The sequence below is a fragment of the Triticum dicoccoides genome, chromosome 1A (assembly GCF_002162155.2).
Source record: "Triticum dicoccoides isolate Atlit2015 ecotype Zavitan chromosome 1A, WEW_v2.0, whole genome shotgun sequence".
NCBI classification, from domain to species: domain Eukaryota; kingdom Viridiplantae; phylum Streptophyta; class Magnoliopsida; order Poales; family Poaceae; genus Triticum; species Triticum dicoccoides.
This window is the reverse complement of record NC_041380.1, coordinates 358,091,553-358,235,731: the sequence shown is the minus strand read 5'-3', so window position 1 is coordinate 358,235,731 and position 144,179 is coordinate 358,091,553.

Genomic DNA, 144,179 nt, shown 5'->3' with positions numbered 1-144,179 from the left:
CTAAGTTTGTGTAGGAGATCATGTGTGCAAAATTTGATGTGATTTAGAGGAGTTCAAATAAATTTGAATTTGAGAAAATGTGCTCCAAATGAGCTCCCAGGCTAGGGTAAACAACCCATTTGTAATCAAGTTTTTTTGAACCTACTCTAAATGAGCCAAATGTTTTTTTATTAACACATATTCACTTTCCATAGTGTAGATTTGAAGTCTCACTATTTTTTGAATTAATATTCATATTTTTAAATTTTCTTTTGAAAACATATGCTTTAATATAAAAACTATTAAAACCACGTTTTGAAATATGAAAATGGAAAACTAACTTCAGATCCTTATTCATTTTAAAATAAAGCTCTGGTGATTTTTTTTGAGTTTTTTTTAAATTCAAAAACAGAAGGTAAGACCATGTCCTCTCCTTGAGCTCTATGAAATCATGTACGTGATAGCTCATATGTGTGAAGGTTTTCTCATGAAAATGACCATAGACCAAGTTTATGATTTTTGGTTGGTAACATGTCACATAAGACAACATTGTGCGCAGGTTTTATATATTTTTTTATTTTTTTAAAACTAATGGTGCTCATTTGGCCTCCATCTTGCCAGCTAGGGTTTTTTCATGAAAATGACCACATACCAAGTTTAGTATTTTTCCTCGTTAGTTTGTCTTATAAAACGATGAACGACGAAGGTTTCATATTTTTTTTGATTTTTTAAATTACTTATGCTCAGTCAAAGCCTTCAAAACCCCGTTGACCAGCTCAAAACCCCTCTAAACCCCACAGGGTTTCGCCTAACCCTAGCTCCCAGCGTCAGTCGTCCGATCATACCCTCGCGCCAAGCGACAGCCCTCAGATCTGGTCTTCTAGAAGGAATTAGGTGGGTTGGCTACGTGCAGGCTCCGCGCCGTTGAATCACAAGGACGGCTCCACATCGTTGGATCGTGGGGCGATCTGTGAGAGGCGATCCTATTGGTTCTGTATTTGCATCATTTGCTCTGTTTTTTGTGAACGTGATGGCTCTGTATTTTTGCATCGTTTGCTCTGTTTTTTGTGAACGTGCGGGCTTTGTATTTTTGCATCGTTTGAAATCAATTGACATTGTGTAGCAAATGACCAAATTTTTAAGGGCCAAATTAATTTTTATCATGCAAAATTGCCACAAACTATTCAAAAATTGTCTCTTTTTGTTCATATAATATATATGACCATGGATTCCCACGCGTGCAAATAGCTTATTTTTCTTCTTGTTTTTCAAACCACTGTTTCCCACGCGTGTACACTCCCGATGCTGCGGTGGGTTTGAGAACGGGTTACTTCACATTTGACCCCGTTATTTCCACGGCCAAATAACGCGTAGCACTACGGCTATTTAAGCCACCCTCTGCCTATGCCATTCCTCATCAATCTCCCATCCTCTCTGCCATCTGCCCTTCTTGCTCTTCGACCACTTCTCCTTCTTCTAGCACATTCTCAGCCATGCAGTACACCGGACGAACCTACCACTTCCCACTCACCGTGCCGGAGAGGCTCTACCCTCCTGGCGTGTATGTTGAGCGCACACTATGTGTGTGAGCAATATCGAGGTGGAGGACTGCAAGGAACTTCATCGAGTTATTCCTCGCGTCTGGCTACCACCACCTCCCGCGGGGATCTCCAAGGATGTTCCATGTTAAGGAGGTCATCCAAAACGGAGTGGTGGTTGCTCTCTACACCCACTTCACCAACACATTCGACGCCTTCTTCCTCCTTGGCCGGGTATTTTGGTGTGGCTGCGAGTTCATTGCTTTCACCACACACAACATGTTCATGGAATACACCAACATCTTCCCCACTGCGTCCCGCATGCACACTCTTTCGTACCCCATCGACAACGCCCCAGAGGAGCAGTGAAGGGCGCCCAGAGGAGGAACGAGGTGGAGAAGGCGGCGTCTAGGGTTCTAAACCCTCTATTGCTACCTCTTGAGCACTGTGTTGGATTTCCCCGAAGAGGAGAGGATGATGCAGCAAAGTAGTGTAAGTATTTCCCACAGCTTTTGAGAACCAAGGTATCAATCCAGTAGGAGGCTACGCGCAAGTCCCTCATACCTACAGAAAAGCAATAGCTCAACGCAACCAACGCGCTTAGGGGTTGTCCATCCCATCACGGTCACTTATGAAAGTGAGATCTGATAGAGATGATCAATAATATTTTTGGTATTTTTGGTATAGAGATGCAAAGTGAAAAGTAAAAGGCGAAGTAAAAAGCAAAGCAATAATAAAGTGATGGAGATTGATATGATAAGAAAGAGACCCGAGGGACATAGGTTTCACTAGTGGCTTCTCTCAAGAGCATAAGTATTCTATGGTGGGTGAACAAATTACTGTTGAGCAATTGACAGAATTGAGCATAGTTATGAGAATATCTAGGTACGATCATGTATATAGGCATCACGTCCGAGACAAGTAGACCAACTCCTGCCTGCATCTACTACTATTACTCCACCCATCGACCGCTATCCAGCATGCATCTAGAGTAGTAAGTTAGAAACAGAGTAATGCCTTAAGCAAGATGACATGATGTAGAGGGATAGTTTCATGCAATATGATAAAAAACCCATCTTGTTATCCTCGATGGCAACAATACAATATGTGCATTGCTGCCCCTTCTATCACTGGGAAAGGACACCACAAGATTGAACCCAAAGCTAAGCACTTCTCCCATGGCAAGAACAACCAATCTAGTAGGCCAAACCAAACTGATAATTCGAAGAGACTTGCAAAGATAACCAATCATACATAAAAGAATTCAGAGAAGATTCAAATATTATTCATAGATAGACTTGATCACAAACCCACAATTCATCGGTCTCAACAAACAGACCGCAAAAAGAAGATTACATCGAATAGATCTCCACAAGAGAGGGGGAGAACATTGTATTGAGATCCAAAAAGAGAGAAGAACCGATCTAGCTACTAACTATGGACCCGTAGGTCTGAAGTAAACTACTCACACTTCATCGGACGGGATTTGATGATGATGTAGAAGCCCTCCGTGATCGATTCACCTTCCGGCGGAGCTCTAGAACAGGCCCCAAGATGGGATCTCGTGGATACAAAAAGTTGCGGCGGTGGAATTAGGTTTTTGGCTCCGTCCCCGATCGTTGGGGGTTACGTAGGTATATATAGGAGGAAGGAGTACGTCGGTGGAGCTTCGTGGGGCCCACGAGGCAGGGGGCGCGCCCTCCACCCTCGTGACCGCCTCGTGGCTTTCTTGACTGAGGGTCCAAGTCTCGTGGATCTTATCTGATGAAAAAATCACGTTCCCGAAGGTTTCATTCCGTTTGGACTCCGTTTGATATTCTGTTTCTCCGAAACACTGAAATAGGCAAAAAACAACAATTCTGGGCTGGGCCTCCGGTTAATAGGTTAGTCCAAAAAATAATATAAAAGTGGAAAATAAATCCCAATATAGTCCAAAACAGTAGATAATATAGCATGGAGCAATCAAAAATTATAGATACGTTGGAGACGTATCAGGCATCCCCAAGCTTAATTCCTGCTCGCCCTCGAGTAGGTAAATGATAAAAACAGAATTTTTGATGCGGAGTGCTACTTGGCATAATTTTAATGTAATTCTTCTTAATTGTGGTATGAATATTCATATCTGAAAGATTCAAGACAAAAGTTCATATTGACATAAAAATGATAATACTTCAAGCATACTAACTAAGCAATTATGTCTTCTCAAAATAACATGGCCAAAGAAAGTTCATCCCTACAAAATCATATAGTTTAGTCATGTTTCATTTCGTCACACAAGAATGCTCTCATCATGCACAACCCCGATGACAAGCCAAGCAATTGTTTCACACTTTAGTAATCTCAAACCTATAAACTTTCACGCAATATATGAGCGCGAGCCATGGACATAGCACTATGGGTGGAATAGAATATAATGAGGGGGGTTATGTGGAGAAGACAAAAAAGGAGAAAGTCTCACATCAACGAGGCTAATCAATGGGCTATGGAGATGCCCACCAATTGATGTTAATGCAAGGAGTAGGGATTGCCATGCAACGGATGCACTAGAGCTATAAATGTATGAAAGCTCAACAAAAGAAACTAGTGGGTGTGCATCAACTTGCTTGCTCACGAAGACCTAGGGCACTTGAGGAGGCCCATTGTTGGAATATACAAGCCAAGTTCTATAATGAAAAATTCCCACTAGTATATGAAAGTAATAACATGAGAGACTCTCTACTATGAAGATCATGGTCCTACTTTGAAGCACAAGTGTAGTAAAAGGATAGTAACATTGTCCCTTCTTTTTCTCTCATTTTTTGGGTCTTTTCTTTTTTATGGCCTTTATTTTGGGGGGGGGCTTCTCTTTTTTTATGGCCTCTCTCTCTCTTTTTATTCATTCCTCACTTGGAACAATGCTCTAATAATGATGATCATCACACTTCTATTTATTTACAACTCAATGATTACAACTCGATACTAGAAAAAAGATGACTCTATATGAATGCCTCCGGCGGTGCACCGGGATATGCAATGAATCAAGAGTGACATGTATGAAATAATTATGAATGGTGGCTTTTCCACAAATACTATGTCAACTACATGATCATGCTAAGCAATATGACAATGATGAATGTGTCATGATGAACGAAATGATGGAAAGTTGCATGGCAATATATCTCGGAATGGCTATGGAAATGCCATAATAGGTAGGTATGGTTGCTGTTTTGAGGAAGATATAAGGAGGTTTATGTGTGAAAGAGCATATCATATCACGGGGTTTGGATGCACCGGCTAAGTTTGCGCCAACTCTCAATGTGAGAAAGGGCAATGCACGGTACCAAAGAGGCTAGCAAGGATGGAAGGGTGAGAGTGCATATAATCCATGGACTCAACATTAGTCATAAAGAATTCACATACTTATTGCAAAAATCTACAAGTCATCAAAAACCTCGGCACTACGTGCATGCTCCTAGGGGGATAGATTGGTAGGAAAAGACCATCGCTCGTCCCCGACCGCCACTCATAAGGAAGACAATCAAATAACACCTCATGTTTCAAATTTGTTGCATAACGTTTACCATACGTGCATGCTACGGGACTTGCAAACTTCAACACAAGTATTTCTCAATTTCACAACTACTCAACTAGCATGACATTGATATTATTACCTCCATATCTCAAAACAATCATCAAGCATCAAACTTTTCTTAGTATTCAACACACTCATAAGAAAGTTTTATTATTAATCTTGCATACCAAGCATATTAGGATTTTAAGAAAATTACCATGCTATTAAGACTCTCAAAAAAATTTAATTGAAGCATGAGAGATCAATAGTTTCTAAAAAACAAATCCACCACCATGCTCTAAAAGATATAAGTGAAGCACTAGAGCAAAACTATAAAGCTCAAAAGATATAAGTGAAGCACATAGAGTATTCTATCAAATTCCAAATTATGTATGGCTCTCTCAAAAGGTGTGTACAGCAAGGATGATTGTGGTAGACTAACAAGCAAAGACTCAAATCATAAAAGACGCTCCAAGCAAAACACATATCATGTGGTGAATAAAAATATAGCTCCAAGTAAAGTTACCGATAGAAGTAGACGAAAGAGGGGATGCCTTCCGGGGCATCCCCAAGCTTTGGCTTTTAGGTGTCCTTAGATTATCTTGGGGGTGCCATGGGCATCCCCAAGCTTAGGCTATTGCCACTCCCTGTTCCATAATCCATCGAATCTTTACCCAAAACTTGAAAATTTCACAACACAAAACTTAAAGTACAAAATCTCGTGAGCTCCGTTAGCGAAAGAAAACAAAAGACCACTTCAAGGTACTGTGATGAACTTATTCTTTATTTATATTGGTGTTAATCCTACTGTATTCCAACTTCTCTATGGTTTATAAACTATTTTACTAGCCATAGATTCATCAAAATAAGCAAACAACACACGAAAAACAGAATCTGTCAAAAACAGAACAGTCTGTAGTAATCTGTAGCTAGCGCAAGATATGGAACCCCAAAAATTCTAAAATAAATTTCTGGACGTGAGGAATTTATCTATTAATCATCTGCAAAAATTATTAACTAAATAGCACTTTCCAAATAAAAATGACAGCAGTTCTCGTGAGCGCTAAAGTTTCTGTTTTTTACAGCAAGTTCAACAAGACTTTCCCCAAGTCTTCCCAACGGTTCTACTTGGAACAAACACTAATTAAACACAAAAAACACAACCAAAACATAGTCTAGATAAATTATTTATTACTAAACAGGAGCAAAAAGCAAGGAACGAAAATAAAATTGGGTTGCCTCCCAACAAGCGCTATCGTTTAACGCCCCTAGCTAGGCATAACAAGCAAGAATAGATCTAGGTATTGCCATCTTTGGTAGGCAATCCATAAGTGGCTCTCATGATAGATTCATATGGCAATTTTATTTTATTTCTAGGGAAGTGTTCCATGCCCTTTTTTAATGGAAATTGAAATCTAATATTCCCTTCCTTCATATCAATAATTGCACCAACCGTTCTAAGGAAAGGTCTACCGAGAATAATAGGGAAAGAAGGATTACAACCTATATCAAGAACGATAAAATCTAAGGGCACATAATTCCTATTTGCAACAATAAGAACATCATTAATTCTTCCCATAGGTTTCTTAATAGTGGAATTCGCAAGATGCAAGTTTAGAGAGCAATCATCAAAATGACGGAAATCTAGCAAATCACACAAAGTTTTGGGAATAGTAGAGACACTAGCACCCAAATCACACAAAGCATAAAACTCATAATCTTTAATTTTAATTTTAATAGTAGGTTCCTACTCATCATAAATTTTTCTAGGGATAGAAACTTTCAACTCAAGTTTTTCTTCATAAGATTGCATCAAGGCATCAACGATATGTTCGGTAAAGGCTTTATTTTGACTATAAGCATGAGGAGAATTTAGCACGGATTGCAACAAGGAAATACAATCAATGAAAGAGCAATTTTCATAATTAAATTCCTTGAAATCCAATATAGTGGGTTTAGCAACATCTAGGGTTTTATTTCTTTTAATCCCACTTTTATCAATTTCATCATCAAGATCTAAATACTCCGATTTTTTAGAACGCCTTCTAGGTAAAGGTGGATCATATTCAGTTTCATCAAGATTTATATTGCAAAACAAAGATTTAGTAGGAGACACATCAATAACTTTTAGATCTTCATCTTGATTTTCATAGGAATTGGAAGAACATGCTTTAATAAAGGCATCTTTCATAGCACGCGTCCTAGCGGTTCTTTTCTTGCACTCATCAATGGAAATTCTCATGGCTTTGAGAGACTCATTGATATCATGCTTAGGAGGAATAGATCTAAGCTTTAAAGAATCAACCTCAGGAGAAATTCTATCAACGTTCCCAGCTAAATCATCAATTTTAAGCAATTTCTCTTCAAGCAAAGTATTAAAATTCTTTTGTGAATTCATAAACTCTTTGACACTACTCTCAAATTCAGAGGGCATCTTATTAAAATTTCCATAAGAGTTGTTTTAGGAATTTCCATAATTATTAGAAGGATTACTAGGACTAGCCGTCAACCCGTGCGTCCACACGGGCTAGTTTTATAGCACACTAAATATATAAGTATTGCAACTATATCCTATGTTGAACATTTGTTTTCAAAAATTATATTGAAAATTGCAAACATTGTTCATGGTCAACGATAAGACGAAATAGGTTTAGGTTCTCCATTCTAAAACACAATTTTGTTTTAGTTTGGATATGGATGTAGTGCTGAAGGTACAACTTGGGCCACTATTTTTATGTATATATTAGTAATACTTTATAAACTAAATGTTGTTTGAAGTTCTATTTTGACCTAGCAAATCAAAACAACATTTGCTAATTATTAGTGAGAGATAACTAAAGTTTAAATACACACTTTAGTTGGTTGCAACTAACCGGTATAAGGTTAATGTAAATTTTTTCTAATGATCTGTACGCAAATAGACACAGCTAACACAATATACATTAGTATGAATTTTTTCCATCACTTATTTCTTCAATAATATTTTATATCAAATAATAGTTTTTTTTGCGGGAAAGGAAAATTCATTCATCAAGTAATGTTGTTACAATCAGCGGCAATGATGCTCGCAATCTCGTCAGGGGGGTTTCGCAGCCAACAAGTAGTTCGCTGTTGAATTCGTCCCATTTGCGCGAGAGTGTGGCTAGCAGAGTTCATGTTACGCTTGATCTTAACTAGTTGAATCCTCCTTTCTTGAGACAGCAACAATCTAATCTCCATTATTCTGTGGCTATGCGCTGAACGATCTTGTTCTGTAGAAGAAATCAAATGCACAGCCTCTGCACAGTCGGTCTCCACTATGAGGTCCACCTCAGTTCAGCTTAGGGCCAATATAATACCTTCATGGATTGCCGCCACTTCTGCTTCCAGTGCATCAGCGCAGTTCACAAGTCCTCTAATAGTAGCAAGCATCATAGTTCCATTACGATCCCGAAGAAGCATGCCCGCCCCTGCTGTACCGTCAGTGGCCATGAACGACCCATCCACATTGAGCTTTGCCCAGCTGGCTACCGGCTCCTGCCACCGTTCCACAGGCAGCGTAGGCTTCATCTTGCACGCAAGTTCACCAAGATAATCGACAACAAATTTACCTTTGATTTCATCAGCATCGGGGTACTGCTGCAGCATCAGAAGCGAGGTTAAATAGCTTGCAAGAAACCTACGTGAGACCTCAATCGGGATTGCCGGCTTGTGGTGAGTTATTTCATTATGCACATGCCACGCCCTCCACATAGTCATCAAAACCATGGTACGTTGAATTTCAGTTAACATCTCAAGGAGGCGAAAAAACCACTCCGGCTCCCTGTCCTGAAGGTCATCACTATTTGGGATGTCCCAAACCTCCCCCATGGCGTTCCATAGGCCTGCGGCATGTGGGCAGCTAATTAGCGCATGATGAGCATCCTCCACATCACTCCCACATATAGTACAGGCCTGAACCTCCTGCATGTGCCTGGACTTCATTGTTGCTTCAGTGGCCAGGGGCTTCGTGTGCAGCTTTCCACGCAAAGATGCGCACTTTGGGTGGCACTTGGCTCTTCCATATGAGATCCCAGGCTGGTCGTCGGCCATCCGGACGAGAGCTAGTCGCTCCTGGATCATTAGCAGTCATTTTTTCCTGTAAACCAAGAAAATAAGCACTTTTGAACGAGAACGGTCCCCGTTTATCTGGAAACCAAGCCAGGACGTCAGATTCCAGCCGCCGAGAGGGATTAATTTTCAATATCTCATCAATGTCGACTTGATAAAAATGTTGTTGTAACAACCCCATATTCCAAGAGCCATCTATGTTCAGTAGATCTGTAGCCCACTTGAGACGGCATCGACGTTTAGGGGTATGGGTCGGCACGAGGGGCCTCGAGGGATCCAGGGGTCTCTCCAGATCCGGATTGTTGCACCATCACCTATGCGCCAAATGATCCCCTTCTTCAGCAGTTCAAGGCCAAACTCAATTGCCTTCCAAGTTGAGGACCCATTTCCAGTAAAGACCGTGTCCACCAGCAGACCATTTGGAAAATATTTTGCTCTGAGGATTTGGGCGCATAAAATTTCAGGATTTTCTATTAACCTCCATGCTTGCTTTGCTAATAGAGCTTGGTTAAAAAGTTGTAAATCTCGGAAACCCATACCACCACAAGCTTTTGGCCGGATCATACAGTCCCATGAGATCCAGTGTGTACGCCTCTGATTTTTGCTAGCACCCCACTAGAATTCTCTGATCATTTTCATGAGTTCTTCACATAGCCCCGCAGGGAGTTTAAATACTCCCATCACATAGGTCGGTAGAGCTTGAGCGACCGCCTTGATGAGTATTTCTTTTCCACCATTGGAGAATTCTTCCCACTGCACCATTCTCTTTAGGAGCTTAGCCTGGATGGTTTGGAACTTCCCTCGTGACATTCGGCCCTCGGGGGTTGGGAGACCCAAATATTTAGTCTCAAACTCTACTTGTGTAACCTGCAGCACAGCTTTGACCTCCTCTTGGATAGCACTAGGGCAGATCTTCCCAAACATCAGCGAACATTTATCAACATTTACCAATTGGCCTGTACCTTGAGTATAGGTATTGATCACATGTTCAATCTGCAAGGCTTGCTCAGACTCAGCCTTGAAGAAGAGTAACGTATCATCGGCGAATAACATGTGAGAGATACTCGGGGCTCGACGACAAATTTTCAAGGGCACAATCCGGTTATCATTAATCTCTTTTTGTAGCAAAGCTGAGAGGCCATCTGTGACAAACAAGAATAGGAATGGCGACAAAGGGTCGCCCTGGCGGAGACCATGGGAAGGGGTAAACGAATCCAGCAAAGTTCCATTGAATTTTACAGAGTAGCTCACCGTGGTCACTCATGACATGATCCAACCGATCCACCGGTGAGAGAAACCTAAGCCTTTCATCGCCTTCTCAAGGAACACCCAGTCCACTCAATCATATGCCTTTGACAGATCAATTTTGTAAGCGCAAAAATCCTTCCCCGGGTTTGTGTTTTGCTCAATGAAATGAAAGCACTCAAAGGCCACAAGTGCATTATCGGTGATAAGCCTTCCGGGGACAAACGCACTCTGGTTCACTGAGATAATATCACCGAGTATAGGCCTCAATCTGTTAGCTAGACATTTTGCAATAACCTTGTATAGCACCATACACAGACTAATAGGCCGGAACTCCCTCAAATTCGATGGATGATCCACCTTTGGAATAAGAACAATAGCAGTATGGTTTATGTTAGCGGGCATGTTACCTGTTTCAAAGAACATTTTGACCGCTGCAATAGTTTCATCCTTTAGGATCCCCCAGTTTCTTTGGTAAAATCTGGCCGGGAACCCATCAGTACCGGGGCCTTTAGGGGACCAATCTCAAAGAGAGCATCTGATATTTCCTTGTCAGAAAACTCCTTACCCAATGCACCATTCATATCCTCGGAAACCTTGTTTTCAAACAAATTAACAATGTCATCCGGATTCAAGTTTGGATCCCGAGAAAACAGCACCTGAAAAAACTAGGTGGCCATATCCTCCATCTCAGCGTGTGAAGATGCCCAGCTTCCGTCAGACCTTAGCAACTTCACAATCTTATTCTTCTTCGCGCGCCACACTGCTTTCCTGGAAAAAAATCGTATTTCGGTCCCCTTCTTTTAGCCAGTTAACTCTAGAACGCTGCAACCATAACGTCTCCTCTTTATATAGGAGCTCATTCATTTTATCTGAAGCTTTCCTAACCTCTTTGTTGTCAGCACCCCTCTGTAGCAGATCATTGAGTTCAGCCCGCACTGACTCCAATTCTCGAAGTATATTCCCAAACTTACGTTTACTCCAGACTTGCAAAGACTTCATCACCTCCCTTAGACATCCTTGGATAACGCCCAAGTCGCTCTTATCTCCAGCACCAGCCCATGCTTGTTCTATAATTGCCAGTAGATCAGACGCTCTTTCCCAGAAAAGTTCATACTGTATGCACCTTCTTTTGTTTTGGACTAGTTGTTCAGCCTAGAGGCAGAATAGAAGTACACAATGATCTGAGCAGGAAGAAACAATATGTTCTACTAAAGCATCTGCAAACATATCTTGCCAATTATTATCCGCCACGGCACGATTAAGCCTCACCTTCACATTCTTTCTGCCTTCCCTTTTGTTATCATAGGTGAAAGGGACACCTTTAAAGCCCAAGTCTGTAAGCTCACAATCATCAAGGACATCTCTAAAGGCCTCCATTTGCCATTCTGCATGTCGGGTGAAAGAAAAGTGTTCAAACTGCCAACGGGCTTCATTGAAGTCACCTAATATTGTCCATGGAAGATCTGACTTTGCCTTAAGCTGTCGAAGATTGTCCCACATTAAGTGTCTATTTTCCACTTTGGGCTCACCATACACACAAGTTAATATCCATGTCGCAGTACCCGGGGCAGCACCAACATATGCATCAATGTATCTTGCATTACTCTCTTTTATCTCGACAAAAAAGTGCTCATCCCAAAACAGGGCCAGTCCTCCACTGAAGCCTTCACTGCTAACTCCAGCAAAGCCTCTCAAGCCTAGACGATTGCACCGTTGCCGGACTTTCTCTTTGTTTTGTCTAGTCTCACATAAGAATTTAAAGTGAGGATGATGTACTTGATTAAGGGACACAAGGTCACGAATTGTACGAGATCCGCCAATCCCTCGACAGTTCCATGACAAGCAGTTTATTGCTCCTGCTGTTGCTATCGCGAACGAAGGTGATGGGGATATAGTCCTAGGATTTCTGACAGAACCACCTGGGTCAAACTGTGTTCCTGCTGCGGGCGAAATACTGCACTCCTCCCCCGAAACTGCTTCACCTACGTAGCTGCCTGCAGCAATTTTGGGGTTTGTACTCCTGCTAGCTCCCCTCCCCTGTGCATAGCTTCTCACATTCGCAGACCTGGCTGACGGAGCCGCGAAGGCAGAGGCGGATGAGGCCGCAGTGGCGGACGGAGCCGCAAAGGCGGACGAAGCCGCAGTGGTGGACAAGGCCGCAGGGGCGGACGGAGCCGCAACGTGTTTGCCTCGGAGATGGATTCCCCGTGCGAAGCTAGCGACATCCTCACCGGCGATGGGTGTATGCGGCGGCGGCGGCTGGGTGTCGCCCCGTTTCCGACAACAAGTTCAACAAGACTTTCCCCAAGTCTTCCCAACGGTTCTACTTGGCACAAACACCAATTAAACACAAAAAACACAACCAAAACATAGTCTAGATAAATTATTTATTACTAAACAGGAGCAAAAAGCAAGGAACAGAAATAAAATTGGGTTGCCTCCCAATAAGCGCTATCGTTTAACGCCCCTAGCTAGGCATAACAAGCAAGAATAGATCTAGGTATTTCCATCTTTGGTAGGCAATCCATAAGTGGCTCTCATGATAGATTCATATGTCAATTTTATTTTCTTTCTAGGGAAGTATTCCATGCCCTTTTTTAATGCAAATTGAAATCTAATATTCCCTTCCTTCATATCAATAATTGCACCAACCGTCCTAAGGAAAGGTCTAACGAGAATAATAGGGCAAGAAGGATTACAATCTATATCAAGAACGATAAAATCTAAGGGCACATAATTCCTATTTGCAACAATAAGAACATCGTTAATTCTTCCCATGGGTTTCTTAATAGTGGAATCCGCAAGATGCAAGTTTAGAGAGCAATCATCAAAATCACGGAAATCTAGCAAATCACACAAAGTTTTGGGAATAGTAGAGACACTAGCACCCAAATCACACAAAGCATAAAACTCATAATCTTTAATTTTAATTTTAGTAGTAGGTTCCTACTCATCATAAATTTTTCTAGGGATAGAAACTTTCAACTCAAGTTTTTCTTCATAAGATTGCATCAAGGCATCAACGATATGTTCGGTAAAGGCTTTATTTTGACTATAAGCATGAGGAGAATTTAGCACGGATTGCAACAAGGAAATACAATCAATCAAAGAGAAATTTTCATAATTAAATTCCTTGAAATCCAATATAGTGGGTTTAGCAACATCTAGGATTTTATTTCTTTTAATCCCACTTTTATCAATTTCATCATCAAGATCTAAATACTCTGAATTTTTAGAACGCCTTCTAGGTAAAGGTGGGTCATATTCAGTTTCATCAAGATTTATATTGCAAAACAAAGATTTAATAGGAGACACATCAATAACTTTTAGATCTTCATCTTGATTTTCATAGGAATTGGAAGAACACGCTTTAATAAAGGCATCTTTCATAGCACGCGTCCTAGCGGTTCTTTCCTTGCACTCATCAATGGAAATTCTCATGCTTTGAGAGACTCATTGATATCATGCTTAGGAGGAATAGATCTAACCTTCAAAGAATCAACCTCAAGAGAAATTCTATCAACGTTCCCAGCCAAATCATCAACTTTAAGCAATTTTCTTCAAGCAAAGTATTAAAGTTCTTTTGTGAATTCATAAACTCTTTAACACTACTCTCAAATTCAGAGGGCATCTTATTAAAATTTCCATAAGATTTGTTTTAGGAATTTCCATAATTATTAGAAGGATTACTAGGACTAGCCGTCAACCCGTGCGTCCGCACGGGCTAGTTTTGTAACACACTAAGTATATAAGTATTGCAACTATATCCTATGTTGAACATTTGTTTTCAAAAATTATATTGAAAATTTCAAACATTGTTCATGGTCAACGATAAGACGAAATAGGTTTAGGTTCTCTGTTCTAAAACACAATTTTGTTTTAGTTTGGATATGGATGTAGTGCTCAAGGTACAACTTGGGCCACTATTTTTATGTATATATTAGTAATACTTTATAAACTAAATGTTGTTTGAAGTTCTATTTTGACCTAGTAAATCAAAACAACATTTGCTAATTATTAGTGAGAGATAACTAAAGTTTAAATACACACTTTAGTTGGTTGCAGCTAACCGGTATAAGGTTGATGTAAATTTTTTCTAATGATCTGTACACGAATAGACACAGCTAACACAATATACATTAGTATGAATTTTTTCCATGACTTATTTCTTCAATAATATTTTATATCAAAGAATAGTTTTTTATTATAATTTAATTCCACAAAAATGAAATAAGCGAATGGATGTTGAAGAAGCTTTGTAGTTGCAGTACTCAGTATCAAGTAAAGCTGGACATCCTTGGTCACATCAACAGTAGTACACCTCAGAATCTATCACTCGTTAATTATAAGCACTACAAAGTATAATAGTAAGACCACTTCAAAAAAGTATAATAATAAGACCGGTTCAAAAAAGGGTATGTTAGTAAGACATATGACAGATAGTTGAGACGTACAATTATACTGTAGGTTGTTCTACATCTATACTATTTTTTATAACATGTAACTCAGGTGAGATAGACTAAGATGGCCACTCCCAATCATGTGTAAGCTGCAGCCCTTGACAATTTCTTCGGACCAAGTAACTTGATCTGTTGTCGCTTTGGTTCTCGGACAGCAAGTAGATTTTTTCCTTGCGACGAATGAACTGGTTTGTAAAAAAATAGAACTCCGTTACTAAATATTAGCTTAATGCAGAAGAATATAAATTATGGTACTCTTATTGAAATCACCCTACTAATGTGGTAGCACATGAAGTACCTATCACATATTTATCAGCATCATGGTTATAAAAGCTTTTGTGCAAAACGATAAAGTAGTAAGCTAGAGGCGTGAATTGTTAGTTCCACATAGGAAATAGAAACATACTCCTCTTTCTCAAACAAACTTCCCGTCCGTGTACATAACAGTAGCATGGAGTGGGAACTGCTATTGCATGGTTAGAAGGCGTTGTACTAAGCATGTTGCATACCACAAGCTAAGTTTGTGGTTAGTCGATCCATCAGTTAGCTGTATGAAAAGTAGGGAAATAAAAGGCGTACAGAATGATGGTTTCTAGTAGAAATTGTACTGCAAATATTGTACCCTAAGCACGATGAACTTTACAAAAAAAACTTACATTGCTCGGAACATATCTATAGTAACAGGAAAAAACGCCACAAGCAGCACATGGTTTCTACATTCTGCCATAATCAATTTATAAGATAGCAAAGCAACCGTCACTGAAAATGAGATTAAGATGTATGCACCTAGATGACGGCCCTGTGTGCCGTCTTATACCTGATGTGAACTGCAGTTACCATAATTTTGCTAGCCAGCTCATAAATGTTGAAGAAAAATCTTTGCAGTAAGAAAACTTCAAAATGTACTTCCATGGTATGACAAATGATAGCACTCATTTCTTTACAATGAATGACTTTCATACACAAATTGTACTCCTTGAATAAGAAAATTAAGGCAAGATCCATGTTATGTTAATTACCACATGTGTCACCCTCTATATATGGTACTTTAGCTATTCCTCTGAATTTGCTAACAATTCTCTCACCCTCAAGATCTTTTATTAAAAAATCAAAATTTCTCGTGATTTAAAGTTCGTTTTGCATAAGTGTTAAAATACGTGATTTTCCTGCAAACTAATGAAATCAATAGTCTGTTTTCCTTTTATTAACAACAACTGTTTGCTCATATGGAGCAAAGGCATTACTGAACTAATTTTATTTTTGTACTTGACTATAGACTAACAAATGTAAAGAGGATGGCATACAATAGGCAGTATTTTGTGTGCAGAAAAATACATGGTATTTAAGCTAACCTTCATTGAACCTGATCAATCATATATTTGTGTAATATAGTTTCTTTTACATGTACACATGAAATCAACAGTTGGAAAGTAGGGAGTTTTATTTTTCTCAAATGATAACATATTAGGTCTTCCCTGCATTTCCCCATAGTACTATTTTTAGGCTCTCCTGGTCATTTAAATCTATATCAAATATCAGAATAGCTTGAGCCATTCGTACACCATGGCTTTGCCTGCTCAGCAATATGAACTAATGATTACCTACCTAAAACAAAATATGATGGCTGAGCCAATAAGGTTCTCCTCATAGCTTAACATCTTTAGTTAAAATCTGAACCTTTTGGATTATCATGTAAAGTGTGGGTATCCCTGTTCTTAAGTACCGACTAATCATACGAATCAATGTTCACATACCTCTAAAAGAAAATGAACAAACTGTATGTTGTCTTATAATCCCTCGGCGTTATGGTTGCAAGAACACATAGAGAGCTCCAGCTCAAAGTTCACCTCCCCAATCCCCATTCATCTCTGGACCTCAACTGCTAGGAAAAGGAAAAAAATTGTACATATGCATAGATTTTCTCAGTTGTATCCAATTTCAATAAAATGCTTCGGGAAGTTTGCATGAACCACATGCAACTAAACAACACAAAATAGGGCATCTTCATCCAATGGAGGGAACCATATCGATTACCTCCAGATAATTTGTCAAGGTGGATGTCGTGACCGTGAAGAAGTAATGTAGATGTACTCTTAATCTTCACTGAAGCACTATTTAGAACCATCTGAACAAATATCAATGTTGCAAAATTGATATAAACATACAACATGCATATCTGTACACATACACACATGCTATCTGCAAGCAAATTTTTGCATCATCTTGCAGATTCACCCATACGCACAGTAGCATAAAAATCAAGTAATAGGATTGTAGGTAACAGAAAGTACTTTAGATGTACTTTCACTCTTCACTGAAGTTTTCAGGTTTGGCCAGCTCGAGCCATATAACTGAAGCAACACAGAGGAATTTGCTCGCTGTTAGGCTTCTCAGATTCAATCTGAATAGAGGAGAAGCTTTACTAATGAGTCATAACAATAACATTACTTTTAGAGGTATGGCATACACGAACTTTGTGGACCTAGAGTCAAGAATATGCAGAGTTCGCGGCAAGGTCAATGATGTAATAGTCTTAATATATAACTGGGGTAGTTCGAATCCACATTACTTTCTACTTGTCTCTATACATTTTCTTTTCAGATTATAACATAGTTTTATTCTTGATAATTTATACACAAATAAGCTAACTAAATTTTCACATATAATCTAGGGCAATGTAACCTTTTTTGAGGCAAGACCAAATACTTCTACATTGATTAGAGGAAAAAGGCCCCACCGTCTATTAAAGCCCTAAAGTCTTTTGAAAATTAGGTATGGCTCTGCAACTAATCTGGGTTCACAAATCGGTTCTATCAAACTGACTTGGTATGTCCTGATATACCCAGAAACTGTTCCAAAATAATAATAAATTATAAATATAATATAAGTATATAAAACGTATGGATTAGTAGCAGGTTGACATATATGCTTTCGAAGAGGTTGGAAATGGCATGTGCAAAGAATACAGTGAACGCTTTACTAAATAGTTGTACAACACACATTACATGCATGCATAGCCAACATAATTAAAAGCGGCATTCTGGTCTAGACTTCGAAGATGTGCAAGCATAGAAAGAAAAAATAGATATGTATGTTATACATTTGAACAAATATCATACTGGATCATGGTGGCATGTGAGTTACCTGTATGGATATTGATTAAGCACAACAATCAACAAAGCAAGAGTCATGCGCTAATAAACTGCTAGCTATGTATCTTTGCCTTTGGGGGAAAAAATTCTTTGCCTGACGCATCAGCGAGAAACTGCTTCACTTGGGACAACACGGGAGCACATCCAATTGGTATCAACATCCATGATCCCAGTGATGTGAAGTGTAACTATAACATTTGGAAGAAAAATCTCCTTCTCTTTATATTGGCTGCAAGTCCTACAACCACATTAGATAAATCAATTGAGAAGAAAGATCAATTTCTAGTAATAAGACTTGAGTTGATGTAAAGAATTAATTTGCATGGCCCCTCTTTTTGTTATAAAACATGAATTAGATGAATGTATTCGATTGGTAAAGAGGAGAAATTAGTGGAGAACCACTAAAAGTGGCTGGGCACTGGGAGGGATAAGAAGATAGAGGGATCAGGGCCAATGATGGGGCACACGTTGAATTTTGCCTTATATTTTATATTCAGGCAGATGCATCTCGATCTGATTTCCCCGGAATTACTTTTAGTCGCCCTTCGTGGCCACCTACGAATACACACTGCAATGGATCTCGAACATCATCCAGGCATGTATGTGATGTGCTTTCTATAGCAGGGTCATACTATTAAAATCATCAAGAACCTTGTACCAAGTAAAGAGTAATCATCAAATACCAAGTAAATAGTACCACTAAGAATCATCCCTGGCTTTTCTTCCCAACTTGCAGCTTTTATTTCCCCTGCTTGGGTATCTAGCCAGACCCAAAATAGTACAACTTGGAATTCAATGAGATGCATTGCATCCTTCAACCAAGGAACAACCGTTGTCGTCCCATATACATACTGGAAACGGCCACCAATCCACCTTCTTCCTGATAATCAGAACATAGTGGAGATATATATCAGAACAAAGAGGAACAAAGTGGAGATATAAAGGGTGATACACATGAAGGCTGACTTATCTGATTGGGGATTCACGATGATGGTCGGAGGAACTCGGTGTGGTTAAGATTTGGCAACGGAGAATGCTGGCCAAGTGGCCAGTGTGACCTGAAGTCAAGGTGCAGCTGTAGGAGTCAAAGTCGAGGCCGGCCAGTGGGAGAGGAGAGCCCTCCGCTTGTCAGAGAAGCCACGATGCTATGGTTGGCTGGTCGGAGGAGCGGCGGCATGCCTCGCCTCCGCACGCCGGTGTGAGCCGGTGCCCTACGCGAGGAACTCCGAGTTGGAGAGGATCTTTGGGAGAGCTGAGACCTCAGAGATGCGAATAGCCAGCGAGTACGTGACGGTGGTGAGATACGGCCTTTCGGGGAGGTGGAGAGCACCGAGGAGCCGGCGGCCGGGACTCCGTTGTGGGCTGGCGGCGGAGGCGTATGATGGCTACTGCTAGGGTATTTTTTTAGGGTCGCTGCAAGTAGATGGGATAAAGAATGGGCCTGAGAGAAGAGGAAGATTAGCAAATGGTAAATAAAACAAATCGTTTTTTCCACTTGCCCGTGGCATAGTGTGCAATTTGTGTCAAACTATGAGGCCAAATTTCACGTGTCCCTTTTTTTGGCTTTGTGTTGTACTCGGATTAATCCACACCGTAATAACTCGGTCCCACCAAATGTACGGTTCTTAATTACTAATTAATGTGATAATTTCTAGGGAGTCTGTAATTAGTATAGAAAAGGTATAAATAAGGCCTAGGATTAAAATTCCCTCCATACGCATTGTTACCAAATTATTCCTACCAACAAAATTCACATCCATAGATTCATTATTATTCTCAAATCAAAGTAGACAACGGCATATCATTAGGATCAGAAGAAACACTCTTAGTAGCAAATAATTTCATAAGTTCATCCATCTTTCCACTCAAAACATTAATTTCTTCTATCACATGCACTTTTTTATTAGTGGATCTTTCAGTGTGCCATTGAGAATAATTAATCATAATATTATATAGGAGTTTAGTAGCATCTCCTAAAGTGATTTCCATAAAAGTGCCTCCCGCAGCCGAATCTAAAAGATTTCTAAAAGCAAAATTCAATCCGGCATAAAAAAATTGTATAATCATCCACAAATTCAAACCATGAGTAGGGTAATTACGTATCATTAATTTCATTCTCTCCCAAGCTTGTGCAACATGTTCATGATCAAGTTGCTTAAAATTCATAATATCGTTTCTAAGAGAGATGATCTTAGCGGGAGGAAAATACTTAGAGATAAAAGCATCTTCGCACTTGTTCCATGAATCAATACTATTTTTAGGCAAAGATGAAAACCAAGCTTTAGCGCGATCTCTAAGCGAAAAAGGAAATAGCTTCAATTTAACAATATTATTATCCACATCTTTCTTCTTTTGCATGTCACATAAATAAACGAAGCTATTAAGATGGGTAGCGGCATCTTCACTAGGAAGGCCGGAAAACGGATCTTTCATGACAAGATTCAGCAAAGCAGCAATAATTTCACAAGATTCAGCATCGGTAAGAGGAGCAATCTGAGTGCTAAGTAAATCATTATTGTTGGTATTGGTGAAGTCACACAATTTGGTATTATCTTGAGCCATCGCGACAAACAAGCAATCCAACACACGAGCAATCAAAAAGCAAACGGGCAAAAAGAGGCAAATAGAGAAAGAGAGGGAGGATAGAGAGAGAGAGAGGGCGAATAAAACGGCAAGGGTGAAGTGGGGGAGAGGAAAACGAGAGGCAAATGGAAAATAATGTAATGCGGGAGATAGGGATTGTGATGGGTACTTGGTATGTTGACTTTTGCGCAGAATCCCCGACAACGGCGCTAGAAATTCTTCTTGCTACCTCTTGAGCACTGCGTTGGATTTCCCCGGAGAGGAGAGGATGATGCAGCAAAGTAGCGTAAGTATTTCCCTCGGCTTTTGAGAACCAAGGTATCAATCCAGTAGGAGGCTACGCGCAAGTCCCTCGTACCTGCACAAAAACAATAGCTCAACGCAACCAACGCACTTAGGGTTGTCCATCCCTTCATGGTCACTTACGAAAGTGAGATCTGATAGAGATGATAAATAATATTTTTGGTATTTTTGGTATAGAGATGCAAAGTGAAAAGTAAAAGGCGAAGTAAAAAGCAAAACAATAATAAAGTGGTGGAGATTGATATGATAAGAAAGAGACCCGGGGGCCATAGGTTTCACTAGTGGCTTCTCTCAAGAGCATAAGTATTATATGGTGGGTGAACAAATTATTGTTGAGTAATTGACAGAATTGAGTATAGTTATGAGAATATCTAGGTATGATCATGTATATAGGCATCACGTCCGAGACAAGTAGACCGACTCCTGCCTGCATCTACTACTATTACTCCACTCATCGACCGCTATCCAGCATGCATCTAGAGTATTAAGTTAGAAACAGAGTAACGCCTTAAGCAAGATGACATGATGTAGAGGGATAGACTCATGCAATATGATAAAAAACTCATCTTGTTATCCTCGATGGCAACAATACAATACGTGCCTTGCTGCCCCTTCTGTCACTGGGGAAGGACACCGCAAGATTGAACCCAAAGCTAAGCACTTCTCCCATGGCAAGAACAACCAATCTAGTAGACCAAACCAAACTGATAATTCAAAGAGACTTGCAAAGATAACCAATCATACATAAAAGAATTCAGAGAAGATTCAAATATTATTCATAGATAGACTTGATCATAAACCCACAATTCATCGATCTCAACAAACACACCATAAAAAGAAGATTACATCGAATAGATCTCCACAAGAGAGGGGGAGAACATTGTATTGAGATCCAAAAAGAGAGAAGAAGCCATCTAGCTACTAACTATGGACCCATAGGTCTGAAGTAAACTACTCACACTTCATCGGAGGGGCTTTTATGATGATGTAGAAGCCCTCCGTGATCGATTCCCCTTCCGGTGGAGCTTCAGAACAGGCCCCAAGATGGGATCTCATGGATACAGAAAGTTTCGGCGGTGGAATTAGGTTTTTGGCTCTGTTCACGATCGTTTGGGGGTACCTAGGTATATATAGGAGGAAGGAGTACGCCGGTGGAGCTTCGAGGGGCCCACGAGGCAGGGGATGCGCCCTAGGGGGGCGCCCTCCACCCTCGTGACCGCCTCGTGGCTTTCTTGACGGAGGGTCCAAGTCTCCTGGATCTTATCTGATGATAAAATCACGTTCCCGAAGGTTTCATTCCATTTGGACTCCGTTTGATATTATGTTTCTCCGAAACACTGAAATAGGCAAAAACAACATTTCTGGGTTGGGCCTCCGGTTAATAGGTTAGTCTCAAAAATAATATAAAAGTGGAAAATAAACCCAATATAGTCCAAAACTATAGATAATATAGCATGGAGCAATCAAAAATTATAGATACGTTGGAGACGTATCATCTATCTATTTTTCTTTTTTTTGAGTCTATGTTATGTTAAGTTGTAATCCCATTGAACTATGTGAGAGATGATATGGGCTTGTTGGCCCTTTTATCAAGTTCTATTATTAAGTTTTCTATATATTCTATTATGAAGTTATTCCTAGTTTCAACTATGTGTTCGTGCTATGGGCTTGTTGGCCCTATCTACATGTATGTTGATTGTTTTCTTAGAGAGATCACTTTGTTAGTAACCACCTAGTGCATGCAGCCACAACGGACCCTTCTTTTCTTACACAACCTACAAATATGTAGCCACCTAGCTAGTGCATGCAGCCACAACATATTTTTTCAATTTATTTATCATAGCAAAACTGGTGCAGATGCGAGTGGATCGAAAAGGCTGCAACTGATCGTAAAAAACGATGCTCTAAATCGAGGAGACAAGTGTGCGAGAAGAGAGGAACCAGCGACAGCGACCGTCCTTTCATCCGTGGTGGCTGGCGTGTACGAAAGCGGCTTGGTCAGTGCATCGTGGCGGCACGAATCAGCCCATGCAAGCTCGGTCGGCGCATCGATGCATGCAGGCAGGCTTGTTGGGTGCATGCATAGCAAGCTTTCATAGTGGCGGCGCGCTGATACATCTCCAACGTATCTATAATTTTTGATTGTTCCATGCTATATTATATCCTGTTTTAGACATTATTGGGCTTTATTATACACTTTTATATTATTTTTGGGACTAACCTATTAATTGGAGGCCCAGCCCAGAATTGCTGTTTTTTTGCCTATTTTAGGGTTTCGCAGAAAACGAATATCAAACAGAGTCCAAACGGAATGAAATCTTCGGGAACGTGATTCTCGGAACGAACATGATCCATAGGACTTGGACCCTACGTTAAGCAATCAACGAGGAAGGCACGAGGTAGGGGGGCACGCCTACCCCCCCCCCCCCAGGCGCGCCCTCCACCCTCGTGGGGCCCACGTTGCTCCACCGACGTACTCCTTCCTCCTATATATACCTATGTACCCCCAAACTACCAGATACAGAGCCAAAACCCTAATTCCATCATCGTAACTTTCTGTATCCACGAGATCCCATCTTGGGGCCTTTTCCGGAGCTCCGTCGGAGGGGATATCGATCACGGAGGGCTTCTACATCAACACCATAGCCCCTCCGATGAAGTGTGAGTAGTTTACTTCAGACATACGGGTCCATAGTTATTAGCTAGATGGCTTCTTCTCTCTTTTTGGATCTCAATACAAAGTTCTCCCCCTCTCTTGTGGAGATCTATTCGATGTAATCTTCTTTTGCGGTGTGTTTGTTGAGACCGATGAATTGTGGGTTTATGATCAAGTTTATCTATGAACAATATTTGAATCTTCTCTGAATTCTTTTATGTATGATTGGTTATCTTTGCAAGTCTCTTTGAATTATCAGTTTGGTTTGGCCTACTAGATTGATCTTTCTTGCAATGCGAGAAGTGCTTGGCTTTGGGTTCAATCTTGCGGTGTCCTTTCCCAGTGACAGTAGGGGCAGCAAGGCACATATTGTATTATTTCCATCGAGGATAACAAGATGGGGTTTATATCATATTGCATGAGTTTATACCTCTACATCATGTCATCTTGCTTTAAAGCGTTACTCTGTTCTCTTGAACTTAATACTCTAGGTGCATGCTGGATAGTGGTCGATGTGTGGAGTAATAGTAGTAGATGCAGGCAGGAGTCGGTCTACTTGTCTCAGACGTGATGCCTATATACATGATCATACCTAGATATTCTCATAACTATGCTCAATTCTGTCAATTGCTCAACAGTAATTTGTTCACCCACCGTAAATACTTATGCTCTCGAGAGAAGCCTCTTGTGAAACCTATGGCCCCCGGGTCAATCTTCCATCATATTAATCTTTCAATACTTAGTTATTTCCTTTGCCATTTATTTTACTTGCATTTTTATTTCTCTTTATCATAAAAATACCAAAAATATTATCTTATCATATCTATCAGATCTCACTCTCATAGGTGACCGTGAAGGGATTGACAACCCCTTTATCGCGTTGGTAGCGAGGAGTTTATTTGTTTGTGTAGGTGCGAGGGACTCGTGCGTGGCCTCGTACTGGATTGATACCTTGGTTCTCAAAAACCGAGGGAAATACTTACGTTGCTCTACTGCATTACTCTTTCCTCTTCAAGGGAAAACCAACGTAGTGCTCAAGAGGTAGCAAGAAGGATTTCTGGCGCCGTTGCTGGGGAGTCTACGCAAAAGTCAACATACCAAGTACCCATCACAAACCCTTATCTCCCACATTACATTATTTGCCATTTGCCTCTCATTTTCCTCTCCCTGCACTTCACCCTTGCCGTTTTATTCGCCCTCTCTCTCTCTATCATCCCTCTTTTTCTATTTGCCTCTTTTTGCTCGTTTGTTGTTTGCTTGTGTGTCGGTTTGCTTGCTTATCGTTATGGCTAGTCCCCTATCTTCCCATTTGTCTCCCGAGTTTGAGGTTCTTCACTTCAAACAAAGACAAGGATAAAACTTAAAAGATGCTTGGTTTAGAATGATGGGGTTTTATCGTAATTGCACCCTAGAGGTGAATTTTAGAATTCTGCTTTGCAACTTTTATGTTGGATTGAATTTATCTCATAGACAACCTTGGATTGCGTTGCCAAAGGCAATTTTATTGAAATTGATCCCAGTATTGCGCATGAAATTATAGAGGGTATAGTGGGAACACTACCCCAACAAAAGGGGCATCATGATACCCAAGAATAAATGCAAGTTTTGAAGAAAATTTGCAAAGTAACCAAGATCTTACAAAAATCTCTTGAACCTCTTAAGAGTGTTAGCCGGAATCTCCACCGCATGAATATGTTGATTACCCTTTGCAATAAGCGTTTGGATTCTTTAGATCTCAAAATTTCCGAATATGAGGTTAAACATAAGGAACCTCCCGGATTCGAGCGTAACTCTGCAAAAAAAAGACCCAAGATGATATTACTTAGATCTATCCTTGCTTTTATGCCTAGCTAGGGGCGTTAAACGATAGCGCTTGTTGGGAGGCAACCCAATTTTATTTTTATTCCTTGCTGTTTGCTCCTGTTTAGTAATAAATAATTTATCTAGCCTTTGCTTTGGTTGTGTTTTTTGTGTTTAATTAGTGTTTGTGCCAAGTAGAACCGTTGGGAAGACTTGGGGAAAGTCTTTTTAATCTTGCTGTAAAAAAAGAAACTTTAGCGCTCACGAGAACTGCTGCCATTTTTATTTGGAAAGTTCTATTTAGTTAATTCTTTTTGAAGATGATTAATAGATAAATTACTCACTTCCAGCAATTTATTTTAGAATTTTCGGGGTTCCATATCTTGCGTTAGCTACAGATTACTACAGACTGTTCTGTTTTTTACAGATTCTATTTTTCGTGTGTTGTTTGCTTATTTTGATGAATCTATGGCTAGTAAAATAGTTTATAAACCATAGAGAAGTTGGAATACAGTAGGTTTAACACCAATATAAATAAATAATGAGTTCATTACAATACCTTGAAGTGGTGTTTTGTTTTCTTTCGCTAACGGAGCTCATGAGATTTTCTACTTTAAGTTTTGTGTTGTGAAGTTTTCAAGTTTTGGGTAAAGATTTGATGGATTATGGAACAAGGAGTGGCAAGAGCCTAAGCTTGGGGATGCCCATGGCACCCCCAAGATAATCTAAGGACACCTAAAAGCCAAAGCTTGGGGATGCCCCGGAAGGCATCCCCTCTTTCGTCTACTTCTATCGGTAATTTTTCTTGGAGCTATATTTTTATTTACCACATGATATGTTTTTTTCTTGGAGCGTCTTGTATTATTTGAGTATTTATTTGTTAGTTTTACACAATCATCCTTGATGCACACACATTTTTGAGAGAGACACTCATGATTCAGAAATTTTTGGAATATTCTATGTGCTTCCCTTATATCTTTTGAGTTGTATAGTTTTTGCTCTAGTGCTTCATTTATATTTTTTAGAGAACGTTGGTAGATTGTTTTATAGAAACCATTGTTCTCTCATGCTTCACTTAGATTATTTTTAGAGTCCTACAAAACAGCATGGTAATTTGCTTTAATTATTTTAGGCATTCAAGATTAATAATAAAATTTTCTTATGAGTGTGTTGAATACTATGAGAAGTTTGAAACTTGATAATTGTTTTGAGATATGGAGATGGTGATATTAGAGTCGTGCTAGTTGAGTAGTTGTGAATTTGAGAAATTCTTGTGTTGAAGTTTGTGATTCCCATAGCAAGCACGTATGGTGAACCGTTATGTTAAGAAGTCAGAGCATGATGTATTTATTGATTGTCCTCCTTATAAGTGGCGGTCGGGGACGAGTGATGGTCTTTTCCTACCAATCTATCCCCCTAGGAGCATGCACATAGTACTTTGCTTCAATAACTAATAGATTTTTGCAATAAGTATGTGAGTTCCTTATGACTAATGTTGAGTCCATGGATTATACGCACTCTCACCCTTCCACCATTGCTAGCCTCTCTAATACCGCGCACCTTTCGCCGGTATCATAAACCCACCATATACCTTCCTCAAAATAGCCACCATACCTACCTATCATGGCATTTCCATAGCCAATCTGAGACATATTGCCATGCAACTTTCCACCGTTCCGTTTACTATGACACGCTCCATCATTGTCATATTGCTTTGCATGATCATGTAGTTGACATTTTAGTTGTGGCAAAGCCACCGTTCATAATTCTTTCATATAAGTCACTAATGCATCATTGCTATCCCGGTACACCGCCGGAGGCATTCATATAGAGTCGTACTTTGTTCTAGTATCAAGTTGTAATCATTGAGTTGTAAATGAATAGAAGTGTGATGATCATCATTCATAGAGTATTGTCCCAACAAAAAAGTCCAAATAAAAAAAGGCCCAAAAAAGAGAAAATAAATAAAAAGGGGCAATACTACTATCCTTTTTCCATACTTGTGCTTCAAAGTAGCACCATGATCTTCATGATAGAGAGTCTCCTATGTTATCACTTTCATATACTAGTAGGAACTTTTCATTATAGAACTTGGCTTGTATATTCCAACGATGGGCTTCCTCAAAATGCCCTAGGTCTTCGTGAGCAAGCAAGTTGGATGCACACCCACTTAGTTTCTTTTTGTTGAGCTTTCATATACTTATAGCTCTAGTGCATCTGTTGCATGGCAATCCCTACTCACTCACATCGATATCTATTGATGGGCATCTCCATAGCCCGTTCATATGCCTAGTTGATGTGAGACTATCTTCTCCCTTTTTGTCTTCTCCACAACCACCATTCTATTCCACCTATAGTGCTATGTCCATGGCTCACGCTCATGTATTGCATGAAGATTGAAAAAGTTTGAGAACATTAAAAGTATGAAACAATTGCTTGGCTTGTCATCGGGGTTGTGCATGATTTGAATACTTTGTGTGGTGAAGATGGACCATAGCCAGACTATATGATTTTGTAGGGATAACTTTCTTTGGCCATGTTATTTTGCAGAGACATAATTGCTTAGTTAGTATGCTTGAAGTATTATTATTTCTATGTCAATATTAAACTTTTGTCTTGAATCTTTCGGATATGAATATTCATACCACAATTAAGAGAATTACATTGAAATTATGCCAAGTAGCATTCCACATCAAAAATTCTATATTTATCATTTACCTACTCGAGGACGAGCAGGAATTAAGCTTGGGGATGCTTGATACGTCTCCAACGTATCTATAATTTTTGATTGTTCCATGCTATGTTATATCCTGTTTTAGACATTATTGGGCTTTATTATACACTTTTATAATATTTTTGGGACTAACCTATTAACCGAAGGCCCAGCCCAGAATTGCTGTTTTTTGCCTATTTTAGGGTTTCGCAGAAAAAGAATATCAGACCGAGTCCAAACGGAATGAAACATTCGGGAACATGATTTTCAGAACGAACATGATCCAGAGGACTTGGACCCTACGTCAAGCAATCAACAAGGAAGGCACGATGTAGGAGGCGCGCCTACCCCCCCAGGCGTGCCCTCCACCCTTGTGGGGCCCGCGTTGCTCCACCGACGTACTCCTTCCTCCTATATATACCTACGTACCCCCAAACTACCAAATACGGAGCCAAAACCCTAATTCCACCGCCGTAACTTTCTGTATCCACGAGATCCCATCTTGGGGCCTTTTCCGGAGCTCTGCCGGAGGAGGTATCGATCACGAAGGGCTTCTACATCAACACCATAGCCCCTCCGATGAAGTGTGAGTAGTTTACTTCAAACCTACGGGTCTATAGTTATTAGCTAGATGGCTTCAACTCTCTTTTTGGATCTCAATACAAAGTTCTCCCCCTCTCTTGTGGAGATCTATTCGATGTAATCTTCTTTTGCGGTGTGTTTGTTGAGACCGATGAATTGTGGGTTTATGATCAAGTTTATCTATGAACAATATTTGAATCTTCTCTGAGTTCTTTTATGTATGATTGGTTATCTTTGCAAGTCTCTTTGAATTATCAGTTTGGTTTGTCCTACTAGATTGATCTTTCTTGCAATGGGAGAAGTGCTTAGCTTTGGGTTCAATCTTGCGGTGTCCTTTCCCCGTGACAGTAGGGGCAGCAAGGCACGTATTGTATTGTTGCCGTTGAGGATAACAAGATGGGGTTTATATCATATTGCATGAGTTTATCCCTCTACATCATGTCATCTTGCTTAAAGCATTACTCTGTTCTCTTGAACTTAATACTCTAGATGCGTGCTGGATAGCGGTCGATGTGTGGAGTAATAGTAGTAGATGCAGGCAGGAGTCGGTCTACTTGTCTCGGACGTGATGCCCATATACATGATCATACCTAGATATTCTCATAACTATGCTCAATTCTGTCAACTGCTCAACAGTAATTTGTTCACCCACCGTAAATACTTATGCTCTCGAGAGAAGCCTCTAGTGAAACCTATGGCCACCGGGTCTATCTTCCATCATATTAATCTTCCAATACTTAGTTATTTCCTTTTCCATTTATTTTACTTGCAGTTTTATTTCTCTTTATCATAAAAATACCAAAAAATTATTTTATCATCTCTATCAGATCTCACTCTCGTAGGTGACCGTGAAGGGATTGACAACCCCTTTTATCGCGTTGGTTGCGAGGAGTTTATTTGTTTGTGTAGGTGCGAGGGACTCGTGCGTGGCCTCCTACTGGATTGATACCTTGGTTCTCAAAAACGGAGGGAAATACTTATGCTGCTCTACTGCATCACCCTGTCCTCTTCAAGGGAAAACCAACGCAGTGCTCAAGAGGTATCACGCGCGCAGGCGTTTAATGCAAGGGACGGCCCAACGGTCGAACAGCTACACCCCTAATGCGGCCCCACTCGTCAGAGTTAACGGTCAAAGTACTTACCCGATGGCGACGTCCGTTGTGACCTCGTCTGAGGGTTTCGAGCAAGGGAGTGGGGAAAACTGAGCAAAAGTTAAGAGCGTGGGGATGGATGAGTAGAGCTAAGGAACCAGGGGCACAGATGTAAAAATCCCATATAAATTTGTAGTGTGACTGAATGAAAGATATGATTTAAAAGAACTTGCATTTTTCTCTCTTAATGTACAGACTTATCAAATGATTTTATTCTAAAAAAACGTCAATGGTTTTTAAATATAAAATACCCATCGCAAACGTTTTAGTTAGAACACCCGTATGCAAACTGACAGCTTCCCTAGGAAGCCAAGGGAAAATGTGCCGAGCAGGATTTCTGCATCCCTTCAAGGCAAACGGTTTTTTTGCATGACCCATGTGCAACCACGTACAAACAATTGGGTAAGATTTGCATATCTGTCATTTTGGGTATGTTGCCATTTGTCAAACTCGAAAGATTGACATTTGTTTATCTAGTAACATTGCCATTTGTCAACCTTGTAACACTGCGATTTGTTAAAATATGCGGCTAGAAATCACTAGCACTATCTAATTTTTGCAACTAAAATCACTAGCACTATTCATATGGACACCACTAGCAGGCGTGAGTTCATGGATGCATATGCAAATGTGACATTGATTACATACAACAAGTCATCAACCCACAACGACAACAAGGATACACGTTGGATTATAGATCATTTCCAACAAAACATTCTAGTAAAGTTTTTCTCACACAACAAATAACAAAGCGATGAAATGAACTTCAGCTCAACCACTCGTCGGCGTTGGAAACACTTGCTTTGAATAGAAGTGATTCTCTAGGAAGGGCCAACTACTATCAATCTCGAGACCAACGCAGGATTGATCATCGAGGCTGAAGCAGCCTATGTCAGGACCCATATTGGGACGGTAGGGAAGCATAGTAATGTCCGAGGTATAGATACACTTGCTTCTCTTAAATGGTAGTAACGTTGTGTCAACAGCAGCTGGATCGCCTTCCACCTTCATTGGATAGTTTTGTCCAAGGAAGAGCGAGTTTCTTCCAAGAATTTCAGTACTGAACCAGGGAGAAGGTGTTGGCGCTAGTACACTAGTATCCATCCCAAATACCCTACAACGGATGTTGGAATAGGTCTGAAGAGTGCGACCATACGAGACAACACCTGCTTCCTTAGTAACATCAGCAGTGCCCTGTATACAGACAAGAAGAGGTGATCCATCGGAATAAGTTGCCAGGCGCCACTAAGTATATGGGTCCTGCTCGTGAATAAAATTTTCAAGTATAGGTGGTGGAATGTTCATAGGACCTTGGAAACACAAGAAGGTTAATTAGTAAAGGGAAACTAGCTAACCCGCATGCATGTGGATGAAACAATTATAATTACGATGGAAGACAAACGTACCGAAATCATACGGACTCCATGCAAAAACAGTGCCATGAGTGGTGGTAGCAAACACAAGACCCTTGTAAGTGCATCTAGTGCCCCTTAGTGATTTTGGTGTATTGAAGACTTATAGGTTAAGGGACTAATGTGTTTGTGAGTATACATAGGTCTATAAGTTTATGAGGAGTTTGATATTTACAGAGAAAGTCGACCCCTAAAAATGAAGTTCTTCGACTAAAGACTTTGAATCTCTGAAGACTTTCTGAAGACTTTGAAAGTGAAGAAATTGGTATGACCGAGAAGACTTGGTATTCATTCGAGGAACATGAAGCGTGAAGACTTTTTTTTGTAGTTTCATTTTCTCTTTCTTGAGTCATAGGAAACACCGTACTGTTAAAGGGGGTCGAGGAAATACTAAGGAAAAATTTCCAAGTGATGCTCAACTCAAAATCGTACACCTACCAATCCCTCCGAGTGAAGCCATTGGAAATCTCATACAGTTCAGTCAAATTTCTTCAGTGACAGAGATGAAGTTCTTTTGGTCTCTGAGGAATTTTTTCTGACTAAGGAGTTAGGAATTCGCCAGTGCGGATTGCCTACACAGTGAGGAACATGATAGCCCTGAGGATTTTGCTACTCAAAATTCCGACCGTTGCTGCGCTATGTGCCAGCTGTCCCAAAATATCTACCCACCTAACGGTCATATCATTGAAGGGCATTTATGTCTTATCATGTCGGGCTGCTCCCTAGGCTATAAATAGCTGCCCCTACAACAACTAGCTGGTTGGCTGCTCCGAGAGAAACTGACACTTGTCATTTGAGAGCAACCCATCCTCCGAGGACTTTGAGCGAAAATCATCAAGTGAGGAAAAACCCAAACCCAAACACCTACAAACCCCAAGTGATTGAGCATCACTAACGAGATTGATCCTGCGTGGATCCGACGCTTGTTACCTTTGAAGACTGTGCTTCTTCTAGACGGTTAGGCGTCATGGTCTAGAGCATCCAAGAGGAATTGTGGATCGCCGAGTGACCAAGTTTGTGAAGGTTCGGAAGTCACCTGAAGACTTACCACGAGTGATTGGATGAGGTTTGTGTGACCTTAGTTCAACGAGAATACGGTGAGGACTTGGTGTCCTGAGCTACGTGTTCAGGACTGGGTGTCCGGGACTGTGTGTCCTTGAGTTTAAATACTCAGCCACTCTAACCAGACGTATAACTGAGACAGCAGTTGGAACTGGTCTACCAAATCATTGTCTTCACCAAGCTTACTGGTTCTATTTCCTCAACTCTTTCATTTCCTCATAACTGTGTTGTGTGCTTGTTCATATCTGTGTTTGAAGACTTTGACTGAAGACTTTCTCGATTTCCTCAGTTCAATTTCTTCAGTCTGTTTGTCTTCATCATGTGTTATCATGTGCTTACGCTACCTGTACTCTGTGCCTATCTTCATTTCATCATGATGACCATGCTTGTATTCTGTTATGTTTACTTTTGAGTACTTATTCCGCTGCTAGTAGTTCTTCACTAAGGAATTTCCTCACCGGCAAATTCCTCGGTGAAGAATTTCATAAAAATCGCCTATTCACCCCCCTCTAGTCAATATAACACACTTTCAATAGGTATCAGAGCAAGGTACTCCCTTGTTCTGTGTGATTTTGGTTTAACTGCCTGGAGTTTTAGTTATGTCGACTGCAGGTATGAAGAAAGTGACATGCCCCTTCTTTGACGGTCATGAATATCCCAAGTGGAAGGCCATGATGAAGAAGCGCCTTATGGTGATGAACAGCGAGCTGTGGACCGTCACTGAGATTGGTCTGACCGATCTGTGCAAGATGGCGGAAGCTGATGACATTCGCAAGTACACTCTTCTCAACCTCACAGCGAAGGATGTCATCTGCTCCTGTCTGTCTCAAAATCAGTTCAGGAATATCACGCATCTCGATCATGCGAAGCTCATTTGGGACCGTCTCTCTGAGGTCTATGAAGGTCATCGAACCCGTCATGATCCTTGGTTTGAGGACTTCAAGGAATCTCTCGAAGCGATGACATTCGAACCAGAATCATCATCTTCTGCATCATGCCTTATGGCAAAAGATGCTGAGGTAAATGAATGCTACCTATCCGAGTCTAGTGATGATGAATCTGGTGATGAATTTGGACCCAGCTATGTCAAACTTGCTTCCCTTGCCACTAAACAACAAAGAGCTTTGGAAAAAGTTCAATATATGCTAAATAAGAGTGATGATATGTTGGGTGAAGAAATGGATCAGTTGAAAGCTTTGGCTGAGAGTCTTCAAAGACTTCAGTCTAAGTTTGACACCCTTCAAGGTCATCATAACACTCTCTTATCTGATCATGAGAAGCTTTCTTATGAATTTATTCAAAGAAAGCAAGACCTTGAGAGGCTAAGAGTGAATTATGAAGATCTTCAGAAGGAGCGTGATTCATTACTTGCTCAACAAATCAGCACTTCTCAGGAAGAATTTGTTCCTCCATGTTTGAAATGCATTGAACGTGAATCTGCTAATTCTTCACCTGAATGTTCAAATGCTGCTAATGTTTCAAATTCTTCACATGCCTCTACTATCACTAAATCCTCATCTGAGGACATTGCTAGTATCACTGATGATGCAGGGCTGAAGGAATTGTACATGACAGGCATGTACAAAAGCCTCAAAGGGCATCAGACTCTTTGTGATGTGCTTAAAAAGCAGATCCTCAACAGGAACCCTAGGAAAGAGGGTATTGCCTTTGAGAGGAAACTCAATGCTAATGGTACATATTGAAAGCCTGAGCAGTACCCCAAAACTACATGGGTTGCTGCAAAGGGACCTCCAGTTGATCCATCTAACTTATCTGGATTTGCATGTGAATCTCCTCATTCCGATAATGAGTCATTTGACTCCAACTATAAATTGTTCAAAAATCAGAATGGTGAAGTATTTGCTAGATATGTTGGTACTAACTGCAAGAACGGTACCCCTATGAAGAAAATCTGGGTTCCCAAAAGATGCCTTGAAAATCTTCAGGTGAATGTCATCATGACGCCACCTTTGAAGAATAGGAACCCCAGATCAAATTCTTCATATGGACCAAATTCTTCATATGGATCCAAGTCCTCATACGGACCAAACTCCTCACAAGGATCATATTCCTCAAAAGGATCAAAGTCCTCATATGAACATCATCGTGCTAACCCGTCTGTTTCGCAGGGAAGATATAAGGATTATGGATATGTGCATTATTCTTCAAATCATTATGTCCGTAAGTCCTCAAAGAATTTCTCTCCTTACTCTTATGCTTACTCTAACCCCTCTTATGTGAAACGAAATGGACTGGCTTCTATGCCATCCTTCTCGTATGGAGCTCGCAGAATGATGAACTCTTTGCCACCCCTTCAGATGTGGGTGGTGAAGAAAAGAAACTAATCTCTTCTGCAGGGTCAGGTCTCCAGACGCACGTAATCGTCTGAAGAATTTGCTGGAGACCTGAGTATGCCTGATAGGACACAGGCTAATCATGAAGAAATGAACTTTCATTTCTCACATCCTCATATTATTTTATCTATTCTTTTGCTTGATGAAATTGATCTGATGAATTGATGTCATATTCTTCACTGATGAAGTATATGCGTTCGTAAGATGCACTAATTCATCTGCAGGATGATCAACCCAAAGCCACTGAGTGGGTCCTCGATAGTGGATGTACAAATCACATGACTAGTGACAAGAATCTATTGATGGATGCTCCATTATCTCCGTCGCATCTGAAGCATATCATCTTTGCTGACAAAGGCAAAAGTCAGGTATTGGGTCTAGGTAAGGTTGCGATCACAAAGGATCGACACATGGACAAAGTCATGCTTGTTGAGTTCTTAGGATACAACTTTATGTCTGTCTCAATGCTTTGTGATCTTGATATGGTTGTTGTCTTTGGCAAATACCATTGTGTTGTGGTTATGGAAGGTGACAATTCCAAAGTCTTCGAAGGCTTTAGGAGAGGAGACCTGTTGTCGGTGTACAAAAAGAGGGGTACACTTTTTTGTACCCCTATAACTGTGCACGGACAGTCTGAGCCACGGGCACCACCACACCAAGCAAGGAAAGGGAGGTGAGCCAGGGTAAGACCGAAGCTCAAGGGAACTAGGACGATGCCAAGGCCAAGACCATGAAGAGCAAAAGGGACGAAGCGGCCTCCCCCGGCTAGATCCTTGCCGGGAGACAGCTTTGGCAACCCCGGCAAGACCCTTGCCGCGGCGACTCGCCCCACGCCTACGGAGCAAATTAACCTTGAGTCCATTGCCCCCAAGGGGCAAGGATTCGGGAGTCATCCCCGTGGTGGCATGTAGATCTTTGTGAAGACATTCAAGATCAGATACGCACTAAGAAAACGACGACCTTTGGCGAGATACCAGCCAGGGAAGACCACGAGACCCCCGGCAAGCGCCTTGCCGGGGATGACAGCAGGCACCTCGGCAAGACCCTTGCCGGGGCCCCGGCAAGGCCCTTGCCAAGGACATCCGCAGGGCCACCATCAGGCCCACGCCGACTAAACCTCCACCATTGTACGCATGTAGCTGCCGACCCAACCAGCTGGGCAGGCACCTGCGTGGCGGCATGCAGATCTTCGTGAAGACCCACCACCGCGCCACCTTAGCTGCCTGCCTACCTACATGGCATCACAGGCATCGCTAGCCAGGGCGCGTGTCGACACAAGAAGGAGCGACGACGGACGAGACAGGTTTCTCCCCCGTCCCCGATAAAGCAAGGACACCTAAGCAAGACGCATTAAATGCGCCTTGTCATGTAATGCGAGGGATAACCTCGCATCACTGTACCCTTTCCATCTCTTGTGTGCCACTGTGGCGACCCATTTTTCTATAAAAGGAGGCCCGAGGCGACCAGGAGAGGGATTCGCCTTTTTGGAGCTCCTAATGCCCCAGAGCTAGCTCAAGAACAGGAATATACATCCACCAAAGCAGGAGTAGGGTTTTACGCATCCTCGCGGCCCGAACCTGGATAAATAAACTGTGTACTATCTATTTGATCCGTTCTTCTCACGACCCCACGCCCCGCTAACCGTAGTAGGGATTCTTGTGATCCCATAGGTGTCGTTCCCACCGACATCTTTGGTGCACCAGGTAGGGGGCGCAGTTGTGAGAATTGGCTCTAGCAGTTAGCCCAGCACTCCTTCGTCTTTGTGGCCCTTGGAGAAAAAAGGAGGCCAGAAGATCGGCACTCGAGCGACAGCAAACAGAAGCTAAGTTGCACTGAACCCTTATTTGTTCTATCCTTCTTATATGAGATTATCCCCCCTGGAGGTGTCACGCCTTTGTATGAGAAACCTGCATGCCAGGGGGCTCTCCCACGATCGGCAACGCCCTTGCCCTGTTTCGAGTCCGCTCAACAGCTCAAGCGGCTGCGTCGAGAATGGCAGAGTAGCCTTCTGCAATCAACAACGCTCTCGATTCTGACTCGAGTCAAGCTCGACAGTTTGAGCGGCCGCGTTCAGAACGGTAAGGTGGCTCGTCCAGCAGCACGCATACCCGGCAGGCCCTTGGGGATCCGTCCCCAAAACGCCGCTAGGGGCTTCCGCGCCGGCGAACCTACCCAATCGACGTAGGGCGCGCATACAAAGAGAAATTGAACGGGGAAATAACGTGCATGAAAATTAAGAGTACTGCAAAAGTTATGTTACATCACATCATTGCTGCGGTTCTAACTAAAGATAAAATTTGTCTTGGTCGGGAACCTGCAACGGCGAAGAAGAACGGGATGCCTAATCCCGGCGCTGGCCTTCCACCCTCTTGATTTTGTCGATACTGCTGATGATGGGCTTGATGCGCTCCTTGAGCACCGTGAGGTCAGTACCATCCGGCAAGCTATCCATCGCGGCTTCGAAGTCGAGGTCGGGATTCCAGTACGCCATCTTGGTGAGGACCTTAGTCATGACCCCCCGGCAAAGTCGCCGGGCCTCCCCGGCCAACGTGGCCGCTCTGTTGGAGTGAAGATAAGCCAAGGCTCCAAGGACGCCCTCGAAGAACCTGGTCAGCTTGGCGTTGACGGTCCCGCTACGCTCAGGGGCATACCTCACGTTTGGCATCCCCATGGTGGCCAACTGCGAGGTGACCCTGCCGGCGACGTCCTCCAAACGGCTGATCCATCTGTTCTCGCCCGCCACATATTCCTGGTGGGAGGCGGCCTCGTTCGCCCGCAGCTGCTTTTCCTCCTCCAAGCTCCTGGTCAAGGTCTCCTCCCGAGCTCTGCTCCCCGACAACATCTTCTCGAGATTCTCCAGCTTCAGCTTGAGATCTCTGATGGAGTTTTGCGCTTCGGAGAGCTCCCCAGCCCTGCTGATGACCGCTCCTTGCGCCTCTACCAAGGCGCTGTTGAGCGTGCTCTTCTCGTTGGACAGCTTGAGGGCCTGCTCCTTCAGCTCATCCCGCTCTACCTCCAACTCCTTCACCTTGTCGGCATGGGCCAAAGCTTGGGCATCGAGTGCCTCTTTGTGCCTCTGCTCCAGCTTGCGAGTCCGTCGCACGACAAGGGCCTCGAGCTCCTCATCCTTGCCGCGGAGCATTGCGGCAAGCTTCGCCTCACGCACGGAGAGGTCCTCTTCCTGGGAATCCAATGTGGCTTGATGCTGGTTCCGGGCAGCCTCGGCCACGGCAGCCAAGTTCGCCGCCTTTTCCTGGGCCTTCTCGATGTCAGCCATCTTCATGGTGAGCTCTACATCGTGCTTGGACAATTCCCCCTGAAAGGCCCTCTGCTCCTCGCGAGTCTGGTGAAACCAGGTCTGCGTCTCAGCAATGCGTGCCTTGAAGTCCACCTCCGCCTTGTCCACCGTTGCTATCCTGGACTTGACCTTGTCCAGGCGAGCACGGTAGAGCACTTGGAGCTTTCGGAAATTGGCCCCCACGGCACGGAAAAGCTGCTCTTCTGGCGAACCATCACCGCCAACGCCCGGTTCATCGACCACCTCGAGCCCGGTGGCAGGAAGCACCTTGTCGTCAAAGTCTTCCCCTTCGGCGGGCACTCGGGAACTTGACGCCCCTGGAAGATGGACAAAAAGATCGTCGTCCACCTTCAGATATCTGCCGGGGCCCGAGGTTGAGGAGGAGGGAGGCTGATCATCAACCACCTCTTCCTCGGCGGTGGCCTTGCCGGCTTCCCCTGCAGGCCCACTGCTGGCACCCTCGGCAGAAGCCTTGCCGGTCGCCTTGGCGGCCCCCACAGTGGTGTCCTCGGCAGCAATCCTTGGAGGCCTCATCGTCGGTGACCTCGTCCGCATCTCTGGCGGCCTCTTCGGCGGCAATCCTGTCGGCCTCCGCCGCGGCCTCCTCAGCAATATTCCCAACAACAGTATCCACGTCCTCCATATCTATTGAAGGAGGGCCTGGGCAGTAATGGGAGCAATGAAGCCAAGAAAAAGAATAAGGGAAAAACAGAGACGGAGGACAGGCGACTCACCAGTGCCAGGCTGTGAAGCAGAAGTCCTCTCCCCGCCAGCATTTGGCGCCATGGCAGAGTCACCAGCACCCAAGTTCCCCTCTTCCTCCATGGGTGTGGGCTCCGTGCTTGATGCCCTTGCCGGGGACGCCCCTCGCGGCGGCCTAGTCGACGGGGGTGGTGTGTTGGGGGTAGCCCTCTGCGGCTCCTCCTGCTGCCACTCCCCTCCTACAAACCCGACAAGGTCAACACCATAACATCAAACGCCTACCACATGTCGAATAAGAGGAGGGTGATGAACTTACGCTGGGGGTTGTGCCGGGGGCTGCTGTCCGGACTGCTCAACACCACCAATGCCGTCTTTGAAGCCCCAGCCGGGGGCTGACTGCTCGCCGAGGCCTTCGCCCTCTTCACCCTCTGGGTCAACGTCTCTGCATCCCTGCAAAAGCAAAAACAGATCAGGAGAGGTGACTTAATTTGGGGGAATGGAAATGGCAGTAAGGAATGGAGTACTTACTCATCATCCATCTCCTCCTCTTCCACCACTTTCCTTTACCTCTTCGGACTGAGAGGCCCGAGATCAAAAGCGACCTCCGCGTCGACATCCGAGTCGACATCTGCCGGAGGAGGCAAAGAAGGCGGGGTTTGTGCGCACCTAGATGAGGAAGAGACTGTTGTCTTCTTCTTCTCAGCAGCCTTCGTCAGCCTCTTCGCTGCCATGGCCCTCGTGTGATGCCCGGACACCTCTAGGGTCAATTGAGGCCGCGTAGCCCTACCGGGCCGGACCAGCTCGCCGGAGCCAGACCGCCGCAGGACTCGCCCTCTTCCCCTGGCTGGCGTCGAGCCCGCCGCCACATCCTCCTCCCCCGACGACTCGTCGGCCACATCTTCGACAAGCAGAGCTCCTGTGTCAGCGCTGCTAACCTCCCCGGAGGCCGCCGCCCACCGGGTGAGCTCCTCTTCCTCCGCAGCCGTTGCGGCCTTGTCCTCCACACCCCCGGCGCTGCCGACCTCCATGGCAAGCTGTGCCTCCCTCGCCCTAGTGGCGATGTAGTCCAGCTCTGCCTGGGTAGTGTCCATGACAAGCCACCGCTCGGCGTCAGCATTGACATATACCTCGATCAGGGTGTCAAAGAATTGATGCACATCCACATCCTTCGGCTCCTTCCAGCTCGGGACAGGGTCGTGCGCATTACAGTCCGGCATCATAGCGATGATCTCGGACCGACGTGAATTATTGCACAAGGGGACCACCCCCGCTGGCAACTTGAAAAACGGCCCCTTGAGGGCCTTGCCGACCTTTGCGGCAGCCCTCGCGGCCTTGCCGGTCCGTTCGACCTCGCCGTCACGACCCACATCAAGCTAAAAAAGCCACTGGCAGAAGTGGGCATGCGCCATAACCATGAAATTATGGTCGAGGCCAGGGCGGAGTCGCATAATGTCAGCCGGATTCATAAAGAGCCAGGCTGGCCTCCCCTTGTTGTGCAACGGGGCGATCCGGCGGCGAATGAAGTCCGCCCCGATCATCTCAAGGGTGAGTCCAGCCCGGGTCAGCCGGAGAATCATGGTGGTGGCGACAGTGAGCCTCCCGTCGGCAGCATCGACATCACCCCAATCGCTGCCGCGAACCGGCGGCACTCGGCGGACCTTGCAAAATTCCGGTGGGTCTTCATCTTCAATCCAGCACCACCGGCCACGCCATTCCTCCCACCTCTCCTTCACGGCACCGTCCGGGTACACCCCCTTGGATCTTGGGATCCAGGTGACGCAACCAGAGACGGAACCTCCCGGCTGGATCCGAGGGGAGAAATAATGGCAGTAGAGTGTCGTGTTGGGCTGCACCCCGACAAAGCCTTCGCAAAGATGCGCAAAGAAAGCCATGCACGCCACCGCATTCGGAGTAAAATCCAAGAGGCGAAAGCCGAAGGTGTGCATAATGTCGCAGAAGAAATCGGAAAAAGGGGGCATAACCCGCAAGAAAGATAATCAATGAAAAAGGGATACCGATTTGGGGCAGGATCGGCGCAAGCGGCAGGAATGACGCGCGTCGCCGGATGTCCCGAATTCTCTCCCCCGTCTTCACTCCCCATAGAGGCCTGAAGGAGGCCCGGATCTCACAAACATCAACCGTCGAGGGGAAGAAGAAGGCGGACTTCGTCCGGTCCCCCAATAGCGCACTCTCCGGCGCCTCCACAGTCCCAGTGCCCTTGGCCACCCCCTTGCCCTTGACGGATTTGGGCGCCATGGCGGCTAAGAAAGTTAGAGGACTGAGGGAGGGGGATGGCGAAGCAACGATGGCGGGCGACGGTGGAAGCTTAGGAAGGAAGGAAGAGAGGAAACGGCAGCTCTGAGATTGGAGAAGGCACGAGGAAAGAGGAGAAAGTGAGCAGCGCGCCCATGGTTATTCCTTTTTTATGGGGGAAAACATGGGCCGCCTCCTTTCACAGTAATTGTGATGTGACGCATGCCCGCGAGAACCAACCCCAAGCATGCCGCCCACATCACACGCGCCTCCCCACACCGCGCCACGCGCGGGAGTCGTGGGAAGCGCAACGCGCGAAAAATCTTACCGCGGTAAAAAACCGCCCCGCCTGCACGCGCACCGTTTTTGGGCCTAGCCCAACAACGCATTACGCTTATGTGTGGCCCAGGCCCGGGGGCTCCTATCGGTGTACAAAAAGAGGGGTACACTTTTTTGTACCGCTATAACTGTGCACGGACAGTCTGAGCCACGGGCACCACCACACCAAGCAAGGCTAGCGAGGTGAGCCAGGGTAAGACCGCAGCTCAAGGGAACTAGGACAACGCCAAGGCCAAGACCACGAAGAGCATAAGGGATGAAGCGGACTCCCCCGGCAAGATCCTTGCCGGGAGACAGCTTTGGCAACCCCGGCAAGACCCTTGCCGCGGCGACTCGCCCCACGCCTACGGAGCAAATTACCCTTGAGTCCACTGCCCCCAAGGGGCAAGGATTCGGGAGACATCCCCGTGGTGGCATGCAAATCTTTGTGAAGACATTCAAGATTAGATACGCACTAAGAAGACGACGACCTTTGGCGAGATACCAGCCAGGGAAGACCACGAGACCCCCGGCAAGCGCCTTCCCGGGGATGACAGCGGGCGCCTCGGCAAGACCCTTGTCGGGGCCCCGGCAAGGCCCTTGCCAAGGACATCCGCAGGGCCACCATCAGGCCCACGCCGACTAAACCTCCACCACCATACGCATGCAGCTGCCGACCCAACCAGCTGGGTAGGCACCTGCGTGGCGGCATGCAGATCTTCATGAAGACCCGCCACTGCGCCACCTCAGCTGCCTGCCTACCTACATGGCATCACAGGCATCGCTGGCCAGGGCACGTGTCGACATAAGAAGGAGCGGCGACGGACGAGACAGGTTTCTCCCCCGTCCCCGATAAAGCAAGGACACCTAAGCAAGACGCATTAAATGCGCCTTGTCATGTAATGCGAGCGATAACCTCGCATCACTGTACCCGTTTCATCTCTTGTGTGCCAATGTGGCGACCCGTTTTTCTATAAAAGGAGGCCCGAGGCGACCAGGAGAGGGATTCGGCTTTTTGGAGCTCCTAATGCCCCAGAGCTAGCTCAAGAACAGGAATATACATCCACCAAAGCAGGAGTAGGGTTTTACGCATCCTCGCAGCCCGAACCTGGATAAACAAACTGTGTACTATCTGTTTGATCCACTCTTCTCACGGCCCCGCGCCCCGCTAACCGTAGTAGGGATTCTTGTGATCCCATAGGTGTCGTTCCCACTGACACCTGTATATTGTTGATTTCTCTACAGGACCACAACCAGCCGCGTGTCTACTTGCAAAAGCTTCAGAAGGCTGGCTCTGGCATCGACGACTTGGTCATCCAGGAATGAGGAATTTGCACACGTTGGCGAAGAAGAAGCATGTCATTGGCATCGAGAATGTCAAATTCCTCAAGGATCACCTATGCGGAGCCTATGAAGCTGGGAAGATGACAAAGGCTAAGCATCCAACAAAGACTATCATGACCACTACTCGTCCATTTGAACTGCTTCACATGGATCTCTTCGGTCCTAATCATTATTCTGCTGTTTCAAATGATGCATCTCAATATGTCTTTGTTATTGTTGATGATTACTCTCGATACACATGGGTACACATTGTTACTTACAAACATGAAGTGCAGGAAGTCTCCAAATGATTTTCCTCGAGGGCTTCAACCAACTTTGGTGTGAAGATCAAGCACATCAGAAGTGACAATGGCACTAAGTTCAAGAATTCTGGTCTCGATGAATATCTTGATGAACTTGGTATTACTCATGAGTTATCTGCTCCTTACACTCCTCAGAAGAATGGCATCGTGGAGCGCAAGAATAGGACTCTTTCTGAGATGGCTCGCACTATGCTTGATGAATACAAAAGGCCTCGTCTGTTATGGATTGAGGCAATTGATACCACGTGCCACATCATCAACAGAGTATATCTTCACAAATTCTTCAAAAAGACTGCCTATGAACTCCTCACTGATAAGAAACCCAATGTAAGTTATTTCAAAGTCTTCGGTGCTAAATGTTGGATTAGAGATCCTCATCACAACTCAAAATTTGCACCGAAAGGACATGAAGGTTTTATGCTTGGTTACGGAAAGGACTCGCACACCTACAGAGTCTTCAACAACGTTCTTCACAAGGTTGTTGAAACTGTATATGTGCGGTTCGATGAAACTAATGGCTCGCAAAGAGAGCACCTACCTACTGTGATAGATGAACTAGCACCTGAGGAAACTATCAAGTTCAAGGCTACTGAGGATGTCATTCCTACTAAAGAATCTGCTGAAGAATTCATTCCAGAACATGAAGAACGTCGAGCTAATGCACATGAAGAAAATACTGAAGAAAATGGTGCTGAAGAGAATGTTGATCAAATTCTTCAACGACAATCAGCTCATCCTCGCATTGCAAAAGAAGTGCAAGTTGAAAAGATCATTAATGACATCAAAGCGCCAGGTCCTCTCATATGCTCAAAAGCTTCACATTTATCTAACTTTTGTGGGCACTATGCTTTTGTCTCTATCACAGAGCCCACTGAGGTAGATGAAGCATTTCTAGAGCCTGAGTGGATTCAGGCCATGCAAGAAAAATTACATCAGTTCAAGCTCAACAATGTCTGGGAACTGGTCAAACATCCAGATCCTCGCAAGCACAATATCATCGGCACAAAGTGGATCTACCGCAACAAGCAAGATGAAAATGGCCTTGTGGTGTGGAATAAGGCACGGCTTGTAGCTCAAGGCTACACACAGGTTGAAGGAATTGATTTCGATGAAACTTTTGCACCTGTTGCTAGACTTGAAGCTATTCGCATATTACTTGCTTATGCTAACCATCATGATATCACTTTATATAAAATGGATGTGAAAAGTGCATTCCTCAATGGTAAGCTTGAGGAAGAAGTATATGTTGCTCAACCCCCAGGTTTTGAAGATCCAAAGAATCCTGACAAAGTCTTCAGACTCAACAAGGCCCTCTATGGCCTCAAGCAGGCCCCACGGGCGTGGTATGATACCTTGAAGGAATTCTTCATGAAGAAAGGCTTCAAACCCGGTTCACTCGACCCTAGTCTTTTCACTAAATCTTATGATGGTGAATTGTTTGTGTGCCAAATATATGTTGATGATATTATCTTTGCCTGTACTGACCAACGTTATAGTGATGAATTTGCCTATATGATGAGTGAAGAATATCAAATGTCTATGATGGGAGAGTTGAAATTCTTCTTAGGTCTTCAAATTCGTCAACAATGCAATGGCATATTCATATCTCAGGAGAAATACCTCAAGGATGTACTAAGGAAACTCGGCATGCAAGATTGCAAAGGCGTCAAAATTCCTATGCCCACAAGTGGCCATCTACGCACTGATGAAAATGGTATTGACTTTGATCATAAGGTATACCGCTCCATGATTGGCTCTTTATTGTACTTATGTGCATCTAGGCCAGATATAATGCTTAGTGTTTGCATGTGTGCCCGATTTCAAGCTACACCGAAGGAATCACACCATAAGGCTGTGAAGCATATTCTTTGATATCTAGCTCACACACCAACACTAGGATTATGGTACCACAAGGGCTCGGCTTTTGATCTCATTGGATATTCTGACTCTGACTATGTTGGTGATCGTGTGGACCGCAAGTCAACATCTGGTACATGTCATTTCCTCGGACGATCTTTGGTCTGTTGGTCCTCAAAGAAACAGAATTGTGTATCACTATCTACTGCTGAAGCTAAGTATATTGCCGCTGGTTCTTGCTGTGCTCAATTGCTATGGATGAAGCAAACTCTCAAGGACTACAGCGTCAACATGAAGAATGTGCCTCTCTTCTGTGACAATGAGAGTGCCATCAAGATTGCTCACAACCCAGTTCAGCATTCGAAGACAAAGCACATTCAGATTCATCATCATTTTCTTTGTGATCATGTGTTGAAGGGCGGCATTTGTATTGAGCATGTGAAGACTGAAGAACAGCTAGCCGATGTCTTCACAAAGCCCTTGGATGAGAAGAGATTTAGCAAGTTGCGGTGTGAGCTAAATATCCTAGAATCTTCGAATGTTCTTTGAAAAGGACACTCATCCTAGCACTTATGCAAAATTGATGACTTAGATGTGCAACACATGAAGAAACATTTTTCTTCAATCAATGAAGAATAACACTCTTAGTGTGAAGAAATTAACGAAGAATTTGATTCTCAGAACCCTACGATAATTGTACGCGGTGTCTGAAATCATCATTCTTATACGGTGGGTCACGCCACCACCAAAAGTTGAAATTCCTCAATTGTTCATATTCTTCAACTTTGCATTGTCGTCACAGTTTTCGTCATTTTTCTTCATTGGCTATATATATATATATGAGTTTATGTCCTCTACATCATTCACTTATTGCTAATTCTTCAAGTTGCTTTTTCTGCTAAGTGAATGTGATCAGACCCTTCCCCTCTATGCTATACTCAACCCAATCTATTCACAAATTCTTCATGTGCATTCTATTTGAAACTCGTTCAAAATCTTCACTGTGTCCTTGTCAGCTGAAGAAATTGCGAACGGAACTTTAAAACCTATCTTATCTAAATTTTCGGCTTTGCCGCTCAAACCGTTCCGCATCCCACGATATACTTATCCTTTCACCCACGATCGCACACGATCTCCACCTCTCAGTACGTGGGTGACACATGTCAAGCGAATGAGAAGGGTCAGGGGCACGTTCGTCCAATTTCTTCGGGCGAACAGTTTTCCACCGTGGCTATAAATACCCCTCTTCCCCTTCCTCACTTCCTTTACTCCACTCGACCTCTCTTCAGCTCGAGCTTCTCAAACCCTAGCGCCGCCGCTATTTCATCGTCGCCGGTGAGGAAGAGCTTCACTGCCTCGACCTCGTCACCGACGTACTAGCGCCAACCGTGGAAATCTTCACTCCGCCGCCGCCATAGCCATTTTCCTCCACCGAGTTAGGGCGTGGAAGATCTACACAGACGAACTTCACCTCTCCACTTCACTATTCGTCGTGTTCTTCATCCAGGGTAATTAAAAGTTACTTTTACTTCCCTCATTGATTCGAATGATTATCTACAAAATCTTCAAAGGTGTTTTTCTTCATATCTTCACACACTAAACACCTCACAAGTCATCTATTCTTGATTCGTTTCTCTAAGCATCATTTTTCTTCAAGATTCCTCAGTTGTGTGGATCTACAATCTATACAACTCTGGAACCAAAGACAAAGAACGCTTAGTGAAATTCTTCAAGACTCATCTGGTCAAATTCCTCTAACTTGTTCTGTTTGAAAAACCTTCTGAGAACGCATATGACCTCTCCAAATTCCTCGCAACTATACTCTGTTCACAGGTGAGGGAGTCCTGGATTAGGGGGTCTCCGGAAAGCCGGACTATCTCCATTGGCCGGACTGTTAGACTATGAAGATACAAGATTGAAGACTTCGTCTCGTGTCCGGATGGGACTCTACTTGGCGTGGAAGGCAAGCTAGGCAATACGGATATGGATATCTCCTCCTTTGTAACCGACCTTGTGTAACCCTAACCCTCTCTGATGTCTATATAAACCAGAGGGTTTTAGTCCATAGGACAACAACCATAACATACAATCATACCATAGGCTAGCTTCTAGGGTTTAGCCTCTCTGATCTCGTGGTAGATCTACTCTTGTACTACCCATATCATCAAATATTAATCAAGCAGGACGTAGGGTTTTACCTCCATCAAGAGGGCCCGAACCTGGGTAAAACATCATGTCCCCCACCTCCTGTTACCATCTGGCCTAGACGCACGGTTCGGGACCCCCTACCCGAGATCCGCCGGTTTTGACACCGACATTGGTGCTTTCATTGAGAGTTCCTCTGTGTCGGCGCCGTTCGGCTTGATGGCTCCTACTATCATCGATAGTAATGCGGTCCAGGATGAGACTTTTCTCCCCGGACAGATCTTCGTATTCGGCGGCTTTGCACTGCGGGCTAATTCGCTTGGCCATCTGGAGCAGATTGAAAGCTACGCCCCTGGCCATCAGGTCAGATTTGGAAGTTTGAACTACACGACTGACATCCGCGGACACTTGATCTTCGACGGATTCGAGCCACAGCCGGGCGCGCCACACTGTCGCAATGGGTATGACCTAGATCTGCCGCCGAACAGTACCCCAAAGGCCGCGCCAGCATCAGCTCCGACCCTTAGCTCGGAGCCAACTGCGCCAATCGAGGACGGGTGGTTAGACACCGCCTCAGGGGCTGCAGCCTCAACGGCGGTCGAGCCAAACACCAGCATAATCCTCTACGCAGCCCGTGACTCCAAGGTGCCGGACTCCGAACCATCCGCGCCCCTGCCAATCGAATCCGATTGGGCGCCGATCATGGAATTCACCGCCGCAGATATCTTTCAACACTCGCCCTTCGGCGACATTCTGAATTCACTAAGGTCTCTATCTTTGTCAAAAGAGCCCTGGCCAGATTATGGCCAACAGGATTGGGATGCGGACGACGAAGAAATTCGACGCCCACCCACCACCCACTTCGTAGCCACTATCGATGATTTGACTGACATGCTTGACTTCGACTCCGGAGACATCGACGGTATGGACGACGATGTAGGAGACGAACATGAACCAGCACCTATAGGGCACTGGAAAGCCACCTCGTCATATGACATATAAATGGTGGATACACCCAACGAAGGCAATGGCGACGAGATAGCGGAGGATGACCCCTCCAAGAAGCAACCCAAGCGCCGACGTCAGCGGCGCCGCTCTAAGTTCCGCCAAAGAAAAAGTGGTGATACCAGCACAGGAGATAATAACACTCCGGATAGTGCCGAATACAACAACAATCCCCTCCAGCAAGATTTAGAGTGGGAGGATGGAGGAGCCAGCTCTCCTGAGAGAGCGGCAGACGGAGAGGAGGAGGATGACAATCACATGCCCCCCTCCAAAGACGAGGCAAGCGTCGGCGACGATGAATTCGCCATACAGGAGGATCCCGTCGAACAAGAGCACTTCAAGCGCCGGCTTATGGTCACGGCAAATAGCCTGAAGAAAAAGCAGCAGCAACTTCAAGCTGATCAAGATCTGCTAGCTGACAAATGGACTGAAGTCCTCGCGGTCGAGGAATATAAACTCGAGCGTCCCTCCAGGAGTTACCCAAGGCATAGGTTACTACCCCGACTGGAGAAAGAAGTGTATGATATGGCTGATCGGCCACCTCGTGGCCACAATAGAGAGGAATTCCAGCCAAAAGCTCAGCCTCCACCCCAACGCCATTCAAACAAAAAGGCATGGGGAGATATGCCAGACCTACGAGACATATTGGAGGACAAGGCAAAGCATTCAAGATCGATCTACGGATCACGAGGGCGCACCACTCTGCGAGACGACAAATGTCACGCCGGATACAGTAAAAGCAAATCCGGTCGGGCCGAACACAGCGGGCAAGACCCATTCGAGCTGCGTCGCGATATAGCCCAATACAGAGGCGCCGCACACCCCTTATGCTTCACAGACGAAGTAATGGAACATCAATTCCCAGAAGGTTTCAAACCTATAAATATTGAATCATACGACGGCACAACAGATCCCGCAGTATGGATTGAGGACTTCCTCCTCCACATCCACATGGCCCACGGCGATGACTTACCCGCCATCAAATACCTCCCAATAAAGCTCAAAGGACCAGCGCGGCATTGGCTTAACAGCTTGCCAGCAGACTCCATTAGCTGTTGGGAAGATCTGGAAGCCGCATTCCTCGACAACTTTCAGGGCACTTATGTGCGACACCAGACACCGATGACTTGAGCCACATAATTCAGCAGCCAGAAGAGTCGGCCAGGAAATTCTGGACTCGGTTCCTTACAAAGAAAAATAAAATCGTCGACTGTCCGGATGCGGAGGCCTTAGCAGCTTTCAAGAACAACATCCGAGACGTGTGGCTAGCCCGGCACCTTGGTCAGGAAAAGCCGAAATCTATGGCAGCCCTCACGACGCTCATGACCCGCTTTTGTGTGGGAGAAGACAGCTGGCTGGCTTGCAGTAATAACATATCAAAGAACCATGGTACCTCCGATACCAAGGACGGCAATAGCAGGTCACATCGCAACAAGCATAAGCGCCGCATTAACAGCGAAACTACTGAGGATACGGCAGTCAATGCCGGATTAAAAGGCTCTAAACCCGGTCAGCGGAAAAAGCCATTCAAACAAAGTACGCCGGGCCCGTCCAGCTTGGACCGTATACTCGATCGCTCATGTCAAATACACGGCACCCCAGACAAGCCAGCCAATCACACCAACAGGGATTGTTGGGTGTTCAAGCAGGCCGGCAAGTTAATTGCCAAAAACAAGGACAAGGGGCCGCATAGCGATGATGAGGAGGAGCCCCGGCAGCCGCACACTGGAGGACAGAAGAGGTTTCCCCCGCAAGTGCGGACGGTGAACATGATATACGCAACCCACATCCCCAAGAGGGAGCGGAAGCGTGCGCTCAGGGACGTATATGCGTTGGAGCCAGTCGCCCCAAAGTTCAACCCTTGGTCCTCCTGTCCGATCACCTTCGATCGTAGGGACCACCCCACTAGTATCCGTCATGGCGGATTCGCCGCACTGGTCCTAGACCCAATCATCGACGGATTTCACCTCACTCGAGTCCTTATGGACGGCGGCAGCAGCCTGAACCTGCTTTATCAGGACACAGTGTGCAAAATGAGTATAGACCCCTCAAGGATCAAACCCACAAAAACGACCTTTAAGGGCGTCATTCCAGGCGTAGAGGCCCATTGCATAGGCTCAATTACACTGGAGGTGGTCTTCGGATCCCCGGATAATTTCCGAAGCGAAGAGTTAATCTTCGATATAGTCCCGTTCCGCAGTGGTTATGACGCGCTGCTCGGGCGAACCGCATTCGCTAGATTCAATGCGGTATCGCATTATGCATACCTCAAGCTCAAGATGCCAGGACCTTGCGGAGTTATTACAGTCAATGGAAACACAGAGCGCTCTCTCCGAACAGAGGAGCACACTGCGGCCCTCGCAGCAGAAGCACAAAGCAGCCTCTCAAAGCAATCAACCAGTTCGGCGTTTCAAAGCCCGGACAACTTCAAGCGCGCTCGGGGCAATCGGCAAATATACCGCCTGGCGCGATCTGAGCTCGCGTAGCAATACGGCGGCCACCCCAATCCCAGCCCAACGGCGATATTCGTGCCGCACGTACATAATTACGCATTAAAAATACCATGGACACAGGTGGGGAGGGGGGCACAACTGCGGCATGCCCCAAAACGCGGCCTAAACCGCACTAGGGGCTTCCTGTTTTGTCATTTTGTTTTTCGTTCAGGACCTTAATCTCTCGAAACACTGTCCAGCAGCACTATTGCCAAACACATGATGCAGCAACCAAGGAGGCATATAGCTACGTTATACCACGGAATTCCCAGGTTGATTACAGTAACGAGCGAAATATTCGATTTCATATCATTCCTCAGCTTGCCCTTGGAAGGGACATAGTCCTACTCTTTGCTTATCACACTATATGTATCATTCTGCTTTAATGCAATTTTTCAATAAACAATGCATGACATTACGACTATTATTGCATTCTTGTCATATATATATATATATATGTGTGTGTGTGTGTGTGTGTGTGTTCATTAATGACGCCTTGCAACCGTACACTCTGGTACGGCCAATACACCAGGGGCTTATGTACCCCACAATGTGGTGTGAAAAGTCCGAACACTTTCACAAGTGCGACATCCCGAACTTATAGCATTATATGCATCAGCTCCGAATCATGTCTTTGGTCAAATGTTGGGTTTGCCCGGCTCCTATATTTTGGTACCTTACGTTCCGCTCTATCGGCTAAGGTAGCGCTAGGAGAACTACTACGATTGTGCCCCGGTTCTGCCGGGCTGAGCACCTCAGTAGAGAAAGCTAAAACTGACTGTCATGATAAGGCGAGAGACTGGTCGCTGTTCGGCGAGGTTTTTTGAGTCCCTAAAGACTTATGCCGCTTAGGGCGAGGGGCCGGCCCTTTCGGGCTTACAAGCGTGTATCGCGCCCCGAATTTGGCCTTCCGAATACCAGGGGCTTCGCCGAAATTTAAAATTATAGAATTCTATGGCTAAGTGAGAGTGATAAAGCATTATTAGTCCGGTTGCCTTGTTCATTGTGCTGAGCACCTCCCTCGAAGGACCCAAACATGGGAACAAGAGTGCTCAGGTTTATCCCAAACACCCCAGCACTCGTGGCATGGGGGCAGAAGCCGAGGACTAGCCATCTCTCAGATTGGATAAACAGCCAAACAGAAGGTAATATTTTAAATTCTAACAAGCGTTGCATAGCGCATATGAAACAAGTTTTCATACATACGGGATAAAACGAGCAAGTCTCATTCAAATATTACATCTTTTGAACACTCATCCGCGATAAGACGGGCACCCGGTAGAACACCCTCGTAGTACATCTTGGGGTGGCGGTGCTCCTTGCCCTCCGGCGGCCCCTCCTTGATCAGCTTCACGGCGTCTAGCTTGACCCACTGCATTTTTACACAGGCGAAAGCCCGGAGTGCACCTTCAATGCAGACAGATCCCTTGACGACCTCCAGCCACGGGCAGGCATCCACGAGCCGCCTCACCAGGCTGAAGAAGCTATTCGGAAGGGCGTTGCCAGGCCACAACCGGACTATAAAGCTCTTCATGGCCTGATCGGCCGCCTTATGTAGCTCGACCATCTGCTTCAGCTGGTCGCTCATTGGCACCGGATGTTCGGCCTCAGCATACTGAGACCAGAATAGCTTCTCCGTCGAGATTCCGTCCTCGGCCTGGTAAAATTGTGCGGCATCGGACACACTGCGGGGCAAATCTGCGAATGCTCCTGAAGAGCTCTGGATCCGGGTAAGTAATCGGTAATTTACTTTTACATGCTTGCTTTGCATATAGAAAGCCTTACTCGCCGCTATCTTCTTCATCACGTCGATCTCTTGGAGAGCCTTTTGGGCTTCGGCCTTGGCACTTTTTACACTCTCGAGGGCCGCGACAAGCTCAGACTCCCGCGTCTTGGAGTCAAGCTCCAACGCCTCGTGCTTCGCCACAAGAGCCTGGAGCTCTTGCTGCACCTCGCCCACCCGAGCCTCGTGCTTCTCTCGCTCGGTGCGCTCATTAGCCGCTGTATCTTCGGCCTTGGTTAGCGCTTGCTTCAGGGTCGCCACCTTAGTCGTGGCCCCTGGCAAACATACAATGATCCTGTCATTTTGCAATCGTGCCCTTTTTTATATATACATATCTATAGATGGGGTATTACTTACCCTTGTTCTCCTCGAGCTGCCTTTTGGCAAGGCCGAGCTCTTTCTTGGACCCCTCGAGGTCCTGCTTTAGTATGGCGATCTCCGCAGTTAGTGCGGCGGACGCCAGCAGCGAAGCCTGCATATGCATATTGACATACTTATATTAGACTCCTACGATATTATTTGATCCTCTGTTCGGCTTTTCCTTGTGAACACTGAACAAAGCATCAGGGGCTACTGTCTATGCGGTAATATTTCTACTACATTTTAAAACACTTACCTCAAAGCCTGTTAGGAGGCTGGCACAGGCTTCAGTCAATCCGCTCTTGGCGGACTGAACCTTCTGGATCACCGCACTCATGATAGTACGGTGCTCCTCGTCGATGGAAGCTCTACGAAGCGCTTCCAGCAGATTGTCCGGTGCCTCTGGATGGACAGAGGTCACCGGCACAGGCGTCTTGCCCCTCTTAGAAGGAGGCCGTCTGTCCGAGCCCAGAACCGCTGGAGGGTCCGGCACGGTGTTCGGCTAAGGGCCGAACTCGGAGCCCTCGGGGGCCCCGTCCCCACGTCTCCCAAAGTCCGGAAGGTCGCCTTGAGGCGCCTCCAGGACTGTCTCCCCACGATCCAGTGCCTCTTGAGACAACACCTCGTCGTCGTCGGCGGGATGAGGGGAGGTGGCGGTCGGGACTGGTTCGCTATCCATGTCCGACAAGCCCAAGGAGCCGTCCGATGCTACATCGATACTGGCTCGCGGCGGCCTGCATAATTGCGTTCGGCGTTAGGGAAAGCAGTGCGACAAAGGAATCCTAGGAGTTACTCTGGTATCCGAATACTTACGATCTCCCCGGGGGCTTGACCCTGGGCAACCACTCACCTTCGCCTTCGTCGGCGGCGGTGGAACTGTCCGGAAGGAGAGTCCTTCCCTTCTTGGACCCTCCGGCCTCCCCAGTTGGGGTGGCCTTCCTTTTCTTGTCTCCCCCAGTCGGTGGGGGAGCATCTTCTTCTTCCTCTTCCTCGTCTTCAGGGGAAGAGTGCGCCGCAGAGTCATCGTACGGTGAGTCCGACGACACCTGGCATCGGGAACTCTTTCGGGTTCCCTTGGCCTTCTTGGTCTTCTCCGGCACCTTATAAGGGGCCGGAGTCAGCATCTTCGCCAGAAGAGCATCTGCGGGGCCTTCGGGCAAAGGAGCCAGACAGTCGATCTGTCCGGCCATCTTCTGCCAGTCCTGTCAAAGGTACGGGAGTTTAGATCCCGCATGGAGTCAATCTATATAAAAAATAATTATCCTATGAAAGGTAAAGCAGCTTACCGCACTGGCTTGGCGCTTCGTGCTGAATCCGCGATCCTCAGTAATAGGGGGAGGGACCTCGGCACTTTTGAACAGCACCCTCCAGGCGTCTTCGTGAGTTGTGTCGAAGAGCCTGTTCAGAGTTCGATGCTGCGCCGGATTGAACTCCCACAAGTTGAACTCCCGTTGTTGGCATGGGAGTATCCGGCGGATCAGCATAACTTGGACTATGTTGACGAGCTTGAGCTTCTTGTCCACCATGTTTTAAATACATGTTTGGAGTCCAGTCAGCTCTTTTGAACTACCCCAGGACAGGCCCTTCTCTTTCCAGGAGGTGATCTGCGTGGGGATGCCAGATTGGAACTCGGGGGCCGCTACCCATGCAGGGTCGCGCGGCTCGGTGATATAGAACCACCCCGATTGCCACCCCTTTGATGGTTTCCACAAAGGAGCCCTCGAGCCATGTTATGTTGGGCATCTTGCCCACCATGGCACCTCCTCACTCCGCCTAGTGGCCGCCCACCACCTTCGGCTTGACATTGAAGGTCTTCAGCCATAAGCCGAAGTGGGGCTTGATGCGGAGGAAGCCCTCGCACACGACGATAAACGCCGAGATGTTGAGGATGAAGTTCGGGGCCAGATCGTGGAAATCCAGGCTGTAATAAAACATGATCCCACGGACGAAGGGATGGAGAGGGAACCCCAGTCTGCGGAGGAAATGGGTGAGGAATACTACCCTCTCATGGGGCCTAGGGGTGGGGATGAGCTGCCCCTCATCTGGGAGCCGGTGCACGATGTCGTCGGGCAGGTATCCGGCTCTCCTCAGTTTCTTGATGTCTCCCTCCATGACGGAGGAGACCATCCACTTGCCTCCCGCTCCGGACATGATTGGAGAAGGTCGAGGTGGGAAGTGCGGACTTGGGCGCTGGAGCTCGAGTGTGCGAAAACAGATGAGCAAAGGAGGAGGAAGGCGTGGATAGAAAGGTGAATCCTTATCCCTTTATATGGGCGGACGAAATTAAGCATCCCCACTTGCCTGGTAAAACTCGTTTATCCCCCAAGCGCCACAATTGATGGCACGGTTGGGTTACCCACACCCGTATTGATGAGAATCCCATAATAAGGGGACACGATCTCTGCTTTGACAGGACGTGTCAAAAAACTGCCTCGCGTTATGTGCGGGGCTGGTTAAAAGAAACGGTTCAAATAATCACCGGGCCATGAACGTCATGCTACCAAAACAAGCCAGCAAATTAGATCTGCGAAAATATTATTCTCTCTACGGTGGAATGTGGAACTTATTTTGCAGGGTCGGACACTATCCTCGTATTCAAATTCTTTTGTGATGTATTCGAAGAAGGAACCCGCCTTGCAATGCTGAAGACAATGCTGCATGCCGGACTCATCGTCATTGAAGCTTGGTTCAGGGGCTACTGAGGGAGTCCTGGATTAGGGGGTCTCCGGACAGCCGGACTATCTCCATTAGACTATGAAGATACAAGATTGACGACTTCGTCTCGTGTCCGGATGGGACTCTACTTGGCGTGGAAGGAAAGCTAGGCAATACGGATATGGATATCTCCTCCTTTGTAACCGACCTTGTGTAACCCTAACCCTCTCCGGTGTCTATATAAACCGGAGGGTTTTAGTCCGTAGGACAACAACCATAACATACAATCATACCATAGGCTAGCTTCTAGGGTTTAGCCTCTCCGATCTCGTGGTAGATCTACTCTTGTACTACCCATATCATCAAATATTAATCAAGCAGGACGTAGGGTTTTACCTCCATCAAGAGGGCCCGAACCTAGGTAAAACATTGTGTCCCCCGCCTCCTGTTACCATACAGCCTAGACGCACAGTTCGGGACCCCCTTCCCGAGATCCGCCAGTTTTGACACCGACAACAGGTACTCATGTCAGCTGCTGAATCACTAGGTTCTCATCAACTTAACTCATTTGCAGCGTTCCTCGAAGAAAATTTGCATACTTCTTCAGAGAATTTGAGTGTTCAAATTCCTCAACTGAAGAATATGGCAGACGGTAAGAAGCCACAGAAGGGAGGAAAGAACCCTGAGGTCATGACTGCCTTTGAGATTCCCGTTGACATCTATGCTGAGTATTGCACACCTGATGAGGCCAAGTTTGGTAAGGAAAACAAAAATCTGCGCAAGGTGTGCATACAGAGGATTGAAAGGAGATGGGCAAGAGAATGGAGGGAGTACAGGTATGTAACTCCAAAGTACATGAAGAAATTCACACTCAATCCTCCATGCCCAAGAGCTCCATTGGCACCTGGCCAAATAGCAGATCCCACCAGTCTCAAGCGTGGTGAGGACTGTCCTAATGAATGGGCCAAGCGCCAAGCCAAGTTGGCTAAGCAAGCCAGAGAAGCAGTGAGGAAATTCAGTGAAGACTCTGCTGCTGCCTCTGCTGGGGCCTTTGCTGTCAAGCCAAAGAAGGCTATCTCAAAGAAGCATGCGCGCAAGCCAAGTGCTTCACCAACAGTGCCCTCAAGGCCAAGTTCCTCAGCAATGCCCTCACGGCCAGAATCCTCAAAGCCCTCACGGCAAATTCCTCATACTGCTCCTGCTCCTCCAAAGTCCTGAGCTGTTCCGACAAAGTCCTCAGCACCTGTGCATCTTGCCTCGTGTCAAAGGACTGCAGGCATCTCCATTGCCTCAGGTGTCTCAGCTAGTTCCTCAGCTGCACCAAATTCCTCAACGGGACCCTCTCTACTGAAGACAAAGGCCACTTCTGGACAAGGTCCTCGCCCAAGTCCTCAGAAGAAGCAAGTCGATTTCCAAGTACCATCTGAAGAAGACGAAGCTGATGATGAAGAACTTGCCAAAATCATTAGAGACAGGCAAGTCAGGGCCGCTAGTGCCAAAAGAAGCAATGTGCCACTGCTTTTAGATCCAAGGCTGATCCTTGACTTCATTGATCTATGGCACAAGAATTCCAACACGCCTTTGCTGAAGATGAACCTCACTCCTGGTCAAAGTCATGTCTTGCCTGCTTTCATTGAAGAAGAAAAATGGAAGTATGAGAAGGCCAGACAAATCAAGAAAACATAGTACAGAAAAGAGAAGCTACTGAAGAAAAACATTGTCACCATGACAACTGAAGAACTAGTGAAGGTCCAGGTTGAAATCAAAAGCCTCAGTGATGAATTTGATTCGTATTATGCTGATTGGAAAGGAGCCAAAGTCAGGTTTGTTAAACTGACTGAAAAGTTCACTTCACATGTTGCAGCCCCATCGCAACAAGAAATTCCTTAGGCTATAGCATCTGCTCAGCCTACTAAAGAAAATGCCAGCACCACTGATGACAATCAGGCTGCGGAAGAAAATGTGAGTTCCAGGGCTGATGACTGCGTTCCAGCCGCTGAAGAAATTGCCAGGGCATCCACTAGTGGTGCGCCTGAAGAAACTGAAGAAATCAGGGCAACTGCATCAGTTGTGCCTGAAGAAAATCAACCAGATTCCTCTGATCCTCCTACGCCAACACCAACTCCGATCCTTCCATCTGCATCAGATGTGAAGAAGACCAAGGCTGCAGAGTGTGCAGCAGTGAAGAAAAGGAAAGCATCAGCTACTTCAGATTCTTCAGCTCCGAAGAAGATGAAGCCTTTGACAAGCTTGTTTGAAAATCCCATTGATGTTGTTCCTCTCTCCACTATGCCATCAAAGGATCTTGTTCCTTTTGATGAAGAATATGAGATCCCTAGCGGATCTGATGAAGAAGATCATTCTGCTGCTTCGTCAGAGCAGATTGATGAAGAAATTGAAGTGGATATGATCCCTTCAACACCTGTTATCTCCTCGCCTATGCCTCAGTTCACAGCTGAAGAGGCTGGCGTTGAAGAAATGGAAGATGAAGATGTGGACGTTGGCTGCTTCACACAAGTGATGAGTGATGAATTCTGGGAAAGTGAGCATCCAAACTCTCCAATGTTCACACCGTTGCAGCAAATACCTCAGTCCCCCGCACAAACTGTTCAAATGGGCTCTGAAGAAACTCATCCCACTTCATCTGTACATGAGGAAATTCCAGCCACTAGCATTGAAGAAACTGCTAGTGCTGAACATCTGAAGACGCAAACTGCCACTGAAGAGGAACCAAAAATTCCTCAGCCTGAAGAACCTGAGATTGCTATTCCTGAGGTCGTGATGCAACTCACTGACACTCCTCTGCCCAAGCCCAAGGATCCATTCCCATGCAAGCAAAAGTTCAAGGCTGATGATTTCTTTGGCGAGCATGTATTCTTCGAAAACTACAACCCTTATAACTCTGCTCGCATTAGGAAGAGGTGTTTCTGGACTGCTAGCCAAGCCAATTTCTATTCCTCAGTGTTGTTCAACAAAGAGAAAATCTTCTACCATGAGCACATTCCTCACGTGGATATGGAATCTCTGCCGTGCTTCGCACCAGTCCTCAGTGTTCTTCACGACGCTGGACTGTTAAACTTTTGCTCTGACATCTGCGATTGGAATGAAGTACTGATTCTTCAATTTTATGCAACGCTGCACATCACAGGAGATTCTGAAGATGTGAATTCATGGGTGCTGGACTGGATATCTGAAAACACTCACTACACTGCACTAGCTTCTGAATTGCTTCGTGCCTTACCACTCAGTCCTCACCTTGAAGAAGCTCGTTGCATCTACAGTGAACCTGAGCTTACAGATCACTACATGCAGGTGCTGATGAAACCTTTGAAGCCAGGTTAGGCACCAAGAACCAAATTCCTCGTGAAGGAATTGCTTTATGTGCCCAGAACTGTCTATCATATTCTTACGAGGACAATGAGTCCTATCAAAGGCCACGACTCATCTGATGAGGAAATTGTTGGCATCATGAAGAATCTGGTATTCAATATCGTTCATGGCATTCATGTCAATTATCATGATTTCTTCATGAGGACTCTGGAAAATGTTGCACTGTCTCCGTTTGAGTTGAAACCTTATGCACCTTGGATTATGAGATTCCTCAGGACAAGGTCTTCACTCAACTACAAAGCTGATTTTCAAAATCATCTCAGCTACTTGCCCCCAATTGAAGTCCTCAAGTAGACCTATTCGTCAGTTGATGGAAAGGGAAAGGCTCCAGCTATTATAGATGAAGGCACTCGTCCATTGGATGGTCAGTTTCTCAAAGCTGCCTCTTATTCCACCAATGATGACTCTGCCACACATGACTCTGCCAATGCACCCAAGTCTACTCCTTAAGCCACTGCTCCTCATGTGATGACTGATCGTGAGCTTCTCCTTAGTCTTCATCAGAAGGTGGATCGAAATCATAAATGGGTTAAGCGTCAGTTTGGTTCATTTCTTCACAACATGACTGCTACACACAATGCAGTGAAGAAAAATCATTACTACCTCCATGAAGTCTTCGGCCGCACCTAGGCAATACTGTCACATCTGTATGGTGAGGACGATCTGAAGAAAATGGGTCTCAAGGAAGATTTTGACTGGTCTGCACCTCCACCGAAGAAATTCAAGAAGGTCAAAGTCCCTTCTCTGGTGGCCAGCTCATTTTTTTCATCGTGTGACACTGATGAGAATGAAGACTTGGACGACACTCCGGCAGGCCCTACTACAACAAATGACCCCAACAACGCTGGTGCTCCTTCATCAACTTGATATTCTTCAGGGGCGTTAGTCCTCATATTCGATCCTTTTGGTCATTTGATGACAAAGGGGGAGAATTTTGAGTTAGTCTTCAAGCGGGTCTTTCTATATGGGCGTTTTTTTGTTAAGTTACAACTCTCGTTCTTCTGAGACTTTATTGGATCGAGTTATAAACTTAAACCCGATGGTGCTCTGATACTTTTGATATGTTTTTCTGCATGCTTATTCCTCATATATGCTAATGCACGCATGCTGAATTACATCAGTCACCATATTTCATCATGCATTTCAAATTCTTCATTGTGATATGTCAAATGCGTGTATGAATTACAAGATATAGGGGGAGATCTCCATGATTCAACTCTTCAAGTGTGCATTGCTTCAAAAGCAAAGTCCTCACTATGCACATCTCCAGGGGGAGTTATTCTATATCTTGCAATCAAATTCCTCAATATCAGTATTTACACTTCATATGATTATCCCCGTTGAAAACTTAACCTATATTGTCATGAATCACCAAAAAGGGGGAGATTGTAAGTGCATCTAGTGCCCCTTAGTGATTTTGGTGTATTGAAGACTTATAGGTTAAGGGACTGATGCATTTGTGAGTATACACAGGTCTATAAGTTTATGAGGAGTTTGATATTTACAGAGAAAGCCGACCCCTAAAAATGAAGTTCTTCGACAAAAGACTTTGAATCTCTGAAGACTTTCTGAAGCCTTTGAAAGTGAAGAAATTGGTATGACCGTGAAGACTTGGTATTCATTCGAGGAACATGAAGCGTGAAGACTTTTGTTTTAGTAGTTTCATTTTCTCTTTCTTGAGTCATAGGAAACACCGTACTGTTAAAGGGGGTCGAGGAAATACTAAGGAAAAATTTCCATGTGATGCTCAACTCAAAATCCTACACCTACCAATCCCTTCGAGTGAAGCCATTGGAAATCTCATACAGTTCAGTCAAATTTCTTCAGTGACAGAGACGAAGTTCTTCTGGTCTCTGAGGAATTTGTTCTGACTGGGGAGTTAGGAATTCGCCAGTGCGGATTGCCTACACAGTGAGGAACATGATAGCCTTGAGGATTTTGCTACTCAAAATTCCGACCGTTGCTGTGCTATGTGCCAGCTGTCCCAAAATATCTACCCACCTAACGGTCATATCATTGAAGGGCATTTATGTCTTATCACGTCGGGCTGCTCCCTAGGCTATAAATAGCCACCCCTTACAACCACTAGCTGGTTGGCTGCTCCGAGAGAAACTGACACTTGTCATTTGAGAGCAACCCATCCTCCGAGGACTTTGAGCGAAAATCATCAAGTGAGGAAAAACCCAAACCCAAACACCTACAAACCCCAAGTGATTGAGCATCACTAAAGAGATTGATCCTGCGTGGATCCGACACTTGTTACCTTTGAAGACTGTGCTTCTTCCAGACGGTTAGGCATCATGGTCTAGAGCATCCAAGAGGAATTGTGGATCGCCGAGTGACCAAGTTTGTGAAGGTTCGGAAGTCACCTGAAGACTTACCACGAGCGATTGGACGAGGTCTGTGTGACCTTAGTTCAAGGAGAATACGGTGAGGACTTGGTGTCCTGAGCTGCGTGTTCAAGACTGGGTGTCCGGGACTGTGTGTCCTCGAGATTAAATACTCAGCCGCTCCAACCAGACGTACAACTGAGATAGCAGTTGGAACTGGTCTACCAAATCATTGTCTTCACCAAGCTTACTGGTTATATTTCCTCAACTCCTTCATTTCCTCATAACTGTGTTGTGTGCTTGTTCATATCTGTGTTTGAAGACTTTGACTTAAGACATTCTCAATTTCCTCAGTTCAATTTCTTCAGTCTGTTTGTCTTCATCCTGTGTTATCCTGTGCTTACGCTACCTGTACTCTCTGCCTGTCTTCATTTCATCATGACGACCATTCTTGTATTCTGTTATGTTTACTTTTGAGTACTTATTCTGCTGCTAGTAGTTCTTCGCTAAGGAATTTCCTCACCGGCAAATTCCTCAGTGAAGAATTTCATAAAAATCGCCTATTCACCCCCCTCTAGTCGATATAACGTGCTTTCAACCCTCGTATTGAATTGAATCACAGTACTCATCTGTTTATAGAAACTGATTTTTGAGCAATATCCATCGAGTCGAACCATGAAGGACGGCAACAAGCTTGTTGAACATACCGACAACACAAGCATTCCTATAACCCCAAGAGCGGTTGGGAACTCAACAAATTGCTATGTTTGGTAGACGACAGTCAGCATGATCATATTTGAACTCACCTAGAATACCGGTGTACTCAACCTCTGGGCAGTCGTCTGAGATTTTTCGAAGTGGAACCCGGTGACGAGTGTACACATTAACAAGTTCACACTTGCAGTTGTACCCAATATAAACAACCCAATCTCCATTTGCGCCTGCCCAAGCCTTGCCCTCAAGCGATGGCATCTTAACATCATACGTATCATTATCAAGCGGCATCAACTTACACAAGGCGAGGCTTCCCTCATCCCCGCGCCAGTCAATAGGGTCACGACGAAGAAGACAGGGGAGATCAACCCGCTCTTGGACCCTTGGGTTCCTTGTAATGATGTTATTAGTTGAGTCGAGAATGGTCTTGAATGAACCTGCCATGCTAGCCGAGGTGATGACATCGCACTGATCAATGAGTTCCTCCACCGCATCATCACTCAGATCGGGGCAAGAATAACGGGGTCATTTCCGGCTTGTTCCCTCCATTGAGAAGATGATCAAACAATGGCAGAAGGAAGGGTGAAGGCAAATGGAGGAGCGAGGAAGATCTAGCGTGCGACAATAGTTCCAAATCGAGAGGGAAAGGCGAAGAGTCGGTGGACGGTTGCCATGGTACACGAAGAGGCGCCTGGGGAGCGAACGGTTGCCACAGAGGTCACACACTGACGACAAGGGCCATGTGAACCGCATGCAATCCCATCGCATAACACACACGTCTTGTTAAGTTGAATTGTTTTTGTTCTCTTGTGTCAACGCAAACAGTTCATTCGAGTGAATCGCATGCCGTATATCGCACACACCTTGATCTGGCTGACCGTTTCTATTGTGTTGCCTAATCACAAACAGTTCATCCGAGTGAACCGTGTGCCGTATATCGCACACACCTTCATCTGGTTGCCTGTTTATTTTGTGTTGCCTAATCACAAATAGTTCATCCGAGTGAGCCGTATGCTGTGTATCGCACACGCCTTCATCTGGCTACCTATTTCTTTTGTTCCTCCTCATCGCAAACAGTTAATTGAACCGAACCGTATGCCCTTCTTTGCACACGCAACTAAAATCTGAACCGTGTTTGATGCGTCCTCCATCGCAAACGTTTTGCACCTTTTTTGACGGTTTTCATACACCATCAAATGTGATTATTGCATCACTGATAACCCACAAGTATAGGGGATCGCAACAGTTTTCGAGGGTAGAGTATTCAACCCAAATTTATTGATTCGACACAAGGGGAGCCAAAGAATATTCTCAAGTATTAGCAGCTGAGTTGTCAATTCAACCACACCTGGAAACTTAATATTTGTAGCAAGGTATTTAGTAGCAAAGTAATATGATAGTAATGGTAACAATAGCAAAAGTAACGGTAGCAAAAGTAATATATTTGGTGTTTTATAGTGATTGTAACAATAGCAACGGAAAAGTAAATAAGTGAAGAACAATATATGGAAAGCTGATAGGCAATGGATTGGTGATGGAGAATTATGCCGGATGCGATCGATCATGTAACAGTCATAACCTAGGGTGATACAAAACTAGCTCCAATTCGTCAATGTAGTGTAGGCATGTATTCCGAATATAGTCATACGTGCTTATGGAAAAAACTTGCATGCCATCTTTTGTCCTACCCTCCCATGGCAGCGGGGTCCTAGAGGAAACTAAGGGATATTAAGGCCTCCTTTTAATAGAGTACTGGACCAAAGCATTAACACATAGTGAATACATGAACTCCTCAAACTATGGTCATCACCGGGAGTGGTCCCGATTATTGTCACTTTGGGGTTGCCGGATCATAACACATAGTAGGTGACTATAGACTTGCAAGATAGGATCAAGAACTCTCATATATTGATGAAAACATAATAGGTTCAGATCTGAAATCATGGCACTCGGGCCCTAATGACAAGCATTAAGCATAGCAAAGTCATAGCAACATCAATCTCAGAACATAGTGGATACTAGGGATCAAACCCTAACAAAACTGACTCAATTACATGATAAATCTCATCCAACCCATCACCGTCCAGCAAGCCTACGATGGAATTACTCACACACGGCGCTGAGCATCATGAAATTGGTGATGGAGGAAGGTTGATGATGACGATGGCGACGGATTCCCCTCTCGGGAGCCCCGAACGGACTCCAGATCAGCCCTCCCGAGAGAGTTTAGGGCTTGGCGGCTGATAACCCACAAGTATAGGGGATCGCAACAGTTTTTGATAAGTAAGAGTGTCGAACCCAACGAGGAGCTAAAGGTAGAACAAATATTCCCTCAAGTTCTATCGACCACCGATACAACTCTACGCACGCTTAGCGTTTGCTTTACCTAGAACAAGTATGGAACTAGAAGTACTTTGTAGGTGTTGTTGGATAGGTTTACAAGATAATAAAGAGCGCGTAAATAAAAGCTAGGGGCTGTTTAGATAAATACACAACTAAATTAGTTTTAGTAGAGAGCTTGTTGTTACGAGAAAGTTATTTGTCCCTAGGCAATCGATAACTAGACCGGTAATCATTATTACAATTTTATTTGAGGGAGAAGCATAAGCTAACATACTTTCTCTACTTGGATCATATGCACTTACGATTGGAACTCTAGCAAGCATCTGCAACTACTAAAGATTCATTAAGGTAAAACCCAACCATAGCATTAAAGCATCAAGTCCCCTTTATCCCATACGCAAACAACCTACTTACTCGGGTCTGTGCTTCTGTCACTCACGCCACCCACCATAAGCAAATCATGAACATATTGCAAACCCTACAGCAGGGATCCCTCACGCTTGCGTGACACGGAGAGCTCCATAGGACAACACCAATAATAAAACATGCAACTCAAACCAATCTTGATCATCAAATAGCCATTAGGACAAAACGGATCTACTCAAACATCATAGGATAGCCATACATCATAGGGAAATAATATATAGCGTTGAGCACCATGTTTAAGTAGAGATTAAAGCAGGTAAGAGAGAGGTTACACTGCTGCATAGAGGGGGGAAGAGTTGGTGGTGAAGACGGTGAAGTTGTTGGTGAAGATGACGGTGATGATGATGGCCCCCGGTGGCACTCCGGCGCCACCGGAAGTAAGGGGGAGAGGGCCCCCCTTCTTCTTCTTCTTCCTTGACCTCCTCCCTAGATGGGAGAAGGGTTTCCCCTCTGGTCCTTGGCCTCCATGGTGTGGGAGGGGTGAGAGCCCCTCCGAGATTGGATCTTTCTCTCTGTCTCTCTCTGTTTCTGCATTCTCAGATTCTACCCTTTCACCATTTCTTATATTCCTGGAGATCCGTAACTCCTATTGGGCTGAATTTTGGACACGATCTCTATCCGGATATTAGCTTTCTTGCAAAGAAAAAAGAGCATCAACCGCCTTACGGGGTGGCCACGAGGGTCAGGGGCGCACCTGCCCCCCTGGGGCGCGCCCCCTACCTCATGGGCCCCTCAAGCATCGTCTCGCGTTGATTTCACTTCCCAAAAATCATATATATTCCAAAAAAATCTCCGTCAGTTTTTGTTCCATTTGATATGGATATTTTGCGAAACAAAAAACATGCAACAAACAGGAACTGGCACTGGGCACTGGATCAATATGTTAGTCCCAAAAATAGTATAAAAAGTTGCCAAAAGTATATGAAAGTTGTATAATATTGGCATGGAACAATCAAAAATTATAGATACGACAGAGACGTATCAGCATCCCCAAGCTTAATTCCTGCTCGTCCTCGAGTAGGTAAATGATAAAAAGATAATTTTTGATGTGGAATGCTACCTAGCATAATCTTGATCATATGTCTAATCATGGCATGAATATTAAGACACGAGTGATTCAAAGGAATAGTCTATCATTTGACGTAAAAACAATAATACTTCAAGCCTACTAATAAAGCAATCATGTCTTTTCAAAATAACATGGCCAAAGAAAGTTATCCCTACAAAATCATATAGTCTGGCTATGCTCCATCTTCTTTACACAAAATATTCATATCATGCACAACCGCGATGACAAGCCGAGCAATTGGTTCATACTTTTTAACACGCTTCAGCTTTTTCAACCCTCACGCAATATATGAGCGTGAGCCATGGACATAGCACTATAGGTGGAATAGAATATGATGGTGGAGGTTGTGTGGAGAAGACAAAAGGGGAGAAAGTCACACATCGACGCGGCTAATCAACGGGCTATGGAGATGCCCATCAATTGATGTCAATGTGAGGAGTAGGGATTGCCATGCAACGGATGCACTAGAGCTATAAGTATATGAAAGCTCAAACTGAAACTAAGTGGGTGTGCATCCAACTTGCTTGCTCATGAAGACCTAGGGCATTTGAGGAAGCCCATTGTCGGTGTCAAAACCGGCGGATCTCGGGTAGGGGGTCCCGAACTGTGCGTCTAGGCCGGATAGTAACAGGAGGCAAGGGACACGAAGTTTTGCCCAGGTTCGGGCCCTCTTGATGGAGGTAAAACCCTATGTCCTGCTTGATTAATATTGATGATATGGGTGTTTACAAGAGTAGATCAACCACAAGATCAGAGAGGCTAAACCCTAGAAGCTAGCCTATGGTATGATTGTAAGTTGTGATCGTTGTCCTACGGACTAAAACCCTTCGGTTTATATAGACACCGGAGAGGGTTAGGGTTACACAAGGTCGGTTACAAAGGAGGAGATATCCATGTACGTATTGCCTAGCTTGCCTTCCACGCCAAGTAGAGTCCCATTCGGACATGAGACGAAGTCTTCAATCTTGTATCTTCATAGTCTAACAGTCCGGCCGATGGAGATAGTCTGGCTGTCTGGAGACCCCCTAATCCAGGACTCCCACAGTAGCCCCTGAACCAGGCTTCAATGACGACGAGTCCATCACGCAGTATTGTCTTCGGCATTGCAAGGCAGGTTCCTTCTCCGAATACATGACAGAAGAGGTTGAATACGAGGATAGTGTCCGACCCTGCAAAATAAATTCCACATTCCTCCGCAGAGAGAATAATGTTTTCGCAGATCTAATTTGATGGCTTGTTTTGGCAGCATGACATTACGTCAGGGCCCGGTGATTATTCGAACCGTTTCTTTTAACCAGCTCCACGCATAACGCGAGGCGTTTTCATGACACGTCTTGCCGAAGCGGAGATCGTGTTCCCCCAATTATAGGATTCTCATTAATGCGGTCGTGGGTAACCCAACCGTGTCTAGGACTCCAAGATTATAGGCAAGTCCTAAATGGCTACGGAGAGGACGCTTGATATTCACCCTCTTTCTAAAGGGACAAGGTTTTTGCTTTTCCTCTATCGTGCTCAATCGAACCCTTCCTCCGCCTCGAGTTCTAACACCCAAAGCCCAGGTTAGGTGCTCCGGATCTTCAATCATGTCCGGATCCAGCCTTCAAGGCTGATGGATGCCCTCCTCCGTGACGGAAGAGGACATTAAGAAGTTGAGGGAGGCCAGATACCTGACCGCCGAGGTTTCGCATCGGCTGCCTGCTCGAGGGCAGGTCGTCCCTACTCCCGAACCCAACGAGAATGTTGTGTTCGTCTCCCACTTCCTCCGAGGTCTAGGCCTCACTCTGGATCCTTTCATCAGGGGCTTGATGTTCTATTATGGGCTAGATTTCCACGATCTAGCTCCGGACTCCTTTCTCCACATCACGACATTTATTGTCGTGTGTGAGGCCTTCCTCTGTGTGACCCCTCACTTCGGCCTATGGCTCAAGACCTTTGAAGTACAACTGAAGATGATCGAGGGGCAACATGCAGCGTGCGGAGGTGCATCAATAGGCAAGATGGCAGGAGCTCCATGGTCGAAAGGTTCCTTTCCAGAGGTGTCCGAATTATGGCAACGGGAGTGGTTTTACGTCACGGCTCCCAGAAGTGCCAAGTGGGCGGCTGCCCCCGCTTTCCGCCCGGGCCCCCCACCACAACTGATGTCATGGATTAGCAGGGGTCTGAGCTGGGGTCCAGCCAAGGACATGCCTATACTGCAAAGCCGCATCCGAGATCTCTTTGAGGGAGATTTTAATTTGGTTGCGGTAATACAAGTTATGCTGGTTCATCAAGTCCAGCCTTGCAAACGCCGGCCCCTGCGCTTGTGGGAGTTCAACCCAGAGGGACCACGCGCCATTCAAAGTTTCCTCAGCCTAACGCACGAGGAGGTGTACAAGTCATTCTTCGGACCTCAAGTGGAATGTCCGGATATCACCGAGGACGTGGGCCTGAGTAGTAACCGCGCCGCCGGACAAGTAAGAAATCCTCTAGCCGAACACGCTGTCTTTTATTCGAAATTATTTCTGAGAGTTTGCTTTTTTACCAGGACTGGCTAACAAAGGAGAAGATGATTTGGTGTTTGGCCCCCCTCCCTGAGGGTTTGGAAAATCCGGTATTGGAGAAGATGCTCGAAGTCGCACCTTGCCCGGAGCCCTTGAAGGAAGATACCAAGGGAGATAATACGGGTGGACGCGGGCCCCCATCGCTATCCGCTCCAACCAAGGGAACGAGCATCTCCACGAAGGAGGACGATCGGGGGAGGAAAAGGACTGCTTCCGAGGATCCGGAAGCCGAAGCCTCCAAACGGGAGAAGAGGTCTCCCACTGAGGGTCCTGCCTTGGGGGGTGCTTTTGCCGCACAGAGTCCGCGGGGGGCCAGCCCTCCAACGAGTCGTAAGTGATCCAAACTATTTTGATAGTAAGGGTATGCTATCTTTTTCCTCTGAGAAAATAACCACCGCATATATCTTGCAGTTTGGGCCTCAGCCCCTCTCAAATGAGCTCGTCTTCGGGGGATCTTCTTTCAGAGATGATGGAGAGCGAAACGCCTCCCCCGGACTCCTCCGCTCCAGAAGCGGGCGACCCTGAAGTGTCGTCACGGAGGGCCTCTCCGGATCCGGTGAGGCCAGAAGACAATCCCGTAGACCCCCAAAGTCCCCAGTGTCCGGCTCCCGAAGAGAGCATATGAAAGAGTCCGGCATCGTCTGGTGTGCGGTCGGACATTCTGAGGGAGTTGGTGGGGCGAGCGGCCATCTCAGAAGAGCACCGTACGCTGATGGGTACGGTGATGGAGAGAATCTCGTCCGCTGAAAGCAGATTACATGAAGCCTTTATGAGTCTATTGACATGCTTTGAGGTATGTGATAGTACTGCACATGTTAGGTGTGCCCTGTGTAGATAGTAGCCCCTGAGACTCTGGTTGTCGTCGAGAACGGCGGCGAACAGAGGATCATATTCCCAGGCAATAACCAAACTGCCTCTATGTGCAGGTGGTGGAAGCTCCGGTGGCTAGCCGGACTAGTGAGTTTGCCCAATTAAAACGGCAACTGGATGCGGCAGACGCCGACATCGAGCTTGTTAACAACAGGCTTGATGAGGCACAGGGTAAGTGTTATTATCCGGTGAACACCACATAGTAAGAGCAGCATAATGTCAGTATCTTTAATATGTTGTGACTGCAGATGGAGCTGCCACCATGGAAGCCTTGCGGGTGGAACTTGCCCGAGCCAAGGAACAAGCGAGGATTAGTAATGCGACTGCTTTGAAGGCAGCCGAAGAGTTGAAAGCCGAGAAGGCCGCACATTGCGAGAGCCAGGAGAAGATGGCCAATATGGCCTTATAATTAAAAGACACTGCCGACCGTTGCCGGTTCCTTGAAAAAGAAAACCGAGCGAAGGCAACGGACCTTGAGAAGGCCGCGGCGGCGGACAAAGACACCCATTCTGCTATGAGAGCGAAGAAGGAGGAGCTGCGGGAAGCCGGGGATATTGCGGCTGGGAAACCCTTCATGTTGCGGAGGAAGTTCAGAGATCCTCGGTATGCCCCTCTGGATCGGCTGTGGAGTTCGGTAGATGCGTATATGGATTTGGCGGCGAGCGCTGCCGATGCGGCCAAGTACTTCCAAGGTCAGACAGATCGTGAAGTGGACAAGCTGTTCTGGACGCAATTCCACGTTCCAGAGCGTCCGCTTTCATTGACTGACCAGCTAGCCGAATGGGCCGAACTGAATAGGTTGTCCGGACTTGCCATGAGGTCTGTTGTGGATTAGCTATGGACGGAAAGGCCAAAGCCGAACAGCTATTTTAGCTTAGTGCAGCAGTTCCTTGATGCGGTGCCGCGCATTAATTCTATGAAGAGGTCGGCGTGCATAGAAGGCTCGTGGATGGCCCTTGCCCATGTTAAAGCATACTGGGCGGAGATGGACACTACCACTGTTGCGGCGCAGGGATCAGCCATAGGTCGGGTGGCTGCCGAGCACTATTTCAAGGAGGTTCTCGAGGGTGCTCGTTTGATAGAGGCCCAGTGCTCGAAAAGTATTATGTTTGAGTGATATGTATTTTCATTGTAAGCACAATGCTTTTATGAATTTTTTATAAGGTTATTTTTGTACTTTTGCCTGAAAGTAGTATGATGCCTCATGTGCGGCCGTTTATGTATACTTGTGTATAACCTGAAAGATTGCAGCCATCGTCTTCAACCCCCACGCATAAAATGCGGGGGAGTTCACAAAAAACGCGTGTTCACACTTAACCCAACGTCTTGGTCCTATTAAGGAGGTGATAGCGTAGCGAGCGAGGCAACCGGACTATAATGCTTTAACACTTTCACTTAGCCATAGGAGTTTGACAGTGGGGCTACTAGATAGCCCCTGGTGGCTCCGCACTCTCCCGATCGCGGGGTGCGTACATGCCTGGCCGGGAAACGGCCCTTCGTTAAGGCAGAGGAATTCTAACATTCCGATAGGTCACCGAGTGGTTGACCAGTCTCACGCTATATCATGACAGTTAATTTTCGGCTTTCTCTACTGAGGTGCTCGTCCGGATGAACCAGGGCACAATTGTAGTAGTTCTCCTGGTGCTACCTTAGCCGGTAAAGTGGAACATAAGGCACCAAAACACAGGAGCCGGGCAAACCCAACATTTGACCAAAGACAATGATTCGGAGCTGATGCATATAAGGCCAAACTCGCGACGCCGAACACTCGCTAAGTTATTCGGTCTTTATGGTATAAACCGGGCCTAAATAGTGCCCTTCGTAAGAAGCCCCTGGTGTCCAGGTACGTGCATTATTCTGACGTGGCCACATGCCAAGACGCCAGCATCCTTCTCAACTGTGCTCAGAATTTGGTGGATATGTATCAACAAGAGACAGTAAAAAAGGTTTACGCAGGGTCTTAATCTAAAAAGAATCCTTGGAGCGGGTCCCTGCTGCACGTCTGCGCCTGTGTCTCCGTTGTGCCGTATCTTGGATGGGTGTAGCACGATGATTATCTGTAAAATAAAGGAGCTTAGGTGAAAAAGCTGTCGTGCAAAAAGATAGTTTTTTAAAGAAATCATGTATAATTCAAGGTAAGTAAGGATTGCCGCTTGTCTGCGCACGTTGAGCCCCTTGTATTAGTAATAGGGGTGTGATCATTGATCCGGTAAAAATTGCATATAGCTGCGCCGGACTCGTCTAACCGTGTCCGAGGTCATGACGGCCTGCAAAATGCTCTAGTTGGTGAGGCCGTTTTTAGTGTGCGGCTGCCAGGGCAGCCGCACGCTCTTTAGCACACAGAGATCGCTTAATACTTCCGTTCACTGTAATGATGCCACATGGACTGGGCATCTTGAGTGTGAGGGAAGCGTAGTGTGGTATTGCGTTAAAGCGAGCGAAAGCTTCGCGTCCGAGTAGTGCTTGATAGCCACTTTGAAACGGAGCGATGTCGAAGGTTAAATGTTCGCTACGGAAGTTATCGGGGAAGCCGAATATAACTTTTAGTAGCAGGGAGCCCGTGCAATGAGCCCCTGGGCCTGGCGTTACTCCTTTAAAGGTAATATTGCTATGGCAATTTTTTGTTGGGTCTATCCCCATTTCGCGGATTGTATCCTGGTATATCAGGTTTAGACTGCTGCCACCGTCCATCAGGACTTGTGTGAAGTGGTATCCGTCAATTATTGGGTCTAATACCAGGGCAGCCCATCCTGCATGCCGGAGACTTGCTGAGTAATCACAATGGTCGAAAGTGATCGGTTGAGACGACCAGTGGCAGGACTCCGCGGTGATAGGCCTTTGGGCGTATTTTTCTGGGAGTGCCGTTTTGTTTCTGCCATTGATCACGTGTAACACGTTTACTGTTTTGACTTCTGGTGGAAATTTCTTTTGTTCCCCAGTGTCTTCCTTGAGAGGCTCATCCTCATCTTCGCTTGGTGTATCCTCCCCCTTGTGTACGGTGTTGAGCTTGCCGGACTGCTTGAAGACCCAACATTCTCTGTGGGTATGATTGGCTGGTTTGCCAGGGGTGCTATGGACCTGACATATTTGGTCCAAAATTTTGTTTAGGCTAGACAGTTCGTCTCTGGCGCCTTTAGGGGGCGGCTTTTGCTGACCTGGCCGAGAGCTTTTGAATCCGGCGTTTACTGCCGTGCTCTTCATGATGTCTCTTTTATTCTGGCGTTTGTTATTGCTGTCGCGCCGTGATTTCCCATTTCCATCTCTAACTTTAGATGTACTGGGGTCGCTGGAGCTGCATCGGGCTAGCCAGCTGTCTTCACCCGCGCAAAAGCGGGTCATGAGGCTTGTTAATGCTGCCATTGTTCTCGGTTTTTCTTGGCCGAGGTGTCGGGCAAGCCATTCGTCATGGACGCTGTGCTTAAAAGCTGCCAAGGCTTCGGCGTCCGGGCAGTTGACAATTTGGTTCTTTTTAGTAAGAAACCTGTTCCAAAGCTTTCGGGCTGACTCTCCGGGCTGTTGAGTTATATGACTCAAATCATCCGCATCCGGAGGTCGGACATAAGTCCCTTGAAAGTTTGCCTGAAAAGCGTCTTCGAGCTCTGCCCAGCTTCCAATGGAGTTTTCGGGGAGGCCTTTAAGCCAATGACGAGCTGGCCCTTTGAGTTTGAGTGGTAAGTACTTGATGGCGTGGAGATCATCTCCTCGAGCCATATGGATGTGGAGGATATAGTCCTCGATCCAGACCCCAGGGTCTGTTGTTCCGTCGTATGCCTCTATGTTTACAGGTTTGAATCCCTCTGGAAATTCATGATCCAGCACCTCATCGGTGAAACATAGGGGGTGTGCGGCACCCCTGTATCTGGGTGTACCGCGTTGTTCGGATGTTTGTTTTGTTATATCATACGCTGGGGCACGCTTGCGTGGTCCATAGATGGATCTGGTTGCGCTGTCCTTTTGGTGCAAGCCCTCGCGTGAATCACGTATTGTCTTGTGGGTGGCATTGTTTGCCGCTCTATGTTGGCCGTGAGGTCGTCTATCCGGCCAGGTGGCTGTTTTGGTTTTTGGTTGTGAGGGGTCTGAGGCCTCCTCATCGAATTCAGGTAGCAACTTCCGCTTTGGGTAGCTCTTGGTGGGGCGATTGTCGCCGTACTTCGCTGCTGTGTTGAGTGCTTTACTCCATCTGATTTGGAGTGTGTCATGCGCAGCCTTGAGCCTTTGCTGCTGCTTTTTCAGACTCCTCGCGGTGGCAACAAGCCTTTGACGGGCATTCTGCTGCTCCGGGTGCCTGTCCAGCATTGTGTCGTCCGGACTATTATCTTTGACAGAATTGGTTTGTTCGGTTTGATTATCCGTATTGCCGTGGTCCGGCAGTGGTTTGCCCTGCTCCAACGCTGGGTCTGTGTTATCGTTATTTCTGGCGAGGCGTGATTTGGGGTGGCGCTTGGACTGCTTCTCGAGGGAATAAGCCTTCGATGCGTCCTTCCGTTCCTCGTCGTCTTCTTTTGGTGTGTCCACCATGTATATGTCATATGATGAAGTGGACGTCCAGCACCCTGTGGGCGGTGGTTCCTCTTCGCCTCCCACATCGTTGTCCATACCGTCGATGTCTTAGGATTCAAAGTCAAGCATGTCGGTTGAGTCATCGACAGTGGCTATTAAGTGGGTGGTGGGTGGGCGTCGAATTTCTTCGTCGTCCACATCCCAATCCTGTTGGCCATAATATGGCCAGGGCTCTCCTGACAAAGAGAGAGACCTTAGTGAATTCAGAATGTCGCCGAAGGGCGAGTGCTGAAAGATATCCGCGGCGCTGAATTTCATGATCGGCACCCAATCGGATTCGATTGGCAGGGGCGCGGATGGTTCGGGGTCCGAAAGAGAGTCCGGCACCTTGGAGTCACGGGCTGCACGGAGATTTATGCTGGTGTTCGGCTCGATCGCCGCTGAGACTGCAACCCCTGAGGCAGTGTCTAACCACTCGTCCTCGATTGGCGCAGTTGGCTCCGAACTAAGGGTCGGAGCTGATGCGGGCGCGGCTTCTGGGGTATCGTTCGGCGATAGAGCTAGGTCATACCCATCGCGAAAGTGGGGCGCGCCCGGCTGCGGCTCGAATCCATCGAAGATCAAGTCTCCGCGGATGTCGGTCGTGTAGTTCAAACTTCCAAATCTGACCTGATGGCCAGGGGCGTAGCTTTCAATCTGCTCCAGATGGCTAAGCAAATTAGCCCGCAGTGCAAAGCTACCGAATACGAAGATCTGTCCGGGGAGAAAAGTCTCACCCTGGACCGCATCACTATCGATGATAGTAGGAGCCATCAAGCCTAACGGCGACAACACAGAGGAACTCTCAATGAAAGCACCAATGTCGGTGTCAAAACCGGCGGATCTCGGGTAGGGGGTCCCGAACTGTGCGTCTAGGCCGGATGGTAATAGGAGGCAAGGGACACGAAGTTTTACCCAGGTTCAGGCCCTCTTGATGGAGGTAAAACCCTATGTCCTGCTTGATTAATATTGGTGATATGGGTGTTTACAAGAGTAGATCTACCACGAGATCAGAGAGGCTAAACCCTAGAAGCTAGCCTATGGTATGATTGTAAGTTGTGATCGTTGTCCTACGGACTAAAACCCTTCGGTTTATATAGACACCGGAGAGGGTTAGGGTTACACAAGGTCGGTTACAAAGGAGGAGATATCCATGTACGTATTGCCTAGCTTGCCTTCCACGCCAAGTAGAGTCCCATCCGGACATGAGACAAAGTCTTCAATCTTGTATCTTCATAGTCTAACAGTCCGGCCAATGGAGATAGTCCGGCTGTCCGGAGACCCCCTAATCCAGGACTCCCACAGCCATCGTTGGAATATACAAGCCAAGTTCTATAATAAAAATTCCCACTAGTATATGAAAGTGATAACTCAAGAGACTCTCTATATGAAGAACATGGTGCTACTCTGAAGCACAAGTGTGGTAAAAGGATAGTAACATTGCCCCTTCTCTCTTTTTCTCTCAATTTTTTTAGTTTTTTTATTTTTTTATATTTTTTTGGGCCTTCTCTTTTTTTGGCCTTTCTCTTTTTTTTCTTTTTTTTTCTTTTTTTTAATTTTTTTGTCCGGAGTCTCATCCCGACTTGTGGGGGAATCATAGTCTCCATCATCCTTTCCTCACTGGGGCAATGCTCTAATAATGATGATCATCACACTTTTATTTACTTACAACTCGATACTACAGCTCGATACTAGAACAAAGATATGACTCTATATGAATGCCTCCGGCGGTGTACCGTGATGTGCAACGATCTAGCGTAGCAATGACATCAAAAAACGGACAAGCCATGAAAACATCATGCTAGCTATCTTACGATCATGCAAAGCAATATGACAATGATGCTCAAGTCATGTATATGATGATGATGGAAGTTGCATGGCAATATATCTCAGAATGGCTATGGAAATGCCATGATAGGTAGGTATGGTGGCTATTTTGATGAAGATATAAGGAGTCTTATGTGTGATAGAGCATATCGTATCATGGAGTTTGGATGCACCGGCGAAGTTTGCACCGATTCTCGAGGTGAGAAAGGGCAATGCATGGTACCGAAGAGGCTAGCAATGATGGAACGGTGAGAGTGCGTATAATCCATGGACTCAACATTAGTCATAAAGAAGTCACATACTTATTGCAAAAGTTTATTAGCCCTCGAAGCAAAGTACTACTATGCATGCCCCTAGGGGGATAGATTGGTAGGAAAATACCATTGCTCGTCCCCGACTGCCACTCATATGGAAGACAATCAATAAATACCTCATGCTCCAACTTTGTTACATAACGGTTCACCATACGTGCATGTTACGGGAATCACAAACCTCAACACAAGTATTTCTACAATCCACAACTACCCACTAGCATGACTCTAATATCACCATCTTTATATTGCAAAACTATTGCAAGGAATCAAACACATCATATTCAGTGATCTACAAGTTTTATGTAGGATTTTATGACTAACCATGTGAATGACCAATTCCTGTTATCTCTCTAAATAGATATAAGTGAAGCAAGAGAGTTTAATTCTTTCTACAAAAGATATGACCACGCTCTAACAAATATAAGTGAAGCAAAAGAGCATTCTACAAATGGCGGTTGTCTATGTAAAGAGAAACAGGCAATCCAAACTTCAAATGATATAAGTGAAGCACATGAAGCATTCTATAAAGCCATACTCAAAAGATATAAGTGAAGTGCAAAGAGCATTCTATAAATCAACCAAGGACTATCTCATACCAGCATGGAGCAAAAAAGAAAAAATAAAACTAAATGCACAAGACGCTCCAAAATTTGCACATATCACATGAACGAAACAAATCCGAAAGCATACCGATATTTGTTGAAGAAAGAGGGGATGCCTTCCCAGCATCCCCAAGCTTAGACGCTTGAGTTTCCTTGAATATTTACTTGGGGTGCCTCGGGCATCCCCAAGCTTGAGCTCTTGCATCTCTTCCTTCTTCTCACATCGAAACCTTCTCAATCATCGAGAACTTTATCCACACAAAACTTCAACAGAAAACTCGGTAAGATCCGTTAGTATAATAAAGCAAATCACTACTCTAAGTACTGTTGCAAACCAATTCATATTTTGTTTTTGGCATTGTGTCTACTGTAATATAACTTTTTCATGGCTTAATCCACTAATATAAATTGATAGTTTCATCAAAACAAGCAAACTATGCATCAAAACAGAATCTGTCTAAAACAGAACAGTCTGTAATAATCTAAACATTCACCATACTTCTGATACTTGAAAAATTCTTCAAAAATTAGGAAAAATAAAAAAATTGTATAGGAAGACAGTGCAAAAATAATCAAAACCATTTGACGTTCCAGAAAAAAAATGTAAAATCACGCACTACAGCCAAAGTTTCTGTCCTGCACCATACAAACCATCAAGCAAATGTAAACATCCTAAAGGCAAACCTTGGCACATTATTTTTATTTCTAAACTTTATAAAAGCACACAACAGAACTAAATGACTCTCTAAAACTTCCGGGTTGTCTCCCTGGCAGCGCTTTCTTTAAAGCCATTAAGCTAGGCATATAGTTCTCAAGTAATGAATCCACCCGGATCCCAAGGTATATCAAAGCCAATTTTAATTAACAATGATTTAGCATTTAGTAGTGAGCACAAAGTAACATATATCATGTAACAACGAAGTCTAACTCTCTTCCTATGCATCAGCATGTCATAAAAGAATAATTCATGCACACATAGTAAAGGCCAATGCATAGTATAAATAGTTTCTTGCAATTTTATCATATTGGAAATATAGAGAGGTGGAGATACAGTTCCTCTCTCATAATAATTTCAAGTAGGAGCAACAAGCACATGCATATTATATCTATCAAAATCATCATGTGTAATGGTAAAAGGCAACCCATCAATATAATCCTTAATAAGTCCAAACTTCTCCGATATAGTGTAGTCGGGAGAATTCAAAAAGATAATAGGACTATCATGTGTAGGTGCAATAGCAACAATTTCAGGTTTAACATAAGGAACTATAGCAAGTTCATCTCCATAAGCATAATTGATATTGGCATCTTGGCCGCAAGCATAGCAAGCATCGTCAAAAAGGGATATTTCAAAAGAATCATAGGGATCATAACAGTCATCATAGCAATCATCCTTTGGTAAGCACAAAGGGGCATTAAATAATGTATGAGTTGAAGAGTTACTCTCATTAGAAGGTGGGCACGGGTGATCAATCCGCTCTTCCTCCTTTTGTTCTTCGCTCTCCTCATCATCTTTTTCATCCAATGTGCTCACAGTTTCATCAATTTCTTCTTCCATAGACTCCTGCAAAATATTAGTCTCTTCTTGGACAGCGGAGACTTTCTCAATAAGTGCATTAATTTCGGAATTGTATTCATAATTCTCATAGCAATATTTGAGGATAGCTAAATTTTCGGATCTATAAATAGCATCATCAAAATCTTCAAACTCTTTACACATAGATTCAATTTCATAAGCACCCATAAAAGCAAGAAATTCTTCTATTTGTTCCACATCATAGTAATCATATATACCATTAGCATAAGAAGCTAAGGTTTTATTATCATTGAATTTGCATGAAAAGGGAAGGTGTGGAGCCTTCATCCTAGAGCAACAAGTATAATCATAACTCACGCATAATTGTCAAGCGTACCATTTCAAAATATGAATTTGATCCCATAATAGTTTCCCTTTTTGTGTCAAGCGATAATCCCTAAAGTATTCATGTTGATCCAACGTTACTCCCATTACATAATTGAATGGGGTTTTCTTGGGATTATTAAAGTAGTACATAATATCTTCCACATAACCATCATCGAGGGTTTTAGGAGGTTCCCCATCTCCATGAGCAGAAAGTACACCTAATTTTTTTGGTATTTCGTGTCCCATATCCATAACTAAAGATAGAGAACAACTAAGAACAGCAAATAAAAATTACTTAGTGATAAAGCAAACAAGCACACACGAGAATATTCACCCCACGCTATTGCTCCCTGGCAACGGTGCCAGAAAAAGGTCCTAATAACCCACAAGTATGGGGGATCGCAACAGTTTTCGATAAGAAAGAGTGTCGAACCCAACGAGGAGCTAAAGGTAGAACAAATATTCCCTCAAGTTCTATCGACCACCGATACAACTCTACGCACGCTTAGCGTTTGCTTTACCTAGAACAAGTATGGAACTAGAAGTACTTTGTAGGTGTTGTTGGATAGGTTTACAAGATAATAAAGAGCGCGTAAATAAAAGCTAGGGGCTGTTTAGATAAAGACACAACTAAATTAGTTTTAGTAGAGAGCTTGTTTTTACGAGAAAGTTATTTGTCCGTAGGCAATCGATAACTAGACCGGTAATTATTATTACAATTTTATTTGAGGGAGAGGCATAAGCTAACATACTTTCTCTACTTGGATCATATGCACTTATGATTGGAACTCTAGAAAGCATCCGCAACTACTAAAGATTCATTAAGGTAAAACCCAACCATAGCATTAAAGCATCAAGTCCCCTTTATCCCATATGCGTTGATTTCACTTCCCAAAAATCATATATATTCCAAAAAAATCTCCGTCAGTTTTTATTCCGTTTGGACTCCGTTTGATATGGATATTCTGCCAAACAAAAAACATGCAACAAACAAGAACTGGCACCGGGCACTGGATCAATATGTTAGTCCCAAAAATAGTATAAAAAGTTGCCAAAAGTATATGAAAGTTGTAGAATATTGGCATGGAACAATCAAAAATTATAGATACGACGGAGACGTATCAGCGGCGGCTCCATACCGTAAAACGCGATGAATTCTTCTCTCTGGTTTTTTTTCTCCCCGAAGACGAATATATGGAGTGAGAGTTGAGGTCGGTGGAGCGTCAGGGGGCCCACGAGGCAGGGGGGCGCGCCCCCACCCTGGTGGACAGGTGGAGGCCCCCCTGACATGGATTCTTCTTCTAGTATTTTTATATATTTCAAAATAATTTTCGATTATTTTTCAGGTCATTCCGAGAACTTTTATTTCTGCACAAAAATAACACCATGGCAATTCTGCTGAAAACATCGTCAGTCCGGGTTAGTTCCATTCAAATCATGCAAGTTAGAGTCCAAAACAAGGGCAAAATTGTTTGGAAAAGTAGATACGACAGAGACGTATCAACTCGCCCAAGCTTAAACCTTTGCTTGTCCTCAAGCAATTCAGTTGACAAACTGAAAGTGATAAAGAAAAACTTTTACAAACTCTGTTTGCTCTTGTTGTTGTAAATATGTAAAGCCAACATTCAAGTTTTTAGCAAAGATTATGAACTAACCATATTCTCAATAACATTTAGGTCTCATGTTTACTCATATCAATGGCATAATCAACTGGCGAGCAATAATAATAAATCTCGGATGACAACACTTTCTCAAAACAATCATGATATGATATAATAAGATGGTATCTCGCTAGCCCTTTCTGAGACCGCAAAACATAAATGCAGAGCACCTTTAAAGATCAAGGACTGACTAGACATTGTAATTCACGGTAAAAGAGATCCAATCAAGTCATAGTCAATGTAAATTAACCGTAATGAATGCAAATGACAGAGGTACTCTCCAGCTGGTGCTTTTTAATAAGAAGGTGATGACTCAATCATAAAAGTAAATGGATAGGCCCTTCGCAAAGGGAAGCAGGGATTTGTAGAGGTGCCAGAGCTCGGTTTTGAAATAGATATGAATAATATTTTGAGCGGTTTCATTGTCAACATAACAACTAAGAGATGGCGATATCTTCCATACTACACACATTATAGGCGGTTCCCAAACAGAATGGTAAAGTTTATACTCCCCCTCCACCAACAAGCATCAATCCATGGCTTGCTCGAAACAACGAGTGCCTCCAACTAACAACAGTCCCGGGGGAGTTTTGTTTGCAACTATTGTGATTTGATTTGCATAAAGCATGGGACTAGGCATCCCGGTGACCAGCCATTTTCTCGTGAGTGAGGAGCGAAGTCCACTCCTCTTGAGAATAACCCGCCTAGCATGGAAGATACAGACAGCCCTAGTTGATACATGAGCTATTCGAGCATGCAAAACAGAATGTTTATTTGAAGGTTTAGAGTTTGGCACATACAAATTAACTTGGAATGGCAGGTAGATACCGTGTATAGGTAGGTATGGTGGACTCATATGGAATAACTTTGGGGTTTATGGAGTTGGATGCACAAGCAGTATTCCCGCTTAGTACAAGTGAAGGCTAGAAAAAGACTGGGAAGCGACCAGCTAGAGAGCGACAACAGTCATGAACATGCATTAAAATCAATCAACACTGAATGCAAGCATGAGTAGGATATAATGCACCATGAACATAAATATCGTAGAGGCTATGTTGATTTTGTTTCAACTACATGCGTGAACATGTGCCAAGTCAAGCCACTCGAATCATTTAAAAGAGGATACCACCATATCATACCACATCACAACCATTTTAATAGCATGTTGGCACGCAAGGTAAACCATTATAAACTCCTAGCTAATTAAGCATGGCATAATCAACTACAATCTCTAATAGTCATTGCAAACATGTTTATTCATAATAGGCTGAATCAGGAAGGATGAACTAATCATATTTACAAAAACAAAAGAGGTCGAGTTCATACCAGCTTCTCTCATCTCAATAAGTTCACGATATAATCATCATTTTTGCATTTCACTTGCATGACCGAATAGTGTGGATAATAATAATAGTGCACGTGCATTGGACTAAGCTGGAATCTGCAGGCATTCAATTCAAGAGAGAAGACAAGGTAACATGGGCTCTTTGTTAGATCGACAATAATGCATATGAGAGCCACTCAACATTTTAATCATGGTCCTCTCCTCTCGACCCCCAAAGAAAAGAAAAGAAATAAAACTATTTACACGGGAAAGCTCCCAACAAGCAAAAGAAGAACGAGAAATCTTTTGTGTTTTCTTTTTAATTACTACTACTACACGCATGGAAATTAAACTAGCTAAAAGCTACAACTAATTTTTTGGTTTTTATTAAGGTTTATCAAACACACAAGAAGAAAGCATAAAAAAGGAAAATAAACTAGCATGGATGATACAATGAAAAAGTATGAGCACTGACAACTAGCAATGAGTGTGTGAACATGGATGTAATGTCGGTGAGAAATACGTACTCCCCCAAGCTTAGGCTTTTGGCCTAAATTGGTCTATGGCCACAGCTGGCCTGGCGGATATCCAAAGATATAGCTGGGGTCATACTGTGATGCAGCAGCTATTGCCTCATGAGCTTCCGCTTGGAGACGGGCCGTCTCCGTCCTCCTCTTATACTCGTCCGCCTCCTCCCTGGTTATAACATATATCCCTTTTGCCTGAGAGTCAAAGAAAGCAGGAGCAGGGAGAGCGATGTGATAGGTGCATCGTCTGTCAAAGATTAGTCGGTACTGGAGGAACTGATCCTTCCTCTCAACAAACTGATGACGAACCATAGCCTCATAATCTAAATAAATAGGAGGCAACTCAATATCATACTCACGTATGGGTATATCAAGAAAATTAGCTAGACGGGTTGCATAAATTCCACCAAAGAAATCTCCATTAAATCAATTATTATGCAACCTACGCGCAACAATGGCTCCCAAATTATAATGTTTATCTCCTAATACAGCACTCCTGAGAACATTGAGGTCAGGGACACACATGTGACATGCTTCATCCTTACCATTTATGCACCTACCTATGAAGAGAGCAAAATAATGTATAGCAGGAAAATGAATGCTCCCTATGGTAGCTTGTGTTATATCTCTAGACTCCCCCACAGTTATACTAGCAAGAAAATCTCTAAATTCAGATTTGCGAGGTTCACTAGGACTACCCCATTGTGGAAGTTTGCAAGCAGTATTAAAATCCTCTAAGTCCATAGTATAAGAATTTTCATAGAGATCAAACAGGACAGTTTGAGAATTATGTGATGATGAAAATTCAAACCTTCTCACAAAGGAATCAGTGAGATAGTGGTACTGGCGGCACTTATCTGCCTCGAAGCTCTCAAGATCAGCATTACGCATATATGTGTTAAATTCTTCCTTGATTCCTGCTCGATCCATGAAGTCCTCTGACGGCCATTCACAAGCCTGTACTTGAGCTTCTCTCGGTGGTTCCTCGTTCACATCGCGTATTGCGAGCCTGGGTCCTTGCTTCCTTGAAGGACCACCTTGGTACATTTTCCTAAACATATTTCTTCCTCTAAAAAATTTCTAAAAATTTAGTAACTTCAAAATAAAAGTGAACCAAACTCAATAAAATTGATAGCAACTACTCCTACAAGTGTCTAGACACTATATCATGCATTAGAACTACTTTTGACCACATAAATTTCACATGCAAGCACAAGACCAGGGTCACCTAAGCAGCAAAAATTTGCAATGAATAAATCACTAGAGCAAAAACTAATTGGACCATTGGAGGAGTCACATACCAAGGAACAATGCCCCAAAGCAGTTTTGTGAGAGGTGCTTTGAGCTAGGAGATCAAAAATCGCAGCAAAATGAGCTAGAACTCGGGTTTGAGCTGGTTGGTGATTTTTTTTGGGAGTAAGAAGGAGTGTGTGGTGGCTGGAATAAGTGGAGGTGAGCCACCGTGGGCGCACGAGGCAGGGAGGCACGCCCAGGAGGTGGGCACGCCCTGGACCCTCATGGCCAGGTGCTTGCTCCCCCTGTTGTGTTCTCAGTGCTAGATATTCTCAAATATTCCAGAAAAAATCATATTTAAATTTCAGGGCATTTGGAGAACTTTTATTTTCAGGGTATTTTTTATTGCAAGGATAATTCAGAAAACATACATAAATTATTATTTTTGCTTTCTCTAATATAAATAACAGAAATTAAAAAGATGGTACAGAGAGTTGTGCTTTCTAACTTCATCCATCTCATGCTCATCAAAAGGAATCCACTAACAAGGTTGATCAAGTCTTGTTAACAAACTCATTCCGAATAACATGGAACCGGAGAAATTTCGAATAACACTAGGTTACCTCAACGGGGATATGCACGTCCCCAATAATAAGTATATCATATTTTTTCTTGAAAGTAGGAAGAGGAAATTCAAAACCTCCAAAAATAATTGATGGAACTTTTCCAATAGAGTTTATACTATGAACTTGAAGTTGTTTCCTTGGAAAGTGTACTGTATGCTCATTACCATTAACATGAAAAGTTACATTGCCTTTGTTGCAATCAATAACAGCCCCTGCAGTATTCAAAAAAGGTCTTCCAAGAATAATAGCACTACAAAAAATACACTTCCGTGATGATACGTGTTTGTCACAGTATGTCGCTTTTTTTGTCATGCATGTACATCCATGACAAATTTATGACAGAATCAAGATAGTCATACATGTGTTGTCGTAGAAGTGTTCCATGACATTACCAAAATTATCATCATGGAAGTGTCCACTTCCATGACGATAAATCGCGCGTCACAGAAGTGCTTTCTTCAAGGGTGACCGACACGTGGCATCCACCGTAACGGAACGCCGTTAAGCTATCGGGTCGGGTTTTGGATCCGATAACCCGTTAACAGCCCCGACCAATGGGGATTTTCCATGTGTAAAATCATCATTGGCTAGAGGAAACACGTGTCGGATCATCGTCGGGACAGATGTCATCCACTCACTGGACAGAAGGCGCCTATGATACGTTGACACGTGGCACGGCCCAACAAGTTTAAATGGGCCGGCCCAACTAAATGCCCACAAGATTTTGCGGACCATAATGGGCTGGCCCAGCTAAAGGCCCACGAGATTTTGCGGACCATAATGGACTGGCCCGGCTAAAGGCCCACAAGATTTTGCAGGCCATAATGGACCGGCCTAGGTAAAGGCCCACAAGATTTTTGTGTGCCATAATGGGCTGGCCCAGGTCAAGGCCCACAAGATTCTTGCGGGTCATAATGGGCCGGCCCAGCTAAAGGCCCACGAGATTTCGCCGACACTAATGGGTCGTCCCAGCTGTAGGCCCACAAGATTTTGCAGACCCTAGTAGGCCAGCCCATTAACTGGCTGCCATGTTTTGGGCCAAATGCCGGCCCATATTTGATCCGGTCCATTAATGGCCTGCCACGCTCCGGGCCTAATAGTGGCCCATATGAGACCCGGCCTGTTAAAAGCCTTCCACGTTCTGGGCCAAATTACGGCCCAGATCAGGTCCGGCCCTTTAAGAGGCTTTGGTCTCAATTATGGCCCATATCAGATTCGGCCCGTCAATTGGACACTATGCTTTTGGGCCCACTTGCTAAAGGCCCACTTAGTAATTCGGCCTGATATTGGTTTTGGCCTGTTAAGGGCCCGTTTAACATTTCGGCCCTATATTAACTTCGGCCTGTTAAAAGCCCGTCATATAGTTGGGCCTAACTATGGCCCGGTTTGCATCCGGCCTACTCGCAGCCAATATATGATTGGGCCAAACAAGGACCCAGACAATTTTGGCTTGTTAAAAGCCCGTGATTTGATTCGCACAATCATGGGCCGGGGTTCATTTCGGGCTGCTGCGTAAGTAGTAGGAATTAAGAACAAACCTACTCTATACAATAAAGAAATTACGGCATAGTAACTAAGAATAAACCTACACTACACAATAAAGGATTTAAGGTATATTACATCCACTGGGCATCAAAGTTCACCACCAGTGATCATAAAGCACAACGAAGAAGCAGATTACAAAAACTGGGCACCATTGTAGCGTAACAAAATAATACTGAACCGAGACCACTTCCAAGACAGTTCAAGAAAGGTTAGCCTTGCGGGGGAACTGCTGCGCAAGCTGCTGAGCAAGGCTGTGAGACCGGCCTAACATGTCGGTCATAGCTTCCAGGTGTAGCTATTTAGCGATGAGGTTCTCATTGGTGTTCTCCGCAATCTTTCTTAGAGATAGGACTTCAAGTCGAAGTTGAGTTGCAAAATGCCTTTCTGCTAGAACTTGGGACTGAAGAAGTCGAACTGATTCAGACAACGAATTTTGTGAGCTTGTCTGACTGTTAGTCTCAAGTAACTTGAACACTACATCATGACAAGACTTTGGGGTTGTCTCGCTATCTTCAAGATGTTTTGCCTTCTTTGCTGCAATATATGTTGGGTTTGTCTCACAGCCTTCAGTAGACTTGTGCATGCCATCAGGCATATCACCCTGAAACAAATCAGAGAGATGACAGGTTTTGCACGTGTATAAACAAAGATGATAACTATTCTGTCAATTCTATCCAATTTCAAATTAGAAAATAAAGAGTATGTTCAAAATATCAATAGCATAATTTGGCATTGTTCATAATGCGGGGAGCTTCACCACACTACTGGAGTACCATGTCAACATAACAAGCATAGATGAAGGGCAAAGAAAATCATTGTATCTATTTTGGATAATGTGCATGGCATGTTGTTCATATCATCAGCCACATCAGTAAGATAAAACAAGAGATGACAAGGTGCAAACGTGGGCTGCTTCACCACACACTGGATTATAGATCCATAAAAACAAGCATACATATAGGGAGTATTAAGTAATGTGCATGGTATGAATAAGGAATTTGGTTTTACAAGTAAAGCTTAGAACTTACGGTTCTTACGAACATGCATTTTGGTAGAAACAGCAAACTAAACAGCATTAAACGATAGGGAGTATGAGCAAATTAAACAGCAGTTGAGGATAAAGGCTTTAGAAGGACTGACTTACATTAACAGTTAACACCGGCTTTATAATGCCCTTCTCCATGGCAAGGGAAGGATAACTCAAGAATTTCAGCACAGAATCTTCTTCATAAGCATTGCATGTACTCTACATTTTGTAGAGAGTAATTATAGATATGATAATACAGGAAGGGATAGAGGATAATGAAGATAAGATGCAGATTGATGCTACATAATCAACTACCAATCCCTGGAAGTACAAGCATTACAACACAAAATGTACTGACAAGAGCAATGGGCTACACTTCTGCACTGGCATTGTCTGTGTATTCTACTTGTTTGTAAGATTAAATATAGATCTGATCTTTTTTAGTAAATGGTGGGCGAGGGAGATAAGATGCGGAATGCTACAAAATGAACCAATCCCTCTTCCCATAATACAAGAGTGTTTTGAACACTGGTGTACTGTACAAAATGTTCTTATATTATGGGACGGAGGGAGTAGCTGTTAATGTAAGTACAGTGATAGACCACGTTCAGTCCTTACAAGAGGACTGCAGAGCTAAACCTCTTCAAAAGCATTGGGTCGATTCTGAATTTATGTAAGAGTCCATACGGATCTTATAATGTCCACCAAATGGACGATTACGAGGCTAACATGTGCAGTGATGCTACATAATCAAACAACTATGAAAGTAAGTATGACAAGAGGTACTCACAAGAGCAATGCAGTGTGCAGTATAGTTGCGAGATTATGTGGTCCCTTGAGAACGAATGTTCTTCTGCTAATAGTTTTCGTACAAGTGAGACATTAAGGCAAATGCAGAAATGTAGTTCAAATTGTGATGTGATATCATAGACAGTACCTTACGCTGTATCCAAGACCTATGTGTAACAAGATTATTCCAGTCACCGTTGGATAAATGTAGCACTGGAGACTTTACAGAAATTTCGTTCAGAGGCTTACCATCGAAGTGCGCTTGCCTCAGGTAGGAATGATACTTCATCAACGAGTGCTTGAAAAGCGCAACCAACCCTTGCTCGTCATCACAATCCAGTTTGCGCCTCGCCTATTTAAAAGAATGAAATCTTGTGTCTTCTGTGAGCAGAAACATATGTAGTAATGACCATGAATAACATTAGTACATTACTTACGCGTAAGTTGCAGAGGAAGACTGGAAATTGTTCTGTGTCTGCAGTATAATATTTCCATGAAGGAAAGATGCGCACAAAGTTCCTGACAACGACATAAGCTTTGTCTTCTAAACTGGGAAGAAATGGAACAGGGGTCCTATTTGCTGCAATTGGGGCTCTCTCTGGTTCGAAAAGGGATTTGGCAACTGGATTTGGTGTACTCTTTGCTGGAATGGGGGTTTTGCGTCGTACGGCTGGTGCTACGTCAACTGGCATAATCATACTGTTTGCTGCAGTTGGGGTCTGCTGAGTTGGGGCATCAGAAATGACCAGTGTAGTAGGGCTAGAGTCTGCTAGAGTTGGGGTATTTTGTGGGTCAGGTGATATTGCAACTACATCTAATGGGCTATTTGATTTATCAGGTGCCACTACCTTTTCCAAATACTTTGCTTGTGCTCCTCCACGATCAGCAATCGCCCTCTTCCTTTTGAACGTCTGATACACAAGAACAGCATTTGAATGGATAAACATGGTATGATGACAGATGGAATATGTACTGAAAATGGATAGGCAGGGCGTATTCACATACACTATGTGTAAACTAAGCTAATGGCAGTTCAACAAAGTAGAAGCAATGCAAAGCATCAGTTGCAAGATATGTGTGAGCAATGTAACCTTGGAAAGTTAGAGCAAGTACCTTGATGGGTGAATAAGATAGGGCATCTTCCTCTGACTCCTCCACTAGGGAGCTACATTGACTTAGGTCTCCCTCTAGCTCAGAATCACTGTTAGGATCATATTCTGAGCATGAATCTGTAGGTGGAGAGTGTTTGCATTGCATTTCATCCAGACTTGATTTCAGTCCCTTAATGCCAAGTTTGACAGCCATGGCATTGTTCTACTTTATTCTTTTCATACACGCAAGCTCATAATCATTATGATGCTGTTCAGAATCTGAGATTCATGAAAACATAAAAAGTAGTCAGATTATCTATGGAATGCATTGCGGTTTCAACTTGGAGAGTGTCTCCCTATAAACCCCTGCATATGCAAAGTTCACCTCCCCAACCGTGCTGACCAGACTACACACAGAGATACACACCCGAGCGGCGAACATGAATTTTCGAAACTAATTTAAGAACATTTATCTGACCAATTAAACAACTCTATTTTCATAATATCATATTCGTATTTGAACAACTAACCTTGTTTAGCTTGATGGGTGGAGCAGTGTTATTATGACACGAAGCATGTATTCTGATCGTATAGTGATCATAAAAGGGTGAAACTCTAAGCATATATTTTTTAGCAAAAGAGGGTTTCCCCTCTGATTTCTATTAAAGAAACCACCACGAAACCAACATGATCAATTAAACCCTAAGCATGATCAATTAAACGTATTATGGTTGTGCCATGGAAGATTTGAAGCTGCAAACCGGAGAAATGATATTTAGCATCCATTGTTTGCTTCGAACTAAGAACTAAATTCTAAGAGCTGAAAAGAAAGTAGAGTAACCAATTTAAGATCTATTTTCTGGTTGAGATCAAAGAGTTGAGGAGATATGAAGTACCACCTCTCTTGCGGCGCCGTGTAGGCATCGGGGGTGCGATGGCTGTCGGTGGCGTTGAAGCGTATCTGCAACGGTAGACGGGTGCATCGAGGGATAAGTCACGTTGCGGTGGAAGAGAAGGTCGTGTGAGCGGCCCCGGCAAAGAGGACGACGGCGCCGATGAAGAGAGAGGACGCGATGCAAGGCTATTGGTCCGTTGCTATGGATGAGAAACGTCCATCTCTAGCAGTGGACGACGCGGTCTTGGTAGGTGGAAACCGTCGAGGCTCATGGTACGAAGAAGCGCAAGCACCCCGCCGAGACTACCGCAGACAAGATCAAAGCCATCGCCCTGTCCAAGCCCCCCTCTCCAGGATCCCTCATTAAGCAAGTCCAGGTAATATCTCTTCTCGACGATCTTTTTCTCAATCTTGATCGTGTTTTTTCATCTAGCACGCAGTACTAGTACTAGTAGTACAACTTTCTGGGTGACTTGCATGTGATTTTTGTGTGCCAAATGACGGTTCTAAATTCCTCTTTTGACCAAAATACGTGAGAGGTTGACACTGATTTCTTATAGATTACTTTCAACTACTCCCTCTGTCCCAAATTTCTTGTCTTAGATTTGTCTAGATACGGATGTATCTAATACTAAAATGTGACTTGATACATCCGTATCTAGACAAATCTAAGACAAGAATTTTGGGACGGAGGGAGTACTTTATGAACATCAATGCTACCTTTTAAGAGGGTATATTTGCCTCAGTAACTTGTGTTATGGATATTGCATGTAATCCCTCTACCCTCATGCCTTTGAAGACATGTTCTAGTGTCTTTGTTCACTCATTTTTGTGCATATATGTAGTCATATATGGAGTATAATATCGAAAATCATCTTATATTTCTGAATGGAGGTAGTAATAAAATATGGTTTCTATTTGAATTAGAACCAGGTCCGTGGTGGAGATGAAGTTCTCAAAGTCATGCCGTGTGAATTGGAAGACCTGATGATGAGTTCTACAGCTGAACTATCCAGCTGTTGTGTCCTTGTCGCCACGTGTCCTGAACTAGTGTTTCCCTGTAGCATTATTGTCAGGCGTGTTCTCGAGGTTGTACTTGACCACAACAATTTCCTGGTTGTGCCTTCGATTACGAAGGGTGTGGTTCTTGTAAAGCTTCCCAACAAATCTGATGCGGCCTGTCTTCATCATCATGTTTATGAGTGGAAAGACCACTTTGTTAGGTTCTCCAAGGTTGACAAGATGGTGATGGTGCATGTAGACATCTCACACGAAGTCCATGGCCTAGTCAGTTATGCGGGGTTCATCCTGTAGGTCGGTGGCAAAAAATAGTCTGCAGAGTTTAGTTAGTGCAACTTTGCTTGTCTGTAGTAAGTACTATTGTTCAGTACTTGATTTGTGTTTGTGAACCCTGTATTGTTTATTAGTACTGCCGCTTTTGGTGTGTGGTCAGTCCTGAGAACGGTCTATGTTAATGTCTGTCCACTCAATTCAGTCTGTATATTTTGAAGTATCCATATCATATTTTTGTGAGGACGGTCTATCAATTATGGTTACACTCCAATATCTGTATGCATTGCAGGGTTTATCACACCCACCAGGATTTCCAGCCCCATGGATGTTTGGTTCATATGATTTGTCACGACCTTTGGACTGTCCTTCTTGTGGGAGTAGGCGGGGCCCCTGCATGCCACGCGTAGTTGGACGATCAATCTTCTGTTTAGTACTTCAACATAGTGATTTCCTGGTAAGGATTCACTCGTATCACATCAAGTAAATCTTATTGATTTACTGTCTAAATCTTATTGATTTAATGTCATGCTTTATTTCTTTTCCTGCAATTTTACTATGCATGTTTTGCCATGTGACATTCATCGCAGAATAAACCGTTTGGTTTGCTCTACGATGGCTATTTTTGTAGGTTTCACTTCTTATGTCGTGTCAGTAACAAAGGCACCGTCCATCACTTATATTACTGGAAAAAATTGGATCAGTCTGTTGTCTGAGTACAAGTTGAATCCCTACGATGAACTATTGTTTCGTTTAACAAAAACGCCACAATTAGTCCTTCTCGCGTTTAAAAGAAATGAAGAAAAAGATTGGATCACGGTCACGGATCCTAGTCAAGTTAGAAAGCTGATCATAGCAGACCAGACACGATCACCGCTATCTCGCACAGATCGAGCACCGGCAGTTGCTTTAGCACTGACAGCGGCAGCAGCTCAGTCTGATCCAGCTGAGGATTGGGCACCGACCGCGTTAGCGGATCAGTCTGATCTACCGGAGGATCGGGCATCGACACCGGCACCTGCTCCGACACCGACACCAGTTCTACAAGGAGCACCATCTCCGTCAGCAGCAACGGCTTCGGCACCTGCACCAACACTTGCACTTGCATCTACTCCAGCCCGTGCAGTTGCAGCGGCAACAGACTGGGCTGCAGTTCGCACATCATATACCAAAGTCCTTACAAAAACCGACATGCCCACCTTCTTGGTAAGCATTGGCTGCCCAAGTGCTTCGTTCTTTTTTCTTTCCATGTTGTTTCACATGATTCACTGTGTTGATCTAACTGTTTGGGTATGTCTTCTTTTTTGCAAACAGAGAATTTCTAGAGCAATGAGGGAGTCGTTCAACAATCCGGGCGACCGCGGTCAACTTATTCTTACCATGTGCAGCCTTGGTGTGAATGAACCTGCTCAATACACCGTAAGTACAAAGGATGGTCACATGATGATTGATGCTAAAGGATGGTCAAGGTTCAAATCTAAATCATATCTTGCGGTAGGGGATGATGTCAAAATCAAACTTTCTCAGCAAGGAGAGCTGGTCCAAATCAACTTTGAAATTCTTCAGTAGAAGCACGCAACTGCCGAACTGATCTATCCTCCGAGAGATTTTGATGTAATAATCTGGCATGGTGAAACAAGTGTCATGTGTGTATAAGTAGTATGACAGTATTATTTATCACATGGTATATCGTTGATAGAATTGCAACTCTGATTGTTGGTTAGGAACTGTCGTTCGATTTCATTCCAACAGTTGTCGTGCTTTATTCAATTTTGTGTATTCGCCTTGCGACGGTATCTAAAACCAGCGCCGTACCGATCGCTTGCAATATGAAAAGCGCTGAGGTAGAACAGATGGGCCCCCAAACATGCAGGGTCGGCCTGCGGCCCAAAGTCCAGAACCGTGAGCCTATCTGAGTATTATATTCTCAGCTGAACCCCCATAAAAAAAGCTGAACCCCCATAATGCACGTGTGTTGCAGAGGGAGTATATTTCTCGGCAAGGTGAGCCTGTGATATAAAAGATTTGTATATTTCTTTACAGAGGGAGTATCTCTCTATCAAAAAATATATTTATGTGTAACTAGTTACTCCTGTCTTTCTACTTCCTTTCGCTGATATGTGGGGCAACCGGCAACGGGGTCCATGTGCCATACGCACAAATTAGAGTGCACAACTTCACGGTAGACACACCCTGGTCGTAGCACTGCAGTAATGCCCAATGAGTCGTTAAATCACAACCCCCCCCTTTCCAGCTTTAGCAGTAAGCTAGACGGATGAAGCGGCAATATTTCACTGGGCCTGAATCCCCTTCTCCCTCGTCTGCTTGTTCAGAGAAAACCCCCTCTCGGCGATTGCATAGGGTTTTCTCATGGAGAACCAGGTACGAATTCTTCATCCATCCCCGATAAACCAAGTCCCTTGGTCGCAGGTAATCCTAGGATGGCAGCCGCCGCCATTGATGCATTTTTCTTCCTACTGAATCTAGTGTGTTTCATTTGTAGTGCCCAAAGTGCGAGTACCCTACAGGTTTCTGCGCCCTCGGCGAGACGCCACACTTGTTCCTTCTCATCCTAACACGGCATTTTGAAACGCGCACAGTATGTTCCTAGAATCCTCTTTTCTATCCGGGAGGGTGGTTTTTTTTAACATGCTGTGTTCTCATATTATTTTTCCTGCAGTGTATTATTTGCTCTGCCAGAACACATGTACTCAAGATGCTCGGCCTTGCCATAACTGAATACACTAGTTTAATGGTCACAGTGAAGACAAGCCATGGATATAAGTTCCGAGTTGGGTTCATGAACCAAGAAGATCGCTGCTTTTTTATGGCTGAACTTGGATAAACTATCTCAAGTGTTACAGACTGAAAGTTAGCGCACGAATGTTGATGGAAATAGCAGAACATGGTCTCATCTTCACTGTGATCTTCCACCCCGACGTCGTTCCAATTGTTCATCCATGTTAGTTTTGTATCTGGTTCTTGCTTGTTGCCTCGATTACTTCTTAATCCACCTATTCTGTCTAACTAATCACAATTTAACTTTAGAAGTAGCAACGAATCTCTCACGAAGATGCTACTTCTAACTAATATTTTCTTATAATTGGTGGCACGTGTAGGTTTTTTAAGAGTTAAGCAGTCTGCTCGTTTGTTACTCTGTAATAACTCGGTTGTTACTAATGGCACTGAAGTTGACTGGATCGACATCCACAAGTTCCTACACTTTATTGATCGTCTTGAGGTCCTTGTGGGGCATTTCAATGGTGGAAGGCCACGTGGGATATGTGTGCCACTGCTGCACTCGTTGAACAGGTCCAACTGTGTCGAGAAACTTATGGTACGAGCTGTTTTCTGTTATATATGGTGTTCATAAACTATTGCTTATACACAGTTTTACAGCTGTGATCTTCTTGAAACAGGAACTGTCGAGTTCTATTGTTCCTATACAGATGCCTGACCATGGTCGGGTCAGACTTGCGCTTGGTCACAACATGATGTTTATGTCGACCTACTCAATTCCCCTTGGAGGTGAAAAGATACTTATTCATGGGTGGTCTCAAATAATGAAGGCCCGTCCATCTTGGAGAATAGGACAGAAGATTATGTTCATGCTTTTACATGGCTCTAAAGCGAATATCCTGTTTATTGACCATGTTGCGAGATGAAGCCGCTTTCAGAAGGTTGTGGATGTGCGGGGTGGCGCCTGGGCCTTGTCCTGGGGCTTGGCGGCCTCACCCTTGGTTAACTATAGGCAAAGTAGCACTGTTCGAGGCATGCTTTGTACGGTTGAACCTGTATAAGTACTCATACTGCTTTCAGCTTTGGTTGTTAAGTGCCCCTGCTGGTTTCAGTTAAGGTTGTTAAGTACTCCTGCTGCTTTTACAGTATGTCGTGTTTCTTCAGTCCTGTCTTCCTCCAGCCGCCAAAACCAAACCAACGCCGGCGGGGCCGCCTGCTTCCGCCTCCCATGGCTGGCTGTGCCTCAGCGCACGCATCGCCGCCCCACCATCTCCTAAATCGTTAACGCCGACGTCCTCCGCGTGCTTTGGTGCGCTCGCCACGGTGCCACCCTCTCGTGTTGTCAACATGGTCAACAAACAATAGGAATTGGCAGAAGTACGTGGAGAGGATGACAGTAGGGGCCCACCATGTCAGCGTATGGAAAAATAAAATGCTTCCTCCTAGTGTTTTCCTGACATCTGGGACCCACGGCATTGTGAGCGTATATAGTCAATAGACAAGAGAACAACACAAGATCGGCTGACACCTGGGACGTAGCTACTCGAGCAGTATTTTTTTTGTTTGGTATTGTTGAGACGGAGCAGGGTTTGAACTGGGCTGTGGCCCGTCTAGCCCAGGCTTATATTTTATGGTCACCATGTGACCAGCCCAGCTATTTTTTCTTTGTGAAAATGAGCCCAGTTTATTTTTCTGAAGAATACCCAATCCAGGCCTACTTATTTTTCTACGCCCTGATGGGCTGCAACTCTTTCAAGACACCTGCAAATCTTGAAAGTAATATGAAATGGGTTGTAAATATAAAAACAGATGACAAATTGGCAATTACTTTATAATTTTTGAATTTTATTACATTTTCAGATTCCTATTTCACTGGGCATTAACCTAATTTAAATATATCTTCAAAGTACTTTAAATCTGGCTAGACATTTCGGTATTAAAAATAGTTTGGAACCCACAGAAATATGCGAAATTGGCCCTGGCCAACCAAAAAAACAAATGCAATAAATTGCATAAGAAGTTGCCATGAGCTATATATAAATTATTAAAAAAAGTGGGAGTGGTCTGACTTGTGGGCCTATTTAGTTGACACGTATGCAAGATTTTTTTTAGTTATTATATACGTCAACAAACGATTCTAGCAGACGTAACCGTTGGATGTCAATCCAACGGCCGTCGTGTTTCTTCAATCTCTGATCTTCTTGCTCCAGCCGCCAAAGCAGCGCCGGCAGGACCGCCTACTCCCGCCTCCCGTGGCTAGCTATGCTGCCGCGCAGGCCTCAGCGCCCCCTACTACTCCCACCGCTGGCCAGGGCATCCCTCTACTCACCCACACCCCCTGTTATTCTGCGGCGACGCCAGCCTCACACCGCAGCCGAACCGGTGAACACTCGTACTCCTCTCCGTGTGGGCATCCACTGCCGCGTCTTCCACGGCACCGCGTCATCCCCTTCCTATGCCTCGCCGTCGTCCACCGCTGTGGTGCTCTCGGTGCGGCGTGGTCAATGTGGTCAACGACCAACTTCCATCGGAAGAGTACTGTACATGGAGAGGCTGACAGCTGGGTCCACGGCAGCCGTAAGGAAGTGCCTCCTTATTACGCGGAAAATAATTATTCGTCCACCTGACAGCGGGGACCCACCGGACAGGCCACCAGTATTTTGTGAAAAAAATCATTTCCCCCTGACTGCTGGGACCCACCGGACGGGCCACCGTATTTCGTGAAAAAAATGTTCCCCCTGCTGTCAGCTCGGACCCACCGGAAGTGCCTCCTTATTACGCACAAAAAAATGAATACTCCCCTGGCTAGCTGGAACCCACCTTGGTGGGAGGCTGACTTGTGGGCCTACTAAGTTCACGGGGACAAAGGGCTTTGTCAACTTAGTCAATATGAACAATTCTACCTCCAGTGACCGTACGATGTCCATCCAACGGCCGTAGTGCTTCTTCAACCTCTGGTCTTCTTGCTCCAGCCGCCCAAAGCAGCGCCGGTCGTACCGCATGCTCCTGCCTCCCGTGGCCGGCTGTGCTGCCGCGGAGGCCTCACCACCCCTACTATTCCCACCGCTGGCCAAGCCCTACGGCGACGGCAGCCTCACACTGCAGCCGAACCAGTGAACCCTCGTACTCCTCTCCGCGCGGGCTTCCACTGCCGCATCTTCCCCGGCTCCGCGTCGTCCCCTTCCTAGGACTCGCTGTCGTCCACCGCCGTGGTGCTCTCGGCGCGGCGTGGTCAATGTGGTCAACACCCGACTTCCATCAGAAGAGCACTGTGCGTGGAGACGATGATAGCTGGGTCCACGGCCGCAGCAAGGAAGTGCCTCCTTATTACGTGCAAAAAAATTATTCCTCCACCTGACAATGGGGACCCACCGGACGGGCCACCGTATTTCGCGAAAAAACGGTTTCCCCTGACTGCTGGGACCCACCAACTACATCTTCGCACGCAAGGAAGTGCCTGACAGTCGGGACCCACCTGGTCGAAGCGTACGTAGCGTTGTCATTCTGGTCGCGAACGTGTACATACATATATACTGGTCGATGTAGAGGCACGCACGTGTCGTAGTAGAGGCGCGCACGTAGCATGTACACGTACGTACAGCGGCTAGGGTGCAAGAAAAAAATACGGCCATGTATGTGTACATACGAGCGGGGTCTCGAACGCCTACTTGCGCATACGTACGGCCAGGGCTCGTGTACATGGCTGGGTCGGAACGGAGAAACAGCGTCGTCGTCGTGTTCATGGGGAGGCAACGGAATGCGTCGTGTTCATGGGGAGGCAATGGAATGCGTCGCGTTCATCGGGAGGGCTTGGACGGAACAGGCGATGGAAACGAGGCCTGGCGTACCGCGGAACGGAGGAAACTACCTTGTATTCGACCGGCCACGTTCGAAACGGGATCCTGTTCATTAGGAGGGGCTGGTGTACCGCAAAACGGAGGAAACGGACCTCCTACGGTCGAAACAGGGGTCCTATTGATCAGGAGGGGTGTGGCGTACTGCAAAACGGATGAAACAGACTTGTGTTGGAGTGCTACGGTCGAAACGGGGGTCCTGTTCATCGGGAGGGGTGTGGCGTACCGCAAAACGGGACTCCACGGGATACTGTTCATCTCCACCGTCAACCCCCTCCAGCCTCCACGAGCTACTGTTCATCCACCGTCGACCTCCTCCAGCCTCCACCTGCGACTGTTCATCCATGAGCTCCTGTTCATCCAGCCTCCACCGTGCGCTACTCCACCGGCTACTGTTCAACCAGCCCTCTCCATGGGCTACTATTCAACCACCCCTCCACGGGCTACTGTTCATCCTGCCCTCCATCGTCTACTGTTCATCCTGCCCTCCACGGGGTGGTCCTGTTCATCCAGCCCCAACCGGCTCGATCGATCGGGGTCCTGTTCATCCAGAGGCAACACCACAGGGTCCTGTTCATCCACCCACACCGGGACTGTTCATCCAACCCCCCCCCCCTGCAATGCTCACTATTCATCCAGAGGCAACATCGATCGGCTTCAGTTAGCAGCAGTAGCGATCGCTCGATCGCGTTCAGTTAACAGCCATCGATCGATCGCTCGGGTTCAGTAACGTGTAGCCTGCAGTGCAATCGCTCGGGTTCAGTTAGAGCCCAACGCCTCGCTCGAGTTTAGTTAGAGCCAATGCCTCGCACACACGCGCGTACATGTATGAGAGAAACACGCATCGCTCGGCCCCCGACCTCCCACCATAACCGGGAACTCCCCGAAATTTTCCTCGCTCTCTCTTCTACCATGGTTTTTTCCATCATGGACGGCCCAAAGAATGTCATGCAGCTGCATCTCCAGCCCGCCCAGGACGAAAAGCCCATTTTCGGTCATGATTTTTGGTCATAGAAGTAGGAGCCCACCACATCTATGATGATACCGGGTTTTGTCACAATTATCGTCATAGAAGTGTCATATGTATGACAGAAAAAAAATTCGTTCGGCCCAAAATGTCACGGATGTGTCTTTTTTGTAGTGTAGACATACTATCATCCTCGGGAATATCAAGAATAACAAAGTCCGTTAAAATAGTAACGTTTGCAACCACAACAGGCACATCCTCACAAATACCGATAGGTATAGCAGTTGATTTATCAGCCATTTGCAAAGATATTGCAGTAGGTGTCAACTTGTTCAAATCAAGTCTATGATATAAAGAGAGAGGCATAACACTGACACCGGCTCCAAGATCACATAAAGCAGTTTTAACATAGTTTCTTTTAATGGAGCATGGTATAGTTGGTACTCCTGGATCTCCAGGTTTCTTAGGTATTCCACCCTTAAAAGTATAATTAGCAAGCATGGTGGAAATCTCAGCTTCCGGTATCTTTCTTGTATTAGTAACAATTTCTTTCATGTACTTAGCATAAGGATTCATTTTGAGCATATCAATTAATCGCATACGCAAAAAGATAGGTCTAATCATTTCAGCAAAGCGCTCAAAATTCTCATCATCCTTTTTCTTGGATGGTTTAGGAGGAAAGGGCATGGGTTTCTGAACCCATGGCTCTCTTTCTTTACCGTGCTTCCTAGCAACAAAATCCCTCTTATCATAACGTTGATTCTTTGATTGTGGGTTATCAAGATCAACAACATGTTCAATCTCTACATCATTATCATTACTAGGTTGAGCATCAACATGAACATCATTATTAATACTATCACTAGGTTCATGTTCATTACCAGATTGTGTTTCAGCATCAAAAATAGAAATATCATTGGGATTCTCAGGTGTGTCAATAAAAGGTTCACTAGAAGCATGCAAAGTCCTGTCATTTTTCTTTTTCTTCCTTTTAGAAGGACTATGTGCATCAATATTACTTCTATAAGAATCTTGCTCAATTCTCTTAGGATGGCCCTCGGGATACAAAGGTTCCTGAGTCATTTTACCACCTCTAGTCACAACTCTAACAACATTATTATTTTTATTATTCAATTCATTGAGCAAATCATTCTGAGCTTTAAGTACTTGTTCTACTTGAGTTGTAACCATAGAAGCATGTTTACTAATAAGTTTAAGTTCACCTTTAACATTAGCCATATAATCACTCAAGTGTTCAATCATATGAGCATTGTGTTTTAATTGTCTACCAAAATAAGCATTGAAGTCTTCTTGCTTAACCATAAAGTTATCAAACTCATCTAAGCATTGGCTAGCAAACATAGTAGGAGGGATTTTAGCTTTATCATATCTATAGAGAGAATTTACCTTTACTACTTGTGTCGGGTTATCAAGACCTTGTGTTTCTTCAACAGGCAGTAAATTAAGACCATGTATTTCTTTAATAGGAGGTAAATTCTTAACATCTTCAGCTTTAATACATTTTTCTTTCATAGATTTCTTTGCCTCTTGCATATCTTCAGGACTGAGAAATAGAATACCCCTTTTCTTCGGAGTTGGCTCAGAAGTTGGTTCAGGAATTGGATCAGGAAGTGTCTAATTATTTTCATTAGTCAACATATTATTCAATAGAATTCCCACTTCATCTGGTGGTCTTTCCCTGAAAACACAACCAGCACAACTATCCAAGTGGTCTCTGGATGCATCGGTTAGTCCATTATAAAAGATATCAAGTATTTCATTTTTCTTAAGACGATGATCAGGCAAAGCATTAAGTAATTGGAGAAGCCTCCCCCAAGCTTGTGGGAGACTCTGTTCTTCAATTTGCACAAAATTATATATATCCCTCAAAGCAGCTTGTTTCTTATGAGCGGGGAAATATTTAGCAGAGAAGTAATAAATCATATCCTGGCGACTACGCACACAACCAGGATCAAGAGAGTTAAACCATATCTTAGCATCACCCTTTAATGAGAATGGAAATATTTTAAGGATATAAAAGTAGCGAGTTCTCTCATCGTTAGTGAATAGGGTGGCTATATCATTTAATTTAGTAAGATGTGCCGATTCATAGCCATAAAAAGGATCAGATTCAACCAAAGTAATTATGTCAGGGTCGACAGAGAAATCATAATACTTATCAGTAACAAAGATAGGTGAAGTAGCATAAGTAGGATCATATTTCATTCTAGCGTTCAGAGCTTTTTGTTTCAGCTTAGCTAATAATTTCTTAAGATAACTTCTATCATTGCAAGCAAGAAAATCTCTAGCAGTTTCTTCATCCATAACATAGCCCTCAGGCACAACAGGTAATTCATATCTAGGGGAAGAATCTTCATCATCACTTTCATCAATATTATCAGTTTCAATAATTTCATTCTCTCTAGCCCTAGCAAGTTGTTCATCAAGAAATTCACCAAGTGGCACAGTAGTATCAAGCATAGAAGTGGTTTCATCATAAGTATCATGCATAGCAGAAGTGGCATCATCAATAAAATGCGACATATCAGAATTAATAGCAGAAGCAGGTTTAGGTGTCGCAAGTTTACTCAAAACAGAAGGTGAATCAAGTGCAGAGCTAGATGGCAGTTCCTTACCTCCCCTCGAAGTTGAGGGATAAATCTTGGTTTTTGGATCTCTCAAGTTCTTCATAATGATAAACAGATATAAATCCCAAGTGACTCAAAGAATAGAGCTATGCTCCTCGGCAATGGTGCCAAAAAATAGTCTTGATACCCACAAGTATAGGGGATAGCAACAGTTTTCGAGGGTAGAGTATTCAACCCAAATTTATTGATTCGACACAAGGGAAGTCAAAGAATATTCTCAAGTATTAGCTGCTGAGTTGTCAATTCAACCACACCTGGAAAATTAATATCTGCAGCAAGGTATTTAGTAGCAAAGTAATATGATAGTAATGGTAACGATAGCAAAAGTAACGGTAGCAAAAGTAATATTTTTGGTGTTTTATAGTGATTGTAACAATAGCAACGGAAAAGTAAATAAGCGAAGAACAATATATGGAAAGCTCGTAGGCAATGGATCGGTGATGGAGAATTATGCCAGATGTGATCGATCATGTAACAATCATAACCTAGGGTGACACAGAACTAGCTCCAATTCGTCAATGTAATGTAGGCATGTATTCCGAATATAGTCATACGTGCTTATGGAAAAGAACTTGCATGACATATTTTGTCCTACCCTCCCGTGGCAGCGGGGTCCTAGCGGAAACTAAGGGATATGTAACATCCCAATTTTCAATTTGGATGTTTATAAATAGATCATTCATATGCATCCATGATTTATGCATTTTTGCCCCATTTGTATTATTTGATTTTTGATCCAAGGAACTTTGAGAAACTCAAGGACCAAAAGAGAGAGTTGGAAGTTTCCCCAAAACCTACTTTTGAAATTTCAAAGTTGGGATATGGATCAAATTTGGTTTCACCAAAACAATTCATTTCCATTATATCAAAAAATAAAATAAACAGAGAAGATAAAACGACTTCTTCAAAATCGGAAAAGAAAATATTGGAAATTGAATTTGGAACCAAAATATATTTGTTGAGTTTTATTTGCAATTTATTTTATTAGCATAGCAAAAAGTTTATTTTTGAAAACTTGCATTTTAGGCCGGATAAAAGTTCACCAGGTCATATATAAGACCATATTACTATGTGAATTTTCTGGGATTTTTAGGCTAACTTTTATTTATATTTTTGGTGTTTCATTGCTTCTGTAAAAAACGTTTAAAAAATGCAGCCCAGCAGGCCCAGGCCCAGGCGCTATCTCCTTCTTCCTCCTCTCTGTTCGTTACAGAAACATGTACGCACACATCAGGCAACACCCCACCCTAGCGCCCCACCCCTCCCCTCCTCTCCCTCGCTCCAAAACCCCTCTGAATCAATTCCCATCACCTCCCTCTACCTTTTCCCCTTCACTAGTCCGCCTTAATTCCCCCTCTAATGGCCATTAGACGCCCAAGTAACAGCCACCATTAACATCATAAAGTCGGCAACGCTCAGCTCATCTCCAGACCTCCCCAAGCCCTATATAAAGCACCCCTGGGAGCCCCTCTCACCCCTTGTCCGAAGCCCTCTCCTTATGGAGTTTTTCCCTCTCTCTAACCTCTCCAATTGCTCACCGGAGTTCAGAATTCCGGCGACCTCTCGCTGTGTGTACAGGAAGCAATCTACAACCACAACTTGTGCAAGTGGTTCACCTCATCGTCCTCTACATCGTTCCGCACGCGTCCTTCGCCGAAGCACACCGGAGCCACCTTCTTCCTCGTCTCCGGTGACAAGTCCGGTGAGCACCCAGGCAGTGAATCACAGAGCACCACTTGTCTCTGGCTGAATTTTTTTCTTTTTCAGGAATTTTTCTAAATTTAGATTCTTTACCAAATCTTCTTTCTTGTATATCTTTTAGTCTATAGACCCGATTTAGTTGATTCTTTTTCCTACTAGTTCATAGAAATCTCATCTATCCAGAGAACTAAACGAAAAATATTTTTGCAAATTTTAAAATTTGAATTCAAACAAATCTGAATTCAAATTTTGTTAGGCCGTATCTCGAGTTTCATAACTCCGTTTTAGGTGATTATTTTGGCAAATCGAAGATCGTTACGTGTACTTTCTGTTAAAACCAAAACCATTTATTTTTGTTGCTGTAAAATTGTGTTCTGTACAGAAACTTTATTTGGTTGTTTTTGAAGTTTTCCAAAGTCCTCTCTTTGTTTTCTTTTTGATTCCTTGCTTGTATGCTTATGTATGTTATTACTTGCTTACGCTAGATCATCCGGAGTGTGAGGCTTGCTACTACAAATCTTTAGAGTTCAACGATCATTAGCAAGGCAAGTTCACACTTTGATCATACTTTTCAATACCCAGTTTTTACTATGCATTAGTTTCACCCTCAAAGATTGCATGAGTAGGATTGGGAATATGTGGTCATGCTTTATAGTTCATGTGGTAGGAACCTATGACCTTTGATCACCCCGAGAATATTTGTTATACCATATATTGCTTAGCCAAGCCCGTAGACGGGGATTGGTATGTGTGATCCATGCAAGTTGTGAGAGATAATAATTTTGGGACAACATAAGGTGTCAACTTTAATACACATCTGGGTGGATTGTTTGGGGCACCTGGAGAAACCAGTTCTTGCCCAAGGGGAATCTCGTAGTACCTGTGTGATTACCCTAGGTCTGCCACCCACGCTCAAAGGGATCATAAGATATTTCATGCCTAGAAATTTTTGTGTGCAGCCACAAGCCATTATGGGCTCTGGCATAGTTGAGTAAGTCGTGTGACCTCTTTCCGTGGTAGACTAGCTGATGTAGGGGAAAGTAGGTGTACCGGTCTACCCAGGGTTTGGAGGAAACACTTCAAAAAGGCTATGTCTCGATCTTCCGATCATGGAGGTGGTCAAGTCTTGTGGGAAAAAGTGCGCAAACCTCTGCAGAGTGTACAAACTAATCATGATTAGCCGTGTCCCCGGTTACGGACATCTTGAGTATCTAGAAGCGAATTATTGGTTGATCTCATCACTCTATTTAATGAAATTATTGGGTTACTAATAACTTGGGAATTTTGGGATTGAGTTGGAGGAACCTTCTCAGTAATGGCATTTTAACTTAGTAGTAATAAAAAATTATTCCTTTGTTGTAGGGTAAAATTTGCTTTATGCAAAAATTAAACTTAGAGCCTCCACCAGCTAAATTTGCATATAGAGATAGTTTCTTTCCATTATTATTCTACAGGGTGAAATTGCCAGCATATTCCATGTGCTGACCTACATGGCTACAACGTCTCATGTTGCAGACTTTTTCGACGAAGATTAAAGGTGCGATAGGTCGCTGTTCTACACTCTGTTTGCCGTGGAGTTGGATGGACTCATTTACCTTCAATGCTTCCGCAGTTATTTTTATTTAGATGGCCTTTGGACATATTGTTGTAATAAATACACTTTTGAGGACCTTGATGTAATAAAGTGTGTGACTGAACTCTGTTATAATTCCTTGAGTAATGTGTGTGTCAGCATACCGATCCTGGATGACACTTAAGCACAGAGACTTCGATCCATTTGGGTCAGGTCACTACAGGATATTAAGGCCTCCTTTTAATAGAGTACCAGGCCAAAGCATTAACACATAGTGAATACATGAACTCCTCAAACTACGGTCATCACCGGGAGTGGTCCCAATTATTGTCACTTCGGGGTTGCCGGATCATAACACATAGTAGGTGACTATAGACTTGCAAGATAGGATCAAGAACTCTCATATATTGAAGACAACATAATAGGTTGAGATCTGAAATAATGGCACTCGGGCCCTAGTGACAAGCATTAAGCATAGCAAAGTCATAGCAACATCAATCTCAGAACATAGTGGATACTAGGGATCAAACCCTAACAAAACTGACTCGATTACATGATAAATCTCATCCAACCCATCACCGTCCAGCAAGCCTACGATGGAATTACTCACGCACGGTGGTGAGAATCATGAAATTGGTGATGGAGGATGGTTGATGATGACGATGGCGATGGATTCCCCTCTCCGGAGCCCCGAACAGACTCCAGATCAGCCCTCCCGAGAGAGTTTACGGCTTGGCGGCGGCTCCGTATCGTAAAATGCGATGAATCCTTCTCTCTGATTTTTTTCTCCCCGAACACGAATATATGGAGTTGGAGTTGAGGTCGGTGGAACGACAGGTGGCCCATGAGGCAAGGGGCGCGCCCAGGGGGGTAGGCGCGCCCCCCACCCTCACGGACAGGTGGAGGCCCCCTGACATGGATTCTTCTTCCAGTATTCTTTATATATTCCAAAATAATTCTCCGTTGATTTTCAGGTCATTCCAAGAACTTTTATTTCTACACAAAAATAACACCATGGCAATTCTGCTGAAAACAGCATCAGTCCGGGTTAGTTCCATTCAAATCATGCAAGTTAGAGTCCAAAACAAGGGCAAAAGTGTTTGGAAAAGTAGATACGACAGAGACGTATCAATCACACACAGTTTCTCGAAGGGTCTCTGGTCGTAGTGTCGCGTTAGCAGCATCCTGTAATAGTGTATAATGCTACCGCCGTACTAAGCCATGTCCGGTCATCACGTGAGATGGAGTAGCTTTCTATGGTAAACATCACTATGTTGATCATCTACTATATGATTCACACTCGACCTTTCGGTCTTAGTGTTCTGAGGCCATATCTGCATATGCTAGGCTCGTCAAGTTTAACACGCGTATTCTACGTGTGCAAAACTGGCTTGCACCCGTTGTATGTGAACGTAGAGCTTATCACACCCGATCATCACATGGTGTCTCGGCACGACGAACTATAGCAATGGTGCATACTCAGGAGAACACTTATACCTTGAAATTTAGTGAGAGATCATCTTATAATGCTACCGCCGTACTAAGGAAAATAAGATGCATAAAATATAAACATCACATGCAATCAAAATATGTGACATGATATGGCCATCATCATCTTGTGCCTTTGATCTCCATCTCAAAAGCACCGTCATGATCTCCATCGTCACCGGCTTGACACCTTGATCTCCAATGTAGCATCGTTGTCGTCTTGCCCACTATTGCTTCAACAACTATCGCTACCGCATAGTGATAAAGTAAAGCAATTACATGCCGGTTGCATTTCATACAATAAAGCAACAACCATAAGGCTCCTTCCAGTTGCCGATAACTTTTACAAAACATCATGTCTTGACCATATCACATCACAACATGCCCTGCAGAAACAAATTAGACGTCCTCTACTTTGTTGTTGCAAGTTTTACGTGGCTGCTATGGGCTTCTAGCAAGAACAATTCTTACCTATGCACCAAAACCACAACGATTTTTCGTCAAGTGTATTGTTTTAACCTTCAACAAGGACTGGCCATAGTCAAATTCGATTCAACTAAAGTTGGAGAAACAGACACCCGCTAGCCACCTTTATGCAAAACAAGTTGCATGTCTGTCGGTGGAACCAGTCTCATGAATGTGGTCATGTAAGTTTGGTCCGGGCTGCTTCATCCAACAATACCGCCAAATCAAAATAAGACGTTGGTGGTAAGCAGTATGACTATTATCGCCCACAACTCTCTATGTTCTACTCATGCATATCATCAATGCATAGACCTGGCTCGGATGCCACTGTTGGGGAATTGATGACCCACAAGTATAGGGGGGTCAATTGTAGCTCTTTTCAATAAGAGTGTCGAACCCAACGAGGAGCAGAAGGAAATGACAAGTAGTTTTCAGTAAGGTAATGTCTGCAAGTGCTAAAATTGTAAGTAGCAAGTAGTTTGATAGCAAGATAATTTGTAACGAGCAAGTAACAATAATAGTAACAAGTATGCAGCAAGGTAGCCCAATCCTTTTGAGGCAAAGGACAAGCCAAAACGGTCTATTATAATAAGCAAAGTGTTCTTGAGGGTACATGAGAATTTCATCTAGTCACTTTCATCATGTTGGTTTGATTTGTGTTCACTACTTTGAGAATTTGATATGTGGGTGGACCGGTGCTTAGGTGACGTTCTTACTTGAACAAACCTCCTACTTATGATTAACCCTCCCGCAAGCATCTGCAACTAATATAAAAGTATTAAGAATAAATTCTAACCATAGCATTAAACTCTAGGATCCAATCGGTCCCTTACAGAATAGTGCAGAAACTGGGGTTTAAGTTTCTGTCGCTCTTGCAACCCACCATCTATTTAATACTCGATAATGCATTCCCTTAGGCCCAAGTATGGTGAAGTGTCATGTAGTCGATGTTCACATGACACCACTAAGGGGATCACAACATACATACTATCAAAATATTGAACACATATCAAATTCACATGATTACTTGCAACATGATTTCTCCCGTGACCTCAAGAACAAAAGTAACTACTCACGAATAATAAGCATGCTCAAGATCAGAGGGGTATTAAATATCATATTGGATCTGAACATATAATCTTCCACCAAATAAACCATATAGTAATCAACTACAAGATGTAATCAACACTACTAGTCACCCCTAGCAACAATCTATAGTTCGGGTAACAAGATTGCATACAAGAGATGAACTAGGGTTTGAGATGAGATGGTGATGTTAAAGATGTTGATGCAGATTGCCCTCCCCAATATGGGAGAGTTGTTGGTGATGATAATGACGATGATTTCCCCCTCCGGGAGGGAAGTTCCCCCGGCAGAATCGCTCCGCCGGAGGGCAAAAGTGCTCCTGCCCAAGTTTCGCCTCGAGGCGGTGGCGCTTCGTCCCGAAAGTCCTCTCCTTATTTTTTCTAGGTCAAAATGACTTCTATACCAGAAGATGGGCACCGGAGGTGGGCTGAGGAGGCCACAACCCACCTGGGCACGCCAAGGGGTCCTGGCGCGCCCAGGTGGGTTGTGCCCACCTGGTAGCCCCCCTCTGGTGTTTATTGGCTCCAGTATTTCTTAAATAATCTATAAAAAATCTGCGTAAAGTTTCATCTCATTTGGAGTTGTGCAGAATAGGTGGCCTGACGTAGCTTTTCCAGGTCCAGATTTCCAGCTGCCGGAATTCTCCCTCTTGGTGTGTTCCTTGCAAATTATGAGAGAAAAGGCATTAGAATTACTCCAAAAAGCATTATTATGGATAAAAACATTATAAATAACAGTAAGAAAATGTGATGCAAAATGGACGTATCAACTCCCCCAAGCTTAGACCTTGCTTGTCCTCAAGCGAAAACGAAAATCGAAAAACATGTCCACATGCTTTGAGAGAGAGGTGTCGATAAAAACAAAATACAGACATAGAAGCATCGAACAAGGCACCATGTTGATTATTACAATAGCAACAAAATTAAACATAAGACTTTTATCATAGAACTTTTATCATATACTTCTCATGAATAAGTAATAGTTCATCACATAATCGAAGTATAAAGCAAAAACTCTATTAGAAACCAACAAACTATGTTCTTAGTCAACTTTGCAACTACAATTCATCATCTTTTCAGGAAGGGTCACGTGTCGGAGCCTTTAGGCAAGTCCACATACTCAACCATCATATAGTCTTCTATGATTGCTAACACTCACCTTGTACCCATGAGAAAAACGTTTCAATCGGACATCTCAAGGGTGATGTCAACAATAATAACTCAGGATATCTATATTCAACTGGACATATGTGCCTAGATCTTTCCTCACCACATGATGCTTGCCAAAAGAGAAAATAAAAAGGAATAGAAGGAAAACTTTGACTCTTTGCATAAAAGTAAATACATAAAAGTAAAAGATAGGCCCTTCGCAGAGGGAAGCAGAGGTTGCCATGCACTTATTTGTTTGCATGCTCAATTCCTTAGTGCAAGAGAACGTCACGTGATGACCCACAAGTATAGGGGATCTATCTTAGTCCTTTCGATAAGTAAGAGTGTCAAACCCAACGAGGAGAAGAAGGAAATGACAAGCAGTTTTCAGTAAGGTATTCTCTGCAAGCACTGAAATTATCGGTAACAGATAGTTTTGAGATAAGGTAATTCGTAATGGGCAACAAGTAATAAAAGTAAAAAAAAGGTTCAGCAAGGTGTCCCAATCCTTTTTGTAGCAAAGGACAAGCCTAGACAAACTCTTATATAAAGGAAAGCGCTCCCGAGGACACATGGGAATTATCGTCAAGCTAGTTTTCATCATGCTCATATGATTCATGTTCGTTACTTTGATAATTTGATATGTGGGTGGACCAGTGCTTGGGTACTGCCCTTCCTTGGACAAGCATCCCACTTATGATTAAGCCCCTTCGCAAGCATCCGCAACTACGAAAGAAGAATTAAGGTAGACCTAACCATAGCATGAAACATGTGGATCCAAATAAGCCCCTTACGAAGCAACACATAAACTAGGGTTTAAGCTTCTGTCACTCTAGCAACCCATCATCTACTTATTACTTCCCAATGCCTTCCCCTAGGCCCAAATTATGGAGAAGTTTCATGTAGTCAACGTTCACATAACACCACTAGAGGAAAGACAACATACATCTCATCAAAATATCGAACGAATACCAAATTCACATGACTACTTATAGCAAGACTTCTCCCATGTCCTCAGGAACAAACGTAACTACTCACAAATCATATTCATGTTCATAATCAGAGGGGTATTAATATGCATAAAGGATCTGAACATATAATCTTCCACCGAATAAACCAACTAGCATCAACTACAAGGAGTAATGTACACTACTAGCAACCCACATGTACCAATCTAAGGTTTTGAGACAAAGATCGGATACAAGAGATGAACTAGGGTTTGAGAGGAGATGGTGCTGGTGAAGATGTTGATGGAGATTGACCCCCTCCCGATGAGAGGATCGATGGTGATGATGATGGTGACGATTTCCCCCTCCCGGAGGGATGTTTCCCCGGTAGAATAGCTCCACCGGAGCCCTAATTGGTTTCGCCTCGAGACGGTGGCGCTTCGTCCCAAAAGCTTCCTTCTTATTTTTTTTCAAGGGAAAAAGACACCCTATACCAAAAGATGGGCATCGGGGGCTGCTAGGTAGCCCACGAGGCAGGGGGCATGCCCAGAGGGTAGGGCGCGCCCCCACCCTCGTGGACGGTGGCTGGCTCCCCTCTGGTGCTTTCTTTTCCCAATATTTTTAATATATTCCAAAACTGACTTTCTGGAGTTTCAGGACTTTTGGAGTTGTGCAGAATAGGTCTCTAATATTTGCTCCTTTTCCAGCCCAGAAATCCAGCTGTCGGCATTCTCCCTCTTTATGTAAACCTTGTAAAATAAGATAGAAAAGGCATAAGTATTGTGACATAATGTGTAATAACAAACCATAATGCAATAAATATCGATATAAAAGCATGATGCAAAATGGACGTATCAACTCCCCCAAGCTTAGACCTCGCTTGTCCTCAAGCGGAAGCCGATATCGAAAAATATGTCCACATGTTGAGAGATATAGGTGTCGATAAAATAAAATACGGACATGAGGGCATCATGATCATTCTTAGAACAGCAACATATATATATGTTGTCATATGATTTCTTATGCTAAAGTAACAATCTATTCACAATGAAAAGTATGAATCAGAAACTTCATTGAAAACTAACAAACTATAATCTCAGTCATTGAAGCAATTGCAATTTATCATAACATCGGAAAGAGTCAATATAAGAGCTTTTCAGCAAGTCCACATACTCAACTATCATTTAGTCTTTCACAATTGCTAACACTCACGCAATACTTATGGGTATGAAGTTTTAATCGGACACAGAGAAAGATAGGGGCTTATAGTTTTGCCTCCCAACCTTTTACCTCAAGGGTAATGTCAACAATAATAGTTTATGAAAACCCACATCCAATTAGCTATATATATCAGGATCTTTCCAACACACAGTGCTTGCCAAAGGATAAAATGTAAAAAGGAAAGGTGAAGATCACCATGACTCTTGTATAAGGTATAGGACAAAAATAAAAGATGGGCCCATCGCAGAGGGAAGGAGAGGTTGTCATGTGCTTTTATGGTTGGATGCACAAAATCTTAATGCAAAAGAACATCACTTTATATTGCCACTTGTGATAGGGACCTTTATTATGTAGTCTGTCGCTTTTATTTCTTCCATATCACAAGATCGTATAAAGCTTATTTTCTCCACACTAATAGATCATACATATTTAGAGAGCAATTTTTTATTGCTTGCAACGATGACAACTTACTTGAAGGATCTTATTCAATCCATAGGTAGATATGGTGGACTCTCATGGCAAAACTGGGTTTAAGGATATTTGGAAGCACAAGTAGTATCTCTACTTGGTGCAAAGAATTTGGCTAGCATGAGGGGGAAAGGCAAGCTCGACATGTTGGATGATCCATGACAATATAATTTATTTCGGATATAAGAAAACATAACCCATTACATTGTCTTCCTTGTCCAACATCAACTTTTTAGCATTTCATATTTTAATGAGTGCTCACAATCATAAAAGATGTCCAAGATAGTATATTTATATGTGAAAACCTCTCTTTCTTTATTACTTTCTATTAATTGCAACGATGACCAAAACTATGTTTGTCAACTCTCAACAACTTTTATTCATCATACTCTTTATATGTGAAGTCATTACTCTCCATAAGATCAATATGATCTCTTTATTTCTTTTTATTCTTTCTTTTTTCTTTTTTTCCCTTAAGATCATAGCAAGATAACTAAGCCCTCGACTCAAGACTAATCCTTATTATATATAGCTCACGGACTCGATTACATAGATAAGGATGAACACAAAAACTCAAAGCAAGATCATCCTAAACTTTATTCTACTAGATCAAGATATAACCAAAAGGATCGAACTATGAAAAATGGTAAAGATAGAAGTGTGATGGTGATACGATACCGAGCGCCTCCCCCAAGCTTGGAAGTTTCCAAGGGGAGTGCCCATACCCATGTGTTTATATCTGTTTCTTCGGAGGTAATGATGTGATATATTTTGGCGATGATGCCCCTTAGGATATGGTTCTCTTCCTCGAGCTTATTGACTTGCTTCTTAAGATCCATTGTTTCCTTCCGGAGTTTACCCGCGACGGCTAAAGCTTCTTTCACCCATGGATGTTGCATAGCTGCGGGAGAACAAGTAACACTCTTTTTCATATTTTCATAAGAAAGAAATCTAGCATTGGGAGGGATGACCGAATTTGGAATTGCTGAGCTCTGGAGTTCCTCCATCATAAATCTGGCTTGGAGACAAGAGGTAACTTCTTCATCTTCCTCCATGGAGACCAAAAGAAATATCATGCAAGAAAACGGAGTCCGGAGGGCACATGAGGTGCCCACGAGGAAGGGGGGTAGGGCGCGCCCTCCACCCTCGTGGATGCCTCGTGTACTTTCCGGACTACTTTTTTTCCTATTTTCTTAAGTATTCCAAAACGGAGAAAAATTGCTATTAGAACTGTTTTCGAGCCGGTTTACTTGCCGTACCACATACCTATTCCTTTTCGGAGTCTGAAACATTCTGGAAAGTTTCCCTTATGTACTCCTCCGGGGTTACGGTGTCAATAACATTGGTTTCAACATTTATGGGATTACCTAAGATATAATGTTTGATTCTTTAACCGTTCACCACCTTCGGATTTGTGCCTTCGAAGTTGTTGATTTTTATGGCACCGGAACGATAGACCTCCTCGATAACGTAAGGACCTTCTGATTTAGAGAGGAGTTTTCCTGCAAAAAATCTTAAATGAGAGTTGTATAACAAAACGTAATCACCTACATTAAACGCACGCTTTTGTATCCTTTTTTCATGCCATCTTTTAACTTTTTCTTTAAACAGTTTGGCATTTTGATAGGCCTGGGTTCTCCACTCATCAAGTGAGCTAATGTCAAATATTCTCTTCTCACCAGCAAGTTTGAAATCATAGTTGAGCTCTTTAATGTCCCAATATGCCTTATGTTCTAGTTCGAGAGGTAAGTGACATGCTTTTCCATAAACCATTTTATACGGAGACATACCGATAGGATTTTTATATGCGGTTCTATAGGCCCATATTGCATCATCAAGTTTCTTGGACCAATTCTTTCTAGATCTATTAACAGTCTTTTGCAAAATTAATTTAATCTCTCTATTACTCAGTTCTACTTGACCACTAGACTATGGGTGGTATGGAGATGCAATTCTATGATTAACATCATACTTAGCAAGGATTTTAAGAAAAGCACCATGAATAAAATGTGAACCACCATCAGTCATTTAGTATCTAGGGACTCCAAACCTTAGAAAAATAACTTCCTTAAGCATCTTAATAGAGGTGTTATGATTGGCACTACTAGTTGGAATATCTTCTACCCACTTAGTATCGTAATCAACAGCAACTAAAATATGTGTAGACCCATTAGAGGAAGGAAACAACCCCATATAATCAAAGCCCCAAACATCAAATGGTTCAATAACAAGTGAATAGTTCATAGGCACTTCTTGACGTCTACTGATATTACCAATTCTTTGACATTCATCACAAGACAAGACAAACTTACGAACATCTTTGAAAAGAGTAGGCCAACAAAAACGGATTGCAATACCTTATGTGCAGTTCTATCTCCAGCGTGGTGTCCTCCATAAGCCTCGGAGTGACACTTGCGTAGGATCTGTTCCTGCTCATGCTCAAGTACACAACGTCTAATAACACCATCTACTCCTTCTTTATAAAGGTGTGGGTCATCCCAGAAGTAATGTCTCAAATCATAGAAAAACCTTTTCTTTTGCTGGTATGTGAAACTAGGTGGTATAAATTTAGCAACAATGTAATTAGCATAATCAGCATACCATGGAGCAGTACGAGAAGCATTTATGACAGCTAATTGTTCATCAGGAAAACTATCATCAATAGGGAGTGGGTCATCAAGAACATTTTCTAACCTAGACAAGTTGTCTGCAACGGGGTTCTCAGCTCCCTTCCTATCAACAGTATGCAAATCAAATTCTTGTATCAAGAGAACCCATCTAGTAAGTCTAGGTTTAGCATATTTCTTTTCCATAAGGTATTTAATAGCAGCATGATCAGTGTGAACAGTTACTTTAGAATCAACAATAAAAGGTCTGAACTTATCACAAGCAAATACATCTGCTAAAAATTCTTTTTTACTAGTAGCATAATTTCTTTGGGCACTGTCTAGAGTTTTACTAGCATATTGGATAACATTTAATTTCTTATCAACTCTTTGTCCTAGAACAGCACCTAAAGCATAATCACTAGCATCACACATAATTTCAAAGGGTAAATTCCAATCAGGCGGCTGAACAATAGGTGTAGAAATCAAGGCTTTCTTAAGTATTTCAAATGCTTCTACACAATCATCATCAAAGACAAAAGGAACATATTTTTGTAAGAGATTAGTCAGAGGCCTAGAAATTTTTGAGAAGTCTTTAATGAACCTCCTATAAAAACCAGCATGACCAAGGAAACTTCTTATACCTTTAATGTCCTTAGGACACGGCATCTTTTCAATAGAATCAACTTTAGCTTTATCAACTTCAATACCTCTTTCAGAAATTGTATGCCCCAAGACAATACCTTCATTAACCATAAAGTGGCACTTCTCCCAATTCAAGACAAGATTAGTTCCTTCACATCTCTGCAAAACTCGATCAAGGTTTCTTAAGAAATCATCAAAAGAAGTTCCATACACGGAGAAATCATCCATGAAAACCTCAACAATCTTTTCACAAAAGTCAAAGAATATAGCAGTCATACATATTTGAAAGGTAGCAGGTGCATTACATAAACCAAAAGGCATATGTCTATAAGCAAAGGTACCAAAAGGGCAGGTAACACTGGTCTTTTCCTGATCCTCTTTTGACACAGGTATTCGAGAGAAACCAGAATAACCGTCTAGAAAGCAAAATCTGTATATTTGGATAATCTTTCTAGCATTTGATCAATAAAAGGTAAAGGGAAATGATCCTTTCTAGTAGCTTTATTTAATTTGCGGAAATCAATTACCATTCTATAGCCTGTAACAATTCTTTGTGGGATCAATTCGTCTTTATCATTAGGAACAACAGTAATACCTCCCTTCTTAGGGACACAATGGACAGGACTTACCCACTGACTATCAGCAACAGGATAACTTATACTTGCCTCCGGAAGTATTAGTATTTCATTTCTCACCACTTCTTTCATCTTAGGATTTAACCGTTGTTGGTGATCAACAAACGGTTTACCGTCTTTCTCCAATTTTTATTTGTGCTGGCATAGAGTGGGACTAATGCCCTTAAGATCATCAAGAGTATATCCAATAGCAGCACATGAAGGAAATATGCCCTAGAGGCAATAATAAAGTTGTTATTTATATTTCTTATATCATGATAAATGTTTATTATTCATGCTAGAATTGTATTAACCGGAAACTTAGTACATGTGTGAATACATAGACAAACTGAGTGTCATTAGTATGCCTCTACTTGACTAGCTCGTTAATCAAAGATGGTTAAGTTTCCTAACCATAGACATGAGTTGTCATTTGATTAACGGGATCACATCATTAGAGAATGACGTGATTGACTTGACCCATCCGTTAGCTTAGCACGATGATCATTTAGTTTGTTTCTATTGCTTTCTTCATAACTTATACATGTTCCTATGACTATGAGATTATGCAACTCCCGAATACCGGAGGAACACTTAGTGTGCTATCAAACATCACAACATAACTGGGTGACTATAAAGATGCTCTACAGGTGTCTCCGATGGTGTTTGTTGAGTTGGCATAGATCGAGATTAGGATTTGTCACTCCGTGTATCGGAGAGGTATCTCTGGGCCCTCTCGGTAATGCACATCACTATAAGCCTTGCAAGCAATGTGACTAATGAGTTAGTTACGGGATGATGCATTATAGAACGAGTAAAGAGACTTGCCAGTAATGAGATTGAACTAGATATGATGAAACCGACTATCAAATCTCGAGCAAGTAACATACCGATGACAAAGGGACAACGTATGTGGTTATGCGGTTTGACCGATAAAGATCTTCGTAGAGTATGTAGGAACCAATATGAGCATCCAGGTTCCGCTATTGGTTATCGACCGGAAGTGATCTCTGTCATGTCTACATAGTTCTCGAACCCATAGGGTCCGCACGCTTAACGTTCGGTGACGATCGGTATTACGAGTTTATGTGTTTTGATGTATCGCAGGTAGTTTGGAGTCCGGATGTGATCATGGACATGATGAGTCTCGAAATGGTCGAGACATAAAGATTGATATATTGGAAGGCTATGTTTGGACATTGGAATGGTTCCGTGTGAGTTCGGGCATTTATCGGAGTACCTGGGAGTTACCGGAACCCCCCGGGAGTCATTGGGCCTTAGTGGAAGAGAGGAGGAGGCGACCAAGGTGGGGGCGCCCCCCCTCCCAAGCCCAATCCGAATTGGGGTGGGGGCGGCCCCCCTTTCCCTGTCCCTCTCTCCTCCTTCCTTCATCTCCTACTCCAACTAGGGAAGGGGGAATCCTACTCCCACCAGGAGTAGGACTCCCCACTTGGGCATGCCATGAGAGGGCCGGCCCTCCCCTCCTCCACTACTTTATATACGGGGAAGGGGGCACCACATAGACACACAAGTTGATTGTTTAGCCGTGTGTGGTGCCCCCTCCACAGATTTCCACCTCGGTCATATCAATGCAGAACTTAGGTGAAGCCCTGCGTCAGTAACTTCATCATCAACGTCATCATGCCGTCGTGCTGACGAAACTCTTCCTCGACCTCAGCTGGATCTAGAGTTCATGGGACATCACCGAGCTGGACGTGTGCAGATCGCGGAGGTGCTGTACCTTCGGTGCTAGGATCGATCGGATCGTGAAGACGTACGACTACATCAACCGCGTTGTCATAACGCTTCCTCTTACGGGCTACCAGGGTACGTGGACAACACTCTCCCCTCTTGTTGCTATGCATCACCTAGATGGATCTTGAGTGTGCGTAGGATTTTTTGGTTAAACTTGACGAGCCTAGCATATGCATATATGGCCTCGGAACACTGAGACCGAAAGGTCGAGCATGAATCATATAGTAGATATGATCAACATAGTGATGTTCACCATTGAAAACTACTCCGTCTCACGTGATGATCGGACATGGTTTAGTTGATATGGGTCACGTGATCACTTTGATGATTAGAGGGATGTATATATAAGTGGGAGTTCTTAAGTAATATGATTAATTGAACTTTAGTTTATCACGAACTTAGTCCTGATAGTATTTGCATATCTATGTTGTAGATCAATTGCTCGCGTATAGCTTCCCCGTTTTATTTATGATATGTTCCTAGAGAAAACTTTATTGAAAGATGTTAGTAGCAATAATGCGGACTAGCTCCATGATGTGAGGATTATCCTCATTGCTGCACAGAATAATTATGTCCTTGATGCACCGCTAGGTGACGGACCTATTGCAGGAGCAGATGCAGATGTTATGAACGTTTGGCAAAGCTCGGTATGATGACTACTTGATAGTTTAGTGCGCCATGCTTTACGGCTTAGAACCAAGACTTCAAAAACGTTTTGAATGCCACGGAGCATATAAGATGTTCCAAGAGCTGAAATTGGTGTTTTAGACTCATGCCCGAGTCGAGAGGTATGAGACCTTTGACAAGTACTTTGCCTACAAGATGGAGGAGAATAACTCAACCAATGGGCATGTGCTCAGAATGTCTGAGTACTACAATCGCTTGAATCAAGTGGGAGTTAATCTTCCAGATAAGATAGTGATTGACAGAGTTCTCTAGTCACTATTGCCAAGTTACTCGAACTTCCTGATGAACTATAATATGCAAGGGATGACAAAAACAATTCCCGAGCTCTTCGTGATGCTGAAATCAACGAAGGTAGAAATCAAGAAAAGCATCAAATGTTGATGGTTGACAAGACCACTAGTTTAAAGTAAAAGGGCAAGGGAAAGAATGGGAACTTCAAGAAGAATGGCAAGCAAGTTGTCACTCCCATGAAGAAGCCCAAAGCTAGACCCAAGCCTGAAACTGAGTGCTTCTACTGCAAAGGAAATGGTCACCGGAAGTGGAACTGCCCTAGATACTTGGCAGATAAGAAGGATGGCAAAGTGAACAAAGGTATATTTGATATACATGTTATTGATGTGTACTTCACTAGTGTTTATAGCAACCCCTCAGTATTTGATACTGGTTCAGTTGCTAAAACTAGTAACTCGAAACGGGACTTGCAAAATAAATAGAGACTAGTTAAGGGCAAGGTGATGATGTGAGCTGGAAGTGATTCCAAGGTTAATAAGATCACCATCACACACTCCCTTTACCTTCGGGATTAGTGTTGAACCTAAAATAAATGTTATTTGGTATTTGCGTTGAGCATAAATATGATTGGATCATGTTTATTACAATACAGTTATTCATTTAAGTCAAAGAATAATTGTTGTTCTATCTACATGAATAAAACCTTCTATGGTCATACACTCAATATAAATGGTTTATTGAATCTCGATCGTAGTGATACACATCTTCATAATATTGAAGCCAAAAGATGCAAAGTCAGTAATGATAGTGCAACTTATATATGTGGCACTGCCATTTAGGTCATATTGGTGTAAAGCGCATGAAGAAACTCCATGCTGATGGACTTTTGGAATCACTTGATTATGAATCACTTGATGCTTGTGAACCATGCCTCATGGGCAAGATGACTAAGACTCCGTTCTCCGGAACAATGAGCGAGCCACTGACTTATTGGAAATAATACATACCGATGTATGCGGTCCAATGAGTGTTGAGGCTCGCGGCGGGTATCGTTATTTTCTGACCTTCACAGATGATTTGAGCATATATGAGTATATCTACTTAATGAAACACAAGTCTAAAACATTTGAAAAGTTCAAAGAATTTCAGAGTGAAGTGGAGAATCATCATAACAAGAAAATAAATTTCTATGATCTGATCGCGGAGACAAAATATTTGAGTTACGAGTTTGGCCTTCAATTGAAACAATGTCGAATAGTTTCGCAACTCACGCCACCTGGAACACCACAGCATAATGGTGTGTCCGAACATCGTAACCATACTTTATTAGATATGGTGCGATCTATGATGTCTCTTACCGATTTACCACTATCGTTTTGGGGTTATGCATTAGAGACAGATGCATTCGCGTTAAATAGGGCACCATCTAAAAATCCATTGAGACGACACCGTATGAATTGTGGTTTAGCAAGAAACCTAAGTTGTCGTTTCTTAAAGTTTGTGGTTGTGATGCTTATGTGAAAAGGTTTCAGCCTGATAAGGTCAAACCCAAATTGGAGAAGTGTGTCTTCATAGGATACCCAAAAGAAACTATTGGGTACACCTACTATCACGGATCTGAAGGCAAGATCTTTGTTGCTAAGAGTGGATCCTTTCTAGAGAAGGAGTTTCTCTCGAAAGAAGTGAGTGGGAGGAAAGTAGAACTTGATATGGTAATTTTACCTTCTCTCGAATTGGAAAGTAGCTCATCACTGAAATCAGTTCCAGTGATGCCTACACCAATTAGTGAGGAAGTTAATGATGATGATCATGAAACTTCAGATCAAGTTACTACAGAACCTTGTAGGTCAACCAGAGTATGTTCCGCACCAGAATGGTACGGTAATCCTGTTCTGGAAGTCATGTTACTAGACCATGACGAACCTACGAACTATGAGGAAGCGATGATGAACCCAGATTCCGCGAAATGGCTTAAGGCCATAAAATCTGAGATGGGATCCATGTATTAGAACAAAGTATGGACTTTGATTGACTTGCCCGATGATTGGTGAGCCATTAAGAATAAATGGATTTTCAAAAGGAAGACGGACGCTGATAGTAGTGTTACTATCTACAAAGCTCAAATTGTCGCAAAAGGTTTTCGACAAGTTCAAGATGTTGACTACGATGAGATTTTCTCACTCGTGGCGATGCTTAAGTCTGTCGGAATCATGTTAGCAATTGCCACATTTTATGAAATTGGGCAAATGGATGTCAAAACTGCATTCCTTAATGGATTTCTTAAAGAAGAGTTGTATATGATGCAACAAGAAGGTTTTGTCAATCCTAAAGGTGCTAACAAAGTGTGCAAGCTCCAGCGATCCATCTATGGACTGGTGCAAGCATCTCGGAGTTGGAATATATGCTTTGATAAAGTGATCAAAGCATATGGTTTTATACAGACTTGCGGTGAAGCCTGTATTTACAAGAAAGTGAGTGGGAGCACTACAACCTATCTGATAAGTATATGTGAATGACATATTGTTGATCGAAAATGATGTAGAATTTTCTGGAAAACATAAAGGAGTGTTTTAAAGGAGTTTTTCAAAGAAAGCCTCGGTGAAGCTACTTACGTATTGAGCATCAAGATCTATAGAGATAGATCAAGACGCTTGATATATTTTTCAATGAGTACATACATTGACAAGATTTTGAAGTAGTTCAAAATGGAACAGTCAAAGAAGGAGTTCTTGCCTGTGTTGCAAGGTGTGAAGTTGAGTAAAGACTCAAAACTCGACCACGGCAGAAAATAGAAAGAGAATGAAAAGTCATTCCCTATGCCTCAGCCATAGGTTCTATAAAGTATGATATGCTGTGTACCAGACCTATTGTGTACCTCACAAAGAATTTGGCAAGAGGGTACAATAGTGATCCAGGAGTGGATCACTGGACATTGGTCAAAATTATCTTTAGTGGAATAAGGATATGTTTCTCGGTTATGGAGGTGACAAAAAGTTCATCGCAAAGAGTTACGTCGATGCAAGTTTTGACACCGATCTGGATGACTCTGAGTCTCAATCTGGATACATATTGAAAGTGGTAGCAATTAGCTAGAGTAGCTCCATGCAGAGCATTGTAGACATAAAAAAATTTGCAATATACATACGGCACTGAATGTGGCAGACCCATTGACTAAATTTCTCTCACAAGCAAAACATGATCACTCTTTGGGTGTTAATCACATAGCAATGTGAACTAGATTATTGACTCTATTAAACCCTTTGGGTATTAGTCACATGGAGATGTGAACTAATCACATAAAGATGTGAACTATTGGTGTTAAATCACATGACGATGTGAACTAGATTATTGACTCTAGTGCAAGTGGGAGACTGAAGGAAATATGCCCTAGAGGCAATAATAAAGTTGATATTTATATTTCCTTATATCATGATAAATGTTTGTTATTCACGCTAGAATTGTATTAACCGGAAACTTAGTACATGTGTGAATACATAGATAAACTGAGTGTCTCTAGCATGCCTCTACTTGACTAGCTTGTTAATCAAAGATGGTTAAGTTTCCTAACAATATACATGAGTTGTCATTTGATTAACGAGATTGCATCATTAGAGAATGATGTGATCGACTTGACCCATCCGTTAGCTTAGCACGATGATCGTTTAGTTTGTTACTATTGATTTCTTCATAACTTATACATGTTCCTATGACTATGAGATTATGCAACTCCCGAATACCGGAGGAACACTTGCTGTGCTATCAAACATCCAACGTAACTAGGTGACTATAAAGATGCTCTACAGGTGTCTCCGATGGTGTTTGTTGAGTTGGCATAGATCGAGATTAGGATTTATCACTCCGTGTATCGGAGAGGTATCTCTGGGGCCTCTCGGTAATGCACATCACTATAAGCCTTGCAAGCAATGTGACTAATGAGTTAGTTACGGGATGATGCATTACGGAACGAGTAAAGAGACTTGCCGGTAATGAGATTGAACTAGGTATGATGATACTGATGATCGAATCTCGAGCAAGTAACATACTGATGACAAAGGGAACAACATATGTTGTTATGCGGTCCGACCGATAAAGATCTTTGTAGAGTATGTAGGAACCAATATGAGATCCAGGTTCCACTATTGGTTATTGACCGGAAGTGAGTCTCGGTCATGTCTACATAGTTCTCGAACCCGTAGGGTCCGCACGCTTAACGTTCGGTGATGGTCGGTATTATGAGTTTATGTGTTTTGATGTACCGAAGGTAGTTCAGAGTCCCGGATATGATCATGGACATGACGAGGAGTCTCGAATGGTCGATACATAAAGATCGATATATTGGAAGGCTATGTTTGGACATCGGAATGGTTCCGGGTGAGTTTGGTCATTTACCGGAGTACCGGGGAGTTATCGGAACCCCCCGGAGAGTCATTGGGCCTTAATGGGCCTTAGTGGAAGATAGGAGGAGGCGGCCAAGGTGCCCCCAAGCCCAATCTGAATTGGGTTGGTGTCCGGCCCCCCTTTCCTTCTCCCTCTCTCCTTCTTCCTTCTTCTTCTACTCCAAATAGGGAAGGGGGAATCCTACTCCCACCGGGAGTAGGACTCCCCCCTTGGGCATGCCATGAGAGGGTCGGCCCTCCCCTCCTCCACTCCTTTATATACGGGGGAGTGGGGCACCCCATAGACACACAAGTTGATTGTTTACCCATGTGCGGTGCCGCCCTCCACAGATTTCCACCTCGGTCATATCGTTGTAGAGCTTAGGCGAAGCCCTGCGATGGTAACTTCATCATTACCGTCATCACGCGTCGTGCTGACGAAACTCTCCCTCGACCTCAGCTGGATCTAGAGTTCGTAGGATGTCACTGAGCTGAACGTGTGCAGATAGCGGAGGTGCCGTACCTTCGGTGCTAGGATCGGTCGGATCGTGAAGACGTACGACAACATTAACCGCGTTGTCATAACGCTTCCGCTTACGGTGTACGAGGGTACGTGGACAACACTCTCCCCTCTTGTTGCTATGCATCACCTAGATGGATCTTGTGTGTGCGTAGGAATTTTTTTTGAAATTACTGTGTTCCCCAACAACACGGTGCTTCTTTAGAGTTTTCAATCGTTTCTCTTCTTCCTGCTCTGAAAGGTTAGCACTAATAATAACAGGATATATCTTCTTTTCATCAAGATAAGCATATTTATGAGTATCAGGTAATGGTTTAAGCTCAAACATAGGATCACCCTTGGGTGGAGGAGGATCCCCTAGAATTTCAACAGACAAGTTGTGTTTCAAAATAGGTCCATGTTTTAAGCATTGTTGAGGAAATCGTTAACTGGTAGCTGCTCGGTTGGCTAGCAAGTAGGGGATTAATCGGCTAATCGGCAAGTTAATCGGCCATTTAATCAATTAATCGGACGGTTTTTTAGTTTATCGGCTACTCGGTGACCCTATGAGTAGGGATTAATCGGCAAGTTAACTGGTCAATCGGATGAATTCTTGAACAAGGGTTTTAAGAATACTTCATCTATTTCCCTTCTTTCATTCATAAACATATCATTTTCATGGTCTAGCAAATATTGTTCTAAAGGATCATTAGGAGGCATGGCAATAGAAACAACACCAATAATTTCATCTTTACTAGGCAATTCTTTATCATGGGGTTGTCTATGAAATTTAGCAAAATTAAAATCATGAGACATATCCACTAAACCAACAGTAACAATATCCTTTTCGCAGTCTATCTTAGCATTAACAGTATTCAAGAAGGGTATACCAAATATAATGGGACAAAAGTCATCTTGTGGGGAAGCAAGAACAAGAAAATCCGTAGGATATTTAACTTTCCCACACAAGACTTCAACATCTCTAACAATCCCAACTGGTGAAATAGTATCTCTATTGGCAAGCTTAATAGTAACATCAATATCTTCTATCTTAGCAGGTGCAATATCATGCATAATTTCTTTATATAAAGTATAAGGTATTGCACTGACACTAGCACCCATATCACATAAGCCATGATAAGAGTGATCTCCTATTTTAACAGAAACAACAGGCATGCCAACAACAGGTCTATGTTTATTTTTAGTATCGGGACTAGCAATTCTAGCAGCTTCATCACAGAAGTAAATAACATGCCCATCAATATTATCGACCAAGAGATCCTTAACCATAGCAATATTAGTTTCAACTTTAATTTGCTCAGAGGGTGTAGGTGTTCTAGCATTACTCTTACGAACCACAGTTGAAGCTTTAGCATGATCCTTTATTCTAACAGGGAAAGGTGGTTTCTCAATATAAGCGGTAGGAACAATAGGATCAACATTATAAGTGATAGTCTTTTCCTCAACTTTAATAGGTTCAACTACTTTTACTTCAATGGGAGGATGATATTTAAACCCCTTCTCCTTAGGGAGATCAACATGAGTAGCAAATGATTCATAGAAAGAAGCTACTATCTCAGAGTCAAGTCCATATTTAGTTCTAAATTCATGAAAACCATCGGTATCCATAAAAGATTTAACACAATCAAACTTAGGTGTTATACCTGACCCCTTACCTTCGTTGAGTTCCCAATCTTTAGAGTTGCGTTTAATTCTTTCCAATAATCACATCTAAATTCAATAGTCTTCATCATAAAAGAACCAGTACAAGAAGTATCGAGCATGGAGCGATTATTGAGAGAAAGTCTAGCATAGAATTTTTGAATAATAATTTCTCTTGAGAGCTCATGATTGGGGCATGAATATAACATTGACTTAAGCCTCCCCCAAGCTTGAGCGATACTTTCTCCTTCGCGAGGCCAAAACTTATATATATATATATATATATATATATATATATATATATATATATATATATATATATATATATATATATATATATATATATATATATATATATATAATTACGATCACGATGAACCAGGTGCATAGGATAAAACTTCTGATGAAATTCCAATTTCAATCTGTTGTAGTTCCACGATCCAATATCATCACATAGCCCAAACCATGTCAATGCCTTTCCCTTCAAAGATAAAGGGAAGACCTTCTTGATAACATCCTCGAGCATACCTGCAAGCTTAAATAATCCACAAACTTCATCCACATAGATTAGGTGCATATCGGGATGTAATATTCCATCTCCTGTAAAAGGATTAGCTAGCAGTTTCTCTATCATACCCGAAGGAATTTCAAAGTAAACATTTTCAGTAGGTTGAGGAGCAACTCTTTGCTCTACTGGTCGGGGTGAAGATACCCCGAACAAGCTCCTCAAAGAATTATTTTCCATAGTAACAAGTGACAGTAAATTTCAGCACACTATATAAATTTTCCCTTACCAAATTCCACCTACCAAAGGCGCTTCACTCCCTGGAAACAGCGCCAGAAAAGAGTCTTGATGATCCACAAGTATAGGGGATCTATCATAGTCCTTTCGATAAGTAAGAGTGTCGAACCCAACGTGGAGCAGAAGGAAATGACAAGCAGTTTTCAGTAAGGTATTCTCTGCAAGCACTGAAATTATCGGTAACACATAGTTTTGTGATAAGGTAATTCGTAACGGGTAACAAGTAAAAAAAGTAAACAAGGTGCAGCAAGGTGGCCCAATCCTTTTTGTAGCAAAGGACAAGCCCGGACAAACTCTTATATAAAGGAAAGCGCTCCCGAGTACACATGGGAATTATCGTCAAGCTAGTTTTCATCATGCTCATATGATTCGCGTTCGTTACTCTGATAATTGGATATGTGGGTGGACCAGTGCTTGGGTATTGCCCTTCCTTGGACAAGCATCCCACTTATTCGTTACTTCCAATGGATGCGAGCAGAGTGCGCCAACGGATGCGAGTAGAGCGCGCCGTGGCGCCTAACGGCGAGCATAGCGCGCTGCGGTGCCTAATGGTGGGATAGACCTTCATTCAAGCCAATCAAAATAAGACTGGAACAGACATGTCTATATTGAGCAAAGGGATCACACATGTTTGTATTGACTAGAGCGAGAATGCAATAGCAAAATAAGAATTAAGGCCACGATGGTGCGATCGTAGTGGTGGTTATAGGAGGCGAGAAGAAAGATGCATCCATCAACGTACGACCTCCTCCTCCTCAACTCAGTGCGCCGGACAGGCTACCGACCGGCGGCTAATGAGCGGCGGCTTTTGTGGCGAGGTCAAGGTGCTTCTCAACAAAGGCATCCAAGGCTTCCAGCCGGCTGAAGAAGGTCAACGTCGTAGCGTCCTCATTGGCCTTGAAGATACCTATGTACATGATTCGCTCATACACATGGATGTGTAGGTCAACGGTTTCTTGCAGGGCGAGGCACCTCGTGGAGAGCGCGACCTCCAGGTGGACATTCTTCGTGGCGTCGGCGGGCAGTCGCAGGGCCACCAGTGCTTGAAAGGGGTTCCGACCATGGAGGCCGATTAAGGTGGCAGGCAATGAGGAGCCCGGACGCGCGGGCTGGAGGAGTACGGCGATGTCGTCCGCAAGCTTCTTGACGATGGCGAACCTATTGGTGGTGTGAACGATCATCTGTTCCAACTGAGAGTCGTAGCTGGCGTCGACGGCGGCCATCCACCAGGCGGTCGACAACACCATATGGAGATGATCCATGGTGCCATGCCGCAGGCCGCCGTTGTGGACCATCTTGCACAGCCGCTGGCTGCTTGCGCGCACCGCTACCATGGGTCTGGAGTGGGCACTTTTGTGCTTATTAGTGTAGGTGCTTAGGCAAATGCTTAGGTGCGTATGATGTGGGAGATGCATTGGAATGGAGGGGTGCCTTTATATGAGTGCAAACTACATTGCATTCACATCGTGTTGCCTCTCTTTTCCCGGCCCTCCCATTACTTCCCTCATGCATTCACATGATGCTAATTGAAGGAGGATGCATCATTGGCTGCTCAACATTTCGGGAACAGCTACCCTCTCCCTCGTCTGCATTAAAGCCGTATCGAGAACTGCGTCGCCCGCTGTCAAATCGAATAGTACTGCACCGCCCGCTGCACACCTGGCTGAACACGCCTCCTCGCCTCCATCTATGCTTAATTACTGAATTTTAGTTGCAAAAATTAGATACTACTAGTGATTTTTCGCTTCATATTTTAAAAAATCACAGTGTTACAAGGTTGGCAAATGGCAATGTTACTAGATCAACAAATGTCAATCTTTCTAGTTTGACAAATGGCAACATACCCAATATGACAGATGCAAATCGCACCAAATTGTTTGTAAGTGGTTCACACGGGTCATCCAAAAGAACCGTCAGTGTTCAAGAGATGCACAAATCCTGCTCTCACTTTGCATACGGTGTTCTATCTGAAACCATCATGCTTGTTGTGAGAAGCTCTGGATTGTGAGAAGCATATACCCAAACCTGCACCAAATGGGACAAAAAATTTACCACGGCATGTTGATGCCGCTCCATGATAGCATGCCAAGTTTCATGAATTTCAGACGAGTTTTGGATTTACTAGAATTTAAAAACCAGGCATCTCAATGTTTTGTCGGCAATCAACGGTGCCCTGGTGTTTGAAATTCATTCCCATTTCTTGCATGGGACCTAAGCATGCACCCAAGGACAAAAGATTTGATTTTTCAACCAATTTATATGCACCGGAGCATGTGCATGTAGTTCAAATTTGAATTATGCACATAAATGCATTGAAAACTCACTTAATGCATAAAAATGTCCAAACGAACCCCGAAAAATCACAAAAAATAACACAACACTCCTATTGTTCTATGTTGACATGAGAAAAAAAATTGAAAGCAATAACAGGCAATGGATATCGTTTCGCCCCCAAAGTTGGGACGTTCCCTACCGAAACCATCATGCTTGTTGTGAGAAGCTCTGGTTTGTGAGAAGCATATACCCAAACCTGCCCCAAATGGGACAAAAAAATTACCATCACATGTTGATGCCGCTCCATGATAGCAGGCCAAGTTTCATGAATTTCAGACGAGTTTTGGATTTATTAGAATTTAAAAACCAGGCATCTCAATGTTTTGCCGGCAATCATCGGTGCCCTAGTGTTTGAAATTCATTCCCATTTCTTGCATGGGGCCTAAGCATGCACCCAAGGACAAAGATTTGATTTTTCAACCAATTTATATGCACCGGAGCATGTGCATGTAGATCAAATTTTAATTATGCACATAAATGCATTGACAACTCACTTAATGCATAAAAATGTCCAAACAAACCCCAAAAAATCACAAAAAAATAACACAACACTCCTGTTGTTCTATGTTGACACGAGAAAATTTTTGAAAGCAATAAGAGGCAATGGATATCGTTTCATCCCCAAAGGTGGGGCGTTCCCTACCGAAACCATCATGCTTGTTGTGAGAAGCTCTGGTTTGTGAGAAGCGTATACCCAAACCTGCCCTAGATGGGATAAAAAATTTACCACGGCATGTTGATGCCACTCCATGATAGCATGCCAAGTTTCAAGAATTTCAAACAAGTTTGGATTTACTAGAATTTAAAAACCAGGCATCTTAATGTTTTGCCGGCAATCAACGGTGCCTGGTGTTTGAAATTCATTCCCATTTCTTGCATGGGACCTAAGCATGCACCCAAGGACAGATTTGTTTTTTCAACCAATTTATATGCACTGGAGCATGTGCACATAGTTCAAATTTGAATTATGCACATAAATGCATTGAAAACTCACTTAATGCATAAAATGTCCAAATGAACCCCGAAAAATCACAAAAAAATAACATAACACTCCTATTGTTCTATGTTGACATGAGAAAATTTTTGAAAGCAATAAGAGTCAATGGATATCGTTTCGTCCCCAAAGGTGGGGCGTTCCTTACCGAAACCATCATGCTTGTTGTGAGAAGATATGGTTTGTGAGAAGCATGTACCCAAACCTGCCCCAAATGAGACAAAAAATTTACCATGGCATGTTGATGCCGCTCCATGATAGCATGCCAAGTTTCATGGATTTCAGACAAGTTTTGGATTTACTAGAATTTAAAAATCAGGCATCTCAATGTTTTGCCGGTAATCAACGGTGCCCTAGTGTTTGAAATTCATTCCCATTTCTTGCATGGGACCTAAGCATGCACCCAAGGACGCAGATTTGATTTTTCAACCAATTTATATGCACCGGAGCATGTGCATGTAGTTCAAATTTGAATTATGCACATAATTGCATTGAAAACTCAGTTAGTGCATAAAAATGTCCAAATGAACCCCAAAAAATGACAAAAAATAACACAACACTCCTGTTGTTCTATGTTGACATGAGAAAATTTTGAAAGCAATAAGACGCAATGGATATCATTTCGTCCCTGAAGGTGGGACGTTCCCTACCGAAACCATCATGCTTGCTGTGAGAAGCTCTGGTTTGTGAGAAGCATATACCCAAACTTGCCCCAAATGGGACAAAAAATTTACCACGGCATGTTGATGCCGCTCCATGATAGCATGCCAAGTTTTATGAATTTCAGACGAGTTTTGGATTTACTCGAATTTAAAAACCAGGCATCTCAATGTTTTGTCGGCAATCAACGGTGCCCTGGTGTTTAAAATTCATTCCCATTTCTTGCATGGGACCTAAGCATGCACCCAAGGACAAAGATTTGATTTTTCAACCAATTTATATGCACTGGAGCATGTGCATGTAGTTCAAATTTGAATTATGCACATAAATGCATTGAAAACTCACTTAATGCATAAAAATGTCCAAACGAACCTTGAATAATTCCAATTATTTTATGACACACATATAGTTGCATGATCACTGCAGATAAAAGGTCTAGCCATTCAAACACCGTCCATGGCCGCTATGACCCCATTATGTAATTCAAATCAAGATGAAAAATCAAGTAGATGCCACATAGTTTATTATAACCAACCATGTGAGATGCAGCACAAAATATCTTTGGACCGTGTCTGAATAAGGGACCGTGTCTGATGACACTTTGCGCACCAGTTTTTTGGCTGAAGCGATTCCAAATTTTCGGTTTCCGCGGAAATATCTACCTCCCCGAACTCCTCCCCCTTACCAAAAGCCATATTTCCCCTGTTTCTGCCTTCTTTTACAAGTTAAAACCTTCATTCCTTGCTTGCAGCGTCGCCGCCTCCTTGCAGGCGACCCTCCTTCATGCTGCAAGGCCTCGCCTATCCAGGCAGGTAATCCACACCTAACCCCCATCCTCCTCCTCCTTCCACATCCCATATGCCCCGACCGCTGGCGCGAGCGCGATACCTTCCACCCAAATCCCTGACCCCTCCACCAAATAAGCGCCGGCCTAGGCCATGGCGCACATAGTATAGCCAGGACCTCAAGGAGCATTTGGCAGCGGAGAAGCAAATCGCGGCCGCACGTGCGGATGAGGTCGTGATGGCTGCCATTCATGCCGACCCCCAGATCTTGGAGGAGCACCTCGCCGTCGAGGCCACCGTTGACGCCTCGCGCGCCGACACCGCAGTGCGGTTGGCTGCTTTAAATGACAATTCGTGGCATTTTCTTGAGGCCACCGTTGGTGCCTTCGACGAAGACTACGAGGTGTTTTCTCAGCGTGCACGTGCTTACCTCATCTCGAGAGCCACCAGGTTGGTACTCGGAGCGGCTCAGGCAACTCACCACTACAATGAGGGCACCCATGATGCAGAGGCCTCGCCCTCTTCCATGTCTAAGGAGCCAATCGTTATCGATATCTCCGCAATGAGGAGTAGCTTGTCTTATTAGCTCATTATAAGGACCCATGTTTAGTTTTCTAGCTACTGCCTTTCCTTAACAAATTCTAGTGAATTGTGCTATCTACTTTTACCATGCAATCTTCTTCTATAGTGTATATGTTCTGTATGTCTTGCAATGTGGTGTTCAATTAACTGCTTGGTTCAATTCTGCAAATGTGATGTTCAATTCTTCAGGGTGCAATATTTTCAAGTTGTTAAGCATGATTGGTTTGGTTAACTGTCTGATCTTCTATTAGGAGTATGTTATATTGTTCAATTGGTGTTTAGTTAACTACCTGGTTCATTTGTTGTGGCTTGGTTCACTTGTTGTGGTGTTTACTTAACTGCTTGGTTCAATTCTGCAATGCGATGTTCAATTGTTGTGGCTGCATTCTGTTATTGTATACCATGTGAGGAATAAATCGAATTTGGCTGTACTAAATACATGAGAAACAAATACAATTGCTATATTTCCAAGTTATTAAGCCTGCTTGGTTTGGTTAACTGTCTGATCCTCTATTAGGAGTATGTTATATTGTGCAATGTGGTGCTCAGTTAACATTTGGTTCATTTGTTGTGGTGTTTAGTTAACTGCTTGGTTCAATTCTACAATGTGATGTTCAATTGTTGTGGCTGCATTCTATTATAGTATACAATGTCAGGAATAAATCGAATTGGGCTGCACTTAATACATGAGAAACATATACAAGTGCTATATTTCCTAGTTCTTAATCATGCTTGGTTTGGATAAATGGGTTTTCCATGTGGCTTGAATTAATCTTATGAATCTGCAATGTGCTTATTTATCATCAACATATTTTACTGATAGCATGCGAACCCTTACTTAACCTGATTACTAACTACCTTATATGTGTTGCAGGGAAACAATAGGAAGCACTGAGGTTTACAAGATGGTACTAACTATTATACATTGCCTTTTGTATTCCTTTGCCCCGTTTCCAATATAGAGAAGATATTTATGCACATCCTTGTTTTCAGGCTTCACTGATGATTACCTCTCAAACCACCTCTCTGGTCAGGAGGCGAGGAAAGTTTTCATACAACACCCATGGTTCAATATTGAAGTGTTCCTGAAGAGGTCGAAGGATGGACGGTCAATCATCCACGGGCACTGGCCTAAAGTTGCAAAGACCTTCAACATAAATGTAGGCTCAACATTCGCCTTCCGCTTCAGTAGTTTTCCAGATGAGATGCATCTCTCTATGTACCGTCTATGATGCTAATTTCGAAAGGTTCTAGATGTTGCATGTGAAACTTATTGCTGGTGCAGTTGTGTAATGGGGTAGCTGAGTGCTGAAGCTATATCATGTTGTACTCCGATGTATTTCAATTATGAAATCCTGCTTCCTTAATATAGAAATGGAATGTATTATGTGCTTAATATGAATGTCAATTAGATTAGTAAATGGATTATTAATAATAGGGAAATTAGCCCGCTAATTGGCCAATTAGCTTGCTAATTGGTTTTTTCTATTGCAAACGGTTAATGAGAAAACACCGTGGGCGATGACCTCAGGCAACGCACACAGTTTCTAGGAATAAACCGTGTTGGATCAATGAATAATCACACACGACATTCTTTTTAAAACTATTTGCGTTACGCCACGTTGCGCAAACGTTTTCCTTGTAGCGACTGTGTGGGATGTATATATGAACGGAAACGTTTAGCAGGGAGTGACTGTGTGGGATGTACTTGCGAGCGGAAACAATTTCACCGTATAATTGTATTTCTAGCACTAATGTACGTATTTCCATATTTGAGCGCTCGCCGGTCGCACATGACCTCATTTTGCCGAGCGTGTGTGCCAGGAGGGCATATCCCCAACGGTTCCTCGGTCATGTGGGAAGGACCCCCCCCCCTATCGCCCACACTCACTTGGCGACGATTCCGAATGCCGTCACGGAAAGGGGTTAAAGCCCGTTTGTTTAGGACTGACGCATACCAGTGAAGGATCTGAACATATAATATTCCACTGAATAAACCAACTAGCATCAACTACAAGGAGTAATCAACACTACTAGCAACTCACAGGTACCAATCTGAGGTTTTGAGACAAAGATCGGATACAAGAGATGAACTAGTGTTTGAAAGGAGATGGTGCTGGTGAAGATGTTGATGGAGATTGACCCCCTCCCAATGAGAGGATCGGTGGTGATGATGATGGTGACGATTTCCCCCTCCCGGAGGGATGTTTCCCCGGCAGAACAGCTCCGCCGGAGCCCTAGATTGGTTCCGCCAAGGTTCCGCCTCGAGATTCATCCTGAAAGCTTCCTTATGATTTTTCCAGGGCAAAAGACACCTTATACCAGAAGATGGGCATCGAGGGGCTTCTACATGGCCCATGAGGCAGGGGGTGCACCTAGGGGGTAGGGCGCGCCCTCCACCCTCATGGACAGTGGGTGGCCCCCCTCTAGTGCTTTCTTCACCCAATATTTTTAATATATTCCAAAACTGACTTTCCTGGAGTTTCAGGACTTTTGGAGTTGTGCAGAATAGGTCTCTAATATTTGCTCCTTTTCTAGCCCAGGATTCCAGCTGCCGGCATTCTCCCTCTTCATGTAAACCTTGTAAAATAAGAGAGAAAAGGCATAAGTAGTGTGACATGATGTGTAATAACAGCCCATAATGCAATAAATATCGATATAAAAGCATGATGCAAAATGGACGTATCACCCACAAGTATAGGGGATCAATTGTAGCTATTTTCGATAAGTAAGAGTGTCGGACCCAACGAGGAGCAGAAGGAAATGACAAGTAGTTTTCAGTAAGGTAATGTCTGCAAGTGCTGAAATTGTAAGTAGCGAGTAGTTTGATAGCAAGGTAATTTGTAACGAGCAAGTAACGATAATGGTAACAAGTATGAAGAAAGGTAGCCCAATCCTTTTGAGGCAAAGGACATGCCAAAACGGTCTCTTATAATAAGCAAAGCATTCTTGATGGTACACGGGAATTTCATCTAGTCACTTCCATCATGTTGGTTTGATTTGTGCTCGCTACTTTGATAATTTGATATGTAGGTGGACCGGTGCTTAGGTGTCGTTCTTACTTGCACAAACCTACTACTTATGATTAACCCTCCTGCAAGCATCCGCAACTACAATAAAAGTATTAAGAATGAATTCTAACCATAGCATTAAACTCTAGGATCCAATCGGTCCCTTACAGAATAGTGCATAAACTGGGGTTTAAGTTTCTGTCGCTCTCGCAACCCACCATCTATTTACTACTCCACAATGCATTCCCTTAGGCCCAAGTATGGTGAAGTGTCATGTAGTCGACGTTCACATGACACCACTAAGGGAATCACAACATACATACTATCAAAATATTAAACAGATATCAAATTCACATGATTACTTGCAACATGATTTCTCCCGTGACCTCAAGAACGAAAGTAACTACTCACAAATAATAATCATGCTCAATATCAGAGGGCTATTAAATAGCATATTGGATCTGAACATATAATCTTCCACCAAATAAACCATATAGTAATCAACTACAAGATGTAATCAACACTACTAGTCACCCCCTAGCAACAATCTATAGTTTCTGTAACAAGATTGCATACAAGAGATGAACTAGGGTTTGAGATGAGATGGTGCTGGTGAAGATGTTGATGGAGATTTCCCTCCCCAAGATGGGAGAGTTGTTGGTGATGATGATGACGATGATTTCCCCCTCCGGGAGGGAAGTTCCCCCGGCAGAATCGCTCCACCGGAGGGCAAAAGTGCTCCTGCCCAAGTTCTGCCTCGAGGCAGTGGCGCTTCGTCCCGAAAGTCCTCTCCTTATTTTTTTTCTAGGTCAAAATGACTTATATACCAGAAGATGGGCACCGGAGGTGGGCCGAGGAGGCCACAACCCACCAGGGCGCGCCGAGGTGGGTTGTGCCCACCTAGTGGCCCCCCTCTGGTGTTTATTGGCTCCAGTATTTCTTAAATAATCCATAAAAAATCTTCATAAAGTTTCAGCTCATTTGGAGTTGTGCAGAATAGGTGGCCTGACATAGCTTTTCCAGGTCCAAATTTCCAGTTGCCGGAATTCTCCCTGTTGGTGTGTTCTTTGCAAATTATGAGAGAAAAGGCATTAGAATTACTCCAAAAAGCATTATTATGGATAAAAACATTATAACTTATAGTAAGGAAACATGATGCAAAATGGACGTATCAGGAATGTAGCATGCAATTTCAAAAAAAAATCCTATGATCACGCAAGATCTATCTAGGAGATGCATAGTAATGAGAGGGGGAGAGTGTGCCCATGTACCCTCGTAGACCGAAAGCGGAAGCGTTATATTAACGCGGTTGATGTAGTCGAACGTCTTCACGATCCAACATATCCAAGTACCAAACGTACGTCACCTCCGCGTTCAGCACACGTTCGGCACGATGACGTCCCTCGAGCTCTTGATCCAGTAGAGGGTCGAGGGAGAGTTCCGTCAACACGACTGCGTGGCGACGGTGTTCGTGATGTGATCTGCGCGGGGCTTCGCCTAAGCACTACGACAATATGACCAAGGTGATAAACTGTGGAGGGGGCACCACACACGACTAAGGGACAGTTGATGTGTATTTGGGGTGCCCCCTGCCCCCGTATATAAAGGAGGAGATGGAGGAGGCCGACGGCCACGAGGGGGTGCGCCAAGGGGGAGTCCAACTAGGATTCCCAATCCTAGTTGGACTCCCTTTCCTATTCCAAGGGGGGGAGGAGGGAAGGAGAGGGAGAGGAAAGAGGGGGCCGCGCCCCCTCCCCCTAGTCCAATTCGGACTCCCTTGGGGGAGGGGGCGCCACCCTGCGGGCTGCCCTCTCCTACTCCCTTATGGCCCATTAAGGCCCATAACTTCCCTGGGGGGGTTCCGGTAACCCCTCAGTTCCCCGATAAATATCCGAAATGTCCCGAAACCTTTCTGGTGTCCGAATACCTTCGTCCAATATATCAATCTTTACCTCTCGACCATTTCAAGACTCCTTGTCATGTCCGTGATCTAATCCGGGACTCCGAACAAACTTCGGTCACCAAAACACATAACTCATAATACAAATCGTTATCGAACGTTAAGCGTGCGGACCCACGGCTTCGAGAACTATGTAGACATGACCGAGACACATCTCTGGTCAATAACCAATAGCGGAACCTGGATGCTCATATTGGCTCCTACATATTCTACGAAGATCTTTATTGGTCAAACCGCATAACAATATATGTTATTCCCTTTGTCATCGGTATGTTACTTGCCCGAGATTCGATCGTCGGTATCATCATACCTAGTTCAATCTTGTTACAAGCAAGTCTCTTTACTCGTTCTGTAATGCATCATCCCGCAACTAACTCATTAGTCACATTGCTTGCAAGGCTTATAGTGATGTGCATTACCGAGACGGCCCAGAGATACCTCTCAGATACTTAGAGTTACAAATCCTAATCTTGATCTATGCCAACTCAACAAACACCATCGGAGACACCTGTAAAGCATCTTTATAATCACCCAGTTATGTTGTGACGTTTGATAGCACACAAAGTGTTCATCCAGTATTCGGGAATTGCATAATCTCATAGTCAGAGGAATATGTATAAGTCATTAAGAAAGCAATAGCAATGAAACTAAACGATCATTATGCTAAGCTAAAGGATGGGTCTTGTACATCACATCATTATCTAATGATGTGATCCCGTTGATCAAATGACAACACATGTCGATGGTCAGGAAACTTAACCATCTTTGATTAACGAGCTAGTCAAGTAGAGGCATACTAGGGACACTCTGTTTGTCTATGTATTCACACATGTACTAAGTTTCCGGTTAATACAGTTCCAACATGAATAATAAACATCTATCATGATATAAGGAAATATAAATAACAACTTTATTATTGCCTCTAGGGCATATTTCCTTCAATAAGAGACATAGCTAGAGACATTATATGGATCCAATTTAGAGGGAAACTTCCCAGCCTTAGACCGTGGCTGCTTTCTATGAGCTATTGGAACATCAAGGTCATCCTGTTGAGAAGAGATGTTACCACTGTCCAAGCAAGGGCTGGAGTCATTAGGTTGACTTTGAGTATCATCTTGTTGGTCAGCTTCATGCTCTTGCTCATAGTGTTGTCCATAAGCCTTATGTTCAGGTTCCCACACTTGCATTTGTTCCTGGGTATGTCGTTTTCGTGTATACACCTGCATCTCCCTTTCCTCGTTTGGTTTTGGCCATCCGGGTGCTGCATTTGATGTATCATACTGCTCCCCCTTTCTTTGTTCTTCTTCTGTTTCTGCAGGAATTACCCTAATTATCATCCCTTTTGATGTTGTGTCATCATCTCCCTCTTCCTTGTCTCCCCCTGTCGCACAATCTGCATCTAACATGTCATGAGTAAACAAATCAGGAAACACTTTAGTTAAGTCTGTTAGTTCCCCATAAAATGGTTCATGTTCTCTAAATACCACATCCATACTCACGAACATTCTTCTTTCCGAAGGACACCAACACTTGTAACCTTTTTGCTTACTAGAATACCCCATAAATATACACTTTAATGCCCTTGGATCTAGCTTACCAACTGAAGGCCTATAATCCTTCACAAAGCATGTACACCCAAATACTTTTGGTGGAACCACATATGTAGTGTCCCCAGTTAAACATTCGATTGGTGACTTGTACCCAAGCACCCTAGATGGCATCATGTTCATCAAGTAGGCCGCAGTCATGACTGCTTCACTCCACAAAAACTTTGGAACATTCATGGCAAACATCATACACCGAGCAATCTCTAGGAGATGCCTATTTTTCCTTTCTGATAGTCCAGTATGTTCAGATGTACCCGGACAGGTAGCCTGATGGATAATTCCGTAACTTGATAGATATTCATCAAGTTCTTTGTTCACATACTCTGTACCATCATCCCAACGTAGTACCTTCACACATGCACAATATTGGGTCCTAATCATATTATGAAAATCTCTAAAGCATTCAAATACATCACTCTTATGACGCAAAACATAGACCCAAGTAGTTCTAGTGCAACAGTCGATGAATGTAACAAAATAGTGATAACCATTTATCGATGTCACCCCACTGGGACCCCATACATCTGAGTGTATAGTTTTTAGAGGTACATCACTTCTATTATTAGATGACAAATAAGAGCTCCTGGTTTGCTTTCCGAACTGACAAGCATCACACATAAGTTGATCCTTGCTAATTTTACAATAAAGATTAGGGTAGAGCTGACCCAGAGTAGCAAAAGATAGATGTCCCAAGCGACAATATTGAAGTAGAAATTCTTCTAGGGGTGAGGAGGACACCGCAACAGCCACAATAGGGAATATCTTATTATCCAGGTAATATAACCCATCATGCATGCTCCCCATCCTAAGCTTTCTTCCAGTCCCAAGTTCCTGAAATATGCACCAGGTAGGAAAGAATATAGCAGCACAATTCAGCTCTTCAGTAATACAGCTGATCGACAAAAAGGTTAATTGGAAATGCGGGGACATGTAAGACAAAAGAAAGTCACATATTTGGACCGCACTTGACCATTCTAGACCCCACAGTCGCTTGAGTAGAACCATCGACTAATTTTACACTTTCCTTTCTTAGATTAGAAATATAATTGTAAAAATCCTTATTAGATCCAGCCATATGTCTAGATGCACCAGAGTCAATTAACCATTGCCCCTGCTACCTCTTGAGCACTGTGTTGGTTTTCCCTTGAACAGGAAATGGTGATGCAACAAAGTAGAGTAAGTATTTCCCTCAGTTTTTGAGAACCAAGGTATCAATCCAGTAGGAGGCCACACGCAAGTCCCTCGTACCTACACAAACAAATAAGAACCTCGCAACCAACGCAATAAAGGGGTTGTCAATCCCTTCACGGTCACTGACGAGAGTCAGATCTGGTAGATATGATAAGATAATATTTTTGGTATTTTTATAATAAAGATAAAAAGTAAAGATTGCAAAATAGACGGTGCAAGGAATAACCTGATAACGGGAGATTAATATGATGGAGAATAGACCCGGGAGCCATAGGTCTCACTAGTGGCTTCTCCCAAGATAGCATAAGTATTACGGTGGGTGAACAAATTACTGTCGATCAATTGATAGAAAAGCAAACAATTATGAGAATATCTAGGCATGATCATGTATATAGGCATCACGTCCGTGACAAGTAGACCGACTCCTGCCTGCATCTACTACTATTACTCCACACATCGACCTCTATCCAGCATGCATCTAGAGTATTAAGTTCATAAGAACAGAGTAACGCATTAGGTGAGATGACATGATGTAGAGGGATAAACTCAAGCAATATGATATAAACCCCATCTTTTTATCCTCGATGGCAACAATACAATACGTGTCATTTCCCTTTCTGTCACTGGGATCAAGCACCGCAAGATTGAACCCAAAGCTAAGCACTTCTCCCATTCCAAGAAAGATCAATCTAGTAGGCCAAACCAAACTGATAATTCGAAGAGACTTGCAAAGATAACCAATCATGCATAAAAGAATTTAGAGAAGATTCAAATATTGTTCATAGATAAACTTGATCATAAACCAACAATTCATCGGATCACGACAAACACACCGCAAAAAGAGTTACATCAAATAGATCTCCAAGAAGATCGAGGAGAACATTGTATTGAGATCCAAAGAGAGAGAAGAAGCCATCTAGCTAATAACTATGGACCCGAAGGTCTGAAGTAAACTACTCACACATCATCGGAGGGGCCATGGAGTTGATGTAGAGGTCCTCCATGATCGATGCCCCATCCGGCGGAGCTCCGAAAAAGGCCCCAAGATGGGATCTCTTGGGTACAAAAGGTTGCGGCGGTGGAAATAGGGTTTCGTGGTGCTCCTGGATGTTTTCGGGGTATATGAATATATATATATAGGAGGAAGAAGTAGGTCGGTTGAGCCACAAGGGGCCCACGAGGGGGGAGGGCGCGCCCTCCTGCCTCGTGGCCGCCTTGTTGGTTGCTTGACGTCCACTCCAAGTCCTCTGGATCATGTTTGTTCCAAAAATAACTCTCCCGAAGGTTTCATTCCGTTTGGATTCTGTTTGATATTCCTTTTCTGCGAAACACTGAAATAGGCAAAAAAAATAGCAATTTGCACTGGGCCTTGGGTTAATAGGTTAGTCCCAAAAATAATATAAAAGTGTAAAATAAAGCCCATTAACATCCAAAATAGATAATATAATAGCATGGAACAATCAAACATTATAGATACGTTGGAGACGTATCAGCCCCTGTTGTCAAATTATCACTACATCCCATAATAGAAGAGTTGTTACCAGCGAACTTAGCTAACGAAGATGATGCTTGTGTCTCCGAGGGCCTCAAATCACCAAGGCTCAAATTCTTTAGTTGACACCATTTCTCTAACTCATCGGAGGTCATCTCGATGCTCACAGTCCTAGATGGTTCTTCAGCAACAACAGAAGTGTGTGCCCTTCCTATTGACCGCATACCTCTTCCACGACCACCACCACGTCCATCAAGCCCGCGACCACGCCCTCTGCTATGCCAGTCCAGGCCTCTACCATGACCTCCTCCTATTAGTTGTGGGTGATAATCCCCAAGTGTAGGGAATCATCATAGAAATTCCCAAAGGTGGAAGTGATAAGTATGGAGTGTCGAACCCACAAGGATCTAAAGTTAAGATCAATATTCTCTCAACTCCTATCTGCCACTGATACGACTCTATGTACACCGAACATTTTCTTCCAACTACAACGAGAAATAAAACTACGTTGTGGTATGAATAGGATAAATTTGCATGGTATCAGAGAGATAAAATATAAAAGTAGGTGTTCTTATCATAAAGTTAGAATATATTACTAAATATTATAAATAGCGAGTGTGGAATAATGATGGATCGGTGTGCGCAATTGTCTTAGGCAATTGTTAACAAGACCGTTAGTCGTCATTGCAATTTCATATGAGGGAGAGGCATAAGCTAACATACTTTATCTTCTTGGATCATATGCACTTATGATTGGAACTCTATCAAGCATCCGCAACTACTAAAGATCATTAAGGTAAAACCCCACCATAGCATTAAAGCATCAAGTCCCCTTTATCTCATATGCAACAATCCCCTTACTCGGGTTTATACTTCTGTCACTCAAGCAACCCACTATAAGCGAATCATGAACGTATTGCAACACCCTAGAGCGGGAGGGCGCAATAGGACAGCACCAAAATAAAACATACAACTCGTACCAATCTAGATCATCAATCAACCCATAGACAAAGGAAATCTACTCAAAACATCATAGGATGGCAACACATCATTGGATCATAATATGTGGCATAAAGCACCATGTTCAAGTAGGGATTACAGCGGGGTGCGGGAGAGTGGACCGCGTAAAAGAGATGAGGATGGTGATGTTGATGGTGATGTTGATGAAGACGAACACTGCGGTGATGATTCCCCTCCCGATGGCACTCCGGTGCCACCGAGAGAGAGGATGAGAGGTTCTCCCCCTTGTGCTTCCTCCTCCATGGCCTCCCCCATGGATGGGGAGAGGTTCTCCCTCTGGTCCTTGGCCTTCATGGTGATGATGACCCCTCCGGGATCCTCCTCCATGCCCTCTGGTGATGATGGCCCCCTCCGGCAGGGTGCTAGAGAGGGCCTAGATTGATTTCTCGTGGCTACAAAGGCTTGCGGCGGCGGAACTTCCGATCTAGGTTATTTTCTGGAGGTTTGGGCATTTATAGGAGAGGTTGGCGTCGAGAACAAGTCAGGGGCCCCACGGGTAGTCCACGAGGCAAAGGGGCGTGCCCCACCCTCGTGGGGCCCACAGGACTCCCCTCCGGTAGATTTTTGTTCCAGTATTTTTATATTTTCCAGAAAAAATCTCCGTTGATTTTCATCGCATTCCGAGAACTTTTATTTCTGCACAAAAGCAACACCACGGTAATTCTGCTGAAAACAGCGTCAGACCGGGTTAGTTCTAATCAAATCATACCAAAATCATATAAAACTATTGTAAACGTGGCATGAATACTTCATAAATTATAGATATGTTGGAGATGTATCGGCATCCCCAAGCTTAATTCATGCTCGTCCTCGAGTAGGTAAATGATAAAAGAGATAATTTATGAAGTGTGAATGCTAGAAAGTGCTTAAGTTTGATCAATGATAGTTTCAATCACTTTTTATAGCATCATTATGTATCATAACAGTAGCTCAACTCATAAAACTTCTCATGATCAAGTAACAAGCTATTCATATGTTAAAGTATAGATCATAAACTTTCTTGAAAACTAACAAACAGTGCTCTTAGTCATCAAACAATTGCAATTCATCTTATTTTCGGGAAGGGTCTATGTAAGAGCTTTGATTCAGCAAACTCCACATACTCAACTATCATTTAATCTTTCACAATTGCTAACACTCACGTGATATTTATGGGTCCAAAGTTTTAATCAGACACAGAGAAAGATAGGGGCTTATAGTTTCACCTCCCAACCTTTTACCTCATGGGTAATGTCAACAATAATAATTTATGAAAACCTACATCCAAGTGGATATATATATATCCGGATCGCTCCAACACAAAGTGCTTGCCAAAGGAAAAAGTGTAAAAAGGAAAGGTGATGATCACCATGACTCATGTATGAGGGTAGAAGATAAAAGTAAAAGATAGGCCCTTCGCAGAGGGAGGTCGAGGTTGTCGTGTCTTTTTATGGTTGGATGCACGAAATATTAATGCAAAAGATCTTCACTTTATATTGCCACTTGTGATATGGACCTTTATTATGCAGTCCGTCGCTTTTATTTCTTCCACATCACAAGATCGTATAAAGCTTATTTCTCCACACTAATAAATCATACATATTTAGAGAGCAATTTTTATTACTTGCAACAATGACAACTTATTTGAAGGATCTTACTCAATCCATAGGTAGATATGGTGGACTCTCATGGCAAAACTAGGTTTAAGGATATTTCGGGAGCACAAGTAGTATCTCTACTTGGTGCAAAGAATTTGGCTAGCATGAGAGGGAAAGGCAAGCTCAACATGTTGGATGATCCAAGACAATATAATGTTTCGGATATAGGAAAACATAACCCGTTAAGTTGTCTTCCTTGTCCAACATCAACCTTTAAGCATGTCATATTTTAATGAGTGCTCATAATTGCAAAAGATGTCCAAGATAGTATATTTATATGTGAAATCTCTCTTCCTTCAATATTCTTTCATGAATTGTTCAAGTGACCAATTCTGCGTTTGCTAACTTCCAATAAGTTTACTACCTATACTCATTATGCGTGAAGTCATTAATCCCCATGTTGTAAGCATATGAAACGTATATAAATTCAGATTTATGATATTCAATTCATTCAACCATTTACTCATAGGATATATGTGAAGCACGTGAGTAAATGACAAACTACTCCAAAAAGATATAAGTGAAGAATACTGAGTAGTCAAATAATTAAATAGCCATGGGAGGATTATTTTTCATTCAAGATTCCAGATCCAATGATTTTATTCAAACGGCAATTAAAATTGTAAATACGCTCCAAGAAAGACACATATCATCTGATGAATAATAATATAGCTCCGAGTAAGGTATACCAATAGTTTTGAAGACGAAAGAGGGGATGCCTTCCAGGGCATCCCCAAGCTTAGGCACTTGAGTCGTCCTTGAATACTACCTTGGGGTGCCTTGTGCATCCCCAAGCTTAGGGTCTTTCCACTCCATATTCTCCTCATATCGCTATCTCACCCAAAGCTTGAAAACTTCAATCACACAAAACTTAACGGAACTTCGTGAGATAGGTTAGTATGATAAAGAGTAAACCATTCACTTTGGTACTGTCAAAGACAAGGTTCATAATTTTTCTCGTACAATTCCTACTGTACCATATCATTTCTACAATTTATATTGAGAAATATAAGCCATAGAAACTAGAAAACAAGCAAACTATGCAATGAAAACAGAATCTGTTAGAAACAGAACAGTCTGTAATGATCTGAAAACCAACCATACTTTTGCTACTCCAAAAATTATGAAATAAATTCGTTGACGTGAGTAATTTATCTATTAATCTTCTGAAAAAAGAATCAACTCAATCGCACTCTTATGTAAAAAATGACAGCTGATCTCGTGAGCGCAAAGTTTCTGTTTTTTACAGCAAGATCACATTAACTTTCACCCAAGTCTTCCCAACGGTCTTACTTGGCACTTTATTGAAAAAAACTATAATACATGATTACTAAAGTAGGTTAATCATGATAACACACAAAAACATTAAGGGTAAATATTGGGTTGTCTCCCAACAAGCGCTTTTCTTTAATGCCTTTTAGCTAGGCATGATGATTTCAATGATGCTCACATAAAAGATAAGAATTGAAACATAAAGAGAGCATCATGAAGAATATGACTAGCACATTTAAACCTAACCCACTTCCTATGCCTAGGGATTTTGTGAGCATACAATTTATGGGAACAAGAATCAACTAGCATAGGAAGTCAAAACAAGTATAACTTCAGAACTTTAAGCACATAGAGAGGAAACTTGATATTATTGCAACTCCTCCAAGCATGTATTCCTCCCTCATAATAATTTTCAGTAGCATCAGGAATGAGTTCAACAATATAACCAGCACATAAAGCATTTTGTTCATGATCTACAAGCATAGAAATTTCACTAGTCTCCACATAAGAAAAATTCTCCTCATTCGGAATAGTGGGAGCAAACTTCTTCTAAATCCACTTTAGATGATAGTATTATTCATCCTCCAAAATATATAAGTGAAGTTCATGGAGCATTCTACGATTAATATAGACTAACCAATATCCAAGCTCATAATATATATAAGTGAAGCACACGAAGCATTCTATAAAACCATACTCAAAAGATTTAAGTGAAGCACAAAGAGCAATTCTATAAGATCATACTTAAAAAATATAAGTGAAGCACATGAAGTATTCTATAAATCAATAAAGGGCTATCTCATACTAGCATGGTTCTTAAAGGAAAAACAAAAACACAAAGGACACAAATTATGTGAACAAAACAAAAACCGAGGTATACCGATAATTGTTGAAGAAGAAAGATGGGATGCCAACCGGGGCATCCCCAAGCTTAGATGCTTGAGTATCCTTGAAATATTTACTTGGGTTGCCTTGGGCATCCCCAATATTTATCTCTTGCATCTCTTTATTCTTCTCGTATTGATAGCTCCTCGATCTTCGAACACTTCATCCACACAAAACTTTAACAAAAACTGTGTGAGATCCGTTAGTGTAATAAAGCAAATCACTACCTTTAGTACTATTGCAAACTTATTCCAATTTCATATTAGAATGATATCTACTGTATTCCAACTTCACCATGGTTCATACCCTCGATACTACCCATAGATTCATTAAAATAAGTGAATAACTCATAGAAAACAGAATCTGTCAAAAACAGGACAGTCTGTAGTAATCTGGAAGTTTAGTAAACTTCTGTAACTCCAAAAAAATATAAAATATATGATTTTTTTAAAAAAAATACATAAGTAATGTGCAAAAAGTTTCAGACCCATTTGACTTTCCAGTAAAAAATGTAAAATCATGCGCTACAACCAAAGTTTCTGTTTT